This window comes from Rhamphochromis longiceps, linkage group LG14, assembly GCF_057381845.1.
Source record: "Rhamphochromis longiceps isolate RC_006_pf linkage group LG14, R_longiceps_female_GT1.1, whole genome shotgun sequence".
Classification (NCBI taxonomy): domain Eukaryota; kingdom Metazoa; phylum Chordata; class Actinopteri; order Cichliformes; family Cichlidae; genus Rhamphochromis; species Rhamphochromis longiceps.
This window is the reverse complement of record NC_140570.1, coordinates 39,989,295-40,120,470: the sequence shown is the minus strand read 5'-3', so window position 1 is coordinate 40,120,470 and position 131,176 is coordinate 39,989,295. Positions and strand designations below refer to the sequence as shown.

Below are 131,176 nucleotides of genomic sequence, written 5' to 3'. Positions count from 1 at the left end.
AATGAGTGCGATTAGAAAGATATAAGACTAATGCCAATGAATGCAAGTCTTTTCTGGAGGATAGTGTGAAAAAAGGAACTTGGGGTTACATGCACTACAACAGATTAAACCAAAATAGCATGCAGGGCCGAGACAGTACACTTCCTGTGAGACAGGATGTGATTAATATACATTTCTTTGTGTTTGGTAAACCGCGAGGTTGGTCTAAACCAAGGTGCTGAGCAAGAAAAGGACACAATCTGTGTTTGAGAGGAGCAAATGTACTAAGGAGGTTTTGAAGGCTGGTATTGTAACAGGAAACCAGATCAATGGGAGCTGAAATGCTACAAGTTAAAGGGAGATTGTTCATATCAGGTGAAAAAGTGTCAGGATTGACGGCTCTGATGTTGCTGAATGTAATATCACGAGGGGGCAGTGAAAACTAATTATTGAATAAGATAAACATGTGATCAGAGAGGGGAAACAAACGGGCTTTGCAGTCAGTGAGACACCAGAACACCAGATCCAGTGTGTGACCTTTACAATGAGCTCAACATTTTAAATGTTGTTGCCGTCCAAAACTATCCAGACAGGATGTGAAGTCTCTGAAAAAAAGGGTTATTGTCAGTGTAGAAGAAGAACAGCAAAGTTGTTAAAGAATCCTCATTGGGTTTAGGTGATTGGTAAACAGTACATAGGATGGTACGAGTATTAGCAGTGTATTAAAATGAGTGGAAGACAGGAGCAGAGGCAGGAAGTAGCTTCCATCCCAACGGAGGATGGAAGGCAGGTCAGAATTCGTCCAGACAGCAGCAGCACAAGCAAACAGTTCAGGACAGGATTACTCTTAAACATCAATTATTGTTGTCATCAGGCAACTAAAAAGCAACCAAAGATAAGATGGTAACCAGTGAGCTCTGCGTCCACGCAACCGGAAGATCCAAAGTGCAGACGTTTTAAGGCCTTAATGGCAACAGATTTGTGCTTTAGCCTATTTGTTAGAATTACCTGCTGGATTATTACAGATCACAAGAAACTGCCAATCGCAAACTGTTTCCCCTAATGCGACTTATTAAACCCCAGCAGGAACCTCGGGAGGCCAACGCAGAAGCATCAAAAGCTGCAGTTCCTCTAATGTCCACCAGAGGCTCCAGCAGTGAGTCAGTCCCCACAGACTCCCATTTGAAATCTTTACAGCAGATATAAACATGTTTAGAGCCTGCTGTAAAAATTTGTAAAAATCCCCTCATAACCTGTTTCTACTTTCGGCATCACGACGAGTCAAATATTAAACATTTTTGCCAGTTTTGACTTCTCGGTACTTCCTAAAAAATTTTATTAAAATGCACCTCCCTGTTTCGGCCTAAAATCCCCGCAGTGCTTAGATTGTATCTGTAAGTTTCACCCAGTGTCAACTTTAGAAGTCAGTACAGGACAACCAGTCTTATATACAAAGTTGGGATATGGATCAGCGTGGCTGTGTTATTAGAGGGTTATACCTGACAATATAAAGCACCTTGTGGTGACTGTTGTTGTGATTTGGTACAATAAAATTGTACTGAACTGAATGAGCGTTTCCTTTATTCAGGAGATCAGAGTTTACTTTCTGTCATGGACCTTCATTGGGAACCAAAAAAGTAGAACCCAGAAAGCTGAGAAGCTGCGTGAAATAAAAACAAATCAATGATTTGCAAATCTCATTTTTTTCACAATTAATGTTCACATAAGTTCTTGGACAAATCAAAGCATCTTATCTTGAATTAGTTTGTAAATTATGTTTTTTAAACTGTATTAAGGAGGCTTCACCTCAGCTTACTGGAGTCTCTGAACTGGACCTCGAAACTGTGTTTGTGCTGTTGGAGCCTTTTGGAGCATTTTTAATACAAATATCTGCACAATGATTTGGCTGATGTGCGGCTGAACCTGAAGAAAAACAGGCTTAACAGAGGGACAGGTGGGGTTGTTGTGTGCGGGATATCATCTAATCTGGAGGGAAGCTCTGTATGTCCAGAAAAAAGAAGAAAACAACCCCCACACATAAACTGAACATGAAAAACTAAACTGGAACATATGACACTAAAAAGTCAGCTTTCAGTGCTGAGCCTACAGACGTGATGTAACTACAACGAAGTAAAGAAGTGGTGTTATTTTCCAGTCAGGTGTGCTGACTAGAGATGGCACGATACCACTTTTTTATGTCCGATACCGATATCATAAATTTGGATATCTGCCGATACCGATATGAATCCGATAGTGTTTTTTTAATCAACAAAAGTGTTTTTTAAAATATCTTGCTGCATTTTGCAAGTCTGCAAGTTCATACTCAAGTTTAAAACAACAACTACACTAAAGCTATTCTGTTATACCTGTATGCAAAAAAAATGTTTCATAGTTCAGCAATACTGATCAATCTAATAAACTTAGACCTACACCATCCTCTCTATTCTGGTATTTTAAAGAGTACTTAGCGTAAATATTAAGCAACCTAACTAATAGGGTTCCAACTCCCAGCAACAACAAAAATAAATAAATAAAAAATAGGGAACCACCCCTCACGCTCCACCTCATGATGCTTAATCGACGTAATCAACCTTAATTTGATGCAGTGTGAAAAAAAATGCACAGAAATCAATTATTTTTCAAGAAATATTAAATAGATTCAACATCTTTCTTCAACAAAATTGCAGACTGCACAGATGGTACCTTCCCAAAGGAAAAAGTACTATAGCTTACTAGGGTATATATATTAGACTTAATAGTTACTATATACAGTAATTGACTTCTATTCCTTTTACATCAAATTAAAACTTTGGGTGTCAGATAATTATTTATTAAAAGCTCGACATTTTAAATGAGAATAAGAAAGAAAAGTATGTCTTTGTGCCCCCTTTTCCCTGTTAATGCCCTATCGGCCCCCCTGGCTAAACTTTGCTAGATCCGCCCCTGCACAGTTACCAGCGTCAGCTACGTAGAAAAAGATCCTCGAGTAGAAAGTAATAATAAATAAATTCTAACAACAGCTGATCAAGCTTAAACGTGCTGCTGTTGTTCAGCCGCTGGTTTCCTCTTTCTGGTGCAAAGTGGGCCAAAAGCAAACTAGAGACACGGACTCGCGACAGAAAAGCCGATCAGCTGATCATTAAGCAGTTTCATGATTGAAGTAGCAGCAGGAGAGGCAGTCGCTCGTTAAGCTTAACGCAGGAATGCTTTACAAACATTCAGAGATGGACTTACACACTTGCTTTACTTCTCTCGGGATAACTTTGTCGGAGATGAAATGCCGGGTTGCTAGCGAAGCTCCACATGCTATCCAGACCACCGACAGGTCCCGCATGCCACAGCCGCTCTATCACGTGATGCATACTGCTCCGACGTGCTAACGTTCTGAGGTGAGTTACAGCGTGTTGCAAGTTTTGTGAGGTGCTTTCGTGATATTTAATGGATCGGATTACATTTTTTATTTTTCTCCGATATCCGATCCAGTAATTTAGGTCAGTATCGGACCGATACCGATACGTAATATCGGATCGGTCCATCTCTAGTGCTGACAGGCTGTACTTCAGACACATCCACAGTGCTGAGCATCGCTGGCTTGTGAAGCACTCTGGTGTTAATCTGACCAGAGGATGAAGACTTAGTTCACCAGACGAGATGAGAGATGAGAGAACACGTTTACTGAATCTTTGCTGGAGAATAAAAACAGGTTTCAGACAGAGCCCACACAGTTAATGAAGCGTGTCATTTTCATCTGCACTTACTTATATTTGGGGCTGGGACTCGGTTCTGTAGAGCAACAACAGACAGCAGCATCAATAACAGCAGATATAACGTTAAGTCAGTAACAAGAAAAAGATGGAGCTGGAGATGATTTGGGTTGCAAAGAGGCTTGCAGATGTGACTGTAGGATAAAGCAGACCCAGCATGTCTTATATGAGGTTTACGGACTGGACGCCAAGGTGAGACGAATGCTGTGCTTGATTAGTATCAGTGTGAGGTCCGATGCACTAAGAAAGAAACTGAAAGCTATTTAAACTGTAATTTTATGGCATCGGGAGTAAATACCAGCTACAAATATGATTATGAGTTTATTTCCTTAAGTGGTTAATTTTTGGATTCGGTCTTGGCACTTTTGACTTACCGTACGCTTTCACTGCCTCAAAGCATCACTTAGATATTTTGCTTAAGAGCTGGTAGAGACCAAACACAGAGCTCAAAGAGAAGCACTGTGCTCTAACGAGCCCCACATACCAAAAATGAGTCCTGTAGGTTTAGTCCTGAACCAGAAACTCGGCAGTGTGGACGTTTTACACGCAAGCAGCTTCTCTTTGTGTTTTTGCCTTTTGCTCCCTTATCGCTCACTCCTGCTGCATGTCATTCACATTTGGTGCCCCTGCACTGGGTCTTACCCCACTACAGGCAACTGTAAGTCCATCCAACTGGGACAAGAGAACAAAGCAGAGGGAGGATTTTCTATCCCTTAATGGCCCGGGAACACCTCAGGAGAAGGTGGCTGAGGACTGGGCCAGCTTAGGCTACGTCCACACTAGCCCGGATAGATTTGAAAACTGCGTTTTCGTCTAAAAAAAACTGTGTTTTTGTTTGAAAACGCTCCGCGTCCACACTAGTGTTTTCAGTTGTTTTCAGAGTTGTGCATCCACATTGAAATGGCAGAAAATGCTTACGTTCCAGTTCTGCGCATGCTTGAAACGCAAGAAGATTCAACCTGCCTCATTTAGTCTGACGCTCCTTTACTTTCCAGCTCTTTGAAAGGTCGCAGTAAAATGTTGAGGAAAAGCAGCGAGTTTTTTTAAATGGACTAACAATGAGGAGTTGTTGCTGCGAGTAACACAAAAGCACAAAGTTGCAAAAGTGAGTGAGAATTAAAGAATTTGAAGAAAAGCTCTCTGGGGCATGAACAGACAATCTTTAATAGGGCTGTCAATCAAAACAACTGCTGTGTAATGCCCTCCGCTATCATTGTTTAATTGGTCACATGACTGCATCACATGACTGTTTTCACCGTCCACACTGTGACATGAAAGCGCTGTTTTGAAATGTATGTCTCAGTGTGGACGGGAGGCCAAAACGGAGAGAAAACCATGTGCTGTCAAATGAAAACACGTTAGTGTGGACGCAGCCTTAGACTGCTCTGCTACCTTATCTTTGCCCTTAACCTTGATTGGCCCTGTGACCACGGCAGACCCGATGACACGCTCATGCTTTGCAGCGTAATCTTTATTTACACTCACGGTTGCTGTACAGTCCAGGAGCTAGCCGAGGTGTGACTGCAGATGCAGCTCAGGTGCGTTCGCCTCCCCTGCAGCAGCACTGCAGACCACCACCACAGGCCCCCTCCAAGCAGTGACCATGTTAGAGGTTCAATAGAATTCAACTATTAACAGGCTCAACGCTCAGACGTCGTGACCTTTGAGCTCACTGATTCAGCAGAGTTCACAGTTCATTCTGAAGACAGGTGTGTGTGTGTGTGTTTTCAGAGACACAGCCAGCCAGGTGGACAGCAGGTGAGCCAGAGTCGGAAGTGACACGTGGCAGAAGCTACTCATTAGCCAGGAGTCAAAACAACAACATCAGATCAAAGTTTAAAGTGAGAACGTGAAAGCAAAGAGAAAGGGAAACAAAAGAAAAGCAGACAAAGGACTGAGGGGAGGAGGGAGGTGAACCGGCAGGAGACGGACAAAGAAGGAAGTTTGTCACATCCGTTGGAGAAGTTTGTTTTGTGGATTTGCTTCCATACACCAGTGCAGTGGATTTTAAATCAGACGATCGTGGTATGACCAGCCGTGTCCCGTTCTCTCAATATTCATGGACAAATTAAACAGCTGATTCCAAGATACCATTGTTATGTTTATTTGGGTTTCTTAAGCCTATCAGGTAGAGAGGAAAAACAATCTACAAAAGACCACAGAAGACACATGAAGCGAATGATGACAGGATTATTTCTATGGTTCAGGAAAACAACGTCACAACTAACCAAGTGGTGAATATGCTCGATGAGACAGATGCATTGCTGTCAGAGTCTACGGTCAAAAGGTGCAAACCGCCGGTTACACTCAACAAATGGAAGGCCAGGCTGTGTGTGAAAATGACTGAAATTCCTTAACAGTTAATGCAAAATCTTTGTAAAACCACCAGGACATGTCGTTAAACACACTCCAACAGCACAAACGCAGCCAGAGGTCCAGTTCAGGGACTCCAGTTAGCTCAGGGGAAGCCTAGCAGACAGCTAGCAGCTACAGCCACCTGCGTCCCCATCCACCTGTCGGTCAAAGAAGCCACGCCCCTGATAATGCAAACATTAATGACTAATCGAAACAGGTGAGTTATAAACAGTTGTTATGAAGGGGGAAACGAAAGAGTTCCAGCTAACAAGAAATGTTACGTGTCCACGAACACATAGCTCTCCTCTTCCTCAGCTTAGGCACTCGTTAGCCTGATCGCTGAGAGAGAAGGTAGCAGGTAGGTGAGGCAGTCATCATGGCTTCATGAAGTCCGGCCTGTTGGAGCAGTAAAGTGAAATTTATTGGGACGCTGTAAACACTGAGGTAAGCGGGATGATGATACTCAGTGTCCATGTTTTGGTCTGACAACTGCACAGCTCTCTGTGGACTACTGTGAATATTCTGCACACACACACACACACACACACACACACACACACACACACACACACACACACAGCTGATTGTGCAGCTACCAGTGTGTGTTTTATGACTCTGGAGGCTTTTAAATCGTAATTTTCCTGCATCTGATTCCATTTACAGGACTAATAAGACTTTATTCAGTCGTCGCACTGACTGTGGTTTGGTAGGGAAGGTTAAAGAGGTCTCATAAAATGATCGATGATTGTATGAATACAGATACGTTTCATTAATGCTGGGCTTCACTGGCTCCAGGACCACGGGACCATTTTTTTAAGCTGTCATCGGGAACGACAGAGAAGGCGATCGGTGGACATCGTGGATTTATTATCAGCGCAGAATAAAACAGAAGGATGGCGTCTTTTCAAAACTCGGTGGAAACGAAGGAAATTACAAGTAAAGATTATTATTAATAAATGAAATAAATAAATAATACAAAGGAAATTAAATAGTGAGTTATTATAAATGAATTCTTATTAATGTTGTGAGCACTGGACATAAAAAAAATGATGGGTATAATCTGTAAATAAATGAAATACTCGACTACGACTGCTTTTATTGTGGTTTGTCATGTATTTACCTCCTTTTTTTGTCATTTAACACGTCGGCAGTTTTGGTCCTCGACATAAAATAAGCTGGAGGCTCAACTGAGAGCCTAAATTTAGTTTGTAGACATGGAAATGTACAAAGTCTCGGTTACACAGACAGAAAGAAAAACACAGTACAGATAATGTTAATATTATTTTTCTAATTTATTTAAGAAAAATATATATTTGTTGATTCTGATGGAGACATTGGGCACATTAACGTAGACATATGTACAATTCTCTTTCATAAATACAAAATTATTTACAACGAGCAAAATTAAATAGGAAAACGTTCTTCTGGGAGGTATGTACACATTGCATTGTTCTCTTAAATTAATGAAGATAATACAAAGACACGTCTACACAAGAACAACACGTATTTTTGGTATCAAATGGATTATTAAAAAAAACAAAGGAATAAAAGCTCTTTGGAGTCCTTCACTGATAAAAAACGTTTTCTTTTTTTTCTTATATAAAAGCAATAAAAACCCGTCAGCGGCGTTTTTATTGTCAGACCGACTGAACTGGGTCTGCAGCGGTTTCATGAAGGCAGCTTTGAAGTTTAGCTTTTTGATTAATAGAAATATAAAATTCAGCTGGGAACAAATGGACCCGTACGATGAATCCAGCCCAACGGTTCGACTTTGATTATCTTTCAATTCACAAGGCGGAAAGGCAGGAAACAGCTGATTGTTATTAGGGGAACAAAGCCCCCCCCCAGTTCACCTGAAACATCATTTACACAGCGATTAATATCCAGGGCTGAAGGCTGGAGATACAACTGGGGCTCAGAGACGGGTGGACTGACAGGCTCAGCGCAGGATTTGAACTTACCATTAAAAACCATAATAAAACTCGTCCAGTCTTCTGGGAGAACATCAGACAGTGACGTTCTCACTCTGATTGCTGGCTTCAAGTCTTTTTGATGTTTTTAGGGACAGAGGCACTTTGGATTCTGCAGGTTTGGTGATTGTAAGGCGGATATTTTTCATACTGAACAGGCCACAATGTGACGAGGAAAAATTGAACGGCGATTGAAGGTGGACGACAGAATCGTTGTCACAAACTATCCAGCCCAGGTCACAGATACATGATCTGTGGAAAGGTACGGCTGTTTGACCTAAAAGAAAGAGGTTTGCCTCCCATTTCTGCGAGCAGGTCCTCTGATGATTGCGAAATTAGGGAGCATAGCTAAGGCACCCGTCTGTGTGAGAGGCGGACAATTCTCGCTTCGATCGTTTCGATCGTGGATCCAAAGAAGATTAAGAAAGAGTGCAGAGACAGAAAGTCAGGGCAAGATTTAAAGAATGAATAGTGCAAATGATGCCAGACGTTCAGTCTTTCCTCCCTCGTCTTCTCATTGCCATCCGAACATTGACAGTATCCAAGCAGACTAAAACAACAGAAGTCTCTCCATTGAGCAGCAGTAATAAATATTAAATTAAAAAACTGTGTGTAGAATAGATCCTCTGGGTATACTGTTCTGGACAAAACACTTTCAGGCCCTCAGCAGAAAAGATCCTTTGCTGGTGGTCTGAAAAATCTCAGGTTATACCTGAGAATGAGACAGAGAAGCAGCGGTTAGTCATCAGCGTACGGCATCACTGCACTGCGCCATGAACATCATTCATGAAGCACAACGTTAGAAGAAATATTAATAAGTGTTTTTAACCTCTTCCACCTGGAGGCACTGGGACCAGTCCGGACCTGTTAGAAAAAAGTTTGTACTTTCAGCGAGCAGCCCGCCTGAAACACTGCTGTGCTTCATTTCTCTGCAATTTATGGAGCTGCAGTGAAATCAGTGTCGCTGACTCTCACATTCACAGTTGTGATTAGGTCAGCACGATATCTAAACAATAACACTGACGACGGGATATTAGCATTCTTTACATTTTGTGATAGGCGCAGTATTGCAATAACATAGCACAATTTGCCAGCAGTTTAATTGAATTTATAAGACATTAATATTTTGTGTCCTTGCATCGTCACACAGAATACTGCAGTACTAGGATGTATTCATTTTCTCACCCCTACGGGGGGCGTTTTTTCCAGTTTTTTGCAAAAAATCTCTCACTCAGAGGTCACAGCTTTGTTCTTTCTTATGGACTTACAGATAAGCTGGAACATTGTAGCCAGAAGACATGCAAACATCAGTGCTGAGCATTAGAGTGAAAGAAAGGGGCATCTGGTGCATATCATATTACTCCAACCGACCAATCACAATGTTGTGATGCTAAAATAGCAGAGCCTGCATCAGGGGTCCAACTCCAGTCCTCGAGGGCCGCTGTCCTGAAACCTTTCCATGTGTCCCGCTGCAACACACCTGAATAACATTAGTAGGTCATTAGCAAGACTCAGAACCTGAACACATGCTGGACAGCGGCCCTCGAGGACTGGAGTTGGACCCCTGGCCTACATAAAGATGAAGTCCTGACGTGAGACTTTGAGTCTGGCTACATTTAGAATTAATTATTTCAAAAAGTTTGCATAAAACAGACGATTAACAGTAATAATGTTTCTCTGTGGCACAAAAGCCCTGAGAGTGAACCTCTCCCATGCACCGAGCAAGCAAGTCAATAAACCGGTAAATACTATTAATAATATGAAAAATACAATCCTGGTGGCTTTTTTCTGCCGATGTCAGCTGCTCTAAATTTGCCTTCTCATTTCCACTTTTAGAGGAAATGTTACTAACAGTTACTAACTTTTTTTATCTAGATTATTGTGCACACACTGGACCCACACACACAGCTGTCCATCATCCTCATCGAGTTCAAGTCATTTGTATAACAGTATGAATTTAATGCTCTGGACATGCTGAGCAAAGACACGTTGAACCAAGTTTAATTTTGCTTCGTCGAGCTTGCAGAGAAAAACCAAAGTGTAAATTCAGTGTCAGATGTTTAAAGACGACTTTGAACTTTGAACCTTCCTCAGCCTCCCATTCTGCGTTTCGCTGCCACTCTTCCATTAACAAAATGAATCCTTGTAATAGTAATGTGATCGACCCAAGTCAACAACGGAGAGATAAACGCTCGCGTGGTTGTGTTCCTCACCTCAGTAGCAAACACACACTGCTCCAGCTGGTCTGGGATGATGAACACTGAGTGATACAGACTGTCCTTTGCAAAACTGAGAGGAGGGACGATGACGGACGGCTCGCATTTCTTACTGTTAGAGGAAACAAGAGCGAGACAGACAGACAGACAGACAGACGGAGAGAGGGAAGGTTGATCCAACAGCAAACAAAGATTTTGACAGCAAGACTCAGTGAAGATCCCCCCCCACCATGGACTGATCAGTTAAGACACAACGAGCTGCGACTTGTCTGAATTAAACTCACAGGAACGAAGCACAAACAGAAACAGAGATAACTATCAAACCATCAGGTCCTTACAGGTCATACTTGTTCTTGTCCAGGTGCTGCTCCTCCTTTGCCAGGTTGTAATCTGCCATTTTGTTTTTAAACATGGCCACGTTGTCGCTGCCCTTGTCCACCAGCGCTACATCCTTATTGGACATTTTAAGATGAGCTCCCGGGAGGAGGAAGGCCTCTTTCTCCTTCAGGCTGCCCAGAGTCGCTCCAGGTAAGCTCCCGTTCTTGGGCGCCCCTCCGCCAATCACCGCGTTGCGGTTGTTCACCGTCTCCAGGTCGTTTTTTACTGACGTGGAAAGGGCTCTCAGCTCCCTGCCCCGGTACAGGTGGCGCAGAACGAAGATGGCGGCGCACACCAGCAGGGAAAATGTCACTATTCCCAGAGCAATAGCGGCAATCATGGCCGCTGGAGGGTCTCCATTCGCGGCCGGTTTCACAGTTGGCTTGAGAGAGTGTTCGCAGCGCGTGCCCATGAAGTTTCGCGGGCACTGGCACACGGGGCCGGTGAAGTGGGTGAAACACGTGCCGCCGTTTTCGCACGGGAACTGGTCACAGAGGCTGGCGTGCACCGTGCAGTCCTTGCCGGAGAAGCCGAGGGTGCACGTGCAGCTGTAGTTGTTGATTCTGTCGAAGCAGGTGCCGCCGTTCCTGCAGGGATTGCTGGCACAGTCGTCGATGTTGGTCTCGCAGCGAGAGCCGGTGAAGCCTGGCTGACAGCGACACATGACGATGCTGCCAACGTCAAAACACTGAGCACCTGCAGACAGGAAAAAAACAGGTGTGTGTTAATAACAACTGGAGGAAACAACTGGCAAGGTAAAGCAGAAGAGGGCAGATGTTCATCTGCTACTGACTGATGTTGAGACTTCAAAGAGGTGAAACGGGCCCCAGTTTTAGGGTCATTTATTCTGCTGAGCAGTAAGTGTTACCAGATATGTAGTTAGCATGTTGGCCATGAAGCATCATTTGGAAAGGAAATAAAGTGTGTAGACGTTTAATAGATTCTGATGCCTTCAGCCCTGCTTATGAGCTAAAGCCATACAGCAGACACGGGAAACAAGGTTTTTGTGAAATACTCATCATTGAATCGCTCTAAACGTCTCATACGTTCACTGGTATTTCTGAGTATTAGTATGTGGACTAGAAAAAACAGGGGAACCACAGCAGAGCCTTGGGGGAGGCCGGAGGAGGCTAAATACTCCACAGTTTCATTCTAAAAAAACAACAAAAGAAAGAAAGAAAAGAAACCAGGTTTCTGAAAATTTGACAAACTGTGGTAATAATTAAGCCGACAGTGTGCAGAAGACATTTTGAACCCTGCAGACTTGCCACAACGAAGCAAACTCCATCTGGACAGAGGAAGGACGAGCGGGGCTGAGAGCGGGAGGGGAAAAATGTTCTTTACAACATTTCCTCTCAACAGATGCCCCTCAGAAAAACATGTGTGATTAGAAACATCCTGAGAAGTTGTTTTCCAGCACCAGGAAGTCATGTGATCTGCCAGAACAGTGGACTATAAAACTTAAACAGCCATATCCGTCATTTCAGTTTAACTTCTCTGAAACAGGAGAAGATGCGCATCACAAATTAGCTAACAAATGATTCATTTTTGCTTTTGCTGGGATTTCGTGCTCTAAAAGCATTTTTAGGAGGGGAGAGGCACTGATCCTGCAGCCATGTATGGGTTCATGTTGGGCTGTTATTCCAAACTGCAGGCTGTGTGCTGTAAAAACAGACCCATATTTGGTTGTTCTGTGTTGCAACACTGCAAACAGAGCACAGCGTCATCTATCAGGCAGCAGTATTTTTTTACCCTCTGTCAGGCTCACTGAAAGACAGGAATGACTGCAGATTGAAGATAAGCAGGCGGCGGTTTCCACATGTTAATGAGAACCTCAGGGAGAACTGAGGGGTCGACAGGCACCCCGAGAAGCGGGGGCGGATGATAGGCCGATGATGACTGTTGTTTAATTATAAACTCTGAGATATGCTTCCTTTATTAATGCCAGGTCTGCCGGTGGAGCCGTCTGACCCTGATAATGCGTCTCCTCTCGTAAACGACGTGAAACTTTAAACTGACTGTTGGCCCAGCTCGCACGAGAACAGGTTACCCAACCACAGACCACAGATTATAGAAATCAAACAGCAAAACATCCTGCACGGTGCAAAATATCAAGCTTTAGAGCCAGATCAACGTTAAAATCTGAACTCCAGCGGTTTTGTTGTGTTTTCCTCACACACACACACACACACACACACACACACACACACACACACACACACACACACACACACACACACACACACACACACACACACACACACACACACACACACACGGCTGTCAGCTACAACATTAACACTACTTACAGAGAATAAAAAACATTATCTAGCATCTAAACACTCGTGTCTCACCAAAACCATTTTGCATATTAGGTCAGGACAGTTGCTCGTAGCGACGACACTCCCCGGAGGCAGCGGTCTCTACAAACATCCCAGTGTCCGCCACAGGACACGTCCATCCCTAATGAGTCAAGTTTCTTCAAACAACCCAAAACTATTTGTTGGAAATACTTCTCTACGATATCTGGTGCTCTTCTGACTCTTTACGGCAGCAGCAAAGATGCAGACCTGTTGTGGGAAAGAAGTCAAGTTTATCCGCCTCCTTTATTAACACAAGAATGCTTTCATACTGTTTTTGATAACTCTCCTATCCCTCAAACTTTCTCACAGACGTTCTCTGAGGTGAGGATATGTTTATCTCCACAGCTCTAAACAGCTCAGACATCTTGTCTGCCTGACAAGGGCACGATATCCCCAGACGTCCCCAACCCCCCAGATGTAAAACAGTCGATTGCACATTAAACACGCTGAATTAAAATCACATGAAATACTGTGCAAAAGTCTTGAATTATCCAAATTTCCTTGTGTTTTTTGGGGAGTTTGTCCGGTTCCAGCTTGACCTCTGTGCCAGCTTCTGTAACGTCTGTGAGGATCTTCAGGAACAGTTCTCCAGACGTCCTGAAGGATTCAAAGCTTTTCTTTCTGCCTTTTGTTCTTCTCTCTGTCGGGATGATCCCAAACTGAGGTCCAGGCTCTGGGGAGGCCGACCAATGACTGATCAGATGTGTGTTTTTCCATGAAGGAATGGTTTTACTGTATCGGCCCTGTGTTTGAATCATCACTGTGCTGAAAAATGAAGCCGTTAGCAGACAGACGGTTTCCAGGTGGTACTACACGGTGGAAGAAAATCCGATGGTTCTTTTTCAGAGTTCATAGTTGCATAAAGATCTGCAACACCACTGACCACAGCCCAAATAATACAGAGCCTCTACCGTGTCTCTCCCGACCTCTCTGCATACCGACCTGATCCTGCAGCATCAGGATGACCGCGACCATCATCCCGACACACCGCACACCATGACAAGACACATCCGGCTGCTTGGAAATCACTTTTTTCACCCCCAAATATTTTTATGTCAAAATGTGAAATCTTTGATTGAACTAAAGAAATGGAAACAACTGATGTGTGTTTATGACAGGCTGCTGGTAACAATGAGCCTAAAGATACAATTTCACAGTGGCTAAGTTGTGTGTTATACGTACACGACACCGGTTCTCTTGTTAGGAGCCTTTGTGTCATCAGGTACAAGATCAGGGCCCTATTTCAGGAAGCCGGTTTAGAAAACTCAGAGTGAAAAACGATACTCAGGGTTGAGTAACCCCGAACTGTCCAACTCGGAATATTCGGTTTCAGAAAGGCTGATAACAATTAGTTCAGTCAACGCGGAGTTGCTTTAACCCCAAGTTAGGCGCGCGCACGAGGATACATAAAGCCCTGATTAGTGGAGCACAGATTAAGCGAGTCACCATGGAGACGGAGGGAAAGAAGGCGCGGTCAATGTATTTCATAGCGCTTGAGGCCGAAATTCTGATGGCAGCATATGCCGATAACATGCAAATTCCGCGGAAAAAAGTAACACAGCCTCAGCTGCAAAAGAAAGGGAGCATGCATGGCAAAACATAGCCGACAGAGTCAATGCGTGAGTGTTAATTTAAACATTGATCTAGGGATTTCCACCCATTTAACACGTTATTTTATTATATTTTATTTTATTTTTTAATTTATACATTTTATTTTGTGATGTGATGTGAGCGCAGGTGCAACCCAACAGGCCCCAAACGTTCCTGGCAGCAAGTAAAAATGAAATATAAAAATATAGTCCAAACAGGTAAGGTGTAATTGTATTATGAGCCATAGTGCTTGGTCTGTTTGTAAATCAATTGCAGTTAGAGGCTACATTAATTTCCCCTCTGTAAGCACTTATTGAAATTATCTGAGCACATTACAAGTACATATTTGCTTACTCTGTATGCTCAAATGTGACCCGTTATAGCCAACAGAAAAAAAGCAGAGGCCCGAAAAACAGGTGGGGGTCCTCCACCACCACCACTCACAGAGGCTGAGCAGTTGGCTTCCACATTTGTGATAATGTTGGCAGCATCACATATGATCTTCACAGTGCAGAGAACACAAATTAGCATCCATTACTATAATGAGATAATTTGTTAGTTTGAAATGCTACAGGGAACTATGTACCTGCACATTAATGCTGTGGAAAGACTTCCTGTTCACATAGTCTCCTTCATTTACTGGAGGAGCAATGATTGGAATGTGAGTGCCATCTGTACAGCCAATCACGCCTGGGAACCGTGAGAATAAATGTAAAATTTAAGTAGTAGTTCAAATATCACCACATCATGAATTAAGTTTTGTTCATCCTGATACCTGCAATTTTGTGGCATCCCTCTTTGATGAATCTTGTGGGTCTATGACCGGGGAACACCACAAACGAGTACAGGAGACGTTTCAGTGCAACTGTAACATTCCTGACTGCCCGACAGACGGTAGCCTTGGAAACGTGCTCAGCGTCACCAATATTATACAGAAAGCTCCCGTTTGCAAAAAACCGAAGTGCGATACAAATAATATGTACAGAACTGAGAGGATGTCCGCGATGTGTCACATGAGCAATATTAGGCCTGAGGATGTTATTCAAATAACTTATAGATTGTGCTGAAAAACGGTAACGTTCACACAGGAAATCATCAGGAAATGATAAAATGTCCAAACGCGCTCTAATCACTCTCTCCCGGCGGAGAGCTCTGCGGAGAATTTGGGCTTCAACATCTACTGGCTCTTCAAGGACGGAGCACGCCATGTCTGACACTTCCTACAGTCAGGTTTCTGACAAAGAGGCGGAGACAGTCAGGGTTAGTTGAAGTAGACCTGCTAGGGGGCAGGTTAGCTTCACGGAGTGTGTCGTCATAGTAACTCGCTCAGGATTAATCTAAACTCGCTTTGTGAAACCGGAAACCCAGAGTTTTCGTTATCTCAGGGTATACTTACTCAGAGTTTGCACTAAACCGGCTTCCTGAAACAGGGCCCAGGACAGAACACGAGTGAAAACGTGGCCAGTGTGTAAAAATCTGTACACTCAGGTTCTGTGTAAGCAAACGATAAAGACGTGACTGACTCAAGACTTTTGCACAGTGCTTTAAGTATATGATGAGGTTACATCACAGTTTAATTAGTGATATTTATGACATTTGAATATTCAGCGTGTATATGATTGAATGCTATCAGTACCAAAAAGCCTGAATCAATATTTATGATCAACTACAGTTGAACTATTATGGATTATTGATCTGGAGCAATTTGAAGTTCTGGACACAAATAAGAGAAAATAATACTGATAAGAATAAACTGCTTGAAAAGAGAAATGAAAACTTTCACTGTGTTTCCTGGATCGTTTGCATTAACTGACTTCTCAGGAATCACACACACGTCTGCGGATATTTGCGTGCCACTATGAGCCGACTTTATGGTTATCTTGCTGTTGTGAAGCTCTGGTCTGCATTTCCAGGAAGAAATGAGCCGTGGATGAAAACTCTATCAGACTGTTAACAGCTGGCAGCAGAGCTGGACTCTCGACAGAGTCGAGTGCAATCAGGTAGGTGAACAAAAGGACGAGCTCGTCTCCAGAGCTGCTGCGAAAACAGGTTTGTTTAAGGCAACGAGGACACAGTGTTTGTAATTGTGCGGGAGGTGACGAGACATGTTCGAGAGCTCCCGCCAAGCAACACACACACAGCACTAACACCACTCGCAGGTGGAGCGGCTAACGTTGATTATGCTGACCAAGCGCACCCTCGTCATTGCAAAGATGCCCCCAGATGGCAGCAGCCAAGTCTTCTGGGTACCAAACGGATCTAAACGAGGTCCAGGACACTACAGGACACTACAGGTCGCTCAGCCACACGGCCTGAATCCATACCCTGATCATTAGCAGCTGCTTTGGTGGTCCGAGTAGGGATCTACGCAAAGCCTGGCACTCGTCCCGACACATGTCTTTGATTACAAGCGTTTAAAGATCGCAGGTCCACGTCTGTGTACAGTTACGTTTAACTTTGCATCATAAATTGTGCTCAGAGCAGAAAGGACTCAACATTTTCCAAACACTGGAACAATTCAGTGCAGGGTTGACGAGTGCTTGCAAACTTTATTGTAAAAGCCGTGCGACATGCACAACAGTCATGCTAACCTGCTTCCACTCATGCCTGCAGTGAGAGACGGTCTTCAAAATAAACTTTGGCTCATAAGCCAGCGACAGACAGATATGACCATCGTGAGGGCAGGTGGAGGAAGAACAGAGCTACTAATGTGCTTTTAACTCTGTGAAGCTGATGAAAATCTACATTTCTGCAGCTGCTTGTGCCGAGCGTTGTTGGCGCTACAGTCATGGCAACATCAAAGCTCTAAATCGCGTTAAGGAGCTCTCAGCCTACGTTAGGCTGCGGGTAATAAAGCTCATGTCATGCTTCATCAACTGAAATATAAACCGAGAAGCATAAGCAGATGTTTTATCCGCTCCTATCCTTCGTTGGCAGCAGAGAAATATTTGGGTTCACAACAAGAACAACAAATGACAACATAACGATTCCCAGGAAGAGTCGGGACTGGTAATTCATGTTCTATCACATCTGAAAGGCTCGCTGTGAGGTTTACAGGAGTTTAGCTCCGATTCTCTCCACACCAGCCTTCGCACTCTGGGCAAGACTAAGCCGAGCCCCAAACGAGTCGCTGCAAATGAATGCATTTCATCTAAGCATGCAAATTCCAAATATTCATATTCTGAATATGAATTTACCGGCTCCAGAACCTGATAAGATATGAGTGATGTTATCAGTGCTGACCGGGAAACTGGGAACCAGCAAAATAAACAAAGGTGACTTTGATCTGCTCCAACACAAACATCAGGCCTCGTCTCAGTAATGCTTTTTATATTTCTGTCATGTAGAGAGGAGAGACCGTTAACTGTAATGGAAAGCTGCAGCCAGACAGGTAGGAGTCACCAAACAGTAACATCATTTGCTCTTTTTTGTGTCTTATTACCAAAAACACCTCAAACCTGAACTCTACCACAGCTGTGCAGTTTAGAGCAACACACTGCTGATCAGAAGACAGATTAACATCCCAGTGACGCAGATGATGCACTGAGATTTGATTTTCCTGAGGCTGTCCCTGCACTTCAAGCCACATATACCAGCTGAGAAGTCAACCCTCTGATGTCTGAATCATCCTCGGTGACCTCAGCGCCAACCCGAGTCATCAAAATATCAGGAAACAAAGAAAATGACCGTTGGAGCTGAAATGCTTCAAAACCTCAGCAGGTTACGCGAGCTGTAGCAGCCATGTCTAAAATATGCACTGATATCTTCAAGCTCACACGGCGCCTACAAAGCACCGAATCTGCAACTATTTTTTATTTAGACGAAGACTGTAAGACTGTGTTGACTCCGACAGGAGCGACCTTTCACTTAACCTGACTGCTGGGTGACAACGAAAGTAAACACAATGAAACTGAACTGGTTGAAACTCTGGTGCATTTCTGTGTGTTGTGGTTGTTTCACGTGTCATTATTTAATCATTACTGCAGCCTGTGCACTGTGGGACATTGATTTATAGCAGTATTTAAATTAAAGTTTAACTGATGCACGGCCCAGCCTTTGGGATGTCGAGGCTTTAAGCCAAGGCCGCCAACGCAAAGCCACTGCAGTAAAATCATCAGAGCTGAAGAGTCGCACAAACAGCAGGTGAGAAAAAGCACCAAACTCTGATAAGCTGAGAAGCATTCAAAGAATCTGCACATAATAAAGAAAAGCAGCCAGACTGGACACATTCCTGCAGCTCAGTCCCTCTTTACACTTTGAGCTGCAGCGATCTCATTCAGAGACTTCGGCTGCTATTTTTAGCTGCACAGACGCCAACGCTGGTTAGCGAACAAATCGGATATTAGTTTCACGGATTAAACACGCGTGAGTGCGCATTTACTGCATTGTTTACATGGATGTCAGCCACTTGCACGTCTGAACTGCACAGGCACAGAGTATCTCAACTTTCTATCAGCTTTTCCTGCTCCCAACGTGTTTTGGATGCACTGATAGGAGGCTGCTGTTACGTGGTTCAGTCTTATCTGGCAAGTACAAACAGGACTGTTGGAACAATAAAGCCGAGCCTGCTGTTCTGTTTGTATTCAGTTTGCAGCAGCAGCTCAGAAAGCACGCGATCGATCAGACAGACCGGGCGCACGAGAAAATAAACCAGCACGACCGTCTTTGTCCTTTACCAGAGCGTGTCCCTCTCCACAGCCACCTCTGGAACTCCCACAGTGTGTGAAACATGCCTGTGATTGGCTCACACGCAGACCAGGTGAAAATGCAAACGTGAGCCCTCTCTCTCGTTACATTTGTTTCTGAGGAAAGTTCAAAAATGGTATTAAGTCATAATATCTGCCTGATTCTGTTCATTGTATAAAAGTGGTTAATGGGGACCTAATAAGATTTTTAACAGTGATGTTTTCGACGTATGTTGTGGCGTCAAAACTTCACTAGGAATGCACGAGTCCCTGCAAACACACACGTGCACGTCTATGAAGGCGTTTGAATGCAAAGGTATCTCAATATTTCACACACAATTATAAACTGTGTGTGTGTGTGTGTGTGTGTGTGTGTGTGTTAGCAGAGACACAGCAAAGTCACAGTTTTCAGTTTTCTCTGATGACTCATGCGATGCTGTGATGATGCTTCAAAAGCCTGGGCGGCTGCTTCCTCCAGTTCCTCACTGACCTGCTTCTTCTCAGGAACGTATTTTGAAGTATTTCGCTGCTTCTATTTATTCTGTCCTTTGACTTGCATGACTTATTCCAAATGTATCTGCAGAGGAGCAAACGCAGCAGCGTGCATCGTGTCACCACGGCACTGAATTAAAAGTAAGTGTTGCTCCACATGTGTGAATTCTGAGAGGTCTGTCAACTATTTCCTGTTAATCATCAAGCCGACTGTTTACAGGAGGCTAAACCAACCCTTGGACCACAGGTGTCGAACTCCAGGCCTCGAGGGCAGGTTTTAGACGTAACCTTGATACAGGACAGCTGATTTAAATGGCTAAATTACGTCCTCAACATGTCCTGAAGTTCTCCAGATGCCTGATGATGAACTAATCGTGTGATTCAGGTGTGTTGACCCAGGGTGAGATCTAAAACCTGCAGGACTCCGGCCCTTGAGGCCTGGAGTTTGACACCCCTGCCTTAGACGTTGCCCAGGAGCTCCTGAGGGGCTCTGCTGGTGACCCTGAACAGATGCTGAATCCAGCTGCCAGGCTGAGCCGATGGAACTTTGATATATTCGATTTTTATTACCAAAAACGTGAAAGTTTTATTTTTACGCCTTATAGCTCATGAAAACCAAAATTCCAGTATCTCAAATTATTAGAAATATTTCAGGTTTGCGTCATTCACTGTTGGAACAGCATAAACACCGTGCAGCTTTTGGTCTAGTTGACTACATGCAAACACAACCGTGGGGACGACTGTTGACCTGGACTGAGCTGATCCTCGAGGAGCCAAATTTCTCTTTTCACTGAAGTAAGTTTTGCATTTTGTTTGGAAACGAAGGTCCTGGAGGAAGTCGGAGACACAGAATCCAGGGGTCTGAAGTCTAATGTCAGGTTTCTGTGATGGTTTGGGGTGTCGTCCAAAATCGGCGCAGCCATCTACCAGAAGATGCTAGCGCACTTCATGCTTCCAACTGCTGACGAGGTTTGCTAACCACGACAGGAACACGAGACGCACCCGACAGGAGCTGGTGGCCGTCACAGCTTCAACAACGCCTGAGCAACAACACGCTCGCCATGTCCACGACACACTGATGCAGCGGTTCGTGGTAATGGGACTCCAACCACGTGTGTGAATCAACTGCTATCAGAAGTCTCTGTATGCAAATCTTTATTTATATACATTCTAATAATATGAGATACAGTGCTTTAGATTTTCATGAGCTAAAAGCAGTAAAAAGCTTTCAAATATGTGACTTTACATGTAATAGATAGAGAGTATATGAAATCTGCAGCCTTGTGGATTCGAGCCCATTTGGGGTCGTCAGCCTGGAGGTCTGAGGGTCGTTCTGGCCCTGTGTGAACAGTCTGTGGCCAAACATCATTCAAAGAGAACTTAAAACGTACTAGGATAACATAGAAAGCGTAACTGTGAACTTTAGCATGGTTAGAGATCAGACGGCACTCTGTGTTTCTGATGATGTGAAGTGCATGAACTGGGCTACACTCGACTGGTACCGTTAGTGCAGGGGCTGCTGCTGCTGCATCGATCCATCCTCTTCTCACAGTTGGAGCCTGTGAAGTTGGACGGGCAGCGGCAGGTGTACCCGCCGGTGTCTTCCTGTATGCAAGTGCCTCCATTAAAGCACGGCCCGTCAGCGCACCTCATGGCGCTGATCTCGCAGCTCTTCCCGTAGAAACCCTGAGGGCACGTGCAGGAGTAATCGTTCTCCGAGTCCTGGAGGAGAGACAGAGGAGAAGAACAAGGTGAGGAGGCGACAAGCAAAGCTGCGTGTGATTCTGATTCTGCAGCATCGGTTAGCAAAGGTGCGGCCTGCTGCGAGCAGTTAGTGCAGGTTATAGTTCGGTGAACTATTACATCATCAGCAAAATCACACGGACTTTGCACCAGCAATCCGCACCGTTACCCCTCTGAGGTATAAGCACTGTCAGAATTAGCTTTGTGAACATTAGTGTGAGATTTTGTTTAAGATACTATTTTAATTTATCAGAAAGTTCAATAAACAGCACTGATGAATGAAACATTTACTGACAATTACTTCATGCTTCAGGCTCCCTAAAAGATGATGATGAGCGAACAGTGTTAACACCAAGTTCTAAACCATCATCACCAACAGCCCCATTCCCCTAACCTGACCCCGACCCTGACCCCGACCCCGACCTTTACCTTAGTTGTGGAGAAAAACGCTTTATTGGAAATGCACACCAGCTGATTACTCTTTGTTTTTTCCTCCCTGATTGCTAAGACTTTGCACAACAAGATTTGGATTAGCGTGACTGTTACGACTGAGTGTGCAGGTGCTCCTCCATGATTGGTGCATCCAGGGTGGATGGATCGTACGGACTGGCTAACAACCGGGAGGCAGCGCATAAGAAGACACCGCCAGGGACTGCCAGGTGATTCATCCTCGGCCCGACCCAACCGGCAGACCGTTCACTGTGTCACTATGTTGGTTTAATGTAGGAGCATGTAGGGGTGGACCGCCTTTTTGTTGTGGTCTGGCCGCGCCTAGACGGGCCATAACAGTGACCATCAGTGACCTCTGACCTCTCAGGGCTAACAGCTTGACATCCAGTCCGACTGTGTCTGGCATTTTTGTTCCAACATGCTACTCCACCAGGAAACGCTCTATCCTGCACGTGAGAAGCTGGTAAAGTTGGGAGTTACTTCCTAAACGATCTGAAGAGTTAAAGAAAAGGAGGTTTGGCTGCACCGAGCCCGTTGCTGACTTACGTTGCAGCTGCCGCCGTTCCTGCAGGGGTTGCTGTCGCACTCGTTGACTTCGACCTCGCAGTCTTTGCCGGTGTAGCCGGGCCGGCAGGCGCACGTATAGCTGCCCTCGCCGGTGTTGGTGCAGGAGGCGCCGTTCTGGCACGGCTTGTGGTTGGTGCAGTAATTCAGGTCTGCAGTGAAGAAAGAAGATTACAGGAAACGGGAAACAACAACATCCACAACAAGAGACGAGGCAACTGTGGCGCCTGCTGTTTTAGTGTTTTGATTGTTACCATAATCCTTGTCGGTGTCGGTGCTGTGCTTTTGGAAACCGAATTTCCCAGAGGAACCCACCCGAGGGATTAATAAAGTTTTATCTTATCTTTGGTGTTTGAAAGTCGAACTCAAAACCACAACAAAATCCCCTCAGTGCCACTAAATTAAAGTGTTTTGGTTTTGTTATTATGATTGATATTTCTAATTTCACACAGACACATCTGTGGAGTTCCCTGTTCACAATGCGATTCATGTGTTTTCTTGCAAACATAATTCACGAGTCCAGCTCATCTCTGCAGCGACAGATGGAGCTGCTGTAAAACACTAAACAACATGTTTCTGTTTGAAATGCTAAAACCAGCTGACACAGTTGGAAACTGTCGCATTAACCACGACAGCAGCAGGCAGGTAATTTAACATTTACAACAATATTTATTCTACTGCTACTATTCTGCTGCAGATCTCAAACACAGATCCACGTAACCCTAATCAATCAGCAGGTGATTGGTGATGTATCTTAGAGGTGAGAGGTTTGATTAAGCTGACAGTTTACTTCATTTGAAATGCAACATGTAGTTAAGTTTTAGGTACCTGAACATTTTTGAGTCTACTGAACAATCACTTTAAAGCAATGTAATTATCCATAACCAGAATGCAAATAATGTAAACCCTGAGCGGTGCATGTAGAGGCAAAAAGACAGAAAGTTTGTCATGTGAGCTGTTATTAGATTACTTGGATCAATGCGAGTGATCGGTGTGTGAACATATGTACAAAAAAGGAAAATAAAAGGAAAGGTATTAAGGAAAATGTAAAAGGACTCAGGATGGCGCCCTGAGGTGCCCCGCTTCAGCTCAAACACAATGCTGTCAACCTCGGTGCCTTTGTCTAAAGGTTTACTTTTATAAATGATCAAATGCTGCTGAGGAGCAAATCCTCATTCCCAGGGTGCCAAATCCTGCCGTTAAAAGTTCAAATAGAGGACTCGGTGTCCTCTGTGCTCGGCGTCATCGATGGAAGCAACAGTGGGACTGTTTTTCTCCCAGCTCGTCACATATGGATGTCCGGTCAGGCACCAGCAGTGTCACGTCTGAGGGGAATATTAGAAATGGCTTTTCTACCATCCCACCACCCTCCCACTGCCCTGTCTGGACTTTGTGGGAAGAAAAACATATTTATTGTTCATGTTTTGGTTATACTGGCCCAACATAACCGTCTTCATTTAAACACAGTACATGTGGCTTTTTTCTGCATACATGCAGATGACGCACATAAAAACATCCCCTCATAAAGATCTGTTATCAAATGTGGAAATTTGTCTTTAATGTGTTCAATCTTTAACCTTAAATCTATTGATATTCTGCAGATGAGCAGGGTCAGAGGTCATACCTCTGCATGGCAGCACAGTTCTCAGTTCTGGGATTTAAAAACCGCTGTGGCCAAAAGTTTGTGTCACCAAAGACAAAACTGAATGTTTAAATTCTTTATATGAAATGTTCATGATTACTCTTCACTGCGTCACAGCAAAAACAATCATCTGAACTGAAGGTTCAGCAGCAAAGTGCATGAAACACAACATTTGTGTGGCTAACCTGCTGTGGTGCGTGGCTTTAAAGAACCTGCGTATAAAGTAATCATTGTTACAGTCACTTAAAAACTGTTATTGGCTCATAAAACTAAACCAGCAGCTTATTTCTAAAGATTGTCAGAAATGTATTTAGAGCTGCTGACACGATGTCTGCTGACATTTCAGGTAAAAGTCTCTGAAACAGAAAATAACTGATGCGGTGAACCAAAAGCTTGTCTGCAAAGGGGTTTGCTTCCACACGAATGCAGCCCTCATTTCATATCAGCCCCAAGCTTCTTCTATATTGTGAATAAATTGCATCATATCAGGTCATTTAAAGATATAAGTGACAAATTAATCTGATCTTAGTTAGTCAGACGCCTCCGGCATCAGAAACGATGGTTAAAAACAGCTCTACACTTCCTTAAACTAAAAATAAAACATCTTTAAAGAGCACTCTTGGTTTTTACTTGCTGTTCGATGAGAGTTGTGAAATAAATCATAGTTTCAGCTAAAATGCGTCACTGTGGGAGGACAGTAACAGCTGACGTACAGGCAGAAAAACACCTCATAGTGAAATACATCAGCTTCACACTGTTTTCCTGAAAGTTTAAATTGTTGCCAACAAACTGGGTGAATCTTTTTGCAGCTCTGAAAGTGTGTGGATTTATTTCAATAAACAGAAAAAGGAGAAGTTACAAATCAGCCGCAGCGTCGGTTTGTTGTGGGGGTGGGGTGGGGGTATGCTTGAACCTGCAAAGGAAACCCTCAGCTGCCCGTTAACCCCACCGGGGCGACGCTCCCGCAGATTTAAACCCACCTTGGTCGCAGTACAGGCCGCCCCAGCCCTCCCTGCAGTCGCACTGCCAGGGCAGCTTACAGGTCCCGTGTTTGCAGCCGGGGTGTCGGACGCACTCGTCGCAGCTCTTGCCCTGCCAGCCCTGCTGGCACACGCACTCCCGGGGAGACTTGCAGAAACCATGCTGCTCGCTGCACCCTGCACAGATGGCTGATGGGAGGAGGAGGGACGCAGGGAGAGAGAGGGCAGGAGGAGGAAGGTCAAAGAACGCAAGAAAGAGAGGGAAGGGAGGAAATATTATCATGACTGTGTGTGTGTGTGTGTGTGTGTGTGTGTGTGTGTGTGTGTGTGTGTGTGTGTGTGTGTGTGTGTGTGTGTGTGTGTGTGAGAGAGAGAGAGAGAGAGACAAAACAGCTCCTCACCCGTCTAAGGGACTCCTCCTTAAACTCACACACGGTCACGATTACATGACTGCATCACGTTAACTTTCTTTAATTTCCTGGAGACTCACTTTAACCTGGACCTGCTGAAAGCTCACCTTAAAACTGAATGAATAAACGCACGCACGCACGCACGCACACACACACACACACACACGCACACACACACACAGACACACACACAGCTCCCCTACAAGTGCTTGTTAAGTGCTGAACGAAGCAGCTGGCCCGCACAACAAAAGCAACACATGCTGTCTCCTTTCACGCAAGGCAGCACACATTAAGCTGCAGCGCGTGTCCCCTTAAAGGCGGGCGGGCCGGGGGCCGACTGGGGGCCCATTGTTGATCTCAAAACAAAAGGAGCAGACCTCAGAGGCACACACGCACACTGGAAACGACATAAGCTCTAACATCTCTTTTTTGTCCCCTGCAGCCACCAGGGCCAGCGGTGGCACTGACAACTGCTTGACTTCACAATTTCAAGGCTGCCAAGGGTCCCATTCTTTACCCCCCCCCCCCCTCCTCAGCAGGAGAAACGTTAGAATAAAAAATGGAGGGAGCTCAGGAGGAGGAGTTGCACTACTGGCACTACTGTAAGAAAACAAGAGATCGCTCCTGATTTGGAGCCAGTTTTGTTGCATCATTGAACGTTTTTAGTATATTTTCGTGAGACTGGAGCCGTTAAAAACAGCTTTGCTCAGCGTGTGACTCTGGGTGTAATCTTAAGTGAGAAGGGCACCAATGACTCTCCTCAAATGATCATAAGCAGTAAAATTACACCTTAAAGGACAATTTCTGTTGAATTGCTGAAAGCATCACAGAGGACACTCACCCACTGTGCAATACTCTCCTTTCCAGCCCTCCAGGCAGTTAATCTTCCCTTCCTTGTCACAGGTGTAGTGGCCGAAGGTGTCGTTGCGTGGCCGGCAGTAGGCGGAGCAGGCCTCCCCGTGGTAGAACTCCTTGCACACGACGTGGTAGGAGTAGTGGAGCTCGCTCTGGTTGCTGGTGTTCTCGCCCTTGGTCCAGTCCTCTCCAACCCTCAGCTTGTGGCGGGTGGCCAGCCGGCTGATCAGGTTGTTCGGATTCTCTGGTTGGAAATACATCATCATCATCATCATCAGACAAAAACACCACTCGTGTTTTTAATTATGTTCGTCTGTGGCGATAGTAAACATTAACAAATAATAGTTTTAAGTGTCTTTATCTGGTGCTTGTTGATGTTCACAGGTACGAATCACGAGTGGATTCTCTGTGCGGGAAGATGAACTGTGAGCATGAGGCCTGATTGTGTGAGCTGTCGCCACCTGCCGGTGAGCCGGCGGCGATGCGTCGGGAGTTTACCTATGGACCGTCCTGGAGCGTCCGCCTTCCAGGCTTCAATGATCAGAGAGAACGTCCCCTGAAAGTAACCGGGAAAGGAAACATCTTAGTTAGTTAGATGTTAGTAGACGTGGAGGGAAACGGCACATTTGAGTTTGCTTTGTCTTTCTGAGGCTTTTGAGAAAAGTTTCTTCTTCTCTGGATGTTTGTGGCTGAAAACCTTTAAGATTTCAAGAGCAATAAAGAAATAACTCCTTTAGTGCATTCGCTGCGCTGCTGTCACGCCTGAAACACGCGTGACTGTCGTTACTTACCGGCCACTTGAATTGAAACTGCACTCTTATGGGCTCTCTCTCGGAGATGGAGTTGGAGTCGGCGTCGAAGACATCCGTGAACGCTTCGCCGTACGTGCACGGCGGCTCCGGCTTAATAACGTTCTGCGAGTGTTTGAGGCACACGCGGAAAAAAATCAGGCAGTCCTCAGACTTTTGGCCACAGATGCCGCTGGAGCTGGTGAAGGAGTCGATCTTGAGCTCGAAAACTCCGGCGGTAAGAGCCTGAAGGGGGCAAAGAGAGGAGAGGGGTCACCTGGTGCAAAGACGCACACGAATTCATCACTGCAAAACGGCGCACGTCTGCATCACAAACCCGACGCGCGCGGTTTCTGCAGCGCAGCGTGTCCGAAACACGTAACACAACAGTTTAACAAAAGCATCAACAAAGCCCCACGCCCCCGTGGGTCCCGTGAGCGCTGTCACTCACCGTCTGTGCCAAGGCGAGCAGCAGGAGACACGGCAGCAGCGAGCGTGCCATGGCGCGTCCACAGGTCCAGTGCGTAAAGTCCAAAGGATCCAAAATCAAACGGAGAGACGAAGAAAAACCTCCAGAAAGAGCGGGCAGTGTCCGCGGTGTGCAACCCGAACTGAAACAAAGTTTAATCCGCTCCGCGCTGAACTCTGGACCGCAGCTGTCGTCCCACCTCCTTTATACCTCAGGAGGAGGGCAGGAAGGAGGTGCGTCGACTGCAAGGAGGGAGGGCTGCTGTGCTGATGTTTCTGTGAAATGAGTTTAGAACGAAAGAAAAACAAAAGCAGCAGTGAGTGAAACTCCCCATGCCGCGCGCCGTTACGCACGCTTTACGCGTTCTTTTAACTTTTTATTTTTCAGGCGCTTCTTTTCTCCAGCGCTGCGAGAACACGAAGCCTGAGCCACTCAGATTATACAGATTTCCAACACTCTGTGTGACGATGTCACGAGGGACGGGGGCTGAGGGACGGGGGGGATGCTTTGATTGGCTTTCACCAGCTGATGGTGCAATTACGCAGCAAAGTGCCAGGAGCCAAACGCTCACGACCGAGGCGCTGCTTTTACTGCCTCTGTGACGTCACAAAGTGTCCGCAGGTATTTACCTTCTGCGGTCAGCACGCTGAGGCAGTGAAATGTGCTGTGGAAGTGAAACTACCTCTCCGCGCACACCACACGCGCCTCTCCTGTCGCGTGCCGTCCCACGAGTGGGGAGGAAGACTGAAATTATGGTGGGTGGTTTTGAAGCTCTGAAGCGCGAAACAGCGAAGTCAGAAGAACCTGAACGTGGTCCTGTCAAGTTCTTAGTGTGGCAGGATTAAATCACCACAACTTATCCTGACACGTCGCCTGAGATTTTTATATTCAGAGGTTGAGTTTAAAATGCGCGAAACTTTTATTGTTTGATTTAGAGCTGCTGAAACCAATAAAACCAACAAATTCAGCTGTTGGTCCGGAATTGGACTGATGTGTTTCACAGTTTTTTATATTTGCAGATTAAAGATATCTGCAGTCTTTAATCTGCAGTCTTTAATCTGCGGGGACTGCACAGGTTACACAAATAAATCAATCACTGAGAATTTGTGTTCAGTGAAGTCACCTGATAGTAATCAAACTAAAGCACTTTCCACGTTTCTGTGATCGAGCTGTGGCTCAGTCTCATACATTCAGTTTAGTTTAATGACTCAGACTCTGCTGTGAGAGATGTTAGAAAAGAATGAAGAGCCCAGTCCAGCTGTCCGTCACACGCACACTTACAGCTGCTTTGTCCCGTTTGGAGTTTTGCTTCTTTCTCATCACTGGTTTGCTTTTTACCCATCAGGGCTCTCCAACACCAACCGAGTCATTTTGGGAGCCCAGTTATACTCGCTGTTCTTCAGGTCGGTGTCACACGTCACAGTGGGACAGAGTGACGTCGTTATTTTTCATCAACATAAGCAATGGGGCGAACTTAAACCAAACAAAATAATCATTTACAGGGATCTCTGCTGATCTTTGACATATTTCTACTCTTGCACTACAGCAGCTCTGCATGATCCACAGTTCATAATAATCTTTCTTTATCTAACACTCGCCCTCAGGTGCAGCCTCGGAGCTGCTGTCTGAAACAAGCTCCTCGTTCCTCAGCTTTTGCGCCTCCAGGCTGCCGTAGCTGAGGCACGCCTCACACACACTTCAACAAATGAGATTTCAATCTAGATTACATGCACCTTAGTGTGAGTGTGTGAGTGTGTGTGTGTGTGTGGGGGGGGTCTCAGCTGTATGATAATGACCCACCTTCAGGCCGTGGAGCTTCACTGATGTTGCTAACTTGTCACCAAAAACAGAGCCATAAACTCTCTGCGTACAGTGTCAACACATGAGAGTAAATAAGGCCTGCTGCATTCATTCATGTATTCATTCATGTATTACTGGTAATGCCTGAGCCCTGAGCTCACTAGGTGTTTCCAGGGGTGTTTAAATGCACACAGACTTGAGTTTTAACCAATCAGAGCTGTTGTTGCTGCGTTGCTGTGAAGGTGCCAGTTTTCAGCTGGCTGTGTTCTGTTTGCAGCTAAACAGCTGCTGCTGCTGCTGGTGGTGGTGGTGCTGGTGGTGGTGGGGTCTAATCTACAGAGAGAACTTTAAACCAGTTTAACAGCTGTGGAGCTTTCAGGTGACTTTTGAAAGTTACTCTGGTTAAATTTAGAAGAATAAACCTGATCTCAGAGCTACTGCGGAGCTTTGAGCTCACAGGTTTGAAGAGCACTTCCATAAACCCAGATTTCTGCTGTCAGCTGTGAAAACAAAGACACTCCTGCTCAATTTCAGGAAAATGTTCAGCGAATGGACCGAAACACAGAGCTCGGGCCTCCCCTTCACCTCAGGTGTATGAGGAGGAGGCGCTCATGCTGATGAGCTGTAGCTTTTGTTGGGCTGCCACCCCCACCGCCCAACCCCCCACCTCCACCATTTGTATTTGAATGAGGGCAGCGCGTGCCTCTGCTGGTCCTGAATTCAGCCCCCCTCCTTCCTGGCACGAGGCATGCTTCATCACACCCTATTGTCTGTGTGGGTGTGTGTGTGTGTGTGTGTGTGTGTGTGTGTGTGTGTGTGTGTGTCGCAGGGATGAATTCTATAATATAAACCAACAACAACAGATGTTTGGCTCGAGACGAGTCGGCAGAGTCTCAGAGAAACAAGAAGGAGGCGTGAAAACTCCTCCGAGCTGTAAACTGGATGTTTCACACATAAACCGGTCACATGACCCCAGCCCATGTGATGTCACTGAGGAAGAACAGGAGGAAGAGCTGAAAGTCAGAGCATCATTTTTCCAGCTGTGCAGGCTTCAGGGTGAAGGTCTGATCTTATCCTCAGACCACAGCACGACGTCTCATTTCAAGAATCAAGTGCAGTTTTTCCCAAACCCTAAAACACGTTTGCAGAAACTTTTGACTCGGCTGCACATCCGAGTCCAACAACATCCCAGAACCAATTCTGCCGTTTGGTTTCATACATGTGCAAAAACACAACGTGTCACAGCTCTGCCCCTCACATCGTCTACAGTTCATATTAACCTTCATCACGTCGTGCTGTTTAAACAGGGAGCTCAGTGCTGCTCGTGAATCTCAAGGAGGATGTGCAGAAACATCCAATCAGAGCTGCATTGACATGCAGGTGAAAACTGCTCAAACCACATTCTCACATAAGTGATTGAATCTGCTAGAAAGAGAGGAAGTGCTTTAGTGCACGAATGCATGTTTAAACATTCGAGTCAGACCGTCTCAGTCCTGCAGCAGCCGCCTGACGCTGGAAACACGTCAGCTTCATGCAGTGTTTGTGTATGGATGCATGGATGCATCGGGAGGGGTGATGAGTCAGAGTACCAGGCTGTGGTCGACTCCTTTGTCACGTGGTGCGAGCAGAATCATCTGCAGCTCAACGTGGCAAAGACCAAGGAACTGATCGTGGACTTCAGGAAGACCAGGAAACACTTGACCCCGTTTCAATCCACAGGGTCAACGTGGACATTGTGGACGACTATAAATGCCTCTGGGTTTAAAAACACTACCACACTTTACAGGAAGGGCCGGAGTCATCTCTATTTTCTGAGGCGGCTGAGGTCCTTTAACATCTGTCGAACTATGCTCTGGATTTTCTACGAGTCTGTTTTGGCCAGTCCTCTATGCTGTTGCATGCTGGGGCAGCAGGTTGAGGCTTGCTGATGCTAACAGACTAAATAAACTGATCCACAAGGCCAATAATGTTGTGGGGCTGGAGCTGGACTCCCTTAAAGTGGTGTCGGAGGCGAATGTTGTCCAAGATAAAGACAATGTTGGACACCCCCTCCCACCCACTCCATGACGTGCTGGCTAGCCACAGGAGCACGTTCAGTGAGAGACAGATTACTGAAAAGCACCACTGAACGACACAGGACATCATTCCTGCCCGTGGCTCCCTGTACAACTCCTCCACCTAACACACTAAACACTGCAACAGTTGCACCCTTTCTCTTTCTTATTCGGTAATGTTGCTGTCAATTTTCAAGATATTTCCTTATAATCACATCTGCCAACCCTGGATACTTATTATGTGTTGATTTTTACATATTGTGCTATTCCTTATATCCTGACATATTGTATTGTTAAATAGTTTAGTCTGTTTTTGTTAATGCAACTGCAACCCACATAATTTCCTCAGGGATTAATAAAGCATGCTGATTCTGTTATCTGTGTGTGTGTGTGTGTGTGTGTGAGATTTATGAATGAAATTGTGAAAAATGGCCTCCGTTTATTATATGAGCGAGTTCTAATGTGGCGCATGCGTTTCGAGCTTTAGAGCGTCTTTTTTTTTACCTGATGAGCACGTGCAGCGTCGGCACCCCGGGGAGTAAGGGCGCGTGCACACACCAGCAGGAAGCTTCAGCGGACAATATGCACATATTCAATCGCGCGCCATCTGCTTATCGATCAGACCTCCCCCTCCTCAGACACACGCGCGCCACGCGCTTCGCCTCCTCCAAATGAGTATGTGCGCGTGCCCCTGCGCACGGGAGCGACAGGTTGATGCAGGTGAGCCTCAGTTGCTGCTTTTGTTTTGTTCAAAGCTTTATTGATCAGGTGAAACGCCGCGGACTGCGTCACAGCATCGCAGGTAAAGCTTCGTTTACATTGAGCGAAAGTCAGAGGTTAAAGGTCAGCAGGTTTCCTCGTGTGTCTGTGTCTCTGAAGTGAGGAAGAGGAGGCCCAGTGCTCCATCAGCCCGAGCTCTGCTCCTCCTCCTGAGGAGGTTTTACTGCCGCCGGAAGGACCTGAAAGGCTTCACACCTCCATCGCCTCCTTTTGTCCTCCAACACGTGCCCAAATGGCCCGACGAGAGGCGGCACGAGCTTTTGTTCAGGTGAGACGACACATGGCGTGTGCCGCCCGCGAGGAGGATAAAGGAGGTGTCTGGGGGGAGGCAGGCCGTGGGAAAGTCTCAGGTGTGAACAGCTTGGTGCGTTCACAAAAGTGAGCGAGGCGTCAACTCTGACACCTGGGCCCTGTTTCAGGAAGCCGGTTTAGTGGAAAAACTGAGTAAGTATACCCTGAGTTAACGAAAACTCTGGGTTTTCGGTTTCACAAAGCGAGTTCAGCTGCAGCCTGAGTGAGTCACTATGACGACACACTCCGTGAAGCTAACCTGCCCCCTAGCAGGTTTACTACAACTAACCCTGACTGTCGCCGCCTCTTTGTCAGAAACCTGACTGTAGGAAGTGTCAGACATGGCGTGCTCCGTCCTTGAAGAGCCAGTAGATGTTGAAGCCCAAATTCTCCGCAGAGCTCTCCGCCGGGAGAGAGTGATCAGAGCGCGTTTGGACATTTTATCATTTCCTGATGATTTTCTGTGTGAACGTTACCGTGTCTCAGCACAATCTATAATTTATTTGGATAACATCCTCAGGCCATATATTACGCATGTGACACATCGCGGACATTCTCTCAGTTCTGTACATATTATTTGTATTGCACTTCGGTTTCTTGCAAACGGGAGCTTTCTGTATAATATTGGTGACGCTGAGCACGTTTCCAAGGCTACCGTCTGTCGGGCAGTCAGGAATGTTACAGTTGCACTGAAACGTCTCCTGTACTCGTCTGTGGTGTTCCCCGGTCATAGACCCACAAGATTTATCAAAGAGGGATGCCACAAAATTGCAGGTATCAGGATGACCAAAACTTAATGTATGATGTGGTGATACTTGGACTACTACTTAAATTGCACATTTATTTTCAGGGTTCCCAGGCGTGATTGGCTGTACAGATGGCACTCACATTCCAATCATTGCTCCTTCAGTAAATGAAGGAGACTATGTGAACAGGAAGTCTTTCCACAGCATTAATGTACAGGTACATAGTTCCCTGTAGCATGTCAAACTAACAAATTATTTCATTATAGTAATGGATGCTAATTTGTGTTCTCTGCACTGTGAAGATCATATGTGATGCTGCCAACATTATCACAAATGTGGAAGCCAAGTGGCCAGGCTCTGTCCATGACTCACAAATATTCCGTGAATGTACACTGAGCACAAAATTTGGACATGGTGAGTTGAGAATACTTTAAAATATATAAAGACCAATTGCTTCAGGGACATTTGAACTGAAGTGTACCCTTCTGTCTTAGGAGAGTTCACTGGCTACTTGCTTGGTGATAGGGGGTATCCATGTTTACCCTATTTGCCTACCCCTTACCCTGACCCTGAACCGGGCCCACAGCAGTGATATAATCTGGCTAATTGCAGGACAAGAGCCAGAATTGAAATGACTATCGGAATGCTTAAGGCCCGGTTCCAGTGCCTGCAAAGACTCAGGGTCACCCCAGAAAGGGCATGTGACATTATTGTGGCATGTGTGATTCTTCACAACATTGCCACAATTAGAGGAGAACACTGTCCTTCTGAACCAAACATCAGCAGTGATCCAAACCATGAACATCCTGACCCTCCCACGGACATACAAGATGGAAGCGCAGTCAGAGACACCATATGTCACAATCATTTCTTTTGACCCATCACCTCAACATGTTGGAAGAAGAATAAACAGATTTTTTGTTCAACTGGCTTTATTGGTCGCCTGTATTTCCTGTACACAAAGTATTAAAAGATGTAAACCTCATAAAGTGTCTCTGTTGCTTCCTCCTCTGTAACAGCTGTCAATGTTTCTTCATTATTTTCCTGTAGTAAAGAAATAGACAACATTGCTGTTCTACTGTAAACTCATATAATCTGTGGAGTATTACTCACAACTGCATGTTGGTCTGGCTCAACAGGAGGCTGCACCAGATGCAGTACACCATCACCATCAACTGATAGAATATGAGGTTTATACAGGTCACTTATAACTTACAAGGGACCAAATGGCAATTAACAAACATACCAAGCACCTTACACTTCATTGTCATTATGCTCTCAAAGACAACCAAGGCTCAGGGAAGGCAAAATCAGTCGGAAAATAACTTCACTACAAAATAATCCATTATGGTAAAGAGTTTATCAAATGAATGTGTCGCACTGCAAAGGTGACTGTGAAGAAAGGATGTATGCACATCATGTATTATTTTGAATTTACCCCTTATGTAGGCACTTGTGTCTTGCGGGGTTATTGACTCAGAGGATGTCCCCGCAGAGATGCCTTCGGCCACAGGGCGCCCACTGTTTTGGCTGAGGGCCAACTGCTCAGCCTCTGTGAGTGGTGGTGGTGGAGGACCCCCACCTGTTTTTCGGGCCTCCGCTTTTTTTCTGTTGGCTATAACGGGCCACATTTGAGCATACAGAGTAAGCAAATATGTACTTGTAATGTGCTCAGATAATTTCAATAAGTGCTTACAGAAAGAAAATTAATGTAGCCTCTAACTGCAATTGATTTACATCGGACAAACAGACCAAGCACTATGGCTCATAATACAATTACACCTTACCTGTTTGGACTATATTTTTATATTTCATTTTTACTTGCTGCCAGGCACGTTTGGGGCCTGTTGGGTTGCACCTGCGCTCACATCACATCACAAAATAAAATGTATAAAATAACAAATAAAATAACATATGATAAAATAACGTGTTAAATGGGTGGAAATCCCTCGATCAATGTTTAAATTAACACTCACGCATTGACTCTGTCGGCTATGTTTTGCCATGCATGCTTTTGCAGCTGTGGCTGTGTTACTTTTTTCCGCGGAATTTGCATGTTATCGGCATATGCTGCCATCAGAATTTCGGCCTCAAGCGCTATGAAATACATTGACCGCGCCTTCTTTCCCTCCGTCTCCATGGTGACTCGCTTAATCTGTGCTCCGCTTATCAGGGCTTTATGTATCCTCGTCCGCGCGCTTCACTTGGGGTTAAAGCAACTCCGCGTTGATTGAACTAATTGTTATCAGCCTTTCTGAAACGGAATATTCCGAGTTGGACAGTTCGGGGTTACTCAACCGTGAGTGTCGTTTTTCACTCTGAGTTTTCCAAACCGGCTTCCTGAAACAGGGCCCTGAGCAGACATGCGCAGATAAACAAACGCTCTGCATCAGGAGGAGGGGGCGTAGTCTGGAGGGTCCTGAAGGAGCAGGCAGGTAAATGACAGAGCACGGTGAAGTCTCACCTGTGAATCAGGGACTGTGTTAGCCCCGCCCACACGAACAAAGTTAATTTTATATTTTTTATATTTTCTTATATTTTTAAAAGAGTTTTTTCTTTTTTTCTTATTTTTAGACTCAAAATTTTCATTTAATTTTCTTACTTTAAATATTTCTCCTGTTTTTTTGTTTTTAACTGTCATTTAAATTATTATCTCCTTTGTTTTATTTTACTTTTTATAATTTACTTGAGCGCTTGTCTTGTGAGTAGTTTTACCTTCAGGAGATATTTCGCTTTGTCATATTGATAATAAAATGTTGAAATTATCCCCCCGGTGTAAGTAAAGTGTGTTTCAGTGTAAATGTGACACCTGAGCTGGTTTAGTGTTTTGGGGGCTGCAGTCTGCTGCCTTCTGTTAGCGTGTGACAGCTGAACAGCTGTGAGCTGCTGTGAGGCAAATGGAGGAGTCATAAAGCTCTGCGGCAGCCTCGGCGTTCCCAGGTTCACACCTCCACACTGAGCTGTGGGAAGTCTGAGTGGAAGCACATTTAGGTCCCAAACCTCCCAGCCTGCACTCAGAAACGAGCCGCGGCTCAGATCAGTGCAAACGAAGCCAGACTTTGTGTTTGTGAACATTTCGACCACATCACGTGTTCTTCGTCGTCTGTCTGCCCTTTTATCTCCGCTCTTATGCGAGCTTTCTCAGATCGGGGAATCAAACGAGCAGCTCAGGGTCCAGTCTGGCCCACTGGAGCTTTTGCAGTGTCAAAAATGCAGCAAACTCTTGAATTCTTTCAGCTTTCTCAGAAAAACACAGCACAGTACCTGCTGAGGCGATGACAGCGTGGGTGGAGAGACTGTTGGAACGTCTGTAGATATGTGATCATTAAATGTGAACTTTTACTTCTTATGGAAGTTTGACTCCTGGAAGCCTCAGACGTTGAGTCATGGCAGTGAGTTTGGGATGAAAAATGAAGCTGTTATTAATCAGGTGGTCCTTCCATAATCTGATGGTTCTTTCTGTGTTTGTGAGTCCATCAGTTTTAACAAAGGTCTCCAACACCACTGGCTGACCTACAGCCCAAACCACGACAGAGCCTCCACCGCAGCTGGCTGCAGACTGACTGCTGAGCCTCTCTCCTGACCATGATGTGCACCCATTTCTCCATCAGACCCGTTCCTCTGATCTTCAGCCCAGTTCTTGTGTCATTTTCATATCTCCAGCCTTTCCTTCAGTTTCCTTTCATTAAGCACGGCTTCCTGACAGCTGCCCATCCACTGAGGCTTCAGTGAGCAGTAGATGATCGTCTCTCAGGTTCTGCTGTAGAGTTTTTATAAACAGGTGACCGTCACAGATTTGTTGTTTAATTAAAGTTAAACCTCCAACATTTGGAAGATGATCTTTGATGAGTCTTTTTTGTGGGTGCGTTTTTAGCATGAGCGTTTTTCATCATCTGGGAACATCTGGGAGTTCATTAACGGTTTAATCTCACGGTCTGAATGACGTCACCAGAAATGATCACAAACTGATCAGCTGTATTGATCTGTGAAAGAAAACCTATGGACCTGATGGTTTCTGTTTAAGATGGAAGCGCCACAACTTAAAAAGGACACACGCACACACACATGCACGTGGAGCGGCGGATTTGGGCGCGCGCTCGCTCACCTCACTGCCTGTTTGCAGGTGGGCACTCTCACAACATCATGTGCTCGTTGTGTCCACGTTTATTTTAAAGCAGCGGTCTCCAACCTTTTTTGCGCCGCGGACCGGTTTATGCCCGACAATATTTTCACGGACCGGCCTTTAAGATAAATACAACAAAATAAAACTAGTACCGGTACCGAAAAAAAGAAAATTTATTCATAACACACGTGAAAAGACCCAGGAAAACCGAGTTAACGATAAAAACGATAACAAAATAACGCTGAAAACCCTGAAAACCATACATTTCACACCTGAGCCTCAACTCTCGCGGCCCGGTACCAAACGACTCACGGGCCGGTACCGGTCCGAGGCCCGGGGGTTGGGGACCGCTGGTTTAAAGCAAATCAGGACATTTCCAGCATTTCAAGCAGGAACCAGCAAATAGTCGGTGTCGGCATGATCACACCTTCCTGCATCAGTCAGCAGATGGAAGGAGGGGGGCTGATGCTCACCATTAAAATGGAAATGAACTTTCCATTTCTGGTGTGAAACGAGCCTCACCTGGCCGTCAAACACTAATCAGCTAGTTAACCAATCACAGGTCTCTGCAAATGAGTCTGAACTTCAGTCACATCGTTTCTGAGTTCAAATCCTCAGCGGTGGTGCACCGACGGAAAACTACATCAAATCTTGTCATCGTGGATCTCACGTCACGTGCACAGAGACGACAATCAAAGCTTCATTTTTACTGAGAACATTTCAGAAGAACAGATTGTTGCTGTTGTTATGAAATCATGCTTTTGTGTTCCTTTATGAATGTCGGTGCTACATTTAAGAACACAGCGTGCATTCGTGCTTTATGTGCATCAGTTTGCATCAGCAGGAAGTTAAATCTCAGACTTGGAGAACAGGACTGAGAATTGAAACAAGCTCCTGGATCCTGCAGATCTGGATCTGTGTCACGAGTCTGACAGAGCATCAAATGTGATGAGTTTGAGCTGAGGAGCTGTGCTGGCGGGTTGTTTTAATCACACTGAACTAAATGTAGAAAAACACTCATTTTTCTCTGCCGCTCATTATAAACGGACCGGTCATTAAATGTGAACTTTTCCGGGATGGTACTGGTTTCACACCAAAGTAAAAGAATCTGGAGCTATTTTTGTTATTATGCAGCAACTTGAGATTTCAGGGCCCACCTGTGGTTAAATGAACCGCCCCTGCTCTGTGAAGTCAGCCCGCGGTTTCCTTATTTAATCCTGTAATCTGTAAAAACAGACTTTTTAAACCACTCCATCCTCAGCAAACGGCAGCATGTGGGGGGGCTCATCACCCACTCTGGAGAAATGAAGATCTGCTTTAGTTTGTGTTTGACTTTCTATTTAATCTGTTTGCCTTAAACCCCGAGCAGCCCACAGCTCCCACTGCACAAACTGCAAGAAAGTGGAAAGTTACTGCTTCAATTATTTAAAGACGGCCACCTCCCCTTTGCTAAGAGTCCAAAGTAGAGTTTATGAGAGGGATTTATTATGTCTAATATATTTCCAGTTGAGTTTGGCAGGACTCTGTGTGTATTTGCACTTTATGAGCAGTTAGGAGGGTCAAATATTTGGAATCTGAATGGCAAAGTGTTCCAAATATGCTATTTATACATTTGAAGAGAAAACATATTTACAGGTTCTGGGCACCACGGGGCTCCTGCTGTAACGCCAACAAAAAGCACATTTCTCACGTTCGGCCCAGCACCGGCCTCATTTTCCGTACATTAAACGTATACAGCAGCGCTGCACGTTCTATTAAAACTCGGCACGAAGGCTTCTGCGAAGCCCGAGGAGCAGCCAGAAGATCAAAAGCATCCCGGCCGTGTCCTCCTCTGTCCAACGCGCTCAATAACAGCGTGTTTCAGATGCATTTGTTAGAGGGAAGCATCCTGAACCAGCGGAATCTCATTAAAAGAGAGAAAATTCAAAGCTTGTAAACAGCGAAGGGAAAACTATAAAACCTAAAATGATTCACATTATGAGCCTGAAACGCCAAAGAGTCCACCGATTTACACTTTAAAAAGACCGAACAAAAACAGGAAAATCCACACATCACACTGGTCGGTTTGATTTATTCTGGGTTTATTACCAATGGTGAGTTTACATCACATGCATATTGAGACGAATGATCTCTGGACTCGTTGCTCTGGAGAAAGAATAAAACTCAGAGGCCTCGGAGGGCGGCGATCGTCGGTTTATCTGCAGCAGATCTGACTGAAAGTCTTTTTTTCCTAAATGAGTGTAAAGCAGAAATGCAGCACGTCGTCCTCTTTGTAAAACACGCTGCTGTTTAAAGCCAAGAACGAGCCACCGCATCAGACTCGTGTACAGCGCTGTGCACAGGTCTTACGCCTCTCCTCTAATCTTTATATTCTGCAGGAAAATGAGAACCAAGTGCAGCGATTTATTGAAACACGGTCTCTATGAGGCAGAAACAGGTGACAGTATTTGAGTGGACACCTTTATTCTCCAGCACAGGCTGTAAAATCTCTCCAGGCTTCTTGAAGGACACGCAAAGCTCTTCTGTTCTTGTTCTGCTCTGCCGGGATGATCCCACACTGCTTCAGTAATGCTACGCTGCAGGAGGCTCCACTGTGCGCTTTCACTGCGTTGGGATCATTGTCAGGCTTTGCAGAAGGATCAAATTCAGTCTGATGGTACTTTGTTAAAACTGATGAATCGAACGTCACTGACTGAAATCCAGACCCAGCCTCCACTGTGGCCTCACTGTTGGACCTCCTCTGTACATATCGCCAAAGATTTGGACTCATCGCTCCCTCTGACCTGTTGTTACCGAGTTTCAGTCCAGTTCTTGTGTAGTTTGGATGGTTCAGCTGAAGGCCCCGTGATTTTTAGGCTGAACACTTGTTGTTTTGTCCGCCACTTGTCCAGTTTCCTCACATTTTTTAAGGACACACTGCACACCGTGCGAGATCCGCCAGGTTTTCTGCTAATAGTTCAGAGAATCCATTGTTGGTCCAAAAATGACATTTTATGACAAACTACTATCTTCAGGATTTTTCACAGATTCAACTAAAGAAACTAGAATAAATCATCGGTTTGTGTGACAGGCTGCTTTCATCAAAGATAAACTTTAAGATGGATTCTGGCAAGTCGTTATGTGCAGAGACATAACGACTTTACCTCGGAGCCTTTATGATGCCTGAGTGATGAGGTCAGAGTTAAATGGAAACAAAGAAAAACGTCTGAAAATGGTCAGGTACGAGGACTGGACTGGAAACAAGGGAAGACTGAAGGATCTTCAGAAAGCTGGAGGAGGATTCTTTGTGAAAAATGACAAGTCTGACTGCTTGGAAGCAAAATAGGGAGAAATGAGGGGTTGCTTAAGGCTACGTCCACACGTACACGGGTATTTTTGAAAACTGAGATTTTCCGTTTTCGTTTTAAAAAAATAATCCCGTCCACACATAAAGGCAGAAATGAAGGAAAACGCTGCTATGAACATGCCAAAGCAGCAGGTGGCGCTAGATTCCTAGCCGTGCAGAAATGTTGGCCAATCAGAAGTCTAGAAGCCTCGGTGGGAAAAAGTAAACAAAGCTGGGGCATAGAAGCAGAACCGAGTCGTATGTGTGGAGGGACAGTAACTGTGTGTATATGTGAGCATTTAAACACTGCAGAGAGTAACAGTAACAGTATTGTAGAAATTCATTTCACCGAAACAATAACGTGGCGCACAGTGTGACGTCAAAAAAGGCGCACACCTTTGACGCTGCGTTTTCTGCGTTTTTTTCGTCCACACGTAAATGCAAAAACGGAGTTTTCAAAAATATCCACCCTGACCGGAGTTTTTAGAAATCTTCGTTTTCAGTGACCAAAAACGCCGTTTACGTGTGGACGAAAGGTGCAAACGCATAGAAAAATCTGCGTTTTCAAAAATGCCCGGGTACGTGTGGACGTAGCCTGAGACTTCTGCACAACTGTGTACAGCACAGGAACCAGGCGTGGCTCGGCATGCATCTTTGGTAGCTTCGTCACGTTGAGGTGATCTCTGTGGATCGATCACATGTTCAGTCAGGGTGGCAGGTCGGGTCAACACTTCAGGCTCTCTGACGTGTTCCTTGAGGTGCTCCCGAACACGTCTGCTGGTGGCCTAATATTGCCGAGCTATGCAAGCTAACGTGATCTAGTTTGATCTAATGAAGCCCTCATAGGACCAGACCAGGTGAGCCATCCCGAGCCAAACACTGTCGCCAAGATTTCCTCCACTCCTCCAACACAGTCTGTTGTTCTTCCTCAGAGTCACGTCTCACACACCAGGATGTGCTCACACAGACAGAACATCACAAGACCTCATCCCTCTCGCTGTTACGTCCTGGACGCATATTCGTCTACGCCACGGCGGCCGACGCCGCTTGGCGCTCTGACATATTCACCAAACTCTCATAAATGCTACTTATCGTTTATTTGCATCATTATAAACAATATTCATGATGTGACGTTCGCCTCCAACAGCACAGTCTGAGACACACACACAGGAACAGAAAATAAAATACACATTCTCAAAGTGTGGCAGATGACAGCTGATCTCAGGTCAGATCCAGTGAGCGGCGATGCGACTGGAGCTGGAGTGGCGACGGCAGCGCTGATTCCCGATCAGCCTCCAACCACCAGCAACCAGAGTTTAGACCGACCTGGATCCTCTCCATCAGAAGCTTAAAAATGCATCAGGTGTCACAAAGATGAGGCCCCACCTCCACAAAAACCAGGAAGTGCAAGGCCAGTTAAAGTCCTAGCTCCGGTCCAGCGCAACAGCCCCGCCCACTGAGACGTCCGTGACGGCGGAGACCATTCGCCTGCAGCACACGGGTCTCTCTCCTCCTCTCTCTCACCTCACCTTGGACGAGTGATAGGTGGAAAGCGAGCAGGGGAGGGGGTGGGGCTCATTGCTGCTTGGAGCGCCAAAACCGCGAGGCGATGGAGCCGATCGAGAGTCCCTGTTTCTTCTGCTGGGAGAGCTCGGACAGACGCTGCTCCTCCTCCTGACGGGCAGAGAAAACAGAGTCAAAGCCATTTCAGGTGAAACCTGTGACAGGTGCGTTTGATTTCTCCTCCTACCTGTGCCAGCTGAGCCTGTCGGCGCTTGAAGGCCTCGATGGGGTCTTCCTCCAGCGCGTAGTTCTCCAACACCGAACGCACATCGTCCACGCCGCTCATAGCGATGGCTGATGGAGAGGAGGAGACGGAGGAGGTGAAACAACAACAGACAGGAAACACGGGAAGGTCAACCAATCAAATATGAGCTTAGTGACAGTAGAGGGATGCACTGACGAACACAAGAAGCAGACGTCAACTACAAAAACAAATTAAGTTAAGGAACGCCTCGCCGTGCGTCTTACTCTTGAGGAAGTTGGCGAGGTCGTAGAGCGTTCGGTCCTCAGAGTTTCCGTCCCATTTCTTCAGAGCCAGGCCGTTGAAAGGCTGCAGGCTGAACGCCTCCCGCTTACAGTCCACCACGATGACCTTACTGCTGTCGCGGTTCAGACACGACACATCCTAAAAGACACACACACACACACACACACACACACACACACACACACACGTTTACTCTCCTGCTGCAGATAAAATCACTAATTCGATGACTGATGAGGTAAACGCCCCTCCATCACTCCAGCCCGACTAAAGTTGACACTGGTGATCTTTCATGCCTCATCAAATAAGAGACTCCATTACCTTAATGACCCTTAAGGTAACACTTGCTAGCCCCAGCTGGGGTGTGTGTGTGTGTGTGTGTGTGTGTGTGTGTGTGTGTGTGTGTGTGTGTGTGTGTGTGTGTGTGTGTGTGTGTGTGTGTGTGTATTCATATCTTTGTAGGGACCAAAAATTGGAAATCCTCACGAGTCTGAAGGTATTTTTCAGACTCAGGATGTGGTTTTAGTGTCAGGGTTACAACTGGGTTATGGTTGGGTTTAGGCTCAGGGTTAGGCATTCACTTTTGATGGTTAGGGTAAAGGGCGAGGGGAAGCATTATTTCAATTAGATGTCTCCACAAGAAATGAATACCCGACGTGTGTGTGAGTGAGACAGATGGAGAGGGACTGTCTGCGGCCCAATCATCCTCCACGTCCTCACAGCTGATGAAAGAAGGCCGCCGTTCTCCTTCACGTTGTGTTTGTGTGAAGGAATCAAGCTGCCACTGAAGAATCGGACCTTCTCAGTCTTTTACGCCATTGTGGAGGAATTTTGGATCTCTGCAGCTGAGGACAAACCTCTCCACATTGGTATCATCCATTTGAAGGACGCTGTTACAGATGTGGTTTATTGAGCCTTTGTAAACCTCAGTTAAGGAAATTGCCTCGTAGCCCTCCCTCAGCAGACGCTTCTCTAAGATCACTGCTGATTGCAGACCTGCAAACTGCCCAAACCTCTGCTTTTATAGGGAAGCTTGAGCTTTCAGATGATCGGTTAATCAGTGCATTTGATAGTCGACACCTGGCTGCTCCTTTCCCTCTTCCACATATTGTTTGTGCATTTGAAGCGCCTTGAGGCGACTTTTGTTGTGATTTGGCGCTATATAAATAAAATTGAATTGAACATTTCGTCTTCGTTTCAGGTACATGAATAATGACTATGAATATAAGTGACGTAGAGAAGATGCAATAGAGCAACATGGCGTGGACGTCTGACAACGACGGTCTCTGATCTTAATTAGAGCTCTTATGATGCCATGTGACCAATAAAAGCCGTCCGAAGCCTGTCATGCTGAATGTTCTAAATACGCGTCGATTCAAACTGTGAAACACTGGCTTCACTCTAGAACAGCAGCTGGACGGGACTAAAGCAGGACTTTGCTCCAGGTTGGGGGTTAACTCTAACACACACAGAGTTACGTCAATGAAAGGTCGCGCCCCGACAACTTCCCCGGCACCGCACTTCTCCGTCTTTGTATGAAAATTCCTCTCGTCAAATCTGCCGTGCGATGTTATTGGCAGGCGCCATCTGTGGCTGCCCTCTCCGTTGGGAGATTAGAAATAGGAATGACATCTACTGCTGTGCAGCGTCCAGCAGAGGAAACTTTGCCGTCACAGAAGCTCACGAACACCAGCGTGACTCCCTCCTGCGAGACCCTCGGCTCATGTTCTCAGCAAATTGGGCAGCAGCATTTTTACAGAGTCGGTGAAGTGCTAAGAAATGCTGCACACACTCACAAATACAGTTTAGGTAAATGTATTATGTACTGTACTGCAAGCTGACAGTAAGATTCTACTTATCCCAATCATATCAGAGCCTGACTCCGCCCACTGCATGGTCTTGAAAAAGACCAAAACAGTAGAGTAGTAGTAGTAGAGAACACCATGAGAACGTTAAAGGGTGAAGTGTGGGCGTTGATCGTATATACCGGGACAATCGCACATACCTGTATAAAAGAACAGGTATGTGCATTATGCAGGACATCGTTGTTTTAACAACCCTGAAAATGGCAAAGACACGCTTACGAAGCACAGTTTAAACTGAAGGCCATCAGCTACGCGGAGGAACATGGAAATCGAGCAGCGGCGAGAGAATTTAAGATTAACGAATCGATGGTTCGCAAATGGAGGAAGCTGGAAAACAAGCTCCGGCAGGTCAAGAAAACGCAGCTGAGTTTCCGCGGACATAAGGCGAGGTGGCTCGAGTTGGAGGAAAGACTCGAGCGGTGGATCATCGAGCAAAGAGCGAGCGGGAGAAGCGTTTCGACGGTCACCATTAGGCTAAAAGCAGTTTCACTAGCTGAAGAGATGAACATTGAACATTTCCAAGGAGGTCCGTCTTGGTGCTTTCGTTTTATGAAACGGTGCCATTTTTCCATCAGGACCGGGACTACGGTAGCGCAGCAACTTCCAGCGGATTATAAGGAAAAGCTGGCCATCTTCCGCTCCTACTGCAGCAAACACATCGGCGACAAAAACATCCAGCCCAGCCACATCACTAACATGGACGAGGTCCCGCTCACTTTTGACATCCCGGTGAGTCACACTGTGGAGAAGAAGGGGACCAGCACGGTAGCGATACGCACAACGGGGTATGAAAAGTCTTCTTTCACTGTTGTGCTTGGCTGCCATGCTAATGGACAGAAACTGCCGCCTATGGTGATTTTTAAGAGAAAGACTTTGCCTAAAGAGAAGTTTCCAGCAGAAATCATCATTAAGGCAAATGAAAAGGGCTGGATGGATGAGGAAACGATGAAAGACTGGCTGAGGGAGGTGTATGTAAGGAGACCAGGTGGTTTTTTCCACGCATCACCATCGCTGTTGATCTGTGACTCTATGCGTGCCCATCTCACAGCCGATGTGAAAAAAACTAGTGAAACAAAGGAACTGTGAGCTTGCTGTCATTCCGGGAGGCCTGACAAAGGAACTCCAACCGCTGGACATCGGTGTGAACCGGCCGTTCAAAGTAAGGCTGCGAGCGGCCTGGGAGCGATGGATGACCGATGGAGACCACAGTTTCACTAAGAGTGGAAGGCAGCGCCGGGCGAGTTATGCCACAATTTGCCAATGGATTGTAGATGCTTGGGCTAACATGTCTGCTGGCACTGTTGTTCGAGCTTTCGCAAAAGCCGGCATCGTTTCCGAGGAGCCGCACGGCACGGAAAGTGACTCTGACGGTGAAGACAGTGAACCTGGCATGTTTGATGGAGATTTAGCGCAGCTGTTCAATTCAGACACAGAGGATGAGGACTTCGATGGGTTTGATTGATGATAAAAACGTGAGTACCAAACTTTGTTTTGCTCCTGCTTTATTTTTAAATACGCACACTTGTATGCTTGTGTGTTGTTGATGATGACGATTACCGGCAATAGAAATGTGAGTAAGGTACCGAATTCAGGTTTGCTCCCGCTTTATTTTTAAATACGCATACGGTACTTGTATGCGCCCTATGGTCCAGTGCTCCTTATGTGTGTGTTAAATACAGTAAGGGCACACATAACTGAGACTGCGCCTTTTAGCACAGTGCGCCTTATGGTCGTGAAAATACGGTATTTGATTAAGATTAAGTGACTGTGGATGTTTGAGTGAACGTCACGGTCAAGAAACCAGTTTGATGATCTGAGTTTGTAACGTGGTGATTTATTCTGCAGCCACTCAGGCTGTGGAGTTTGAACGATGCTCGGCTGGTACTGAGGAGAGAAAAGTCCACCAAGGAAATAACCCCCACACCATCACACCAGCAGCCTGAACTGGTGACACAGGCACGATGGATCCATGCTTTCATGATGTTTAGCCACATTCTGACCAGGTTTGTCTTTCCAGTCTTCTGCTGCCCAGTTTTGGTGAGTCTGTGTGAGCCGTCGTCTCATTTTCCTGTTCGTAGCTGACAGGAGTGACACTCATTGTGGTCTTCTGCTGCTGTAGCCCAGCTCGAAGCGCTCTGTCCATTCTCCTCTGACCTCTGGTATCAACAAGTCATTTTCTCGCGGAGAACTCCTGCTCATAGGACATTTTCGAATTGGACCGTTTTCTGTAAACTCAGATGGTTGGTGGAAGAATCCCAGCAGATTAGCAGTTTCTGCACCGTGCCATGTTCAAAGTCACTAAAATCACATTTCTTTCCCATTCTGGTGCTCAGTCTGAACTTCAGCAGGTCTTCCTGGGCGTGGTTATATGCTCTACATCTTTAACCATAACTATTGTTGCAGTTCATTACTGCCTTTTGTAAACTGTATTTATTCTTTTTAACTGTATTGCTTATTGCACTGTAGAGGCTGGTGAGAAACAGTATTTCGTTTCAGGCTGGGCAACTCCATACAAAATGAAAAACTTGTTGAGTCTACATGTGACTGGCTGATTAAATATTTACTGAAACAATAAAATATCCTTGAAATTCAAAAAGTAAGCCTTAAGTTTATTATTTAACTCTGTGCTTAAAGATGTTACTCTGAGCAGCTCTTTGTGGTTTCATTGGGATATTGTCTGAGTTAATGAGTGAAATGTACTTTATATTAATGTTAAATGTATTCTGAGTTTGTTATAACAGATTAAGGTCATTTTTAGAGTGAGAAGCGTGCACATGTACGTGAACCAATACAAGAGTTGGGATCCCTTCAGTGTGTTTTAGTGTCTGCAGACCTCCTGATTTGGGGTTTTGCATATATAAACTAAACATCAGGCTTAAAATGAATGATTTAAAAATAACAAAGTTAATCCAACTGTTGCGTTTCTTATCCAGCCAACAAACAATAAGACGTCTGATCCACTTCAGGCCAGCAGCCGACGCTCGGATGCAGGCCAGCCAACAATAGGCAGAGGAAGGGTTAACGCTGAGGTAATTATCTCATTGTGGTGTTAGTTTAATATTCCTGAAGGAATATCAGACAGTGGAGAATAAAACAGCTGGTAGAACAGGATCAGTATGCCTGACTCTGTGAAATAAAAAGACAACCATTGTTTTTCCAACTCAGCGGTCAAGCATCCATGCAGAGCAGCTTTGCTCATTTTTAGGTGCGGAATAAGAAAAAAAAAGCTAAAATAATAACTAATGTAGACGATGCACAGATATAATTACATTTTTAAGTTTTATTTAAAAAGCACCACGCACCGCCAAGGTGCTCGTTACTGTAAGGTAAATATCCTTAATGATACAAAGAGAACCCAAACAGTCAGATGATCCCTGTGGAGCAAGCACTTGGCGACAGTGGGAAGAAAAAAAACCCTTTTAACAGGAAGAAACCTCACAATCCAACTGACAAACGAAAGAGCATCCATACAGACTGATCGGTGCTAAATATTTCCCCTAAATCTGAGGGACTCGGAAAAAACTGGAACCAAAACCGGAAAATTAGCCAAAATGCATTTTTTGAAGTTTTGTCCAGTTACAGAAAAGAAAACAGACTTCAGATTGTGACTCTGTGATGTCTGTTTGAAGCCTGATGGTGTTGGTTTGGATCAAACTCGTCCACGGCTGCTAAAAGCACAGCCACAGGCATCATTAAACAACTGTTTTAATTTCACAGGGACTTAATAACTTTCTCTTGTTGCCATATACAGCACTTTAACTCTCTCTCAGCATCTGTTGCATTCAGCCTGTCTTGGCATTATGGAGATGAGCTGGTAAAGTGTGTCTTTGCTCTGGGAAGTAGGTTAAACCAGCTCCTTCCAGCCTCCACCCAGCTCTCTAATGCACAGAGATGGCAGTTGGAGGGAGACAGAAGGAGGAGGAGGACGAAGAAAGTGGGGTGAGGGAGGGTGAAAGGGAGGTGACATAAGAGGAAGAGGGGAGAAAGGAAGCAGAAGGTTAATGAGGCCTGAGAGGGGGAGCGAGGGGAGGAGAAATCAATTTGTGCAGCAGAAGGCGAACATGGAGAGAGGACGGGGGGGGGGGGGGGGGGGGTGACGCAGCACCGCCGAGCTGCTGTAGCAGAGTTTAGAAACTTAAACTTCCTGCTCACGGTTTCATCTTCTGGAAGTAGCTGGAAAGTAAAAGTTTGGGCACCAAACCTGATCAGGCAGTAGTAGTGGATTATCGATTAGTTTGGTCTGGTGGTGCAACAGAGGAGAAACTGCAAATGGTACAAAATGGAGCAGCACGAATGCTTCTTTGTTGTGCGCATAGAACAGATGTTGTTAACTGTAAACTTCATGCTTCACTTGGATTTATCTGAAATATATCTGCTCAGATTCTTTCTGTATTTTGTTTAGAAAATGCGTTTCAGTATATTTATAATTGAGCCATTTGTTAACTTTGTAATATACTGTATTATTTAATTGGTTCAGTCTGTTACTGTCTTAGAGCAGGGGTCTCAAACTCGTGGCCCACGTCACGCCTAGAAAAGAATCATCTTTATTATCCCACGGATAAGAAATCTCGGTTACAGAGCTCTTACAGCACGGGAAAATAAAATATAAAAGGAAGACACAAGGTGGTCCTATAAACATAAGCAACCAAAGTTTGTATATACAGGTAACAATGTACAGAATATGTATAGAAAAATTGAGAAAATTGTACAGAGATTTGTATGAAATGTACCGTAAACAAACAAGCTGGTGAGTAAGACGACCAAAGCATGTTAAGCTGCGTCACAGAGTCTGACAGCTGCTGTAATGACCTCCTTCCTACTGCTGAACGAGCTGCTCGGTGTTCAGTCTCATGCAGGGGTGGGAGGTGATGTCCGTGATGGATGTTAGCTTAGACAACATCCTCCCCAGCCTGCTCGATGGACCTCAGCGGACAGTCCAGGACAGAGCTGGCCCTCCTGACCAGTTTGAGTTCCCCCCGTCCCTCTCTGCCACTCCACCATGACAGCAGACCACAGCATAGAAAATCGCAGATGTAAATGTTATCAGCGTTTACCCGACACTGATAACATGATAACACACGCCAACGACAGGAGGCATCGTTGTGCATGTTTGACTGCTGCAGGTAACAAGGATCAGAAACTAAACGAGCACAGCACCCTGACCTCACCTGGAGCAGAGCACCTCTATAGAAGAACCGGTCAACTACCCATAAACTACACAGTACGGACACCTCAGCGTTTTAATTAATGAAGGAAGACAAAATGAACAAAGACTATGTTAGTTGGACGTGTTTCACTGTTAACAGTCGACTTAAGAAGCGAACGAGATGCTTTGGGATGATTTTAGTTAAACTCGCCACGCCCCGCCCTTCACAGAGGGGGCGCTGTCTCGTTTTAAAATTTACATTGTGAGATTATAATATTATCTTATGCCACGTTATGCCCCCGATTAATGATTGTGAAATTATTATGTAGGTTTAGTTTGCATTATTCTCCTGAATTAGAGAAGGTGAAACTATTACTGATCGGTATTACATCAGACTGCTGATTTATTGTGAATGAATGATATTGTTTATGATGCATTATACTGCTGAGTTATAAGAAATGCTGTTTTCAGAGTCAGGATTTTGCTTTTTCTGATAGCGGAGGAGTCAGAGCACATTCCACGGGAGCTTCACTCCTGCTGTTGTTAAAGGCAGACGAAATAGGGAGCCAAGGCCATAAGTCAGGCTCGCTAGGAGTTAGTGAATGATTAGGCTTTTACGACTAGGTGGGGGTCAATGGTGGCTATAAGAGTTTGAGTAATGCTCCACCATTTGGAGATCGATGCAGTCGGTGGGCAGTGTTCATCTCCCCACGCGTGTGTTCATTAAAACCATTGTTTGACCGAAGCTCTTCTGGGCCAGTGTTGTGTTTGTGCTCACCCTCAATATCTGAACCCGTAACAACATCCATCCAGAAATCAGCACTAAAGATCGTTTAACACATGAATAAAGTTATCCAACACAAGCTGAACACTTCTTTAACTGAATCTAAAACTTTTTATTATTAAAATGTAAAAGAAATTTAGGATTTTTTGAGCCACAGATTCAAACTGATGTGAAACATGAGATTATTCAAGAGCAAAGGTTTGTTGGTCAAAAACACCTTTAAATGTATGTTAGTGTCCTTTAAGTCAACATTTCTGTCATGTCAGGCTGACATAACACCACACAGACGAGCACCTCAGCAGTAACCAACCACACACACACACACACACACACACACACACACACCTACCTTGATATGATGTCCCTCCACGTAACGCGTTGCATCTCTGAAGAGACGGTACATGACGAAACCCTGAGGGTCGATGCTGTCGATCAGAGGATACGCCGTCTGCACACGAAAGGAAGCACAAAGCATGGATGCAAAGAGCTGATTTAATGTGTCGTCACGCCTCAGATTAGTAAATAAGACAGAAACACGCTCCTCTCCCCCCACGTGAGTTCAAAGTGGTACGATCCCATTAAAGAGGGCCAGCCCGTGTGGGAACAGCAGGAGAGGGAACTGTAAGCCGTCTCTATGAGCAGCTGCTGAAACACTCACCATGCCGGTCTCTGCGGTGAAGACGACGATCTCGTAGAGCGGCGCCACCTGCTGGAACAGGTAATCAATGCCCGGACGTTTCTTAAAGCGCCAACCTGTTGCCAACTGCAGAGAGAAAGAGCAGCTGTTTAAACACATCTGGATTGAAGCGTAGGGTTTCCAGCTGCTGCTCATCATGAACAAAGTCCTGCAGCTTTTCCTGCACTTTGGTGGACGCGAGCAGTTTGCTTCCCTTTCTGAGTTTCTCTGTTTATCATAATAAAGTTCGATCACATGTTGTTAAGAATACAACACAACACAGTGTCTGCGAGACCAGAAAAGAGTCGTTAATGAAGGTTACATGAATCGTTTTGCAAAAGTATGAAGGCGTGAGGCACCGACAGCTGCAGGAAGGAGATCTGACAGCCACTGTCTGGGCACGCTCAGAGGTCGTGACCTCGTTACTCAGGCTGCTTTCAGTTAAACAGATAAAACAAGCTTTGTCCCATTATCACCTGTGTGTGTGTGTGTGTGTGTGTGTGTGTGTGTGTGTGTGTGTGTGTGTGTGTGTGTAACAGGAAGGAAGGCTGACACGGTCCAGCAGGTGAACGTGTTTGCCTGCTTTAACCGGCGGCAGGTGTTGGCTGCTGCGCACCTGTCAGGTAAGAGGCGTGTTTTACACGAGTGAAAAGGAGCAGACACTGAACGAGCGGACAGGTGGTGGACACGCCTCCAGCACATCCTCCACCTGTCTCTCCTGAACTGTAACCTGTTTGTTAAAGGATCATTTCAGGATTATTCAGTCTTGAGGAGTTCACTGTAGCTCTTTGTGTGTTTCAAGTTTAAGGGAACGAGGACAGGAAACAAGGACAATAAGAGGCCAAACACAAGCTCGCAGCAGCTTTCTAAAAAACAGCAGGTGAGGAGCCCTGGAAGCAGGAAGCTACGTACCACAGCTCTAACTCGGGTTTCTTTGTTGGCGACTAATGGAGTTCATCTCCTGAGACACTGTTTGGCCAAACAATTAATATCCATTCTCTTCCGTTTATGTAATTCAAGGTCACAGGGGAGGAGCCTATCCCAGCTGTCTCAGGGTGGGAGGCGGGGCACACCTTGGCCAGGTCGCAGGTCTGTCACAGGGATAACACAGCATCCATCCCGTTTTGGCTGCAGCAGGTCTCCTTTCTAGAAATCTGGCTAAATGTATTAGACCCTCCAAAACGTGACGATCCAGAGTTGCAGTCTTACACGCCTCTCTCAGCTTCTCACCTCCTGTTTTCCTCCAAAGGCCCATCAGAAAACATCATCTACAGCTACTCTCAGTACCATTGGTTTAGGTGGTCTTGACTCCAAGTCTACTTTATACAGATAAGGTGCTGGGATCAGGGGTATCTGTAACTGACAGATTATAATCTGTGGGGCTGGTTGTAAAGGATCAAATACACCACGCTGTTGCTTTGCTCCGAGTTCACACCTCTGCAGAGCTGACAGAGCACTGACAGAGCATGCTTCTTCTGCCTGCTGATTCCTCACCTTCATAACGTTCTGAAGGAAGTTGGAAAAACTTGACTAATTTAACTTTAACAGTTTTCAGTTCCGTTCAGTTTCAGTGGGATTGCTGCAGTGTTACCCTCCAGCTTCTCATTGGACCATTTATAATCGACAAAGGCTGTAAAGCTCTCGGAGAAGCAGACGTACCGACCACTCCGGGTGCAGCAGGACGTCTGTGAGCTCCAGCACCAGCGTGTAAGGAGGCTGGTAGTACGGCTCCTTCAGAGGGTCGGGGAGCAGCTTCGGGCTCGTGGGCTCGATGATCATCTGACATCATCAACGAGAGACAAACAAAGACGAGGTCACAGAGAGCCTCTAAAAGTCCGAAACAGGTAATGCAATAGTTCAACTGGCTGCCCTAAAGCTGGGTCTACACTTTAATCAGATCTTAATTGTTTGACTCTCATGAAAGTTAGTTCTGGATGTTTCCATGCACCGACGCTGACTGGACTCACCTGTCTGTAGTCCTTAAAGTATTTGTAGGTTCTTCGTAACTGTTGGATGACCGGAGGGTCTGAAAGAAAAGGGAAAAGTGCTCAGTTACATAAGTGAATTGACTGTGAGACGGAGGCTGACGGTGCAGGAGATGATCAAAGAGGAGGCGGGACTCCTCTGTTAGCTGCTTAGAGCCCATTTAAAGCCGACAGATTACCGAAAGTGAGCACAGCTGTAGTTCTAATGGCTTCTGAAAACTACAATTCCCTGAGGGGACGCAAACAGCTGATAAGATCTCAGCGAGTGCGCGTGGAGCTGGACTTCCAGCCAAGCCAAGCCGACGCTGAAGCCGCAGGTCTCCGACAGCTCGGCAAACATCACGTTCAAGTCATCTCCTCAAAAAGCAAACGACCATTGAATACGGAGGGGAAGATCTATTCTGTTGGCTGCGATTCCCTTCTACCAGTTTTGAACAAACCAGCAGTAATTTTGGGGGAAATGAGACATTTTAAGATCTTTTTATTTTCATCTTTTTCTCATTTTTATTTATCGAGGTTCCCACGGGAACCCTGGTAAATAACAGCAAAACACACAGCATCCATGATCTTCTTCATACATTTCTGTGAGATGGCATTGAATGTGATTATTATGTATATACTTGTATTAATTTGGCAATTTTTAAATTCACTTTTAGCTTTAACAAATACTGGAGTAGCAGGAGGAGATCTGATTGGTCAGAATAAAACCCAAAGCTGAGCTGACTGGTTTTTATCAGCGTGGTGATCGGGGAGACGATGCCGAGTCTTCGTGCTAATGACTACTAAATAACAATGACTCCATTTCCCATGGGGTGGTGGGCTCATTACTGCACACCTCTATCCTTCATCTCCCTCTAAACACAAGCACTGAGAGACGCACGCTGTGTTCCCGAGGGACTCAGTCCCCCAGAGTTCATTGCAGGAAGCGAGGGAGCCATCTGCCTGATGTGATGACACGCTGAGGAGGTGGACACACACTGTGTGGAAATATGTACATGTATATATGGTTAATAATTAGAGAGGGGCAGAGCAAAGGAGAGAGTGCATGACTCCAAATTAGAAGGTCAAGCATCCATCCATCAAAACACGGACAGCAAAGATGGAGCTCAGATTCCTTATCGTGTTCCACTCAGCCTGTGAAGACGAGGTCTTCATTCCCACGGCACCGCTCTGCTTTGTGTCATTAACAAGAACAGCAGATCTTTTAAACGAGGACGGGAAGGCAAACAAAGCAAGCTTAGAGCAGGCAGTTTTCAAAATAAAAGACCCTGTGGAGACCTGGATCACTCCGCTCGAGCTCCAGCAGTGAGCCAGTCCTCATTAAAACTTTACAGCAGAAATAAAGGTGTTTACAGCCTAATTTCAGCATTCAGGTCCTGACAGCAGCAGAGAGGCTGACGTTTCCCTACAAGCCAATCACATTTATATTAGAGCTGACTTTTCACTGTTTGGACCACACAGCTGGGCCGTCTCTCATATTCTTGCTTCCTTAATTGGCTTCCAGTGAAATCTGGTATTTATTTGAACATTTATAAATAATGTGCAACACCCTACATGGCTCCTGCTTATATCTCAGATCTCCTCTGATCTTATTCCTGCCTCGCCGACCATCTAATCCACCACGTCCTTTTATATCCACATTTTGAGGTTGGATCACTTTGGAAAAGACTTCCTTCTTCCATCGGAGCTTCATTTTAAACATCACGCTAGCTCAGTTTGTTCTGGTTAGATCCCCTGTACTGTTGTCTGTGTATATGTTGGTAATTCTTCAATGTTTGCTTTTATCCAAATAATAAAATACTGTAACTGTATCCAGATGGCCCCGCCCCTCCCTGAGCCTGGTTCTGTTGGAGGTTTCTTCCTGTTAAAAGGGAGTTTTTCCTTCCCACTGTCGCCAAAGTGCTGCTCATAGGGGGTCATATGATTGTTGGGTTTTTCTCTGTATGTGTTATTGTAGGGTCGACCTTACAATATAAAGACCTTGAGTTGACTGTTGTTGTGATTTGGCGCTATATAAATAAAGTTCAGTTAAAGATGTCCAGAAGTAAACAAGGAGATGACCATGCAGGGGAGACTGACCACATTTAAATCTGGTTTCTGTTTCGATGTATACTCATATACGCATGACATTTACAGACATAAAAAAAAAAAAAAAAAAGACAAAATGCCAACAAATATCCAGAAATATCCACAAAATCGAGAAAAAAGTCCAGACAAAATAACCAGAAAATGAGACCAAAACACCTGCATTAAGATCCTAAGAAGCCCAGAAATAACAGAACAAAAATCAAAACCATGAAATGGCCACAAAGAGACAGACAACAAACTCTAAGACACACAATGACCTGAAAGGAAAGATAAAACCTCCAGTGAGGTTTTTCCTGCTCTGCATGAGCATCTGCAGAAACACGAGTGTTCAGATTATTTGTGACAACAGCTAGATTACACACGGGGGAAAGTAGTGTGTGATGTCAGAGAAGGTATGTCCATCTTTTACATACAGGCTGTGGGGTGCTAGCAAACAGATGGTGTGAGAGTAATGAAATAAAAGAGGAGCGATAATATCCTCGAGGCTGAAGAAGAGGATGTTTACGCGTGCAGGCAGCGTGGGGTGTAAAGCGTGGCTGCTGAGTAACCTGTCCCCTGGGAGCCCCACCAAACACACCAGGAAAAGTGTGTGTGTGTGTGTGTGTGTGTGTGTGTGTGTGTGTGAGAGAGAGAAATCTAGGACGCCAGTGTGCGGGGATATCCTCCACAGAGGGGAGGGGGATTAATCTGGGCTTTTATCATGTTAATGGAGCAGAGGAGAGGTGATGGAGGTGGTGATGGGGGAGGAATCTGTCTTTCTGACAGTTTCTACGACTGAGAGGAGGAAGGTGGTGTTCGAGGCAACACCAGGATGTTAACCACATTTTACTGGATTACACTGGAATTTGTTTCAGTTGTCAAAATGCAGCCAAAGACACACCAAAGACTGGTTTCGCTTCCTAAACGAGAATATTTTCCCTTTCTTGACTTTTCTTTCGTTTATGAGGTGGAAACATGCAACACACTCCAAACACGGCCTATTCTACTGTTTCCAGCTCTGAAACAAGCTGTTTTAGCACCACCTTAGATGACCCTGTCTCTATGACCTCACAAAGATCCAAGAGAAGAGAAAACAATCTGAATCTGAGTGTTAAGAGCAGAGAAGCTCAGTAAGTTTTTACTGTTTCTGAAATAAAAAGGTGGGGGAGGAGGAGGTATGATGAAGGCGACAAAGAGAGGGATAGAGGAGTAAGGGGATGAAGAAAGAGTTAAAGAGGGAGGTGTGTGGAGAGATGGAGGTCTCTGGCCTTAAACAAAAGCCACAGTGAGGACGGGCATCTGCTGCACAACGCCACCTCCTCTTCCTCAGATATCAATCGTTTGCTTTCTCTCCGGGTGACAAACGACGGCACGCTGTGGCCTCTTCAATGTGTTCATACGAGGCCCCCGGGCTGACTGCGAGGGGTTATTAATGCTTCGGCAGCAGGACGCAGTACGAACGTGTCAGGTTCAAACACCACGGAGGGCTCGGCGTGGACAGAAACACGGTTTTTAGGCTTTGAGCGCACAGATCCACCAACGTATGAACAGCAGACATCCAGGGGACATTTTTAGGGCTCAAAGAGCTGCCCACTCACAGTGTCACGATATGAAGCAATGTGAATATGAAGTGCATTCTGGGTAAATGTTGAAGGCTCATATCAGAGTGTGGGACAGGTGGCAGGACGTGAGATTTCCCCCTTTCCACCATCTCCAAGTCTAGTCTGTCGCTCTGAAGGTAAAACTTTGCATTGTGTGTGCGAGGCGTGTCACATGCTGGTTGCTATGGTATCCGACGCTCCTCAGCATCACAGACACAAATGCCGTCACTTGGCACGCGAACAGATTCTGCAGCCAAATGTGTCCCAGAAGTCCCATTCGCACATCCATCGCCTCACTCACCTTCTGCCGCTCCCTGAGGAGGAGGAGGAGGAGGAAGGTAGAATATAAAAGAGGAGTGAGGAGGATGAAAGATGTGGAGGCGCGTCTCCCTGAGGGGTGGTGAACTTTTAGGTTGCTCCCTAAGCTAATCAGGGATCATTTGCCCCTGGTTCCTAAGGTCCCGCAGGTCATGATGTGCATGAATCCACCACTCATCACCATTCTGACATTTCTTCTTCTCCTCGCTGTGAATACATTTACAGCCCCTCAGACCGCATGTGAGAACTAATGATGAAGGTCGGCTCTTCTTCAGCATCTTCAGTGTTCGTCATAACTGATGGTCTGCTGTCAGAGAGCGCCAGCAGCGATTTCTACTCCTGAAGCAAACCGGCTGCAAACACCAACGAGCCGTTTTCTCCTTACAGTCAGTATTAATTAAAACAGCAATAAAGTCCTTCTGCGTGCACAGCTAAACGTGACGCAGATCAGTTTTTGTCCGCTTCCATCTGCCGCGGGTTCGTTTCACGCGGCGACGGCGGCGCTGAAACTGAAGCCGACTGAGCTTTGAAGCCTGCAGACTTCTGTTTCACTTTGTTCTTGCTTTGGTGTATGGATGTGGATTTAGATGCATCTGTGCGGCTAATGCTGTCGTTCACTCTTGTAAAAGGTTTGAATTTTCCTGTTTGAATAAAACGGACAACTTCCAATTTAAAAGTTTAGTTATTTTTTTCCACTATAGATAAAATATCGAATATAAATCTGACAATGATTTGTGCTTTAATCGTGCAGATTAACAGCTTTATGTAGAGACGTTAAACTCTTTTCTCATGTCTGACACACTATTCCGAGGACACGGAGGGAAAATGATTATTACCTCTACAAAACTTTCTATTCTGCACAGAAACTTGAATTAAAAGCAAAGTTTTGTGTATAAAAACAGTTTAAGAGTCAAACTGTTGGTTTAAGAGGATAAAACTGTGACGTGGGGAGCTGTCCACACTGTAAATGAGTGTGTGGTGGACAGCTGTGAGCGTCACATCAGCCCGGATCTAATCCACTCATCAATACTCAGTGTCCCTGAGCTTCAGTCCAACCTCGTCCTTCTGTTCATCAATCAATCGATCAATCCACACATCCTCCCTCTCTCCCGTCTGTCCCGACCGGTTCCAGCCTCGGCATCGCGAGCTGCCGACCGCAGATGGAGACGGACAGGCAGAGAGGGGGCGAAGGCGTCACCCACAGAGGGAGGAGAGACGGAGGTTTGCAGCCAGATGAGGACAAAGTGGACCTCAGGGAGCGATTTAGGCTGGAAAGGGAGGACTGGAGGAGAGGAGGAGGAGAGGAGGCAGATTGGACCCCCGGGAGGAAGAGATATTGACCATCTGATTATTAGGTTTAATAAGCAATCAGAATAGCTTTTTAAGAAAGAGAGCAGATCAATGTGAGGAGCAGAAAGGCCAGAAGAATGAAGATTTACTCTGTTTACATCATGTTCTTCCTCCTGCATGTAGAAATGATGCAGCTCTGGGATTCACTCTCCATTCACTTATTGAATTTACATGAGCCACACATGGAAGCCGTTCAATCTTTTATAGATATTAATCGTAAGATGAACTTTGTCATCTTTGTTTCTAAAGCTTGGAAAACACGTCAGGAGAGATTATTTCTTTATTACTTCATCTGTAAATTAAGCTGCTGCTTCAGTTTTATAAACATCTTGTGAACCTGTTTGGGCGGAGCATGTAGTTTTCTGCACGACTCAGCAATAAAATCAAACCAATAATGACTGACGTGCATGAAGAGGTGTGCAGACGAGCATCTCGGATTGAGCAGATGAGCTACATCAGCAGAGGACCACACCCCGCCCCCGTCAGTTATTTAAACCCTGCAGCCCGTTACTGTGACCACGCACGGCCACTTCTAAAAGCTAAAGGTGGTCCAGCCTGCTACTGGTCATCTGTACGTATGCAAACCTACTGCTGCACAGAACTGCACCTCAGCTAATGAACGCAGCTTTCCACACCTTCAGCATGCCAATGGTCTCCACGTGTATTTTTAGCACTACTCCCATTATTCTGTCATCTTGTTAAGAGGCAGCGGGTTAACGGAGGCGATGAGCTGTAGTCTGTCTCGCTGGATGGAAACGTGTGCATTTGTGCTGACAGGCAGCTCAGGGGTGGGCGGGGTGAATGATGGGGCATATGGATGACTGGAGCAAACACACAGAGTGAGAACAGTTGGCACCGAGTGATCAATCATTCACACAAGCAGAGAGCGCCTCAGCTGTGAGCAGTAAACACAGTTTAAGATCAGTTTAAATGTGAGCTCGAGCTGAGAAAAAAAAGAAAAGGTTTACACTCACCTTTGTCGAACTCGTCTGGAATCTGTGAGGAGGAGCAGAAAGGAGGTGGTTACAAATCTGCTCTCATCAATCACGTCTGCTCATCAGAGCTGTGAGGGCAGCGTAAACATGCAGCTCCACATCGGTCTGCTTACTTACACGTGTGCTGATACACTGCAGAAAATAATTTTTATTTTCTGTTCATGACACAGACCTCAGGTCAGACAGGTACTGATCAGCTGATTATTAGCTAACAGGATTCAAATGAGATTTACTTATAAACAAAACAGCAAAAAGCTCAATAAAGTCTGAATAAAATACAATAAAATGCATTTATTTATCGGGACAAAATAAAACAGAGGTAAAAATAAATAAAAAAACTCAAGTATCACAGGTATAATGTATAATTACATTATATGACTTCTATGATTCATCTACAGCTTCATGACTTTTTCTGGGCGTAAAAACTACACAAAGATTTGTTTTTAAAAGTTCAATTTGAAATTGAACTTTTAAGAAGGACGAAGAAAATCTTTTTAGAGACAGAAGATAAGATGATGAAGAGAGATCTGAAGTCGGATCTGTGATGAAGCCCTCCCCCTGGTGGACATGCAGCGACACTGCAGTTACTACACTGGACCACAGGTACGCGTCACTGACTCCGTTGGACTTTGCTCACTTTAAGACTTTTAGGAGTTTATTCTGGAAATAAACACTCTGGGATTAGAGACACGAAACTTTACTGCAAAGTAAAAAAAGAATGACAGTGTGGGCTCTTCATGGCAATTTATTACTGATCTGTATGAGACAATAAAATCTCCGACTTGTATCCACCTTTGAAAGATTTTCCAGGGATGGCAAATAAATAACCGTCCTCACCTTCAAGGTTTAATCAGTGAATAAAGAAAAAAAATGAAATAACAATTAAACGTCTGATTTTATTTATATTAAGAGCTTTTTCTGTTTTCCTGGGAATAATCCTGATATTCAAACAGATTTCCAAGATTCCTACCAGCTGATGCTAGAAATGCACTTTATTATTTTAATTCGACTCTTTAATGATTTTAATGTAATTCTGATGGGCAGACCTGTGGGAAAAGGGTGGATGTGCATGAACCTCCTCTGGTGAAGCTCTTTTCTTTTTACAGAGTGGAGAAAATGGCTAATTAGAGGCGTGCAGATGCTCTCGTGCGGGGGTGAAGTGATGTCAGTGCAGAGGCGAGGAAGAGGCCGTTAAACCCTCATCGACACCTCGGTGCGACTGCAGAGCAGCCTGGGAGAGCGGGACGGGTTCCCACACTCCCCAAACTCGACGTGTCGAGGACAGAAAGTACAAAAACATCCCAGAACCTGAGCTGGCAAACGGAGACCACCGGCCGGACGGGATTCATCATTTAAACGTGTCGCGCTGGCAACAGAGAGCCCTCAAACACACACAACTCCACACAGACATCCAATAAAAGCAAAGCATTTCACTGCTCTAGTTTGTTTAACAGGCCAACCTGGCTGTGCAGGAACCTGCACGACTAGAACAGGAAGTCGTTTTCGGCGGTGGAGCTCACGTGTCTGAAACATCAGAACTATTTTTCTTTGTACAAACGTTTCATCCTTAGAAAACTGAGATCGGCCCGTTTATCCCAGCGGTGCCTCGTTTGTTCACACACGCCGGCTCAAACTTTATGCCCACAAATCAAACGAGTGTCATCAAGTCTGGGCTCGTGGATTTTTGTTTGTTGTCATTTATGGCCAAAACCACGCTGCCCTCACACATGCACTGACCGTGTCACCCCTCCACACACAGACTACACCAGCTACGAAGTTACGTCCAGCGGCGCAGAGCTTCCCTCGCTGCAGAGCAGAATGTTGTGCTTCTGAAAAACACCAACATCGTCCTAATGATGAGAACCTCTCATAACATTTATATCTGATATAACTGACGACCTCATGATTCCTTGAGTATGTAAAGACTTTACATTTTGTAGTTATGATAAAGTCATTATGAAGTCAAAGGTTATCATTTCGCCTGCATGACTTACAGCGTGCCAAACCCTGTAACAGGCCAACAGCTTGTTCTTCAGGGACACCGGGAGCTGTTCCTGGAAGAAGCCTCGGTGCTCACCACTTCTCCCAAAGCTGTCTGAGAGCTCCAGCAGGCGGCTGTTTGCTGCTCTTAATTCATTTGTGCTTCATTGGATTTTTACCCCGACGGCCGCCGAGCCGACCGTAACGTGTAAATCTGTTCACAGTGTGTCGTCTGAAGGGTTTCTCCTCCTGACAGCCAGGTCGTGTGACCTCACGAGGGGGGCAGGCTAGCAGGAAGGCGTGAGAAGTGTGCCTCGGCTTTGAAGCGGTCCGGCCCGCCTGCTGGCTCGACAGGATACAGCCGGAGGCTTTAATGTGAGAGAGCGGTCCTTACGGCGCAGCACGGAAAAGAGGCCGGCCTGCGGTTCCCGTGTCCTCGCGGCGCTGATTTTAGAACATTTACATCATACTGACCACAGTGTTAAATAACAGCAGAGGGTTCCCACAGGTCCGCTCACGTGTGAGACCTTGCATGCAGACAAACCACAAGGACGTCCACAAAAACCCTAAAAACAAACCTGTGCGTGTCAGCGTGAGCCGCGGTCAGCAGCAGGTTTCCCCACGCTGCTTAAACAGCCAACGCTCTGGTTTAAGAGTATTTTAGATGCACTTTCACAGATTTACTCTCACAAATATTCTCACACATTAACGGGGCCTCCATGTTACTCCTGCCATGTGCACTAACGCCCCCGAGCACCACCAGGGCGCTTTGTGCTGGGTTTCATGGTAAAGTTGGGCGATATCTAAAATTTTCCAGCAGATATTCATCAGTCCAATAAATGATGATAGGCGATATATTCGCGCAGGTGACTTTTTGATGGGCGGAGCAATGTTTGAATGGTTGAAAATTAACCCTGTCATGCATCAATCATGACAACCTCAATCAGGACTTTTTTCTTACGTATTTTTTTATTCATCTTTAGGCATGAAAAAAAGATTTTTGAACTTCTAAGAGGTTAGAGAAATTTACATTTTAATTTAAATAAGAATCTTTTTGTGCACCAACACTGGCTGTCCACTGTAGTGACCACCATGAAAGGGTTAAATGGACAGCTCAGGTGGACACAGTGCACGCTGGCTGTATCTAAATATCTGTCAAAGGAAATGATGTCGCATCATACTGTGGAAAAGGATCATCCGTTGGATTGCTGAAAACGTTTGGCGAACATGTGCTTCCAGGACGGAAATATTTAATAACATAAACAGCCCTGTTGCTCGTTTCACCACCGACCGCTTCTCTCAGCTTCAACCAGCATTATTGGCAACGACCGGTGAAAGGCTTAGCCGATCGGCAATAAATTCCAACCTGAACGTCCATCCCAAAGTTTTAATCGTTTCCTTTTGACAGTCCGGTCGGTTTCAGCAGACAAAGATACTGATGACGCCCCTCAGCCTCCTCACAGACACTGCTCACTCAAAAGTCCTCGGTGACTTTCTTCTCGAGTTACAGCATTCACAAGATTTTCAGAACACTTGACCTTTGACCTCGACATCACTGAGATTCAAACCTGTCTGAGATTTTCAGTAGATATTCCCCCCCCCCCACACCTTCAGTATTAATTTCACTCTCCTACGTCGCCTACCAAACTTAAAAACGTCTAAACAGCGAAGTGATCGTTTCATTTCATTACGTTTCTAGAAATGTGACATCGAGACGAATCACACCTGTGGTTTCAAACAGCAGGGAGATCAAACTTAAAACTGTGGAAAATAATTAAAACTTTATGACTAAAGAGCAGCTGACAGACACACACACACACACACACACACACACACACACACACACACACACACACACACACTCTCTCTCTTTCTGGGAAGTGTTTCCTGCATAAACACCTCTCCGAGCGCCGGCACACGCTGCCGTTAAATGCCCTGAAGACGACAGTTTGAGGATGAGGAGTTGGTAAGTGTTAGCGCAGACACACTGCAGAAGACGGGCGTCACGGCAACATGAGAAGTGTGCCGTCTGATTGGAGCTCCTGACAGGAAGTCAGGTGAGATAAGTGTGCCCTTTGAAGAGAGAAATCCTCTCGTGCCGGGACAAAGCGAGCTCATCCTTCCCACATCCACACCTCATCTCATCACAGCCGGCCTCAAACTGAAACTATCCTACCTGAGCAGACGGTCGATTCACTTCCTGTCAGTTAAAGCTTGCACGGTCAGGCAGATCAGATTCTGAATTACTAAATGTACGATTTCTAATATGGTAAAATACATAATCAGGGTAAAAGAATGAAACACACCAGTTTCCTCCCTTCCAGTTTGGATCGTAGCTGATCCTGAGGTGGATGATTCACACGGAGATAAAGCACGACGCCTGTGCTTCAGGTGTCCATCACTCTCTGCACCGAGCTGTCTCAGACGTCCCGAGGTAGACGACCCAGCTTTGCACCAGAACACCCCCCCCCCCATCTGTTTGCTTTTCATTTAAATTCAGCTTGAGCACATCTGTCTGTAAAAGGACACTTTAGAAAGCTGTAAGTGTGCAGTAATGAAGTGCAGAGCAAGTTTATGAGTCAACTGAAGACAAACGACTGAAGTTACTGCAGGCTTCAGTCTGGGGTCCTTTTCTCCGACGCTGATGTCCGCGGCCGGCTCTTCTGTTCCCGAGCTTCAAATACACACCGAGCAAACGACACGCTCACCTCTTTGTCACCAACAAAAGGATCCTAATGAGACTGAAGTGTGCCCTTTGAAGTGGCCATTAACGCCTCCAACAAAGATCCTGTCCCCAAAGACCAGCATCAAAGGAAACCGCAAAGCTCAAGCCAACCCCCACCACCCCCTCTAATCTGACAGCTTGATCCAAGTCTTCAGCTGTTATTACTTTCAAAATCACCATCAGCTCAGATCTGTCACACACAGACACTGCTGATGTCTCCAGATGCTAATAAACATCTGTTTCCATCAGTAAACACTGCCCTGTATCAGTTCACCACAGAAACACATCTGGCTTGCCTTTCAGCTGGTTAGCAGCAACTGAGCTGAGCAAAGTAAGAGCGAGGGGACGATCTTATTACCGAAACAAAGCAAAGCTTCTGCACTGGAAAGGCTGGTTATCTGAACACAAACATGTATAATCTGAAGGCGAGGGCTGGAGCTGCGCATGTTTAAAACGCTGATGCTGCTCTCGCAGCCTGCTGAACATCTGGATCACCGTCTGGCTGGAAGTGCAGGTCGTTGTCCTGCTCAATCCTGTTACAGTATGAAAGCGGACAAAAGGTGAGATAAGTGTGCTGCTTCCTCTCCCACAGCGACACCTCTCACCCCTCCATCACGCAGCGAGCTGTTAAGTGTGCTCCTCACGCGACAGATGCCTGATTTGAATCTGAACAGGTGACTTCACAATCAAACACCGTCGCCTTAAAGCATGAGCACGACCACATGTGTGTGTGTGTGTGTGTGTGTGTGTGTGTGTGTGAGACAGCAAAACTTACCGTGTTTCCTTGTTCATCCACCGAATTTGTGCCTAAAAAAGAAGAAAAATAAAACAGTTTATTGCCTCCCTCCATTCTCTTCCACTTATCCTGGACAGGTCACCAGTCTGTCACAGGGCTAACACGCAGACAACCATTCACACCTATGGGCACTTTAGAGCAGGGGTCCCCAATCCCAGTCCACAAGGGCCGGTGTCCCTGCAGGTTTTAGACGTGTCCTTGATCCATCACAGCTGATTTAAACGGCTAAACGACCTCCTCAACATGTCCTGAAGTTCTCCAGAGGCCTGGTAATGAACTAATCATGTGATTCAGGTGTGCTGACCCAGGGTGAGATCTAAAACCTGCAGGACACCGGCCCTTGTGGACTGGGATTGGGGACCCCTGCTTTAGAGTTACCAGTTAACCTGTCCCCACTAACTGCATGTGTTTGGACTGTGGGAGGAAGCCGGAGTAACTGGAGAGAACCCACAGTGTATCACCTGTTCAGGTTATTTACTAGATTTGAGGCAGGTGACACGCACACTTCACAATAATGCTTGAACCTTCCAGCAGAAATATTAGCAAACACAGAGAAATCAATATTTGAAAACACGCGTGAGTAAACAGACATCACTGGTTGTGGTCGAGCAAAAACATTTTCCCATGTTTTAAAAATAAATGAGAGACGAAAAAAAACAACCAAACCATCCAATAACCAACAAGCACCAACAGCAACATCTCATCTCCTCCCAGGATGTTCGCTTGTTAGAAATGGTTAAACCACTACACCGTGCAGTCGCTGTTACACACATTTAAAAGCTTCATTTATTACATTTCCAGGTAGGTGCCCTGCAGGTTAAAGGTCAGGTTTATACTCATCAGAAGCGAGCAGCTGTGGTTTGGGCTCTCTGATTTCTGTAAGCCTGAAAAGATGAAACTCAGCGGTATCGGTGTTTCCTGTTTCAGCTGCGTCTTCTCCTTTGTCTGCACCGACACCGAGGTCGTTTCTGAGTCAAGACTGCAGTGAGGCCTGGGCCCTCAGGTGCTAGCACACCGTCAGAGGCTGTGGTGGCTTCACGTGCTGCTGGTAATATCACACAGCGCCACCTCAGCCCCGACACAGGAAGAGAACAAGTCAGAACCAGAAGTTTTCAAACTGTCTCCCGCCGTATCTCTGAGCTTCTGTACAGACACGTCGTTACAGTCGTGGCTTCAGCACAGTGCTAACCTGCACACTGCACCAGGTTACCACAACCAGAAAAATGACTTGCACGAGCAGCTGGAGTGACCGAGGTGCAGGTGTTAAAGTGCTGTGATGGCATCACACACAGCACTAACTATGATGCTGATTATTATTATTAACTCAGCAGCTCTTACACGAGTCTGATCACTGTAATAACCTCCTTTCAACGAACCAATCACAGTCTTTACATATTTATGTTCATTTAAACCTTTGGTGCAGCCGCCCTGAGCCGAAAGCTACAAAGCACAAAGAAACACAGGAGAAACAGCAGGTTATAATCCTGAACATCTCCAGGTATGAGCCACAGAAAAGATGTACCATAAAATCTCTTCTGGCATTCTCACAGTGCAGCACAAATATTTCACAACTAAAGGAGAAAGTCAAAGTGGAAAAGGTGGAAAATCTCCAGGAGGAACGAACTTCAAAAGGATCCAAAATACGATCGAAAGCGTGGAATTAAAGACATAAAATCCCATTCCTGTGAAGACCGAGGTCACAGAGTCTGCCACGGTCTTCAAAACACGCAGACAAAAAGCAAATCAAAAATCTCCAATAACTTCATGAACGACTTGTTTCTGAAGAGGACGACTCCCCAAAGAAATCCTTCATCCTGTCCTCACCCGAGTCCGACTCCACAAATCAAAGATTACATTTCCATCCTCTCCTCCTCCTTAAACGGATCACTCTGGGTCCATTTTTCTACTCGCCAAACCTGTCAACAACACCCTTCACCATCCTCAGTCTGACTCTCCTCTGAAGGACAGGCTGCTAGCTCCACCCACCTGTCCCTGCAATCAGGGAGCCAAGTGTGAAAACACCAATCACACCCACCTTTCCATCAGAGGAAGTTCAGAGGCCCAGCGCGGCCAGAAATACAGATTATACCTGTTCTTTTGTTCTTTTGAAGATGGCTCAAAGAATAAAGCTGCATCTCCTGTTTGAAACGCCTGAAACTGACGTGTTTAAACCCAGCAGCAGAACCAAACATCTGATCCATGTTTCATCCGTGACCAACAACCACGTGCTGGGTTCATGTTTTCAAACAGGGGTATGTATAAAAGCGCCCGGCCGAAAAGCCCACGGTGATCTTTCCAGGAGTTTAATATTACTGACCCCCAGGGTAGCTGTGGCACATTTATTCCAACAAAACCCTCATTAAATTCTAAAGAGAAAAATACAGAGCTGCCCTGCATGCATAAACCCTCACAGCACACTCGCATGAAGGAAACAATAAAAACCCTCTCTTCCTTTGAAAATGCCACACCACACTAGACTCTGTCAACTATTAGTTTAAAAAAAAACGCTCCTAAAACCTTTTCAAGAATTTCTGTTTGTCCTCAAACAAATCTCTTCTTTTCTTTACATGGAAGGTTTGACATGATCAATCTGATCCAGTGGGAAACATCTGGATTACAGGCTTATTCTTGACTTTATTCCAGGGGTGGGGAACTCCAGGCCTCGAGGGCCAGTGTCCTGCAGGTTTTAGATGTGTCCTTGATCCATCACAGCTGACTGAAATGGCTAAATGACCTCCTCAACATGTCGTAACGTTCTCCAGAGGCCGGGTAATGAACTAATCATGTGATTCAAGTGTGTTGACCCAGAGGGTCCTGCAGATCTAAAACCTGCAGGACGCCGGCCCTCGAGGCCTGGAGTTTCCCACCCCTGATCTAACACATTTAAACTCTGCAGCTGTTGAATGTTTGTCAAGTTTCTGGATAGAAACCAGGTAGAAACAGCTTTGTGTCTACTGAAATTTATTTTCAGCTCCTTTGTCACATCACCCCTACAGAAAGAGGTTGAACTGGATTTGAACATAGAGACGTGCTGCTGAGCAAGCTGATTGGCTGACAGTGACCGTGTTTCCACCTGTGAAGCAAACCGGCTGAAACTGACTAAGTGAGGACGCCGTTTCAGGAGAGGCAGCAAAGTCTCTCGCTCTGAGTGCACAGGACGAAGCTTAAAGACTCACCGAATATATAAACGATGGCGACCGCGCCGCCGACTCCCATGAATCCGGCCAACCGTAGCACCATCTTCTTGGCGTAGGCCGTGTTCTCCTTCTGCTTCCTGTCCTCTGCCTTCTCGCCCTCCTTCTCGCCCTCCCTCTCGCCCTCCCCTCCCTCTGGAGGAGGCTGACCCTTAAACAAAAACAAGCGTTTCTGTTTGACTATGAACTAGCATTAATGAAATGTGCAGCACTGATGCGCTCACCTTCAGTCTGAACTGAGAGGAAAGCGTTAGAGACGTCAGCTTCATTCAGTTTAACACAAGGAAACGTTTTTGTGTCTCTTTTAAACAAACAAGCAAAAAACAAAAAAAAACTTTATTCCCAAAAACAGAATTTACAGAAACAATAAAAACTGACAGGAGGGGGTTTGGTGTGTATGCTGGCACAGTCGACAGAGTGTGGAGGAGAGCCGTGCAGGGCAGTAGAGGAGTGCTGCATAACAGCCTCCATCGTGCTCCTCGTGCATGTTTCTGAGCAGACTGTCAGAATCAGACCGCGTGCAGCAGGGCCCGTGCTCACAGCACAGTGCAGCAGAGGACAACAACCAACAGTCCAGCTCTGGTGGATGAGAGCAGGTTCACACTGAGCACAGGAGACAGATGAGAGTCTGGAGACGAACGTTATGATACCTTCAGGCTCATCCAGCATGACTGGTTTAGCTGGATAAAGTCCTCAAACCCAGTCTGAGACCTGATGCTGCTGCAGTAGGCCCTTGTGTAGCCGCAGTGTGTAGTCAAGTGTCTGAAAGATGACGACTCTGATGCTCCCCAGACTTGAACCCAAGGAGAACCTCAGGGAGGTTCATGCACCTGATGCTGCCAAACAGAACTGCAGACTGCAGCACGCACAGATGCACTGGTCCATGTCTGGGAGGAGATCACCCTCAAAACACCGTCCATCATCTCATCAGGAGCATGCCAAACTAACTGAAAAGGCATGGATGTGTGAATGTGTGCAAATGTTATACAGCATTTAAAACAACACAGACTGACAGAAACCAACATGGTCTCATGGAAGGCTGTTGATTTCCTTCATGTCCAATTAAATTCATGGATTTTAACAGATTTCAGCACTTTCTGTATCTGCTGCTGGGAAGAAGTGGAGTGGCAATTATTTAGTCTTTAACTAAAACCCTTATTACAGTTCGTCTGTAGATGTCACACTTTTATGTTTGGAGTCTGTGGGAAACACACTGTTAGGAGTCACGTGGTGGGTGGCTTCCTCCATGACCAGACACCACACTGAGCTGCACGGGGAGGAGGGTGGGGGTCTGCTCTGACCTTCAGAGCGAAACAAACCTCGGCTGTTAATGCGATTTATCCCGCAGATAAAATCAAGCTGTGGCACTGACAAACACACACACAGCTGCGGGTGAAGGGCAGGTAACCACAGCAGTGCCAGCTGCACTCACTGTCACACAGTTAGGGTTAACCCTAACCCTAACCCTAGGGTTACTGTTCAGAGGAACACACATTGTGAGGATACTCACGTGAGCCGGGCTCAGGTAAGCTGTGTTGCTACAGCCAGACTAGATAAACGCATGCTAACATTAGCATGCTAGCTAGTTAATGCCAGGTTCATTCATTCAGCAGACAGCTGAGCCCGCGTGGGGTGGTGCTGTCATAACGTCACATTTCTGAAGATCACGTGTGTCGCGACAAACACCACAAAACACACAGTTTAGTCCGTCTGGGCCCGCGTGGGTGAGGAAAATAACTTTATGTAAGCTAGCTGTCAGTCTGCGCTAAGGTTGGAAATGTTCGTTCATGAGTTGATTTACATCACCAGGGCAGCTCGTGATGGCGGGGTTTCACGGTCGGACCTACTACTTAATACAGTTACCCCCGTCGACGCCACTGAGTGCTGTTAAGGTTGTAAAATGAAGCGCACCTGAGTCGGCTGCTGTTGCTGCTGGAGTCTCTCCTGGAGGATCGCCTGAGCTAACCCGCCCGTCGCACTGCCCGCTGCGGCCGGCGGCTTGTCCGTGGACAGTGTCCGGATGACGTCCACCATGGCTGGGGCGGAGGCACCCGCCGCCGCGCTCCTGAGCCGGAGGAGGCCCCGGCTCGCCCGCAGACACATGGGGAGCACACACACAGCCGACATGTTGGAAAGTAGCACTACAGCTAACGCAAATGACGCGAGTAAGAAGGACAAAAGCACCCGATTGGCCGAGGCCCTGTGAGGGGCAGGCAGACGCCCCAATCAGAGGAGTGGAAAGCCACGTGGGGCGCTAGGATGGAGGGCCTTTTAGGATTGGCACCAATCAGAAGAAAGAGTGAGTCTGACCTTCGATTGCGACATTAACCCTCATATTCTCATCAAATATTACGTTTTACCACCAAGCGATATTTGCCTCAAGGAAATGGTTTGCATATGGCTGATGAGCAAGTGTTTGTGTCAGGCACTTTGTTTATTTATTGAATACATAAATGGCCCCTTGATAATGAAACTCTAGCGCCACCATCAGGTCAAACTTTTAATTTTAGATTTATTTTCTAATTATGTTTCTAATCAGGTGCTTCACCAGGGGATTTACCTCTGTATTTTGTTTTTGTTCTTTATTTTTCTCTCACTTTCTCTGTTTTTTAGTTTTCTTTTTCTAAACTTTTCTTTCTACTGTCTTTTCAGCTGCTGGCACTGTAGAGTCCCAGTGCTTACTGCCCAGATGCGTATCACATCTGGTAGGTGTGTTTCTTCAGGCTGAACCACTACCATAAAGCTCTACCAGTTAAAATAAAATTTGTTTGTTTGTGTTGTAGATCCGGACCGTGGTCCGCCTGTTAGCCTTCTCTGATCTATGGTATCAAAAATAAGGTGTCGTCAATAAGTCTTATCAGGAAGTCATTCTCAAGAAAAAAACAGCTCCAAATTTGTGATTTTCTAACTTGTCCACATTATCAGCCATGAGCAAAACAAGCCCCTAACACCCCTCTCCATGTTAAACCTTAAAGCTAGGCTGGAACTGAATTGCAAGAAATTGTAGGAAAACAAATAGTATTGCAAAAAGAAACTACTTACTTAAAAAGTCAATGAAGGAAGGGCAAAAATTATGGTGATACTGACAGTAATGGGCAGTAAACTGAAGTACTGTCCTGCTGCACCAGGGTGGAGTCAGTCATGCTCCAGAAGAGACTGAGCGCAAAGTCCGAGCAGATTCATCAGCACGTCTAAATTTCAGGTGGAACGTAAAGCCACGTTCTTTTCAAACATTAGTATTTGATCCATCTGCTGACACTGTAGTGCCCCTTCCCTGTATACATAATAGATACACATGTCTATAAAATCACCAAATCATCACGTCAGATTTGACTCACCTGCAATTTGCTGAAAACATTTCAAAATGAGTTGAAATTAGTAAAACATTTGAAGATATGTGGGGTTATGAAACTTAATTATTTTAGCTTTTATTATTATAAAGAGACACCGACTTAAATATTAAAACATAGCTTCCAGTTAGGTTCTATAAATCATTAGCCATTGATTAATTAATAAAAATTAAGAAATACATGCTTATATACGCTGCTTAATTGTTTATGTGTGTTATTTGTGCAAGAATTTACAAAACTACTACTAATAATAATACATTTTATTTATAGGCGCCTTTAAGACCCTCAAGGTCACTTTACAATAGCGCAAGAACAATAGAAGCAGTAAAATATAATAAGCACAATAAAATATAGAGAAAAGGTAAAAGGTTAAAAAAAAGAAAAGGGAAAAAAAAGATGCAAACTATCAAAGAAAATTTCACAATCTGTATTTTTCACTGTTGGTGGAATCTTAAGTACCTGGAGAGAACATGCAAGATGCAAAAAAATAAAAAAAAAATCAGCCTCAAATTTACCCTAACTATAAAAATATTAGTGTTTACTCTGATATAACAGCTGGATTGATTTAGATTATGAGATAGGTGAGAAGAGGGAAATCTAAGATGCTTGGAAAGACCTATCTTATGTCTAAGTCTATGTTTAAGTCTATCTTATGGCCAACCTCTGGCTGTATCTTGGACCTGGAAAATGGCGCCACGTTCCCACAATACATTGTGGCGTGATGTCAACTCCAAAGCCCTATTGGTGGAGAGTCCTGGATTGTGAAGTCCTATTGGGAGTGTTCCTAAGAGGTTTCATTGACCCACTATTGATCATGTGCCTCATCACATCAACCAAGTGTGAAAACAGGTGTGGGTCACTATCAGAGGTTTTGGGTGAACCCATTGTGAGAGCTTGCTGAGGTCAAATGGCCCCAGGATGTGAGTGGGTGTTAAGGCGTCTGGGAAGGCTCTCAAAACTGGATTATAAATGACAGACAGTTAGCGTCGTAAGCCCCGCCCTCCGTTCAAAGATGGTCGTTCACAGTGGACATAGATGCTTCTTTGTGAACTGGTTTAGATTTCTGGATTCCTTTGGAGAGTTAACCCCTGCGTATTAGCTTAAAACGCTACAAAGGGCCAAGAATAAAGGAGGACAAGATCTACCTAACTTCCAACACTACTTCTTAGCCAACAGGCTACAATTCATCCCAGGTTGCCTAAATCACAGCCACTTAGATGAACCCTAGCTAGACACAGAACAGGCACTATGCAATATAAATAGAGACCTCAGACCTACCATTCATTAGCTCAAACATCAAATACGATGTATGCAAAAGCATCAACATCAGCTGCTCTCTGACAGCATGGTGTCTTCATTCATCCCAAGCAAACGTGCACCCATCTGGAACAACCCTGACATACTACAGAACAATAATATGATTAACTTCACAGTCTGGAGTCGTAAAGGAATTAAATACTTGGAAGATATATTCGAAGGAACAGACTTTATTCCATTTGACAGATTAGTTATACAATACATGATTAACAAGAATAGATTTTTAGAATATCAACAAATTAAGTCTATAGTAAAAAAGAAATTAAAGCCTAATCAAACGCCATCAAGTGTGGTACAAATTCTTTTACATCCCTGGGTACAGTTAATAAAATAATACATAGAGTGCACTATACAGATCAATGGATGTTCAGGATGGGTTTTACGTCTTCTAACAACTGTTCGCACTGTAAAGGCAATACGCCTAAAAATTACATCCATGCTCGTAGGTTCTGGTGCTGGATATGCGAAGACTTATCAAAGTTTTTTGAAATGTAACATTCCAGCCTCCCCTTCAGTTTGCTTTTCGGGTCATTTAGATGATGTCACTGTGGAGATGATTACAGTCCACATGGCTCTCGCTGCCTTATCCATTGCTAAGAAGACTGTCCTCATGAAATGGAAAATAAAAATCATTTTAAGTTTAACCAATGTAGAGACCGTTTGTTGGACTATTGCCAGACAGGAATCAAATAAACAAACAAAAAATAGATTCTGGGAAGAGACAATGGAGTAAAAGTCAAATGCTCTGGACCTCCTCTCTCAGAGACAAACGACTGCCACGACCAGGCACTAACACTTTTTATTATGGGTGATAAACAGGATACTAAAACAGATTAAGGTGCCCTTAGGTCTGATCTCAGCTCATGTTTCTCCTTCTGCAACTTTCTGGGCATCTCCTTATTTGGAGTCACTGCTTCACCCATCACCATGGCAACCACCTCCTACCCTCCAGTCAGATCTGCATAAAGGAGTGTATGGTGCATACCATCGCCTAACAACTGATTTATCACCTTAGCTATATTCCACAGAGAGGAATGCTTCTCTCTGCTCATGTCTGTTAGCATCAGAGTGAATCCTGTGTGCAGTAAAAGACAAAACACAAATATGTGGTGCTAATTATGCGACATTAGCCTTACAAGATAAAAATTAATCCCAACACGTGTCTTTAGTTGCTCACAGGTTCTTGCACTTACAAATTGGTTCAGTTTTGGTTGCTGTATGTTTTGAAATTTTACATTTACATTTTTCTTTACTTTAAATAGTAATGAATTTATTATAATGATGCATTAAAAAACTGCATCAACTCTATGCCTTGAAAGCAGTCAGCTGACTTTTTCTATTTAGCTTTTAAAATTTTTAATGTATTTTTTCTATTAAAGATTTTACTATTATTATAATATGGAGGTAATTTCCTGCCAGATATGGAGGTCTCCCACTGTAGTTGTTTGATTTTGAAATGTGATGTCATGGTCCTCCAATTCTCCCTGGGTTCCTGTCAGTGCTTGTTATTGTGTGTCCCTCTCTCCCTCCCATCCTCACTCCTTTCCGCCTGGGTGGTGTTGCATTGCAGATTTCCACCTTCGGCCAACGCACCTGCTGGCAATCAACTCACCTGCTGCTCATCATCCCCATCAGACTGGTCACTACGGCGGCTGAGTTGTGGTCATCGCTGGCTCGTGTAGCCCCAGCTGTCACAGTTTCTCTTCTCCCTGGTGCAGACCTTCCTTGATCCCTCCCTGTTTCCCTTGGACCCTGTTGAGCGAGTGTATTCATGAGTGAGCGTCAGCGTGGAGTGCAAGTTTGGTCATGTAAGTGACTGACTTTGTGAAGACAGGAGTTTGGGCGTGTTTCCCTTCTCTGGATTCTATGGAGCTCCTGTTCCCTTCACCATTGTATATAGCAGCTGGTGTCACTTAAATAAACTCACCTTTATTGTGAACATTCAGAGACCCGCGTTTGAGTCCTGTCAATCATCTTGACATGTGAATGGGCAGATTGAAGGCTCAGTCTGAAAGCCCAGAAACAACCTCCATAAAGTAGCTCTGCTTTTGTCACTGTGGACTGCTACCAGTATTATTTGTGTCACAGTAAATATTCAAATTTTCTTTAGATTTCTCTGTTTTCCAAGCATATCAGTGACATATCAGCAAATCAGTTCTCTCTTTGTGGCACTGTTAGCTAAAAGTTAATAAATTAACACAGGGTGTTATTCTGAGGTTTTTTAATTTTTCCCCCTTTTTGATACAATGTAGTGACAGACATTAAAATGAAGCATAATCTTACAAATTTAAAGGAAGGAGATGATGAAGAATTCAGAACTGATGAAAAATGGCAGGAGTAACTGTTAGGTAAATCACATTGGCTGGTAAAAGCAAAGAGAAGTTCCTTCAGTGGGCTGGTTTCAGTCATTATGCAAATGTACTGTTTATAAGATTGAAACCTGCAGTCAGCTGAGACTGAAGAAGTCACCTGGATGAGTGATGAAACGTTTCTCCCACTGAAAACGCTACTTCCAGATGAACAGAATCAACCATTTGGAGATCTGCTTACCTGGATGACTGAGCATCAAGACAAAGAGAAGTTAACCTTTATTTAGTGATATGACCAAATAGCAAAATGGACTTTTTGGGAGGAAGTCTGCAGAATTGAACCAAAAGCAATCTGGAATTCTTCTTCCCCTTCGGTTTTTTTTTTTTTTTTTTTGCAAATTTTTGTTCAGGCAAACGTGTTGAAAGAAGCCTTTAACTGTCAAAATTCTTGTTTTGGACCTCTAATAAAATCAGTCATGTCTGATAGCTTTTCTGATATTGCTAAAAACCAAATTTGCTACCCTCTTCACTCATTTGGATGAGCAATTTAGGTTCTCACCACAGTGAGGACGCTGGTAGGTCAACACTTGGAATATCCCTAACACTTATATGAAGGAACAAATAGAAGAGCCATAAATATCTCTTTATCATAGTTCAATAAGTTTAAAGTGATTTGTCTTTGAAAGCTTTGTTGTAGCTTTACTCTTTTTTCAATATAGTGTATTCAAAGTTCCAATTTTCAAATGGGTTCAAATGGAGCGTTCCAACATATACACCAAATTTGACAATTGTCTTATTTAACCTGTTTGTCTGAAACAGGTCTCTACCTGTATAAAGAAAGGTTAAATAAAATAAAATTGACTTCATTCAAACAAAAGCATACAACATCACTCTCAAACTGAGATTTTGAAATTTAGCATTAGTCCACTTTGTTTTTTTCCCTCCTTTCTTTCAGCTCAATCTTCAATATGCTTTGTCCACTATCCCTCCTGACATATTCAAACCATCTCAGCATTGCCTCTTTATTTGTCACTTGGGTTTGGTAAAAACAAACAAACAAGCAAACAAAAAAAAACTATTCAAGTACAATACAGATAGCTGAAAATTCTACTGTACTGAAAAGTACAGTAGTCATACCTGGGTCCTGGGTTAGCAACCAGACAAAAACATTCAAAAAGTCCTAGGAGTGAAGGGAACAGTTTACCCAGCCCAGGATAGGGTTACCACCCTGGAGCCAGGTCCGGGGAGGGGGCCTGGGGGCGAACGTCTGGCAGCTGGGCCTTAGTCCACGGGGCCCGCCCAGTCCAATAAATGGACATTAGCCCAGACTCCTGTAGGCCCATCACCAGCAGGAAGCACTCTAAGGGTCGGGTGCAGTGTGTGCTGGGCAGCTGCCAGGGGATTCTCACAAACCATCAACCAACATGTTGCAGGGTGGAACCTCTTGACCGGGGTGGTGTTTTCCATCTTCAAGAAGCGGGGACCCGAGAGCATGCTCCAACTATAGGGGGGAATCACACTGCTCGGCCAGAGTTCGTCCATTAGTCGAATGTTGGATACCGGAGGAACAATGTGGTTTTCATCCTGGTCGTGGAACGCTGGCCCTGCTCTTCACGCTCTTGAGGATACTTGAGGGTGCATGGGAGTTTGCCCAGCCAGTCTACACGTGTTTTGTGTACTTGGAAAAGGTATTCAACTGTGTCCCTCTGAGTGTTCTGTGGGAGGTTCTTCGAGAGTATTCGGGTGTCTGGCACACTGATGGGGGCCATTTGATCCTTATACAACTTTTGCAAGAGCTTGTAATAGGTCATACTCATTTCCAGTGGGGTTTGGACTCTGCCAAATCTGTTCTTTGTCACTGATTCAGATTATTTGTACAGAATTTCAAGGAATAGCCAGGTGGTGGGAGGTTTCCACTGGGACTGCCTGAGAATTTCATCTCTGCTTTTCGCAGATAATATGGTTCTGTTGGCTTTATCAGGTGGTGGCCTCCAGTTCACACTGGAGAAATTCTCACGCCAGTGTAAAGCAGCGGGAATGACAATCAGCACCTCCAAATCTGAGGCCATGGTCTTCAGCAGAAAAAAGGGTGAAGTGCCCACTCCAGGTCAGGGACCTGGAATCTCCTCCCCAAGTGGAGGAGTTTAAGTATCTCTGGGTTTTCTTCACAAGTAAGGGAAGAAGATGGATTGGTGCAGCGTCTGCAGTGATACGGACGCTGTACAGGTCTGTCTATAAACTGTTGTCGAACAGATCCTGACTCAAGAGTCTGGATCACTGTATCACAGGACAGAATCTTATTTTGATTTCTTTTGAAGGAATAGCTGGACTATAAGAAATTTCAGAGTCATTATTTTGAATATGAATCTGTCATGATGGAGCAGGATAGACTCACGCACAGACTGCGAATCACAATAAACAGTTCCTTATTAACACAACTCCAAGTGCACCATATACAAGTGGGGAAAAGGGGGTCCAGGGATCCCAGGGGTCCACTGCCGGTCCGCTCACTCCACATGGAAATCCTCCTCCTTCTACATGCCACACTTAAACTGCCACACTCACGTACAGGTTCTGGGAAACAGGGTCTCAAGACGGGGGCAAGGAGAATCTATATACAGGGTCAAGGTATTTAATACTAAGAAACCATGAATAGAACTCGAAATGTTGGAAAGGCCAGAATTACACTAAGGAGTGTTACACAATAGTCCAGCGACGAAGGTCTCATAGCCACTGCCTTAAGAAGTGGCAGACAGACAGGTTGATGAATCACAGGTGAGTAATTACTTGCAGGTGTGAGGACCGAAAGCAGGAGCCCATGATGAACTCCACCCAGGCAAACCGTTGCGAGCAGGAAGGAGAGAGAGCGAGAGAAACCAGAACAAACACATGTAGCCTGACTGGGCCGACTGGGCAGACACAGGGACCATGACAGTATGCTACTCAAGCAAAATAACAGAAACAAAAGAGTTGTGTTGTCATGGTCCTCCTGGATGTCCCCTGTCCCCTCTCCCTCTGGTTTTTCTTTCTTTTTCTATCTGTCTGTGCTGTGTGGGTGCACTAACCACACCCTGTGTTTTAGAAGCGGATCTTCTGCCTACTCCAGCCAGACTGGGCACACCTGGGTACCTGAGGTGATTACCCCACCTGTTTCTGAACTTGTGATCTGCCGCTCCCTACTGAGGCTTGAGGAAGACATCCATTTGATGCCAGACTGTTAATAAAGACCTGTTAGTGAGATTGGTGTCTCAGTATGGAAATGTCTTGATGCACGCTCAATCATCCAGGTAAGGAAATCCCAAAAAGTTGATTCTGTTCATCTGGAGTATGGAAATGTTTGTCTGCTTTTTCTGTGAGAGACTGCAACTTACCTTCTGCTTCTTTCTGTGCCGATATCTAGACCTGGGGTGTGAGTAAAAAGGAGGATTAAGGATCTGTTAAACTGGCGGAGTGTCGTAACTGAGGAGTTATGGCTCAGACGGCTTGAATGTTCTGCTATCGCTGGCAACTTGATGTTCTAATTGTAAAAAGACAAAATTGCACTGAACTTGGATTCTGAGTCTGTGTTTTCAGTCAGAAAACCTCAAACATGACAGGTATAGTACATGTACATGTTAAAACAGGAGTTTGCAGTGTAACTAATCAACTATGTGTTTTATAAAACATGTTAGTGAAATTATAGTCAAGGTCCTAAACCTGTTTTTTTTTTTTTTGTTTTGTTTTGTTTTTTTGTGTGATAAACTTCTTCAAATTTAAAATTGTATTCAATTTTGGTTATTGTTATTGTGTCCACTTGTAAATAACATTTACGTTGTGCAAGTCTTACTTATATTTCACTTTTTCTTTGTCATGCCACCTTTGTGTTGAACTGAATTTGGGTTTTTAGCCCTTGTTGTTTATTTTTCTTGTCCTGGAGCTTCTAAATTATTCATTTTTGTCTTGAGACTTCTTTAAAGCTCTTATAATTCTGCACCCTGCAAGCTTCTCCTTTTACTACATTTCCGTTAACATTTGACACTACTCAACAATTCTGTTTCTACTTGCTCTTGCTGGACTGGTTTGACAAGGTGTTAGAACTCGAGGGGCATAAGTAGCGTTTCTAATGCTGTTTGAATCTAACGTACTACTTTTGCAACTATCCCACTCAGATAAGTTTCCTTAGAAGTGCAGTATGCAGATGATCTGATGGATCCAAAAATGAATAACTCCAGTAAGTCCTATTATTTTCTTTTTCATATTTATTGGTTGTTTTTTTGTTTTGTTTTTTGAGGGCTTTTAATAATAAAATGAATAATTAAAATAATCTTCAACCTGAGTGCTAATTTAGTTTTCTTTTCGCTCTTAGGTTCATCCTCTAACAAGAAAAGGTAATCCCATGTTTACATCGTGCTTTCATTCCCTTAAACACATTTCTCATGTACTGATGAAGCTCATGATCTGAGTTGTTATGAAATTGAACACATTAAACTCCAAAAAAAAAAAGAAAATGCATGGTTTTAATTTAAGTGGTGTACAAAGAGTCATCCTAAGGATGGTCAAAAGTAGATGAAAATTAAGGACTTGGATTAAAGAATTGAAAGTGGTTCTTTTGAGGCTACATTAGTCAAGTCTGGTTTTACTGGTTTCCCATATGCTAGCTCAATCCAAACAAGTGATGACTTGTTAAACTGAACCTACATGTTCCTAAAAAATATATATCTATAATGCTTTTTTAATGTATATTTATCATATAAGGGTTTCAGTCTTCATGCTCCAAGCTTGTGTCCTCTATCAGAGGCCTGGGAGCTTGAGGGTCCTGTTCCTTCTTCCTGATGTTGCTGTCATTCGGTATCACTACAGCTATCATTACAGCCGTCTGCTTCTGGTTGTCTACCACCACTATGTCCATTTGGTTAGCCGCCACCGTTTTGCCCATCTGTATCTTGAAGTCCCAAAAGATCTTTGGTCAGTTATTCTGCACCACCCTAGTAGGAGTCTCCCATGTTGATCTCAGGACTTCCAGTCCATACTCGGCCCAGATGTTCCTGTATTCTACGCCAGCCACTTGTTTGTTGGGGTTTTTTTTTTTTTTTTATATATATATGTAAATATTCATCATGAACTCATGGGGATGTGGTGAACAACACTAAAGGTCAACTTCAAGCCAATAGCGTCAGTCAGCATCAAGTGCGGGATCTACCAAGGAGATGCTCTGTCCCCCCTGATGTTCTGCAGGGGCCTGAAGAACAATATGGGCCTCGACAAAGGCATCATTTGGACACACCCCATTTGCTTGATACAGGCCTGGGGGTTTCAATGTCAGGTGTAACATCACTAGCAATCAATAAACCTTTTCAAATTACATCTGCCTGCCTCTGAATGTGTACATGTGGGTCGTGCTCACGACTACAATGTGTTTCTCTGGCAGACATTAGCATTCTGATGCTTTTGTCTCTCGGCAGTCAGTCTTTCTGTTAGCATGATTAACCTACATTGAAGTGAGACATGTCATTGTGTTCTCTTCCTTTGATTTATTTACGCTGTAAAGTTGGCCATTTTTAGATGTGAATGTGTTGCGCTCAGTCTGTTTTGTGACAGCTGCTCACAACTGCAGGTGGTCATGAGATCACAACTGTGTTAGTTAAACTACTGTACAAATCTTTCTGCTATAGATAAGCATTATTTACTATTAACTACCTGTAGGTACTGCATGTAAACTATGACACATTACGCATAGTTTTATTTCTCTGCAGAGATCATGGGGACAAAACAGAGTCTGCCAGTTTTCCATCTATCCATAACAATCCTCAAGACTTGGACTCCATATTTGCAGTATGTGATTGTAGAAAATTTTTCACCATCGTTAAAATCATTGAAAATTTATCTGTTTTGATGATCCTTGCAGTGCTATTAAGACTAGTGTTGTCAACTCCTACAACATTGCCTGATTGTGGTTCTGTCTGTTCTGTTACAGTTACTTCAGGAGGACATTATAGCATTTGTGAAGAATGAACTGCAGATGATTCAGAGTGTTTTGAGTCAAGGAAACTCTGACTATTTAGAGACTCAGAAGAAGCACGAGGTGGGAGATGTTGGTGAAGAAAAGCAGATCCGGATCAGGAGAACAGCTTTTCTTAAGATCACACTGCAGTTCCTGAGGAGAATGAATCACAACGAACTAGCTGAGTCCATCCAGAGCAGTAAGACATATTAACAATACTGAGAAACAAATGATAATTAAAATGACAAAAGCTATGACATCTAATGATGCCACAGTGATCCATAATACTGTCATGGATTGCTGTATGGTGGGCAGGAAGTGAACCTTAATGCAGGACTCATGAAAAAAGGAAATAAACTCAAAACGGGTTTAATACTGAAGTCTTTCAAAATATACATGCAAAAAACAGAACAGAGGAACAGCTAATGCCGAGATGTAGACCTATGAACTGGACACAATGGGGAAAAACTCAGAAAGTAACAGGAGAATAAACCTGAATTGGGATGCCACCAGCATCAACATAAAACAAAAACTAAGGCTCAGCATATCAGTGTGATTACAAGTAAGCTGAATTTATTTGCTCACTTGAGACTTCCATAAAAATCTTTATTTTCATGGAGAGAAAGAATGTAATACACAATCAAAAATCCAGAAAAAACACACAAAGTTATACATACTAACTTTATGGACTGTGCTGACTTTGCTTTTTTTCTGGATTTTTGGTTGATATTCTCTCTCTCTTAAAATGCAAACAACTACTGAGACTGTTTGGGTGTGGTCTATGGCGCCACTGCAGGGAGGCTGACACACCGGAGCTGCATCAGCTCATCACACCTCCCCTGCATTAATACCAAGACTCTTTTATGAATACATGCTGTTGGAATGCACTCACAATGTGGTTGGGTATTGTCTTGCTGAATTAAGCAATGAAAAAGAAATGGGTTAGATGGTAGCATTCATATAAATCTTTATGGTGCATCCCCCAGATGTAAAGGTTTTACATGCCATGTGTACAAATCATGGAACAAATATAAATAATGGATGTAATACAGGTCTAAAAACTGCAGCCATTACAACTCCATTACACATGTGTACTGTATTATTCAGACCAAACAAAGAAAAACAAAACAGTCAGATAAGTCAAACCTTACTCAACTTATTCTTCTTGCTTCCTCCACTTCTGTACCATTGATTCATTAATGTTGAATTCTCAGGCAGCTGTTCTATTCCTATGTAGTTGCAGTATATTAGTGACTAACCTGGTATTGTGGATGGATTATCTCAGTTGTTCTCCTGACTGAAGTTTGGCCCGTTTACAGCATCCTGCCATGCGATTGCATTTGTCTCTAACCATCAGGAACCCTCACGTTAACTTTTATCGAGTGGAAAAAAGTTACCATTCATCCTCCAGCTTCAGTGAGTTTATGCTATGCTAACATAGCTGTGTTGCTAGCGATCACGTAGCACATCATTATATAGCAGCTAGCCCAACTTCAGTAACCCTACAAACGTCACTGTGTCATGATTCGGCTGTGTGGCAGGCAGGAGAGGACCCAAACGCAAACTCACAGAGACAAAACGTAAACTCAAAAACACAGCTTTAATGCTGGCAAAAAGTGAAACACAAAAACAGTACTAAACTAAACTGGAAAAGCTAAACATAAACTATACCAGGAACCACGGGGAGACTCACACACAGCCATGAGGGAGACTACGACACTGACAAAAGAAACACAGGGCTTAAATACACAGAGGGATAACGAGGGAATGAGACACAGAAGGAGGGCACAGCTGGGAGAAATCAGGACTGACGAGACAAGCAAAGCAGGACACATTCACATAAGACACGGAACTTCAAAGTAAAACAGGAAGGATCACACAGAGACGCGAACTTGACACAGTGGAGACAGCAACTAAGAAACACTGAGACATAAACCATAAGGCAGAGGACTCTAAGAACCGAAAGACACAGAGGGGAAATCAAACATGCAGACACAGACTTACACAGAACAGAGGGGACATAGAAACATGAAGGGCAAGGGATCGAAACTAGAAACCATAAAATAACTCACACAAGTACAATATTACAAACATCACAAGGAACTAAAAACGCTGGGTCAGGGGACCCAGGACCATGACACACTGCTGTTTAGTTTTCTGTCTTCATTTGCGTTGGAAGTGACAGCAGAGCTGTAAGATTGAATTTTTCAGAAATCTCTCAGTCAGAACATGCTATATCATGTTTAGGTGGAAGTTAGCGAGCTAACTTCCTGCTAACTTCTAACTCCGTTAAATGTATTAAATTCTGTTTTCATGGATGCCTGGATGTTAAACTTAATTGTTACAACTGGTAAAGAAGCAACGCTGATCATTTTATTAAGGATGAAAGAATTTAGACAGTTTTTAACTCTCAGTGATGCCGCAGTGTTCGTTTGACTTTGGGACCTGAAGTGTTGGAGTTTAGGACCCAGATTACTCCACGAGGTTCCTGACTGCGATAGTCGTAATGCTCCGACAATCAATCAAGGGGTGCGGCTTCGTAGCTTAGCAAAGTCATACTAAAACATTTTTGACAGATTTCTGAGCGCCGTGTACCACATTAAATTGGTTCGGGGTCAGTAAGTACAACCAGAATTCATCATAAGTCGCACCAGATTATAAGGTGCACTGTTGATTTTTGAGAAAATTAAAGCATTTTAAGTATGCCTAATAGTCCGAAAAATACAGTACTCAAATATGTATTTAAAATCACTGGATTCTGTTTTTGGATTTTACACACTGTCTAAACTCTTTTGAAAATGAGGTTGTATCACATTTGCCATTGTTACTGCAAACTCCACTTGGTGTTATTACTGGGTTTTTTATGTTTTGTTTTTGTTTGTTTTTAATTCAGAAACTAACACAATGAACTGCCAGCGGAAAGTCAAATTTAATCTGAAGAAGAAGTTTGAGGGAGTTGCTAAAGCTGGAAATCCAACGCTCCTCAATGAGATCTACATCACAGAGGGGGGAACTGGAAAAGTCAATGATGAACATGAGATCCGACAAATTGAAGCAGTATTTAGGAAAGCAGCCACAACAGAAACGACAATCAAATGTGAAGATATCTTTAAAACTTCATCTCAAAGAGATGGGCCAATCAGAACAGTGCTGACAAACGGAGTGGCTGGCATTGGGAAAACAGTCTTAACACAGAAATACACTCTTGACTGGGCTGAAGACAAAGCCAATCAGGACATTCAGTTTATATTTCCATTTACTTTCAGAGAGCTGAATGTGCTGAAAGAGAAAAAGTTCAGCTTGAAGAAACTTCTTCGTCACTTCTTTTCTGAAACAAAAGGAGAAACCTACAACTATGACAAGCCCCAAGTTGTGTTCATCTTTGATGGTCTGGATGAGTGCCGCCTTCCTCTGGACTTCGAAAAAAATAAAACTTTGACTAATGTCAGAAAGTCGACTTCACTGGATGTGCTGCTGACAAACCTCATCAGTAGTAAACTCCTTCCCTCCGCTCGCCTCTGGATAACCACACGACCTGCAGCAGCCAATCAGATCCCTCCTGAGTATGTGCACATGGTGACGGAGGTCAGAGGGTTTTCTGATCCACAGAAGGAGGAGTATTTCAGGAAGAGATTCAGAGATGAGCGACAGGCTAGCATTGTCATCAGCAATATCCAGACATCGCGAAGCCTCCACATCATGTGCCGCATCCCAGTCTTCTGTTGGATCACTGCTACAGTTCTGGAAGATGTGCTGAAAACCAGAGGGGGAGGACAGCTGCCCAAGACCCTGACTGAGATGTACATCCACTTCCTGGTGGTTCAGGCCAAAGTGAAGAAGGTCAAGTGTGATGGAGGAGCTGAGACATATCAATACTGGAGGAAGATGACAGAGTCTCTGGGAAAACTGGCGTTTGATCAGCTGCAGAAAGGAAACCTGATCTTCTATGAATCAGACCTGACAGAGAGTGGCATCGATATCAGAGCAGCCTCAGTGTACTCGGGAGTGTTCACACAGATCTTCAAAGAGGAGAGAGGACTGTATCAGGAAAAGGTGTTCTGCTTCGTCCATCTGAGCGTTCAGGAGTTTCTGGCTGCTCTTCACGTCCATCTGACCTTCACCAACTCTGGAGTCAATCTGCTTTCTGATGCACAATCTAAATCCAAGTTGTCCAAACTGTTATTTAAGGACAACGCAGCTACAAAGTTTTACCAGAGTGCTGTGGACAAAGCCTTGCAGAGCCCAAATGGACACCTAGATCTCTTCCTCCGTTTCCTCTTGGGTCTTTCACTGGAAACCAACCAGAGTCTCCTGCAAGGTTTGCCAAGGCAGCAAGACAGTTGCTCAAAACCTAAACAGAAAACAATCCAATACATCAAAAAGATGATAACAAAAGTCTCTTCACGGAGAAGCATCAATCTGTTTTACTGTCTGAATGAACTGAATGACAGTTCTCTAGTGGAGGAAATTCAAAAATCACTGAGATCAGGAAGACTCTCCACAAATGAACTATCACCTGCTCACTGGTCAGCACTGGTCTTCATCCTACTGTCATCTGAAGAAAATTTGGATGTGTTTGACCTAAAGAAATACTCTGCTTCAGAGGAGGCTCTTCTGAGGCTGCTGCCAGTGGTCAAAACCTCCAGCACAGCTCTGTAGGTTGATTTTTATAAATAACAATATATAGAAGCATGAAAGAAAAAAACAACAACCATAAATTACTTCCATTTGTAATATTTGTAACTTTCTGTTTTTTTCCCCCCAGACTAAGTGACTGTAAACTGACAGACTGCTTATTTCTGGCAAACGTTTTTAACTCCCCATTGTGTAATTTGGTTGAACTAGACCTTAGTAACAACAACCTCCAAGATTCAGGAGTGATCTCACTCTGTGCTGGACTGCAGAATCCAAACTGTCAACTGAAAACTCTCAGGTGTTTGTTTATTTTATTGTAAGGAAGACTTTTATTTCAATTTCAGTTTCTTAAATAAAACCAAATTTGTTTCTTTTAACATCTAGGTTGGACCAAAACAGCCTCACAAGCGCATGCTGTCAGGATCTCTCATCAGTCCTCAGCACCCAGTCCAGTCTGAGAACTCTGTCCCTGAATTATAACAAGCTGCAGAATTCAGCAGTGAAGCTGCTTTCTGATGGCTTGTCCAGTCCACAGTGTAAACTCCAAATTCTTGGGTTAGATAAATTTTACATTGCTCAGTGTGTGTGTGAGTGTGTGTGTGTGTGTGTGTGTGTGTACACATATATAGCTCTGTACGCCGTCTCGTCTTCCCCAAAGATGAGCCCCACCATGGTGGTATCATCTGCAAACTTAATCACTGCGTTGTTGCGTTGTCTGAGTGGGTACTGACACAGTCATGTGTGTACAGAGTGTACAGTAGGGGACTTAGTACACAGTCTTGTGGAGAGTTGCTGTTAAGGCTGGGGAAAGATGAGGCCCCACTCTAACTCTCTGTACACGGTCTGACAGGAAGTCTCTGATCCAGCAGCAGGTAGTTGAAGGAAGTTCAATATCCAGCAGTTTTATTATTGGTCTGTCCGGGAGTATTAATAATAATAATGGATTGGATTTATATAGCGCTTTTCAAGGCACCCAAAGCGCTTTACACTATTCATTCACTCTCACATTCATACACTGGTGGAGGCAGCTACAGTTGTAGCCACAGCTGCCCTGGGGCAGACTGACAGAAGCGAGGCTGCCATATCGTGCCATCGGCCCCTCTGGCCAACACCAGTAGGCAAGTAGGGTAAAGTGTCTTGCCCACGGACACAACGACCAGGACAGAGAGCCCAGGGATTGAACCGGCGACCTTCCAGTTACAGAATTGTATTGTATTGAAAGCACAGCTAAAGTCAACAAGGAGCAGCCTGTTGTTCCAGGTGAGAGATGGTGGTGTGGAGCGTTGTAACAATGGCATCTTCAGTTGATCTGTTAGCTCTGTATGGAAACTGGAGCGGGTCAAGTGTGGGTGGCAGGCACAGGGTGGATCACACTGATGCAGTTTCTCCTGTACCGTGCCATTGGTGGCGGGAGTCTTTTAAATCACTGGCTAACGCAGGGGAGCATCAGTAGTGAGTCACGGATGGGAGTGGGCTTTCAAAGCTAGCAGGGACACCACTATGAATACAATACATAAACATTTTAGAACCGAGAAACAGCATGCCATGAAACCCAGCGCCATCTTTCCTGTGTTTCCTGAGTTCTTATTATGTCCTCCGGAAAGCCGTAGAAGTGGTGATAGTCCAACGTAATGTTCCTTGCACAGCGTAATCCCAAACTCAGAATATCACTTGTTGTTCCTAGAGTATTTAAAAGTAGAATGGGAGGCGGAGCCTTCAGTTTTCAGGCCCCTCTTCTGTGGAACCAGCTTCCAGTTTGGATTCAGGAGACAGACACTATCTCTACTTTCAAGATTAGGCTTCAAACTTTCCTTTTTGCTAAAGCATATAGTTAGGGCTGGACCAGGTGACCCTGAATCCTCCCTCAGTTATGCTGCAATAGGTGTAGGCTGCCGGGGATTCCCATGATGCATTGAGTGTTTCTTCTTCACTCACTATGTGTTTATACACCTCTACATTTAATCATTAGTTATTTTCAGTCTCCGGCTCTCTTCCACAGCGTGTCTTTGTCCTGTCTTCCTACCCACACCTCAGCCAATCACAGCAGATGGCCCCGCCCCTCCCTGAACCTTGTTGTACTGGAAGTTTCTTCCTGTTAAAAGGGAGTTTTTTCCTTTTCACAGATGCCAAAACGTTTGCACAGTGGGGGTCATATATAATTGGGTGGATGGGTTTTCTTGTTTGTTTGGGGTTTTTTTTAGTATTATTGTAGGATCTTTGCCTTACAATATAAAGTGGCTTAAGGCAACTGTTGTTGTGATTTGATGCTATATAAATCAAACTAAATTGAGAATTGATGGTAAGTGTTGTAACTCGTCCACACAGGGATAAGAAGTTTATGAACTGTACAGCCTATGCTTTGGATGTGTAATGGATGTACTGTTGATGCAGTTTATGGAATACTAGGAGATTTTATAAGTTTTTTTTGACAAGCTTGAATGTTTTATGAAGTGATGAATATGAACAGCAAAATGCCGTCTGGATATAAACAGGTTTTGTGATCAGTGGTATATCTTAGAATTCCATTGTTTTGTTTTTGGGGTTAAACATCTGAATCAAAACAAAAGTGTTTCTTTTAACATCTAGGTTGGAAAGAAACTGCCTCACAAATGCATCCTGCCAGATACTCTCATCAGTCCTCAGCACCCAGTCCTCCAGACTGAGAACTCTGTCCCTGAATTACAATCTGCTGCAGGATTCAGGGGTGAAGCTGCTTTCTGTTGGCTTGTCCAGTCCACAGTGTAAACTCCAGAATCTCAGGTATGATGTATTTTACATAGAGGGAGTTTCAGTGCTCATCAAGACTCTTGAATATGCTCTCTCCCTCTCAGACATTACATACAAAGAACATTACAGACAATGGTAATATTTAAATATTGAAGTGTGTATGTTATATAATGCCTGTAATTCTATTAAATCCAGCAGTGAGTATTTGTGAGAGAGCAAATAGTAAGTGCAAAGAAAAGGAACAAACAAAAAAATAAATAAAGGTAACATAAAATAACATGAAAACAATTTAATTAAATTTATTTTTATAGTGTCAAATTACAACAATTGCGTCAAGGCACTTTATATTGTAGAGACAAGATACTACAATAATAAATTGAAAAACTCAACAATTTGGGTTAGTTTTAGCCTCCTAACCCTCTCAGCCTCTGAGTCACTATAAGAAGAAACGAAATTACAATCATCTGCAGTGGTTCTGTAGATCCCCGAGAGCTTGACAGAAAAGGCTGGTGTTAGTGCTCCACATAATATGAACCTAGAAAGCAGATGTGAGAATAGTATATGGTTCAGACTGTGACTACATTGTGATGAGATGGGAACACACCTTTTGCTTAACAAAAAAGCAAAAACTTTCATCAAAATTACATAATCTGAGTAAAAAATACTGAAGTAACTATGATTTATCACGGGCAGTGCCAACTGCAATGTCATCAGAGAGAAGCAGTAATAATGTCACTTTCAATTTATTGTTATTTTTATCAAAATATATTTTAAAAACATTATTTATAAAATTATTTTGTACATCAATCTAATACAGCAAGAGAAGCGTGAGGGGCACTGGTGTTGTAAACATTATTTGATATTATTAATATTATTTGTGGTATGCCATTTTAAAAAGTGTAACATTACTTTAAAAACACATAGCTCTGTTAAAGTGACTCATTAAATGACTCGTTTTCTATTATAATTGAATACCATCTAATGTGCGTGGGGTTGTTATAGCAAGGCAGCTGAGCGTCCTGTGATGTAATTAGTATTTCACACGAACACCACAAGAAAGGTGGACATCGAGGCTGCAGGTGGATCCTCTCTCATGCCCTGGATTGTTGATTACCTGACAGGAAGACCACAGTATGTGCATCTTCAACATTTTGTGTATGACTAGAGGACCAGCAACACAGGGGCACCACAAGGGGCCATCCTCGCCCCCTTCCTCTTCATTCTACACCACAGATTTCAGCCACTGCACAGAGACCTCCGTCTTCAGAGGTTTTCTGCCGACTCTGCGGTGGTTGGATGCATCAGTGACGGTGATGAGACAGAGTACCAGGCTGTGGTCGACTGTGTGTGAGCAGAATCATCTGCAGCTCAACGTGGCAAAGACCAAAGAATCAACTGTTGGCTGAAAACTGAGGTCATTGTGACCATTATGACCTCAGCCTCTTAGAAAACAACAGAAAATCATTTGCAAGAAATTTATGAGTGATCTTTGATAGCAATTTAATCTTTGATAAACAGATGAACAATGTAATCAAAACTAGCTTCTTTCATCTTCGCCTCCTTGCAAAAGTTAAGCCTTTTCTCTACTTCAGAGATTTTGAGAAAGCGATCCATGCCTTCATCTCACCTCGACTTCTGTAGCCTCTATTCTGGTGTTACCTCGTCATCTACTGGCTGACTGCAGCTGGTCCAAAACACTGCAGCAGGGCTCCTAACTGGCACACGCAAGCGAGATCACATATCTCCCATACTTGCATCATTACACTGGCTGCCAGTCAGTTTTCAAATTGATTTTAAGATTTTAACACTTGTTTTTAAGACGCTGCATGGACTAGCTCCTGCATATCTTTCTGATCTTCTAACCTGGTATACTCCTGCAAGATCTTTGAGGTCTGCGGACCAAATGCTACTAGTTGTCCCAAGGTCCAGATTAAAACTCTGAGGAGACCGGGCATTTGTGGCGGCTGCTCCTAAATTGTGGAACACTTTGCCTCTGCACATCAGGACCTCCTGGAGACTTTCAAAACCCATCTAAAGACCTATTTTTATTGTCTTGCTTTTAAATCAGTATGAGTCTGTAACTATTGTTTTTATTATCATTCTATGATTCTCTTCCCCTCTAACTTTATCCTATTTTATGTCTTTTGCTTTAACTATTTTTATTGTACCGCAATCTACAGGAAGTGCCAGAGTCGTCTCTGTTGTCTTTCAACATCTGAGTCGGTTTGTTTTAGCAATGTAAACATAGTTGTTATTCAGACCTAATTTTCCACCTAAAATCATCCCTGTACTCCAACAATACAGCCACAATCTTTAATGAGCACAGTCCAATCAGTACTTGCCAAAAGAAAAGAGGCTATGAAGAAATACAGCATTATGTATTGGAGGTGCTGTAAGTGATCGGTCCTAGAAAACTAAGATTGCACTGCTTAATTGATCATTTCTTCATTTTTACACTTTCAGGTTGTCTTTCTGTTTTCTGTCATCGGGAAGTTGTGGTTTTCTGGCTTCAGTTTTCAGCAATCAGCCTTCCAGCCTGAGAGAACTGGATATGAGCCACAATAGACTGTTGGATTCAGGAGTCAAGCAGCTCTGTGTTGGTCTACAGAGTCGATTCTGTAGACTGGAAACTCTCAGGTCAGAGTTCTAACTGTAATATTGCACGCTGATTTTTTTCTATCATCCCCACTTTCTTTTTGTGTGGCTTAATCAGTAATTAACATACTCCCCCCCCCCCCCCCCAGCCTGGGGTTCTGTGAATTTCTGGGTTCACTTCTCAGCTCCAAGGCCTGTCATCTGAAAGTGGTTAATTTAAGTGCCAATAAATTGCTGGATTCAGGAGCGATGAGGCTTTCAGCTGAACTACAAAGTCCTGATTGTCAAATAAAATCTCTCAGGTAAGGAATCCTTAAATCAGACAAATTAGCTGTGTTCTATGCACTGGCATACTTATACACATTGAGTTGCTTGGGTCTTCACAACCTGATTAGCAGACAGCAAGCTGTCATTTCTTGATGACATTTACAAAAATGGATTTCACAGCAGTGGGGAATACGTTTCATTACAGTAGATGTCTTTCTGAAAACGCTATAAGTATTTATTTTTTTTAAACATTTATTTATTGGTTTTAACCGGTTTTACATGGTGCACCGTGAGCATTAAAAAAAATAAAGTAAAAAATAAATAAATACATAAATAAAAACAAAACCACAACAACAACAGAAACAACATAGTAATAGAAACAAAAACAAAGCAAACCATAACAGAAGGGAAAGGCAGATATACAAATCGAGTCAGAGTTTCAGGCTGTTAAGTCCACAGTGTGCACGCTGCAGCTCTCCAGAAAGTTGTAGAATTTTGACCATAAAGCCCAAAACTTGTCCAGTTTATTTCTTAATGCATAAGTTATTTTCTCCATAGATAGTATAGATGTCAGTCCATTAAGCCACTGAGTTAGTCCACATATTTTTTGATTTTTCCAACACATAGCAACACAGCGCTTGGCTTCCAAAAGTCCAGTTGTTAACAGAGCTCTGTTGTTTGCAGCAGGTACAAAATTATTTGGGTATATATTTAAAATACATATTTTAGGATGAAGTGGAATCACATCACCAATAATTTGACTCAACAGATTTATTACCTTTTCCCAAAAGATTTTCACATGTGGACACTCCCATATACAGTGAAATAAAGTGCCCCTGTCCACTCCACACTTAATACAGGTGTCTGGGATGTTTGAGTTAAAATGATGCATTTTTGATGGAGTAAAATATTGTCTTGTTAAACATTTATATAGAAGTAGTCGAGATTGCACATTGTTAAGTTGAAATATTAATTGTCTGACTCTGGGCCAAGGAGCATGATTTATAGCACTCATCATCAGATATTTCCATTTGCAAATCCTTCCTCCGAGCCTCTAAAATAGACTGTGTTGATTCTTTGGAATTTTCCATAAATAATTTGTACAATGCAGAAACTCGGCCTCTCCCATTTAGATGCTTTATAACTGTGCTCTCTAGAGAGGAGGAGGTGGGATTTCTAAGCTGTCACCTTGTGTGGTTGAGATAAAATTTCTTAATTGAAGAAATTTAAAAAAATATTTGACAGGAATAGAAAAAGTACTTCTAAGTTGTTCAAAAGACATAAGAGTATTATTCCTAAACATATCAGACACTTTTCTTATACCTTGATCGAACCAAAATCTAAAACCTGCATCCGCCCTACCAGGAAGAAACCGAGACAGTTGGATCATTTCTCCGAAGTAGTTATGTGTTTCAAACCAGATCATTATAGTGTTTTTTAGAAAGGGGTTCTTAGTTTGCTTATTTAGTGTCTTCCTGTCGGCTGAGTAAAGATATAAGTTAGCGGAAATTTTGATTTCTGTAGACTCCATAGAAACCCACACTGGAATTTGCGCATTAACAAAATAAAACATTGCTGCTCTGATTTGAGCAGCCCAGAAGTACCACTTTAAATTTGGAAGTTGTAAACCCCCTCTTTCATAAGGGAGGTATAATAATGAGATTCTTTTTTTTTTTTTTTTTTTCTTTTTTCTTTTTTTTGCCTGTCCCATTTGGCTCTTTTGCATCAGAATTGTTGTCTAAAGGCAAAGAAAGATGCCCAACGGATTTACTTTACCAAACTGACCACCCCAGCCTTGCCATAATGGTCCATTTGATTCACCTTTTATTGTTTATTTTATTTTCACTTACTGAATACGGGACAGACTTGACTGGGGGAAAGAAGGGGAGAAAGAAAGAGGGAAAGAGAAACAGCTGAGAAGAGGGACGGGGGAGAAGGGCAAAAGACAAAAACCAACAGAACGGGCAGAGAAAAAAAAATGCATATATCAATCACCTGGATCACCTGCTGAGAAAGAAAAAAGAAAGCAAGCAGAAGAGAACAAGAGTAATAGAATAAACAACATCACAATGATATATGGGAATATGACAGTAAATACTAAATATTAAACATTATTGTGCAGCACATAAGATCAACAGAACACAGTGTGCTTTGAGGTAGGAGCCAAAAAGGGTGTAGTTTGTGGGTGTGATCACCCGTGTGTACACCTGTGAGCATGGACGCGCTTGTTTTTTGTTTTTTTTTAAAAGGTTCCTTCATGTAATAATCTGCTAGAGGGTGTGGGGGGGCCACAGCCCCGTCCTCCAGGGCATGAAGCAGGTGTGGATGAGATCAAAACTCCAGACATCCAGAGGCCCCCAGAACACAAGAGACCAAGGAAGACCAACAGAGGGGCAGCTGCGCCACTGTCCCGGAAAGAGCTGAGGAGAGTCCCAGATGAGGGCTCACTCGGCAGCCGCGGAGCAGAAGCCAGGGGGAGTTGCAGTGACGCGCCCGTGAGCTCCGCCGGCAGCCAGCTGCGCCTGAGTGACCGAGCCCCAGGCCGAGAGGCCGGGGGCACCCCACCTCCGAAGTGGCCCGAGCGAGCCCCAGGCTCCAGGCCCCGATAAGCGGCCGCCAAGGAGTGAGCCGGTGTGTACCTGGACGCCCATCCCCGGACACAAAGAACCACCAACGCACCGATGTCTGAGGGGGTCCGCCACTGGCAGGGGAAGTGGTGGTAGGGGGAGATAGGCCTCCAAACCTTGGAGGGCCTGAGATGTCCCCAGAGAGGTGGCGCCTGACACCCAACCTGACATATAGACACAGACATACAGGCACACACAGATACAAACATCCATTCCCACCCTCATGCTCTCATATGCACTTACTCCACACTCAACCAACGTGGAGACAGACATAAAGAGACGTTGTACACACGATCACACTCCCCAAGCGTACTCTACAAACCGGGTCTAGGTGCCCCCGCCCCTGGAGGGGGGGAACTGCACCCAGACCCAGGTGGTGTTTCCCTTTTCCCTGCGGTGGGGGGAGGCAGACCGCCCCGACTCCGCAGCAGCAGGAAGGCTCCACACTCCAGACCGCAGTCGGACGGTCAACTCCTCCTCCTAGTCCTAGCCCCCCTGCTCCAGCAGGTCGCAGAGAATGGGGGTGAGAGAAGACTCCAAACCTCCCTCCACCCGCTCATTGTAGTGTTGATGCATGTGTGTTCTAAGGTGCATTTAAAACCCAGGAGGGCATGGAGCTACCTGCCAGAGAGCAGCAGGTAAGCGCATGGTCCCTCCTGCTAGCCCTCAATGTCTACGTGTATTTAAAATTGAGAGGTGGGCAACGATGCCAGGGGTGGGGTGTACACCCTGATGGTACTTTGGACTCCGTGTATCGTGCCCACCCCCAAGATCCTATATGTATGTGTAATGAGAGTGTGAGTAATGTGAATGTCTAAGTTGTGGGATAAAATTGAGGCAGAGGCAGCCAGAAGGGGACAGAGGGGGGGGTAGCCTCCTCTGCACCCTGGTGACATACCCCTACTCCAAGGCCCTGCATGTGTGGGTGGTTGTGGTGGAGCGGGAAGAGGGAGGCAGCTGGAGATGGGGAGGGAAGGAAGGGAGGGGCAAGTGACCCCTCCCTGGGGCCAGCTCCCCCGCTGACCCCAGTAGGCACCCCCATACTCCGCGACCCGCCAGGGAAAGGGGGCCCAGGCCCATCCAGACCGGGCCCAGTGCAGCAGCGCCGCCCGGCCCCACAGAGCCCGGGACAGTCCACCCAACCCCACCACAGAGAAAACTGCACCCACCCCACCATCCACTCATCTTCCAGACTACATAAGACAATAAACACCCAGGCTGAGATCTTCCTCCACCTCTCCTGTATCTCCCCCTCCTGCAGAGGGAGCTCCTGAGGAGAGGAAAGCTCCTGCAAGATGTGACAATCTCCCCCACCAGTTGAAGAGCCCCCCAGGTGGCTCGACGCACCGGCGGCACCCTGCTCCAGGGCTGGGCCCCCATGCACCCACCCGCCCACAACCCCGGCAACACACCAACCAGGACCCAAGCCCCCGAGGCCCGGTCCGGGTCCCAGCCCAGAGACGGCGCGCCCCCAGAACCTCACGCCCATCCCGGACCCACCCAGGGGCAGCCAGGCTACCAGGTCAGTAACCCACGTCCGTCAGCACAGACCCTCCCCTAGCCCCGCTGCACGCAGCCGCGAGGAAACAGTCACCTGAGAGCCAACAGAGCCCCTAACCGGACATGACCGCTACCCCGGGTTGAGCCCCCCAAGGAAGATGCCTCCGGGGAACCCCCCGACGCCCTAAGCCTGTCCCTACCCCCACACCAATCACAACAGTGAAGGCGGGACCAAACTATGACCCCCCCACCCCCACTAGGTGATGGAGCTGATCAAAGGAGCCCAGAGCAATTGATCTGATGTGGTGGCAGAGGCTGTATCAAGACTAATGTAATCTAATAGATAATTTCTATATTGGTTAGAATTAAGATTATTTTTATTTTTCCAGTTCATGAGGACTGTTTTCTTGGCTATGCATAGGGCAGTGAAAACCATATGGGCTATATTCTTATCTGAAGTGACATTATCTAAGCTGCCCAACAAACACACTAAGGGGGAAGTTGGAATGTTACATTTCAGACACTTCGATAAGTCTTCACATATCTCGCGCCAAAACTTCTGAACTGGTGGACAGAACCAAAGAGCGTGGATATAATTGTCCGGTGAATTGGTTTGGCAGTGTGAGCAGTTGTTGGTAGACGTAAAGCCCATCTTGAACATCCGATGACCTGTATAGTGCACTCTATGTAATATTTTGTATTGAATTAATTGAAGACTGGGATTTCTGATTAGATGAAAGGTTTGTAAGCAAGTCTGAGACCAGAAGTTTAGGTCTAAGTTAACTGATAAATCCGCTTCCCATTTTGCAATAGGAAGTGATATTGATTCATCTGTTTTAGAAAGCATTCTGTATATTTTGGATAGTAATTTGGGGGGTTTAAGAGTAAGAAATTGAACCACACTTGGTGGTGTTTGTAGTTCAACTTGACCCGGTTTAAATTTCTTTTTTACTATGGATTTAATTTGTTGATATTCTAAAAATCTTTTCTTGTTGATCCCATATTGTGTAACTAGTCTGTCAAATGAAATAAATTCTGTTCCTTCTAGTATATGTTCTAAATATTTGATTCCTTTATCACTCCAATCTGAAAAGTTTATCATATTATTGTTTTGTAATATGTCAGGGTTGTTCCAGATAGGTGTACGTTTGCATGGGATTAATGAAGACGCCGTCAATTTTAGAAACTCCCACCATGCTGTCAGAGAAGAGCTGATGTTGATGCTTTTAAAGCATTCATGTCGTTGGATGTTTGAGCTGATAAATGGTAGGTCTGAGATCTCTAGATTATTGCAGAGTGCTTGTTCTACATCTAGCCAAGGTTCATCTAAGAGGGTGTGTTTTAGCCATCCTGAGATAAACTGAAGCCTGTTGGCTAAGAAGTAGTGCTGAAAGTTAGGCAGTTCTAGTCCTCCTTTATCCTTGGTCTTTTGTAGTGTTTTTAAGCTTATACGTGGGGGTTTATTTTTCCAAAGGAATTTGGACATACATGAATCTAGAGATCTGAACCAATCTTGTGGCGGTTTAGTTGGGATCATTGAGAATAAATAATTTATTTTTGGTAAGACCGTCATTTTTATAGCGGCAACCCTTCCCATGAGTGATATGGGTAGACATTTCCATCTAGCCAGATCATCTTCTACCTTCTTTAATATGGTTTAATATGGGATATGGTTTAATTTAGTTAGATCTGCAAGCTTGGGAGAAACATTAATACCTAAATATTTTATATTTCCCGATTGCAGTGGTGTAGAAGAGGAATTATGGAAGGAGCAATTAATCGGTAGGACTGTAGATTTTGACCAGTTAATTGAGTAATCTGATATTCTTGCAAAAGAGTTTATCAATTCAATCACCCCAGAGATATTGGTTTGTGAATTTTGGAGAAAGAGTAACACATCATCCGCATAAAGGCTGATTTTATGTTCCACGTTCTTGCATTTTATGCCCTTAATTACTGAATTCTGTCTAATTGCTGCTGCTAGTGGTTCAATAAAAATTGCAAATAGTGAAGGGGAGAGTGGGCATCCCTGCCTGGTGCCCCTCAAGAGACAGAAGCTGGAGGATGTCTGGTCATTTGTTCTAACACAAGCTGTTGGGGAATTATATAATATTTTTAACCAGTTAATGAAAGAGGATCCAAAACCAAATTTGTGTAAAGTTGCAAATAGAAATTTCCAGTTAACTCTGTCAAATGCTTTTTCTGCGTCTAAAGAGAATATTGTAGTTTCTAGGTTTTTACTTTATCAGTAGTCTATCAAATTAAGTAATCTACGTGTATTTGTTGATGAGTGCCTACCTTTTATGAAACCAGTTTGGTCAGGATGAATTAAGAGGGGGGTTATTTTCTCCAGTCTCTTTGAGAGAGCTTTGCAGATTATTTTAAGGTCTACATTTATAAGGGATATTGGACGATAGCTTGAGGGATATACAGGGTCTTTGCCTGGTTTTAGCAGGAGATTAATGTTTGCAGAATTCATATTTGATGGAAGTCTGCCCTTTTCTTTAATTTCCAACAACGTTCTGTAGAAAACTGGTGCTAGAATCGACCAGAATTCTTTGTAGAATTCTGCAGGAAAGCCATCTGGACCTGGAGCCTTATTATTGTGCATACTTATCAGGGCTTCCTGGAGTTCACCTGGTGTCAGTGGTGAATCCAGTGCCATTGCTTGAGTGTCCAATAATTTTGGAAGAGTTATGTTGTCCAAAAACTGATCAATTTCTTTTTTAGATGGGTTTATTTGTGGTGAATACAACGTTTTATAGAAATCCCTGAAAATGTTGTTTATTTGTATCGGATCATATATTGTGTTCCCAGATGAATCTTGAACAGCACATATAGTTGTTTTTTCTTTATTTATTTTTAGCTGGTTTGCTAGAAATTGACCGGATTTATTACCATGTTCATAATTTTGTAGGCGTAGTCTTTGTACTAAGAATTTTGTTTTTTTTTATCAATTATCTCATTTAATTCTAGTTTTGTTTTGCGTATTTTGTTCAATGTTTCCTGATCTTGGTCGCACGCGTAGGCTTCTTCTAGTGATTTGATGTTTTTTTCTAATTCCTGAATATTTTTGTTTTCTTCTTTCTTTTTATGTGATGAGAAAGAAATTATTTTACCTCTCATCACAGCTTTCCCTGCTTCCCATAGAACAGAAGCTGATGTTTCGGGAGTGTCATTATAGTCCAAATATGAAGTCCACTCTTTTTTAAAATATTTAATAAAGTCTTCATCTTTAAGTAGTGATATATTAAATCTCCAGTTTTTTCTTGGCGTGGTATTATTCTTGTGCATTAGTGTTAAAGATACAGGACCATGATCGCTGACAGCTATAGGGTGAATCTCAGTGTCTGAAATGTCGTTCAGCAGTGAGCTGCTGACCAAAAAATAATCCAGACGAGAGTAGGAGTGATGGACATGTGAGAAAAAAGTATATTCCTTACTGGTGGGGTGAAGAGAGCGCCATGCATCGCAAAGACCAAAGTCACTCATATACTGTTTGATTATATTTGTGGACTGCCAATTACGCCGAGTTCCCGCTGTATTGAGCCTATCCATGTCTTCATTTAGTCCAAGGTTGAGGTCACCTCCAAGAACAAGTGTGCCATCTAAGTGTTCAGAGAGTGCACTGAAAAAACCGTGAAATAATGAGATTCTGAGTCTTGGTCTTCTGTTGTTCCAAATAAAGTTTCGGAATAGTTTTTGCAAATCTAAGAAGAAAGAGTTTGGTGGTATTGATTGAAAAAGGTAAAGATATTTTGGCAAAATTGACATTTTTAGTATATTAATACGACCAATTAAAGATATAGGTAGTTTCATCCATCTGTGTAGAAGTGCAGTAACTGACGTCGTTAAGGAATTATAATTGGATGCCAGAATATTTTCAATTGAGGGGGTTAATTTCACACCCAGATAAGTAAACCCATGTTCAGATAGCAGAAAGGGAGTATTGATTGGAGGATTTTGTCGTTTCATTTTTATTCAAAAATAATATTTCGGATTTATCAAAATTTATTTTGTAACCCGAAAATGTACTAAATGTATTAATGAGACTTAATATGGATGGTATTGATTTGTTTGAATTAGTGCAGAACAGGATCACATCATCTGCTATAAGTATTGTTATTGCCAATGTCATGTGCAAACAGTGCAGAGTAGCTACATAAATTCTACTCACACCGAAGTTGATTATTTGTTAATAGTTTTACATCCTTGCTACATATATTTATTACTTCTAGATTGAACTAATTCATTATTATCAGGATTTCCTAAAAACTCCCTGAAAAAGCCTTCAGCTGATCCAAAATGCTGCTTTCAGACTCCTGGCTTACACGGTTCCTACGGTATTTAAAAGTAGGCTTTGAGGTGCTGCAGTATTCCTGAACAATAAGAATCAGCTCTCAGACAATATTGGTGGTGGTCAGAGGGCCCGGTGGCACCAGTGTCCGGCAGCCTCGCCTCTGTCAGTGCACCCCAGGGTGGCTGTGGCTACAATGTAGCTGCCATCACCAGTGTGTGAATGGGTGGATGACTGAATGTAGTGTAAAGCGCTTTGGGGTCCTTAGGGACTAGAAAAGCGCTATACAAATGCAGACAATATTGCCACATAAGCAATGATGTAGGAGAAGACGTCAAAACTGCATATACAACTACTGTCTATAAACAGCATGTCTCTGAGCTTGCTTGCTCATAAGGGTCCATCTGACATACAATTAATTCTCTGCCTACTGTTTTTTGCTTTTGTAGTCTGTCAGCCTGCTGGATAGGTGAGAAAGGATGCATTTCTCTGGCTTCAGCCCTCACATCCAACCCCTTCAGCCTGAAGGAGCTGGACCTGAGCTACAATTGTCCTGGTGACTTGGGAGCAAAACTGCTTTCTGCTAAACTGAAGGATCCCCAGTGCAGCCTTGAGACTCTCAGGTATAAAGAGCCTTTTTGTCATGCACAGATGTCTAAGCATCATGTTTGTGAACTAACTATAATATAATGGGTGTATCAGTATAATCTCTTTATTATACACCCATTATATTATATATCACCCATTAACCAGATCAAAGTTGATACTGATCATCTTCAGTGCAGAATTCAAGGTTGTGACATTCATGTGATTCTTACATGACTGAAAACAAGAACACTGTATTTTTTCAAATACAAAATATTTGTCGATGTGTCTCATTATGCTTTATTCATAAAAATGTGGCCCCTTTATGCATTTTCTCAGATTATGTTTACTTCATCCATCCATGATCGGCTTCATGAGTAGTTGTGGGAATAGCAGTCTTAGTGTCATGAATCGGCTGTGGCACGCAGGATGTAGGACCCAAAACACAGGACACTCAGACGGAGGAGTAAACTCAAAGAGGCTGCTTTTATTGCAGTAGCAGAAAAAACTCCATAAACAATAAACTTGCAAAAACTAAACTAGAAACTAATACTAAACACTAAGAAACCTAGGGACGAGGCACACAAAGGGAAACCACACAGCATGAGGGGACGACGCGACACTGACACAGGGCTAAAATACACTGAGGGATAACGAGGGGATGGGACACAGGAGGAGAGCACAGCTGGGAGTAATCAAACACAACAAGATCAGAGGAGGCCAAACTAGAGACTAACAAAGTAAAACAGGAAACACAACACGTAGACGCGGATTTGACAAGGGGAGACTGGGTCTGTCTCTCAGTGGGACAAAACCACCAGGAGGCATCCTAACTGGAGTAGCAGCTGTTCCTCTTTTAAATGATGGATGAAAATAGCAGAAAGACAACTAAGACAGTCCCACAACATCCAGAATGTTACAGAACCTGAGACAAATCTCATTCACCCCACGGAGCAGACCACTGAGACTTATATGGGCGACCGTGACTCAGGCGGTTGGGAAGCGTATCTGTAACCGGAAGGTCGCCGGTTCGATCCCTGGGCTCTCTGTCCTGGTTGTTGTGTCCTTGGGCAAGACACTTTACCCTACTTGCCTACTGGTGTTGGCCAGAGGGGCCGATGGTGCGATATGGCAGCCTCGCTTCTGTCAGTCTGTCCCAGGGCAGCTGTGGCTACAACTGTAGCTGCCTCCACCAGTGTGTGAATGAATAGTGGTATTGTAAAGCGCTTTGGGTGCCTTGAAAAGCGCTATATAAATCCAATCCATTATTATATGCCTCATTCTTACTTAATCCTTATAATTACATGTTGTATCAGGAAAAATGTAAAAAACACTTTTCACTAACAAATCGAACTATGGAAAGCATAAGCTGCATGAGACATGCGTAAAATACATATAAAACTGACTATTAGATTGCTTTTTTTTTAAATTAATTTTCATTTTGGAAATAATAAATGTAATTATTATACAGCACGGTGGTTAGCACTGTTGCCGCACAGCAACAAGGTCCTGAGTTCAATTCCACCATCATCCCCGGGTCTTTCTGTGTGGAGTTTGCATGTTCCCGTGTTTGTGTGGGTTCCTTACGGGTACTCTGGCTTCCTCCCACAGCCCAAAGACATGCAGCTTGTGGGGATAGGTTCATCGATTAGTCTAAATTTCCCATAGGTGAGAATACGGGAGTGAATGTGAGCGCGAATGATTTTTTACTCTTCGTTTCAGGCTGGACTACTCAGGAGCAGAGGGTGCGAAGAAGGGTAAGTAATTCATGAAGTCTTTTTTTTTTAACTGGGAAGCTCAATACTATGTTTAATTCCTGAAAATGTGTCAATAACAGTGTGCGCTAGTTTGCATTAATGTAACCTACATGAACGTGTTATTAATGGCACCTGTGGTTAGTTAACTGAATCGTCAGCATCCTGCTGCACACAAAGGTTTTGATATTCATGTTCAAACACTGCTGTAGATTTCAATGTGCAAATAAAAGAGGCCTGAAAGTGTGTAGACTGAAGATTTTTCAAAGCAAAAAACAAAATAACTTCAAGTGTTTTATTCATAAAGCGAAACTTTCAAAGCGCTCTTTAATATTCAAACATGTGTATAACCCCAAAAGTTGATTCTGTTGATCTGGACGCAGCGTTTTCAGTGTTAGAAACGTTACATCATCATCAGCTGACTGCAGGTTTCAACCTTATGAACAACATTTGCATAATGACTGAAACTAGCACTGAATGAACTGTGAGGTCAGCTCTTTGACATTTCTCCAGATGAACATGATTTACTTACCCTGACGACTGAGCATGCATCAGGACAAATGTGTAAAACCTGTAAGAAACACTGCAGTGATGAAACATCTCAGTGTTGTATATTTTTCTTCCAACAGTTGCCTGCAGTCTCACACTGGACCCCGATACAGCTCACAGGAACCTTGCTCTCTCTGCAGACAGAAAGGCAGTACTTGGGTCAAAACGACCAATTTTACATTCACGGTGGGAATTATTTCCTAGCAGTCCAGAGGTTTATTATAAGTGGGAGCAGGTGCTATGTACACAGGGTCTCACTGGTTTACGTTACTGGGAGGTAGAGTGGAAGGGAACTGTTTCCATAGGTGTAACTTACAAAGCTGGACCTGACAAAGGTCCAGATGAATCGTGGCATGGAGGAAATGACAGATCCTGGATGCTGCTCTGCAAAGATAATCATTACTCAGCGTGGCACGATTACAAAGTGACAGAAATACGACTTTCTCGGCGCCCCGCTGGTTTTCAAAAAGTCGGAGTTTTTTTGGACTGGCCAGCTGGCATTTTGTCCTTCTATGATGTCACCTCTGACACTCGGCTCCACCTCCACACCGTTTTCTGCAGGTTCACTGAGCCCCTCTACCCTGCACTGTGGTTCTGGTTTACACTTGAAATGTACAAGTGCTCAGCAGCTTTGTGTGACCTGCAGGGATAGCAGTCACCAAATGTAAACAACTACTTAAGTGCCACACAGAACAACCTTTGTACACACTGTGATCACCTGACCACATATTTTGAGACACGTCAGACTCTGATGCAGAAATATTTTATTATGTTTTTCTCTGAAAAAAGTGTTTGATCACCAAGTCTCTGACCCTAATGGTTAAGACTGGAATTTAGAGTAATTGGAAGCAGCCATAGTCAGTCTCTGCATGAATAATGATTCCATCATAAATACCTGCTCATTATTAAGTTAGCCCAGGGATTAAAGAGCTGTTCTGCTCATGTTCACTTCTAAAGTGTTTTTCTTGGACTCCAGCGTAGCTTTGTTCAGTTTATTTATCTTACATGAGGACTTATGTACTTGCCTTGTTTATGAATACTTCAGGACCTCATAGAGCACATTGTTATATTAATTAACATTACATAGTTATATTTGCAATGATACAATAATGTGTTCTGTTAGATATATTTCATGTATCTGCTGATCATTTGTAATCTTTTGTTCTGGTCATGATTAAATAAATGCTTTTTAACAGAAGAACTGTGTGTACCATATGCTCTGCAATTCCCACAACGCTGTGTATGCTGTGCAGGACTCAGTGACTGAAGCACATCTTTAGTCTTCATACTACATCCTGGGGCATACGTCACAAATCTGTGGTTCTGAATCTTTATCTGGATCATGTGACTCTTTCATCCAACTACAGTGGCTCTCTGTGGCTTTGACAAAAAACAAATTACTACTGTTGCTTGTTAAAAAGTCCTCCTGCCTCCCTGCAGTACCTCAGATCCTAATATGCCTACGCTGCACCTAAGGAGGCGGTGCTTCCTCTGCTCCGCAGAGCAGAGGTTGTTGAAGTCATCAGAGCAGGTCCTCACCTACACAGCAGAGATTCAGAGAGTAAAATGGGACGTCCATGTTGTCAAACTTGAGCTTGGGGCTGTGTCCACAGATTGTCCACCCTGAATCAGAGATATAAGCTGTGTCTCAATTCAGGGGCTGCATCCTTTGAAGGCCGCATTTGAAGGCCGATTACGTCACAGCAACGAGACGAAGGCTGCTTCAAATGCGTCCTTCATTTCCCCGAATTTGAAGGATGGGTCGGTGTGTCCTTCATGGCCCAACCTATCCCAGAGTTCATACCCTTCATACTCGGTTACCCTGTTACCCACCAGCTTGATAGCTAGTCAGGAGGTTAAAGGTCACTAGAGCCAATGAGAACAGCGAACTCCCGGCACATCGTTTTCAGATCCCTGCGGTCTTTCACTACTGAGGTTAAACGTGATATATAAGTCACTTAGATATCTTAAAAATGTTATTGTTTGGCTTTTTTCAGTGTTTGATTTGTTCCTCAGTGAATCTGTTTGGCTGAGATTAAAGTTCTAGTTTTCACAGCTGAATAAACGTCAAACAGAAAACCGATTAAACAGAAGTGTGAGACGGTCGAGAGTTTACTCCAGCGTCCTGTTATATTCAGATAGCAAGGAGCAGACGGCCGAGTTTATTAAACTCCACAGAGACAGCGGTAACGCAGATCTGAAGGCCACACCGTCCAATTTCACAGCCGCTCACTTCCGGCCTACCCGACCTCCTGAGGACCCGGCCCATGTAGACCGAGAAGGCCGGGTCCAGGAAGGATGCGGCCTCTGAGTTGAGACAGCTATTGATTAAACAGAGATGGCGTCACAACCAGGTACTGGCCAAAACTTTTGGAAGCGTTTCATGTAAATATTTTCTTCCGAGCCTGCAGAGCAGACAAAAGTGGAACTTCAAGACTCCTGACATTCTTGGGGGCAAAGCAGTTATGATTGTAGATCCACGGCTTCCCCGTGCACTGTGGCTATTGGGATGAATCACAGAAACTTTCCCAGGATCAGCTGGACTGGTCAGAACTTGGTGGAAGTAAGTGGGGGTGGATACACCCGCCTTCTTACCCTGCTTATTTATCTTCCTGCGTTACCAGACTAATGGAGGAAATTCACCCATGTAGACACTTTGTTACTGCAGTGTGAGAGTAGCCACGTTGTAATAGTGAAGCATGTAGTAGCCTGGCTTCACAGGCTATATTTCCATTTATACGTTCATTGTTGTTGTTGTTATTGTGTAGAGCTAATGTTTACCAGACGGTGTTATCTGTTGTAATTACTGTATTAATATACAAACCTGTGTTTGCTGACAGCTCCGTGTCATCATAGCGACATTATGTGAATATCTGTGTCCACTAGAGGGCGGCGTTGATCCACGAATGACAGATTTAATCCAGTTCAGCTGTGATTCTGTGTCTGTCATCTTGATATTATATTATTATAAACTTATTATATCATCTGCACTTAATATTATATTGTGTTATTGACGTTAGTGTGAAAGACGCTGAATCATGGGAGGAGATGTTTTTATTATTTCTTCTCACACCGGTTCACCAATGTCATGTTCATTACAAGGAAGAAAAAATGCTAAAACTAAATTGCCCTTAACCTTTTTATTGAAAAGGAAAAAGAAACTCAGATTCTAGGGCATTTCAGTCGGAGCATGTTCAGTTTCTAATTTTGCAAGTTTACATTAGAGACACGACCCTGTGGTTCTTGGGCCCAGAAACAAAAGTCATTGGTTGTTTTCAGGTTTGGAGCATGAAAAAAAAAAAGGAAAAGTCAGTCTTTTTTTTATTTTCTCTTATCGTTTGATTTACTGTAAAAGTCTTTTTACTTGTTTCAACAAATAAGCTTTGGATCCCTTTCAGACTATACAGAATGCTGTGGTAAGACTTGTCTATGTGTGTGCTGTGGCCGGCAGGATGAAGGATCCAAACGCAGCACTCGTGCACGAAGGAATAAACTCAAAACAGCAGCTTCATTGCTGGAGAAAACTCGAACCTGTAATACAAGAAAACAAAACTAGAAACTCAAAACATGAAGCTCAAACTAGAAAACAGAGAACCAGAACATCACCAGGAGCACAGAAGAAAAACAGCACTGTAAGGGGAAATCACAGCACTTAAATACACGAGGGACTAACAAGGAAATGGGGAAACAGGAGGCAAACACAGCTGGGACTAATCTGACATAATGAGACGACGGGGAAAACTCAAAACTCAATGCACTGAACACAGGACAAGAAACAGAAGACAGACAAGGAGACGTGACTGACTGGGGAGGAACACAGGGAAGACGCAGTGACAGAGAACTGAGACAAGCATACAACACATGGAGACAAATAAGGAGAACGAGAATACAGAAGGAAACCTTCAGTGGAGACACGACACCAGGAACTATAAATATAATACAAGCAGGAAGCAATCATTCAAATAAAATAACTTAAACCAAACACAGAAACAGTGGGTCACCAGACCTGTACGTGACATAACTATAGCACTAACAGGAAATCACATATTACTCCAGTTTTGGCTTCTGTTCGCTACATACTGTAGATCTTAAGTTAATCTCAGAGAGGATGGTTGGAGGACTTCGATGGACAGTGCACAGGCTTTAAACCATCTAAGCCACATGCAAGAGTGAGAGAAGAAGCACTGATCTGCATGTCTTAAAGTGGTCATTGCTTGTATGGAGCTCAGAGGAGTTACATAAAAAAATAATGCTGTTGGTAATTTTAAGATCAGACAAATGATCAAATTTGAGAACTTTAAACTGAAAGCTGGAAAGTGTAAGAGGAATAGTAACTATTAGACTAGAGGGAAGAAGATAGAGGGGGAGGAGGTGGAGGTGGTCAACAAGTACAAGTACCTCGGGCTGTGGGTGGACAATAAACTGGACTGGTCATGCAACACAGAGCACCTGTATAAAAAAGCCCAAAGCCGACTGTACTTCCTCAGGAGGCTGAGGTCTTTTAACATCTGCAGGAAGCTCCTGAGGATGTTTTACCAGTCGGTGGTTGCTGGAGTACTTTTCTATGCTGTGGTGTGCTGGGGGAGCAGCACAGCAAAGAGGGACTCATCCAGGCTGGAGAAACTGATCAGGAAGGCTAGCTCTGTGGTCGGCATGAAGCTGGACACTCTGGTGACAGTGGCAGAGAAAAGGACATTAAAGAAACTGATGGACATTATGGACAATGCTGGACATCCTCTGCACACGGCCATAAACAACCAGAAGAGTCTGTTCAGTGACAGGTTGCTTCTCCCCAAGACAAGAACTAACAGACTTAAAAACTCCTTTGTCCCACACGCCATCAGACTGTTTAACTCCTCCCTGGAGGGGAAACAGGAGGACAAAGGAGGGGGGAACAACTAAGCTGTAGTGCCTCTTCACCTCACTGTGCAATACCTTTTGTGCAATACTTTTGTAAATAGTCAACAGTGCAATAGACTCAATACTTGAAATGTGCAATTCACTTGTATTTTTATTTTTATTCCTATTTATTCTATTTATCCCCTTTGTATATTTTATTTATATTGTCTCTGTATTTATATATATGTGTGTGTGTGTATAACTCTGTAACTTCTGTCAGTGCTGTGCTTTTTTGGAAATCGAATTTCCCAGAGGAACCCACCCGAGGGATTAATAAAGTTCTATCTTATCTTATCTTATCTTAAGCTCAAATGTAAGAATCTGGAGCCTCAGTAAACATGTAGGTGAAGGGAACAGAGGGGATTTAGATGTGTTGGGCAGGTGTGGTGTTAATGAGATAAATGCTGAAGAACAAATAGTAGCAAATTTTGCAAAAAGAAGAATAAGAATGGAAATGACTGTGGCGAACCCATAGTTCAAGAAAGGGGAGGAACATAACGTAAAATAAAAGTGGAGGAAGGTGCACAGGTTGAATATATCTTATGATGGAGGTGCAAATAGGAGACGGTTCTTCGGGAAATGCAGAAGATTTGTAAGGAGGAAGTGAGGGCAGCTACAGCAGGGTCCAGTTGGTCCAGATGAACTACCTGCTGATGAACTTTTTAACCAGCTTGTTTAACACAATCCAGGAGAGTGAGAGGATACCGGAGGAACTGAGAAGTGCAATGGTACCGAGTTTCAAGAACAAAGGTGATGTGCAGTGCTGCAGTAAAACTGATGAAAGAACTGTTGGAACTAGGTTAACCCACGAGGTCTTTTAGGTCAAACTAACCTACTTCTTCAACCGTTCACGCAATCGCAAAATTCAAATGACTCCTGAAAGCCGCAACTGTGCGTTTCAGTGGGCACTGAGCTACCAGAACTTTTCCTGTAATTTTGCACAGAAAAACATAATGTACTATTGAAATTACACTTCTTTATCTTATATTAAGATATCTCAGGGATTAAAGGTGTAGTAAAATTTCTTTATACTCAAAATTCACTTGGTGGACCCACTTAATATCAAAGTGTTCTATATGTAAGATGACTTTGAATGACTTTGACATTCCTGATTTATAGAGTTGAAGCAGAGTGTCTGTGTGGAACAGAAACACAGACTATAGATAACTAAAGTCAAAATCAACGTTCAACATAAGATGTGTGTGTTTGTGCGTACACGTCAGGGCTGTTGCTAGGAACTTGAAACATTGGGAAATTAGCCCAGCCCTGAAATCTTTTGGATTTTTGCTCAGTAACAGCACCTTTTAAAAGTAATTTACTACATTTGATTTAAGTATTTAAGTAGAAGATTTTAAGTATTAAAATCACATTGCTGATGAAGCAGTCATGTGAGATTTTATGTTGACATTGTTCAGGTTTTTTTTGCAGCTCTGGTCTCATAGATTCTGCTTCTGTTGTGCAATTATGACTCCTTTTAAAATGCATTACCTCTGTCTGGTGTTTTGGATGCTCACGTGTTCTTCACTTTTCCTGCTCTTTTAGTGTCCAATTAATCTACTGTACCTTTCATCTCATTTCCTCTCTCTGCTTCTTCCCTCTCCTGTCCTGGTTGTAAAAAGAATACAGTTCTAATCAAAGAATCCAAATATGTATTTTTTCATGTAAAGATTAGACATTTAACGCATTATTTAGCCATTTATTTTAAACACTGGGTCAACTAAATTTGCATTTGAACACATTAACAAATATAAGATTGCATTATGATTGTCAGTTGATCAGACAGAGACAGTAGTGTTTCAGGTGTTACTTCACCTAGTGAAAAACTGATGCCTGAATACGGTTGCCCTTTACTAAACAATCCTTTAACACTTCTGGGTCTATTCAAAACACAGAGCTAAAGACATGCCTGCACATCACTTTAGTTCCACTCTGCTGCCATCAGAGGGCAGCTTAGACTTGTAGTGATGTAGCCATGTCTGCAGCTTGTTACCACTGGAGGTTAATTAGAACAGATCACATCATTTATAAAACTAGGCTGTAAAGAAATATAATTTTCTCAAAGGACTAGAAAAGAAAACAATATGTGTGCACTATTGTTAAGCTTCTTCTTGTATTTAAAACAATCTTATTCCTATAAAGCCAAAATTACCAATTCAAGACCATCCAGTCATTTCGATAGTTTGTAATTTATTAATGATTATTACTTTGAGTAATTCTTTTTCTCTGGTATCTGAAGATTATGAACAACATAGCCAAACACCTACTCTATACCTTGCTAGTTTTTTCTTTCTTTTGCTACATTCGAGTCAACCTCTGAATGCCACAGTTCTTTGCCCCAACTTGCACTTGCTGAACTGGTTTCATGATGTTACAGTTTGATAGCAGCTTGGAGGAAAGAGAGCTGTCTGAGAAGTGTCTCTCCTGCTTTATGTTTTTGGCAATTATGGATCTAACTTTTTATTATCTGTGTTAATAAACTTTTAATAATTCAGTCAGATCATCGTAAAAGTCGCTTTTGAAGCAGCTGTGTGTAGGATACAATGATCTGCTGGTGTGATGGATCCTGAAAGGAATAACCCAAGTAAGTCCTAATTATTAAATGTTTATTTTTCTTTTATAATTTGTTGTCATTTTAAAAACAATCTTCAGCTTCAGTGTTGATTTTGCAGCAACTCACTCTCTCACTTCTTTTTTTTTTTAATGTTAGGTGCATGCTCCAACAGGAAAAGGTAGTTTAAATCACAGTAACATCTGTTTTCATCGTTTCTCATCATATGAAATTGAAAACAACTACAAAAAATATATATATTCTTGCTCTCCTTATAGTTTGCAGCAGCAGAGACCTGAGGTTGGTGAATTTCGCTGCACAGAAAAGAGTCATCCTAAAGATGGACAAAACTCTGCAGATGAAAAGTAAAGACTGAAAAGTTATGCTTTCTGTTGTTGAGGCTGCACCAAGGCTTATTGTTGTTTCACTGACTGTTTCCCAAGTCTGCTCATCCGTGACATTCAGAGGTTTTTACAGAACTCCTTATGCCTGAACAGCTATGCAAGTGTATTTGGCAGTACACCCTTTAGGAGAAATTCTTGGGAGTCAGTTTAGCTCAGTCGGTGCGCAGGCCATAACATCTCACATAGTCCTTTGCTGCATGTCCTCCCCTTCTCTCTGTCGTCACTTTTCTGTCTGTCTGCTCTTATATCAAATAAAGGCTAAAATGCTTCCCCAAAAAACAATTTAATAAAAATAAATAAATAAAAACATACCATAGGATGATTTTCTGTTCTGTTACCCTAATTCAATTAATTCAATTTTGGTCTATTCCTTGAAAACATACTGGACCACTTTCACAGATAAGTCTACTCAGACTAACAACTGACATCCTATCCTTTTAATTCATTCTCTTTTATTATTTCAGGGTCTATCAGGAGAGTCCAAAGTCTCCTCAACCTCAACCCAGTTGTGTTTCCATGAAGAGCAACTGGTCAAAGTCTGAACCTCTTAGATTCAAAGATGGACAATCTTCTTCAGGAAAGACGTGAGATGTTGTTGAGATATAAGTGTTAAAGTTTGCACTGTTAGATTTTTATTTTTTTGAGTTTCTGATGCTCTTTCTTTTGATCTCAGTAGTCATCAGGAGAAAGCAAAGTGCTCTGATCCCAGCTCTGTGTCCATGAAGAGCAACTGGTCAAAGTCTGAACCTCTTAGATTCAAAGATGGACAGTCTGGTTCAGAAAACATGTAAGACTTGACTAACTGAAAAAAAAGATTAGATTTGGTTGGTTTAATAGTTATTAGAGAAGCCATGGGAACATTGAAAAGTGTTTGTCATAGATGTCATCCTGATTTTATTTCCTGTCACTTCCATCTTTATTTTTTAAATTCCTCTTCTCTCTTCACACTTTTGGCAGTTTCACTAGCTTTGTTAGCCTTTTTAGAATTGTCTCTATGCATGCAGGTGATAGTTAAGATGATGAGATCTGTGATGAGGTCTTTGAAATATAATCAGTGCAAGCATGACTTAATGCTTTATTTCTATAGGCAGTGTGTGCATAATCTATAACAACACATTATGGATAATATTTTTCTTTGCAGAGATCTTGGGGACAAGTGTGAATCTGACAGTTTCTCATGTGGTCATAAAACTCCAAAGGACATGGATTACATATTTATAGTATGTGATTGTTGAAAACCTTTTACCACTTTTAAAATCAATTAAAATATCTTGCATTTTCATGATCCATGCAGTGCTATTCAGACTAGTGTTCACAAGTCATACAACTGATTGTGGTTCTATTCTTATCTGTTCATTCCGATACAGTTACTTGAGGAGAATATAGCAGGATTTGTGAAGACTGAACTGAAGAGGATCCAGAGGATTTTGAGCCAAGATGACTCTGAATATTTAGAGACTGGGAGTGAGGTTGAGGAGATGGGAGACATTAAGAAAAAAAAACAGTTGAGAAGCAGCAGAACAGCTTTTCTTGAAATCACGCTGCATTTTCTGAGAAGAATGAATCAGGAGGAACTAGCTGAGTCACTTCAGAGCAGTAAGACAACGCCGAGAAACAGTTGTTGAGAAAAAATATCAAAAGGTTATACTAATGATACCATCGAGACTAGTATTCTGACAAGCACATCTTTTTTGTTAAAATAGAATAGAATAGAATTCAACTTTATTGTCATGGCACATGTCACAAGTACAAGGCAACGAAATGCAGTTTGCATCCATCCAGAAGTGCTTTAGCCATGACATAGATATATTACAAAATATATATGAGCAATAATATAGGTATATAGATATATTACAGAAATGGGTCTGTTATAGGTATGAGGGTACAAAAATGGGTCTATTATGGGTATGTTACAATGTACACGGTATGAAGGTATGTTATGAATATGCTATAACTATAAGTATGTACAGGCTGTAGTGGGTATACAAGCTTTGTACAGGCTATGAACAGGATATAAATATGAAACTATACAGAAATATGCAAGTTATAAACAGTTGTAAACAGTTGTAGAATTATAATTATCATATTGTACAGAATGATTGTTTGTACAGAATTATACAGTAGTGCCGTTAAGATAAGTGAAATATGTGGCTACTTTTTACAGAGGCTATATAAAGTGCTAGTGGTTGTGAGTGGTGGTTCAGTCCATGTTATTATTGTGTGTTTGAGGGTACAGTTGTCCATTGTGTGTGTGTGTATGTTCAGTCCATGTGTTAACGTGGGTCAGATGTCAGGAGGCAGAGTTCAGGAGTCTGACAGCTGTGGGGAAGAAGCTGTTCCGGTACCTGGTGGTCTTAGTCCGGAGGCTCCTGTAGCGCCTCCCAGAGGGCAGGAGGGTGAAGAGTCCATGTGAGTCCATGTCACATGGGTGGCTGGGGTCTTTGATGATTTTCCCAGCCCTTTTCAGACACCGCTTCCTGTAGATGTCTTTCATGGCAGGAAGTGGTGCTCCAGCGATGCGCTGGGCAGTTTTCACGACCCTCTGCAACGCCTTCCGGTCCGAGGCAGAGCAGTTCCCGTACCAGACTGTTATACAGTTGGTCAGGATGCTCTCGATGGTGCAACGATAGAAGTTCACCAGGATGTCTGAGGACAGGTGGTTCTTCCTCAGAGTCCTCAAGAAGAAGAGGCGCTGGTGAGCCTTCTTGACCAGCTTGGAGCAGTTGGTCGTCCAGATGAGATCCTCGGAGATGTGGACTCCCAGGAACTTGAAGCTGCTCACACGCTCCACAGCCGTCCCCTTAATGTGGATGGGTGGATGTGGGTCAGCATTCCTCCTGTAGTCCACGATGAGCTCCTTGGTCTTCTCGGTGTTAAGCAGCAGGTTGTTTGTGTCGCACCACTCAGCCAGACGATCCACCTCCTCCCTGTAGGCGGCCTCATCGTTGTCACTGATGAGGCCAATCACCGTGGTGTCATCTGCAAACTTAATGATGGTGTTGGAACCATCAGCAGGTCTGCAGTCGTGGGTGAAGAGGGAGTAGAGGAAAGGGCTCATCACACAGCCTTGTGGTACACCGGTGTTCATCGTGATGGTAGATGAGCAGTGGTTATCCAGCCGGACATGTTGGGGCCAGTTGGTCAGGAAGTCCAGTAACCATTTGCAGATGAGGGAACTGATGCCCAGGTCTGTCAGTGTCCTGATGAGTTGTGAGGGGTGGATTGTATTGAATGCTGAACTGAAGTCTATAAACAGCATTCTGGCGTAGGTGTTGTTGTTGTCCAGGTGTGAGAGGACAGAGTGCAGTGCGATGGAGACTGCATCCTCTGTGCTCCTGTTCTGGCGGTATGCGAATTGGTGGGGGTCCAGGGTGGGGGGAGACAGGATTTGAAGTGTGCTAGGACCAGCTGCTCTAAGCACTTAGTGATGATGGGGGTGAGTGCTACTGGGCGGTAGTCATTGAGGCTAGATGGGTTGGAGTTTTGGGTATCGGGACGATGGAGGTGGATTTGAAGCAGACCGGTACCACAGCGTGGGCCAAGGACAGATTGAATATGTCTGTCAGCACTCCTGCAAGCTCCCCAGAACACGCTCTGAGAACACGCCCGGGGATGCCATCAGGACCTGCAGCCTTTTGGACATTAATCCTGCTCAGCACCGCTCCTACATCGGTGGGGGAAAGAGTCAGTGGGTGGTGGTCCGGCGTCACGTCTGCTTTGGTCGTAGTTGTGGGGTTCCCTCGCTTAAAACGAGCATAAAAGTTGTTGAGCTCATTGAGGAAGGAGACATCAGAGGATGCGCGGGAGTGTTTGGTGGTCCTGTAGTCTTTAATGGTCTGGAGTCCTTGCCACATGCGTTGGGGGTTGGAGTTGGAGAAGTGTTCTTCTACCTCTTCTAGGCTTTTAATAACTTGCATAATGAAATGTCAAGCATAAACACTGACTTGAATATTGTTTACATGTTTATATGAAGTATTTTAGTGTCTTTTACTATGGATCCATGCAGTTGGAATAAATGCAAAATGTCATTATCTTGCTTAAATAACCACGATTTACGGAAAAGTCTGGATAGCAGTAGAATTATTATAAATCTGTAAGTATTTATGGTGTTAGTTATCCATGCCTTGTGCACAAATATATAATGAATATAAATGATGGCTGTAATGCAGATCAGAGAATTTAAGCAATTCAAAATCATATTAACAAATAAAAGCCCAGACCCATTTTTACAGTCAGGAAAACTATGGGAAATTCAATTCTGAAACTTTAACAGAAACTTACCTCATTTTCCCATAAGAACCCCCAGTGACACCTCTGTCCCCGTTTGTCCTTATGGGTTAAACATGTGTTGTTGTATTTAAATGACTTGCTAATTCACCTTTACATTTACATTCTGTTCTTATTTACATTTTACTTGACATTCAATATTTTTTAAAAATGGGTTTATACAAATTTTGGCAAAAACACTCATTATTATTTCTGTTGATTGTTGATTCAGAAACCTACACCATCAACTGCCAGCGGAAACTCAAATGTAATCTCAAGAAGAAGTTCCAGGTTGTGTTTGAGGGAGTTGCTAAAGCTGGAAATCCAACGCTCCTCAATGAGATCTACACAGAGCTCTACATCACAGAGGGAGAGACTGGAAAGATTAATAATGAACATGAGATCAGACAAATTGAAGCAGTATTTAGGAAAAGAGACAAAATAGAAACAACAATCAGATGTGAAGACATCTTTAAACTCTCACCTACAAGAGATGAACCAATCAGAATCGTGCTGACGAAGGGAGTGGCAGGCATTGGGAAAACAGTCTTAACACAGAAATACACTCTTGACTGGGCTGAAGACAAAGCCAATCAGGACATTCAGTTTATATTTCCATTTACTTTCAGAGAGCTGAATGTGCTGAAAGAGAAAAAGTTCAGCTTGAAGAAACTTCTTCATCACTTCTTTTCTGAAACAAAAGGAGAAACCTACAACTATGACAAGCCCCAAGTTGTGTTCATCTTTGATGGTCTGGATGAGTGCCGCCTTCCTCTGGACTTCAAGCACAATAAAACATTGAGTGATGTAACAAAGTCAACTTCACTGGATGTGCTGCTGACTAACCTTATCAGTGGTAAACTCCTTCCCTCCGCTCGCCTCTGGATAACCACACGACCTGCAGCAGCCAATCAGATACCTGCTGAATGTGTCCACATGCTGACAGAGGTCAGAGGATTTACTAATTCACAGAAGGAAGCATACTTTCAAAAGAGATTTAAAGATAAAATGCAGGGCAGTATTGTCCTCCAAAACATCAAGAGATCACGAAGCCTCCACATCATGTGCCACATCCCAGTCTTCTGTTGGATCACTGCTACGGTTCTGGAAGATGTGCTGATAACCAGAGAGGGAGGACAGCTGCCCAAGACCCTGACTGAGATGTACATCCACTTCTTGGTAGTTCAGGCAAAACTAAAGAACATAAAGTATGACGGAGGAGCTGAGACAGATCCACACTGGAGTCCAGAAACCATAAAGATGACAGAGTCTCTGGGAAAACTGGCTTTTGACCAGCTTCAGAAAGGAAACCTGATCTTCTATGAATCAGACCTGACAGAGTGTGGCATCGATATCAGAGCAGCCTCGGTGTACTCAGGAGTGTTCACACAGATCTTCAAAGAGGAGAGAGGACTGTACCAGGAAAAGGTGTTCTGCTTTGTCCATCTGAGCGTTCAGGAGTTTCTGGCTGCTCTTCACGTCCATCTGACCTTCATCAATTCTGGGGTCAATCTGCTGTCTGATGTACAGTCTAAATCCAAATGGTCTGGACTATTAAACAAGGACAACACATATGCAAAGTTTTACCAGAGTGCTGTGGACAAAGCCTTGCAGAGTCCGAATGGACATCTAGATCTCTTCCTCCGCTTCCTCTTGGGTCTTTCGCTGGAAACCAACCAGGCACTCCTAGCAGGCTCTGCTATGCCAGCACAGCAAGGAAGTTGCTCAAAAGTGAACCAGAAAACAAATCAGTACATCAAGAAAATAATCAGAAAAAAAATCTCTCCAGAGAGAAGCATCAATCTGTTCCACTGTCTGAATGAACTGCATGACAGTTCTCTAGTGGAAGAAATTCAGCAATCACTGAGGTCAAGAAGTCTCTCCTCAAACCAACTATCACGTGCTCATTGGTCAGCACTGATCTTCATCTTACTGTCATCAGAAGAAGATTTGGATGTGTTTGACCTAAAGAAATACTCTGCATCAGAGGAAGCTCTTCAAAGGCTGCTGCCAGTGGTCAAAACCTCCAGCACAGCTCTGTAGGTTGATGTTATATATAACAAAAAATTCCCCTCTCACCCCTGCGGAGCAGTCTTTGTCCTTCAAGCTTGGGTCCTCTGCCAGAGGCCTGGGAGCTTGAGGGTCTTGCGCAGTATCTTAGCTGTTCTTAGGACTGCTCTCTTCTGGACAGAGATCTGGAATGTTGTTCCTGGGATCTGCTGGAGCCACTCGGCTATCTTGGGGGTCATTGCACCATTGGCATACATAGAACGCCATCACCATTAGTTATGGCGTGCATGCCCTGCCTGCTAGCATCTTGCGCCCTGCTGTTATGTGCTGGATTGTCTCAGGGGCATCTTTACACAGCCTGCACCTGGGGTCTTGCCTGGTGTGGTAGACTCCAGCCTCTATGGATCTTGTACTTAGAGCTTGTTACTGTGCTGCCATGATTAGTGCCTCTGTGCTGTCTTTTAGTCTAGCTCTGTCCAGCCATTGGTAGGATTTCTGGATGCCAGCCACTTGGTGCAATGACCCCCAAGCAAGGCGAGTGGTTCCAGCAGATCCCAGAAACAACATCTGAGATCTCTGTCCAGAAGAACGTAGTCCTAGGAACAACTAAGATACTGCACAGGACCCTCAAGCTCCCGGGCCTCTGGTAGAGGGCCTGAGTTTGAAGGATAAAGACCGCCACCGCAGGGAAAGAGGCGAGTTTTGTTTTTTGTTTTTTTTAATGAATGACAAAATAAAACTTGAATCTACTTATATGACTTCTGTCTTTTCCCCACTGGTACTTATTTCAGGCTGAGCGGCTGTAAGCTGACAGAGAAAAGCTGTTCATTTTTGGCAACAGTTTTTAACTCCCAGTCATGTAATTTGACTAAGCTAAACCTGAGTAACAACAACCTGCAAGATCCAGGGGTGATTTCGCTCTGTGCTGGACTGCGGAGTCCATACTGTCAAGTGAAAACTCTGAGGTTTGATAAAGTTTGCGTGTGCTTATGTGTTTCTTGTAAGATTTTGTGTTATGTGAAGACATACATTTGTTATGAATTTGCACTCTATGCAGTTCTAATTTTGGTGTTTTAAAACTGTTTACAACCTACATGTAGTTTATTAAGGCACTAAAGATCTTGGATAAACTTATGAAATGTCTGAAATAAAAACAAATGTGTTTCTTTTAACATTTAGGTTGGAACAAACCAGTCTCACAGAGGCATGCTGCGAGGATCTCTCATCAGTCCTCAGCACCCAGTCCTCCAGTCTGATAAACCTGTCCCTGAATTATAACAAGCTGGAGGATTCTGGAGTGAAGCTGCTTTCTGTTGGCTTGGGCAGTCTACAGTGTAAACTCGAAGTTCTCAGGTTTGATTAATGAAGAAAGTTTTAGTCATATTACTGTCTAGGTTATAAAGAAAGTTTATCATGAATATGGTAGTTCATGCCACAGCCATATATACAAAAATATGTTAAAAGGCGTATGCCATCATTGGGAAATACATACATATATTCCTGCAGCTTGACAGTGGGCATTACTTGAGAAAATTAAATTATGAACATGTAACTCTGCCCATTGTTTCAGCATAATGAAAAAATATCCATGCATTTGTCATAGACACAACAGAATAAGCAGAGATACCCAGAGCTCACCTCCTCCAGCTCAAGCCAGCCAAGAAACATAATCTCCCTAGTGTGTTCTGGGTCTGCACCAGGGTTTCCTTCCATGCTCCCCCTCAAATGTCTTCTTTAAGTTTAGAAGACTCTAGGCTGTCCTCTGAACTCAACCTGAATGACCTAAAAGAATGAGGTCTGTGATCAACCAAAGCTCTTAGCCATATCCCCAAGATATGGTATAGTGGTTTGTTGCACTGTGGATTGGGTGGTGGTCAGGGCCATCTGCCAAGACTGTTTAGACTAGTAGATACTTAAGAAAACATTATTAAGAAAATACCAGCATGATAAATGTTTAATGGTTGTGTTAGGCAAAGCACATATAAAAGATATGATTCTTTCAAACAGCCAGCAGGGAGCAACTTCTCTGATATAAAAAAAGAGAAGTCTGAGAAAGTAAGTTTAAAAAAAGCAAGTAAAACTTTATTTATATGGCACCTTTAAAGATAAAAGATCACAAAGTGCTTCACACAGGGATAACAAAGTATAAAACAAAACAGACAACATGTGTTTTTAGTTATTTAGAAGCTACTGAGTCCAGAGATTTTAAGCTCAGTGGGAGAGAGTTCCACAGTCTCCCTTAGTTCTCAGCCTTGTATGATGAATGACAAGTAGACCATGATTACATGACCTAAGAGACCTGCTAGGAACATGAGGCTGTAGAAGTTCAATGATGTAGGCAGGTGCTTGACCATGAAGAGCTCTATAAGTCAGTACCAGAATCTTGAAGTGGACTCTAAATTCAATGGGGAGCCAGTGCAGCTGTATTAGCAATGGTGTCAGATGTAAATACTTAGATGTTTTGGTCACAAGTCTTGCTGCGGCATTTTGAACAATCTGTAGATGCTCCAAGGAGTTTTTGTTTAAACATGTAAACAGTGAATTACAGTAGTCCAGTCTTGATAAAATGAAAGCATGAATGATAATCTCCAGTTCAGTGTGAGATACAATAGGGCTTAGTTTAGAAATGTTTCTTAAGTGATAAAAGCAGGACCGAACCAAAGATTTGACATGAACATCCAAGTGAGGTCAAAGATTACCCCTAGGTTCCTGTTAGACAATTTCAGAAATGTTGCAAGGGGACCAAGAGCATTCATTATCTTAGGTACGTGTCTATCAGGGGCATGCAAGGACTTCAGTCTTTCCTGGAATCTAAGCACTCATTAAAAATCTGTAGCTTAGAAACATCTTGAGACTTAAAAGAAATGAATAACTGGATATCATCTGCGTAGCAGTGGTAGCAAATGTCCTCAAAGGGGCTCAAAACATGCTGGAGGGGAAGTAGATATATTAAGAACTATAGAAAATAGAAAATGCTCCCACTGCTCACTTTCTCGCTTCAGCGAACACTTTGTGAAGAGTTTATGGTCTCAATTCCTGGAAGCTAAGACCAAGTACAAAACCATAAGTGAACCACTTATTTTGGCTGAAAAAAAAAAAAAGAAATTAAACAATGTCCAAGATACCAGAGACCGGTGGCTGTGGCTCAGGTGGTAGAGCAGATCAGCTACTGATTAGAAGGTTGGTGGTTTGATTCTTGGCTTCCCTAGTCTGCATGCCAAATATCCTTGGGCACGATACTAACCCCAAGTTGCTCTCTGATGTGTTCATTGGAGTGTGAATGTTTATTAGTTTGCACTTGAGTTTAGAAGTGCTGGGGTGAATGAGGCATGTTGTATACAGTGCTTTGAGTAGAAAAGCGCTATATAAGAATCAGTTCATTTACCAGTCCAAGATACAAAATAAAAATCTCCAGGCAAAGCAACACACATGGGGAAACAGGAAGGCAAGGACAACAGCATTAAAGGATAAATGGAAAACACAGAAAATCTATACTAGGGGACACTTAGGGAAACAGGTTGGGAACAAGGAACACCTGAAACTAATTAAGGGTAACAAGACTGGGGAATAGGGGAACTGGCAACATGACATGGACAAACCGCTACCAAAATAAAATAGGCACTCACAACCTAAACATAGAGATAAGACTATAACAGACTACTCTGATTAATGGGGAGGCTTGTGCCAGGAAGGGCATCCGGCATAATTTATTATGTGTGCAGGAGACCATTTGGAAGGGAAGCAAGGCCAGGAGTTGTTGTGCCATGGTGTAGATGGGAGGAGAAATGGAGTAGGAGTAAGTATTGCTTGCTTTGCTTGTCCTGTCAGAACACTAATGAAAATGAATATATCACAGTGACACCTGAGCTGGGAGCCATGAGAGAGATGGTTTGGACATGTACAGAGGAGGGATAGTGGATATAGTGGGGGGAAAAAGAGGAAGGAAAGAGGAAAAGATGAAGACCACAGTAAAATTCATGGTTGTAGTAAAGGAGAACATGCAGAGGGATGGTATGACAGGGGATCATGTTGGGATGAGGTGAGGTAGATGGAGCTCATCTGCTGTGGTGACCTTTGAATGGAGCAGCTGAAAGGAAAATGATTTTATATTAACATATATAATATTGGGGGGTTTTCTTCCTTCTCTTTTAAACATTCAGGTTGGTTGCCTGTGATCTATCAACAGTAAGCTGTGGCATTTTGACTTCAGTGCTCAACTTTCAGTCCTCCAGGCTGACAGAGCTGGACATGAGTTTCAACTGTCTGCAAGATTCAGGAGTCAAGCAACTCTGTGTTGGCTTACAGAGTCCATACTGTAGACTAAAAACTCTCAGGTCAGTGGGGTAACTGCAATATTGCATAGGCCTGTTGATTGCTCTCTCATTTGTAATGTCTCCAGTTTTCATTTGTTCAATATTATCTGTTAGAATTCTCAGTTCAGTTGAATTCAGTTTATATAGTGCCTAATCACAACAGCAGTACCTTAAAACACTTTGTATTTTAAGGCAAAGACTCACAATAATATATCAAATGTGCTTTTTTTTCAGCCTTAGCTACTGTGGTCTGTCAGAGAAAAGCTGTGGATATCTGGCTTCAGCTGTCAGAGTCTGTCATCTGACAGTTCTTGATTTAAGTAGCAATGACCTGCTGGATTCAGGAGTGGTGATGCTCTCTGCTGGACTACGAAATCCTTACTGTAAACTGAAGGCACTCAGGTCAGATCTCTTAAACTGAACACCTTGGCTGTGTTCTTAGTATTAGACTTTTTTTTGTTTTGTTTTGTTTTTAGCTGGCTGAAACTGGTGGATTGCCTGAACTAGGTCTTCAAAATCTGTCTTCATCAGTATTGACGTGGTACTCATCCACCTCATTCTATAGTAGTCTGTCAGTCTTACTCTTAAATCTATAAACTTGAATAACTTGAAAGTATTCACTTAGGTACTTGACTTACTCCCAAACCAACAGAGTACCAGATCTGACCTTTATTTCCACTGACACCCGACTGAAAGTAAAGCCTGGCTGAATACAGTACCATGACACTTTCCTCATTAATGGTGGTGGCCATAACATTCTGTAACAAGAAAACAATTTACTGTCTGGGATCTACTAAAGTTTATAGTACTTCAATCAAAGCATAAATTATAATTTTTTTCAGTGTTTAATCTGACAAATTTAGAACTTTGCATTTACAAATACTGACTTTATATAAAAATGTACATAGCTGTTTTCAACTCAGTATTTTGAAGGCCCCATGTTAATGTTTTGACCATAACTAACTGTATTTTATTTATTTATTTTGGCAGGTGGCAGGTAATTTAGCCACACCCCTAACATGAACCCTTATCAGTATTCCAAGTGAAAAAAATGTACTCCTTGTACAGTATTTTTTGTTTGCTTGTTTGTTTTTGTACCAGGGTTTCAACATGTTCATTTTTACTGTCAAGTTGGATAATTTAGTTTGGTGATTGCTGTAACACGCACCAACCACCATACAGCCTCTTATGGCAAGGTCTCTCTGCAGAGGAGATATCGAACATAGTTCATTTGAGCTCAGCATCCCCAGGCTCCACTGGAATGCTGTCAAAGTTCTACCTGAGGTAGAAATTAAAGATCTCCATAACCATGTCCTCTGCCAAGTGCCAAGCCTACTGAGCATCTTCCCCTGCCACCCGATCCCTATCAAATGATTACCACCAGCTGGTGAATGCTAAAATTCAAATCTTCCCTTCACCTGAGTGTCCAAGGCAAACAGCCATAGATCTGATGGCATAATTGCAAAACTGATCATTTTGGAATAAGTTGGACCTGAGACCTAGGCCCCTGTCACAGTAACACTATCCTGGGCAGGGTATCATGGTCTAGAGTTGTAAAAATCTTTTCTATTCACGCCACGCAACAACTCGATGAGAAGTAGTTTTTATTCCAGATGTGTTCAGGGTTCAGCTGTGTTGTTAAAAACTATATCAGCAGCTTATGAAATGAAAAAGTGGTTACAATTAACATGCACACTTTGCACCACTTTGTTTATTATCTTGATTTTTTTCATAAATGGTTGGATGGTCAGCTCTTTTCATAAAGGCTGGTCCCAGTATATACTATGCTGAAGGAAGCAATGAAGCTCCTTTAATTAGTATTTGGAACATCTGCCATCCAGATACTTCTGGGTGACGTCTATCAGTTAGGAACCTTGCTAACCAAAACAGACAATTGGAATGCACCGTAAAAGTAAGGCATAGGAGATAAAGAAAATCAGGAATTCAGACATCTAAACAGTAGGCAATTATGGGAAATCAGTGCAACATGTTGGGGCCTTTTTTGTGTCCTTTTTGCCAAATACAGTATAACATAACATTTTCCCTTTGTGTGTGCGTTTACAGTCTGTCGGGCTGTCAGATAACAGAAAAAGGATGTCCTTCTTTGGCCTCAGCCCTGACATCCAACCCCATCCATCTGCAAGAACTGGACCTGAACTACAATCATCTTGGTGACTTTGGCGCAATGCTTCTTACTGCTAAACTGGAGGATCCCCAATGCAGACTGGAAACACTCAGGTATGGAGAGCCTTGCTTTAATCCAGAGATATATAAAGAAGCACCAGGAAAGAATTTTTGATAACTGTGAAACCAGACAAATTCATGGTTCATCCCATAGAAGAAAAATTGAAAAACACTGAGGCTGCCATTCCCACCAGTCGAAAATAGTTATGTCTTTATGGTTCATTGTGCTTATTAATGAAATGAAATGAAAATTTGCATTTTTCACATGTTGAAGCAGTGGTGCATCCATGATAACCAGTTTTATCTGTTAGTTGTTTTGATGATCAACCTGATGCTAATTTATATTCCTGTAGATTTAACGCTGTTGATTAATCAATACTGCATTTACAGTGGGGCAAAAAAGTATTTAGTCAGCCACCGATTGTGCAAGTTCCCCCACCTAAAATGATGACAGAGGTCAGTAATTTGCACCAGAGGTACACTTCAACTGTGAGAGACAGAATGTGAAAAAAAAAAAATCCATGAATCCACATGGTAGGATTTGTAAAGAATTTATTCGTAAATCAGGGTGGAAAATAAGTATTTGGTCACCTCAAACAAGGAAAATCTCTGGCTCTCACAGACCTGTAACGTCTTCTGTAAGAAGCTTTTCTGTTACCTGTATGAATGGCACCTGTTTGAACTCATCATCTGTATAAAAGACACCTGTCCACAGCCTCAAACAGTCAGACTCCAAACTCCGCCATGGCCAAGACCAAAGAGCTTTCGAAGGACACCAGGAAAAGTATTGTAGACCTGCACCAGACTGGGAAGAGTGAATCTACAATAGGCAAGCAGCTTGGTGTGAAGAAATCAACTGTGGGAGCAATCATCAGAAAATGGAAGACATACAAGACCACTGATAATCTCCCTCGATCTGGGGCTGCACGCAAGATCTCATCCCGTGGGGTCAAAATGATCATGAGAACGGTGAGCAAAGATCCCAGAACCACACGGGGGGACCTGGTGAAAGACCTGCAGAGAGCTGGGACCAAAGTAACAAAGGTCACCATCAGTAACACACTACAACGGCAGGGAATCAAATCCCGCAGTGCCAGACCTGTTCCGCTGCTGAAGCCAGTGCATGTCCAGGCCCGTCTGAAGTTTGCCAGAGAGCACACGGATGATACAGCAGAGGATTGGGAGAATGTCATGTGGTCAGATGAAACCAAAGTAGAACTCTTTGGTATAAACTCAACTCGTCGTGTTTGGAGGAAGAAGAATACTGAGTTGCATCCCAAGAACACCATACCTACTGTGAAGCATGGGGGTGGAAACATCATGCTATGGGGCTGTTTTTCTGCCAAGGGGACAGGACGACTGATCCGTGTTAAGGACAGAATGAGTGGGGCCATGTATCGTGAGATTTTGAGCCAAAACCTCCTTCCATCAGTGAGAACTTTGAAGATGAAACGAGGCTGGGTCTTCCAACATGACAATGATCCAAAACACACCGCCCGGGCAACAAAGGAGTGGCTCCGTAAGAAGCATTTGAAAGTCCTGGAGTGGCCTAGCCAGTCTCCAGACCTCAACCCCATAGAAAATCTGTGGCGGGAGTTGAAAGTCCGTGTTGCTCGGCGACAGCCCCAAAACATCACTGCTCTCGAGAAGATCTGCATGGAGGAATGGGCCAAAATACCAGCTACTGTGTGTGCAAACCTGGTAAAGACCTATAGTAAACGTTTGACCTCTGTTATTACCAACAAAGGTTATGTTACAAAGTATTGAGTTGTATTTTTGTTATTGACCAAATACTTATTTTCCACCCTGATTTACGAATAAATTCTTTACAAATCCTACCATGTGGATTCATGGATTTTTTTTTCACATTCTGTCTCTCACAGTTGAAGTGTACCTCTGGTGCAAATTACTGACCTCTGTCATCATTTTAAGTGGGGGAACTTGCACAATCGGTGGCTGACTAAATACTTTTTTGCCCCACTGTATTTGCTAACAGCTTGTTTCTGTAGTTGCTTGTGGTTTAGAAAAGCACTGTTGCCTCACAGCAAGAAGGTCCTGGGTTTGTACTCCACCATTGGCTGGTCCCTTTCTGTGTTTGCATGTTCTCTCCGTGTCTGTGTGGGTTCTGTTTGGGTACTCTTTGGATTGTGTGACTCTCTCCCACAGTCCAAAGACATGCAATTAGTGGGGTTTGATTAATTGGTAACTCTAAATCGCCCATAGATGCGAATGTGAGCGCGAATGGTTGTCTGTCTCTCTGTGTTGGCCCTGCGTCAGATTCCTTTTCCATATGGGACAGACTAAAACCCCCACATGACCCTGATAAGGATAAGTGGAAGAGAATGGATGGATGGAAGCATGTTGGTCTGATATTGTTTGCTTTTTTTTTTTTTATCTCAGGCTGGACCACAATGGAGCACAGAGGTTAAAAACAGATCTTAGAAAGTGTAAGTAATTAATTAGTGAAAACCTTTTTTTTTAATTGGAAAGTTTCCTGCTCAGAAAGTGTCATTATTTTGTCAAACCTTATCTTTGTAATATATTGTTACAAGCATGTTGTTGGTAATGACTGAGAGAATAGGCATATTGTACAAATGTGCATACTTTATACCTGAGTATCAGTGTCATGAAAACAAAGCTGCCTTGATTTGATGAAGCTAAGCTTGTAAGTTACAGCGGTTTAACTGCTTACATGTTAGCTTTTACTGTAGAAAGTAACCCAGACAGCACCCTCATTCGCCATGATGATGGGATTACAGAGGAACGTAGTCAGTAAATCATGTTCTATCTAAGGGTGCCTTTAAAAAAATCGATGTCCTGATTTAAATTAATTTTAGTTAGAATAACGTGATATCGATTCATTAAATCCAGAAATCGATTTTTAAATATAAATGTATTTTGCCAGAAACACCAGAATCTCAGCTCAAAGTTCACAAAATGATTTCAACAACCACCAAACAGCTAGAACGGTAACAATGAAAGAGCAGGTAAAAGGAAAACGATGTAAACACAAAGCATGACTTGTTCACCTGATGGCACGTATGCGGCCACACCGTTGGTGCTGAAAGCCAACAATCTCACAGATTCTGAAGCTGCAGGTTTCGTCACTCTCCGACCAAAATGTTGTGCTGTGCCTCTCATTTTATAGCTTTAGAGCACATACAGTAATGTAATGCAAAAAAGTAATCATTTAAAATATCAAGTCAAACTTTCAATGGTCAACAAAAGGGCTAAATAAATAACATAAAGTAATGTATCACTAAAAAAAATCACCAAAAACCCAACTGAGAAAAATAATAAATAAAAAGTTAAGCAGTAAAACAAAACAAAAAATTGACAACCCGGATTGAAGGTTTTGGTGCTTTAAAATATAACAAATGTAACAAAAATTCACAATTCAACCCTTAATCTCAAATTCACTAAAATCATATTAGCAAGTGCTAATTTAACAGCACACAAGCAAATAACAAAACTCACATTTCCAGAACACAAAAATATCTCCATACCTGCAAAATACAGAGAAACATGAGCTGTGCATGTTGTGCATCAGCTTTTCTTTTTAAACCTGCTGCTAGTAATCAGGCTAATTTGGCTTGCAAGCGCTACATTTGTTATCCTCAAGATAAAAATCATTGAAAACTTAAGTTAGTGGTATTCAATTCAATTTTAAATCATGCTTTTTATTTGTTCTTGTTTCTAATGTCTCTGTAAAGCACTTTGAATCACCTTGTTGTTGAATTGTGCTATACAAATAAACTTGCCTTGCCTTGCCTTGCCTAGTGAACTCAGCCCTCTGCAAGACTCACAACAAACAAGTTGGATATTAAACAGAACAAAATGCAGCAGTTGGGTCATTCTAATTACAACTAATGGCTTTAAAAGACTGTTATTAGCCCACATTTGGGAAAGGAGAGAAATGTTTCTTGTATAAAATAGGCTGATTCTATATCATCAGCCACAGTGTCTATGTTGTTGGCTGCTCGCTGTGCTCAAAATCACTGCAGTTAGAAAAATAGCTTTTTGTAGCAAGTGTGATTAACTAAATTTTGTTAAAGCTCCTTGTTTTATCAGTTTGTAATCTTTTCTTCAATCAGATGCCTGCTGTCTCACACTGGACAATAATACAGTCCACAAGAACCTTGCTCTGAAGCCAGACAAGAAGACTGTGTTGGGGTCAAAACAGCCAGTTTTACAGTCACGATGGGAATTCCTGCCTTTCACTCCAGATATATTTTATAACTGGGAACAGGCACTATGTACAGAAGGTCTCACTGGACGTTGTTACTGGGAGGTAAAGTGGAGAGGGATTGTTTCCATAGGTGTGACTTACAAGGGCATCCAGAGGAAAGGTGAGGATAAATCCTACTGGCTTGGGGGAAATGAGAGGTCCTGGATACTACTCTGCCATAGGGATAATTACTCCGTGTGGCACAATTATAGTCAAAAAGAGATACCATTTCGCCCCAGCAATAAAGGCTCTTGCTTTAGAATTGGAGTGTACATGGACTGGCCAGCTGGCATTCTGTCCTTCTTTGATGTCTCCACTGACACTCGGATCCACCTCCACACCTTTCACTGCAAGTTCACTGAGCCCCTCTACCCTGCACTTTGGTTCTGGTTTACAGTTGAAATGCACAAGTGCTCAGCAGCTTTGTGTGACCTGCAGGAATGGGAGTAACCAACTGTTTATGACAACTGTAGTTTAATCTATCTATTGATTGAACTTTGTACATATGTTAAGGTAAAAGGGAGCAGAATTTCCAGTAAATTATGCCATGTAAACACTACCAGCCATGCAAGAGTCTTGGCTAAGTAAAAGCAACAAAATAAGATTGTTGGCACATTTTTAGGTTTAAAGGAGGATCTAGTCTGCTCATATCCAGTTCCATATTTTTATACTTGGACTCCACTATACTAGCTTTGCATGAGTATTTTCGGACCATAAGGTGCACCGGATTATAAGGCGCATTAAGCGAAACAAAACGGTCAGATAAGTCAAACTTTACTCTTTATTTATAAATTTACTTGGGACAGTGCATGTTAATGGAAAAAAAAAAGAAATTACATGAATGCAAACATACCAGATTATAGCCAAAGGCTAATTTCCATCTGTTGTCCAAAAAAAGTCAAATCATTCTTCTTGCTTCCTCCACTTCTGTACCATTGATTCATTAATGTTGAATTCTCAGGCAGCTGTTCTATTCCCATCTTGTTGCAGTATATGAATGACTAACCTCGTATTGTGGATGGATTATCTCAGTTGTTCTCCTGACTGAAGTTTGGTCCGTTTACAGCATCCTGCCATGCGATTGCATTTGTCTCTAACCATCGGGAACCCTCACGTTAACTTTTATCGAGTGGAAAAAAGTTAGCGTTCATCCTCCAGCTTCACTGTGTTTATTATGCTAACATAGCTGTGTAGCTAGCGATCACGTAGCACATCATTATATAGCAGCTAGCCCAACTTCAGTAACCCTACAAACGTCACTGCTGCACTTTGAATCACCTTGTTGTTGAATTGTGCTATACAAATAAACTTGCCTTGCCTTGCCTTGCCTTGCTGTTTAGTTTTCTGTCTTTATGCTGGAAGTGATAGCAGAGCTGTACGTTTGAATTTGTTTCCGTAATCTCTCAGTCAGAACATGCTATATCATATTTAGGTGGAAACTAGCGAGCTAACTTCCTGCTAACTTCCTGCTAACTTCTAACTCTGTTAAATGTAATAAATCCTGTTTTCATGGATGCCTGGATGTTAAACTTAATTGTTACACCTGGTAAAGCAGCAATATTAGCACCACATCCTCATTTGGTGCCATTTACATTTTTAATTAATGAAAAAAAGGAAACATTGAGACAAACGTTTGTCATTTTGAAAATTACAATTGTTTTTTGTGTTTTGTTTTTTAATTAAAAACATTTGTGGATAATTTGGAAAAGTATTGGATTTTCTTTCCTTTAAATAGGATTTCATTTTAAAAAGGTGAACATCTGTGAGGGCATTAAGTAAAACTTTGGATTGTGCAGTCATTTTTGGAGTATTGGTGCATTTAGTAAAGCGTGGACATGTTTTAACCCTTTAAGTCATTTATGAGACCCCTCATTTATTTCTAGGTGCCACTATATTTAATCATAGACATGGATTTGTCAGTTTGCTTCTCCCACAACTTTTATATTTTTTTCCTTTTTTTTGTTTTACACAGTTAGGACTATTAATGTGTGGGTGGTGCAAAGTTGTGTAAAATATATGTATGCTTTTAATGTACATTACATAATAATTCTGATTGTGATTGTAGGCTTTGATTCAATGTAATTTTCCACTTCTAATCACTGCAGTGGCATGTTTTGCATTAAACCATGGATAACAGACCCACAGTAGCAAGATTTGCTGTTTGAGGCAGAAATGTAAAGCTCAAGATGATAATGAAAACAATCGAATGGATGGGGGGGAGCGAAAGTCATAATGGCTTAAGAACACTTTGAATATCTGTCATATACAAAGGAAACTGTACATGAATGATAAACACCAATAGATCTATCCATCCATCCATTCTCTTCTGCTTTCCTCATCAGGGTCTAACAGATTCATTAAAAAAATATCCCTGTACACTCACCAGTCACTTTATTACAGGGGTAGGCAACTTCAGGCCTCGAGGACCGGGATCCTGCAGGTTTTAGATGTGTCTGTGATCCATCACAGCTGATTTAAATGGCTAAATGACCTCCTCAACATGTCTTGAAGTTCTCCAGAGGCCTGGGAATGAACTAATCATGTGATTCTTGGTGATATCTAAAACCTGCAGGACACAGGCCCTCGAGGCCTGGAGTTCCCCACCCCTGCTTTATTAGGTACATCTTTTTAGTACTGGGTTGGACTCACTTTTTCCTTCATAGCTGCGTTAGCTCTTCACAGCCCACATTCAACATTGCTCTGAGATTTTGGTCCATGCTGATGTGATAGCATCACACAACTGCTTCAGATTTGGCAGTGGCACAAATGTGCACAATGTGATTCTCCCATTCCATCATTCCAAAGGTGCTCTATTGAACTCTATTCTACCAGCTCGATAGTGTAGTGGTAAGACTACACACCTTTGGAGCGAAAGTTTGATTCCCCAGCCAATATCCAGTAAGGGTCCTGGCTAGACCCCCCATGTGAAAAACCAAGCCCTGGAATGGCGCAGCTATGTCCGCAGCCTGGACAGAAAACATTTCACTGTATGTTGTACTCTGTATGATTGTGTATCCTGCAGCCATCTGAATATGGTACACTGGTCATGAAGGGATGGACATGGTCAGCAACAACACTCAGTTAGGCTGTTGAGTCTGAATGATGCTCAGTTGGTGCTGAGAGGCCAAAACCAACAGCATGTACATAAGATGCAATGTAGGATGCATCCAAGTTTTCATGACGTTTAAGGCAAATTCTGACCCACCGTCCAACATCCAATGTTGGTTCAGTTGTAGTGTTGGTTTTCTTAGTTGACACCTGCTGTGGATCATATGGATGCTCTTCTGCATACCTCAGTTGTAACAAGTAGTTATTTAAGTTACTGGTGGCTTAATTATAAGCTTGAAGCAATTCTCCCTTTCTCCTAGAGAACTGCTGCTCGCGGGATATTAGCTCCTTTTCAGACCATTTTCTGTAAAATAGATTTTCTGTGGCTGTGTGGAAAATCCCAGCCGATCAATAGCAGTTTTTGAAACACTCACATGAACGTC

At 43.6% G+C, this 131,176-nt stretch overlaps 4 protein-coding genes and 2 long non-coding RNA genes across 12 annotated transcripts; 4 read left to right on the top strand and 2 right to left on the bottom strand.

Annotated features, from left to right (window-relative positions):
* Positions 1-7,371: 7,371 nt before the first annotated feature.
* dlc (deltaC) lies at positions 7,372-28,031 on the bottom strand. 6 transcript variants are annotated; one of them, XM_085429167.1, is made up of 11 exons: positions 27,676-28,026; positions 27,228-27,470; positions 26,935-26,992; positions 26,423-26,680; positions 25,172-25,360; positions 22,532-22,701; positions 21,295-21,514; positions 10,623-11,358; positions 10,282-10,396; positions 8,898-8,932; positions 7,372-8,780 (listed from the first exon to the last, which is right to left on the bottom strand). In XM_085429167.1, exons 1-11 carry the CDS (start codon positions 27,724-27,726, stop codon positions 8,732-8,734), a joined length of 2,124 nt encoding a protein of 707 aa, XP_085285293.1. In that variant the 5' UTR covers positions 27,727-28,026; the 3' UTR covers positions 7,372-8,731. The 6 variants fall into 6 exon arrangements, 5 of the variants coding, with proteins under 5 accessions (XP_085285293.1, XP_085285295.1, XP_085285294.1 ...); XR_014914749.1 differs by having other exon boundaries at positions 8,898-10,396; XM_085429169.1 differs by lacking the exon at positions 8,898-8,932 and having other exon boundaries at positions 10,632-11,358; positions 27,676-28,025.
* Positions 28,032-41,336: 13,305 nt separating this feature from the next.
* Positions 41,337-70,566, bottom strand: timm50 (translocase of inner mitochondrial membrane 50 homolog (S. cerevisiae)). 2 transcript variants are annotated; one of them, XM_085379309.1, is made up of 11 exons: positions 70,253-70,566; positions 68,324-68,486; positions 65,127-65,158; positions 59,626-59,647; positions 53,298-53,356; positions 52,990-53,109; positions 51,313-51,417; positions 51,004-51,102; positions 42,844-43,000; positions 42,563-42,669; positions 41,337-42,486 (listed from the first exon to the last, which is right to left on the bottom strand). In XM_085379309.1, exons 1-11 carry the CDS (start codon positions 70,466-70,468, stop codon positions 42,388-42,390), a joined length of 1,179 nt encoding a protein of 392 aa, XP_085235435.1. In that variant the 5' UTR covers positions 70,469-70,566; the 3' UTR covers positions 41,337-42,387. The 2 variants fall into 2 exon arrangements, with proteins under 2 accessions (XP_085235435.1, XP_085235434.1); XM_085379308.1 differs by having other exon boundaries at positions 68,324-68,492; positions 70,253-70,557.
* On the top strand, positions 70,503-75,773 carry LOC146654746 (uncharacterized). Its single transcript, XR_014907136.1, has 3 exons — positions 70,503-70,640; positions 70,994-71,046; positions 74,579-75,773. It is a non-coding gene; the product is annotated as an uncharacterized LOC146654746 (long non-coding RNA).
* Positions 75,774-78,063: 2,290 nt separating this feature from the next.
* On the top strand, positions 78,064-79,536 carry LOC146654745 (uncharacterized). Its single transcript, XR_014907149.1, has 3 exons — positions 78,064-78,604; positions 78,718-78,913; positions 79,466-79,536. It is a non-coding gene; the product is annotated as an uncharacterized LOC146654745 (long non-coding RNA).
* Positions 79,537-80,197: 661 nt separating this feature from the next.
* Positions 80,198-103,910, top strand: LOC146654744 (NLR family CARD domain-containing protein 3-like). Its single transcript, XM_085429339.1, has 11 exons — positions 80,198-80,343; positions 81,050-81,128; positions 81,271-81,496; positions 84,191-85,952; positions 86,063-86,230; positions 86,317-86,487; positions 88,519-88,692; positions 91,123-91,296; positions 100,395-100,568; positions 102,253-102,287; positions 102,914-103,910. Exons 1-11 carry the CDS (start codon positions 80,198-80,200, stop codon positions 103,483-103,485), a joined length of 3,681 nt encoding a protein of 1,226 aa, XP_085285465.1. The 3' UTR covers positions 103,486-103,910.
* A 6,378-nt stretch (positions 103,911-110,288) lies between these two features.
* LOC146654743 (NACHT, LRR and PYD domains-containing protein 3-like) lies at positions 110,289-128,229 on the top strand. Its single transcript, XM_085429338.1, is given in 16 exon segments — positions 110,289-110,313; positions 110,440-110,461; positions 110,559-110,645; positions 111,149-111,268; positions 111,358-111,471; positions 111,826-111,904; positions 112,052-112,280; positions 115,183-116,989; positions 117,752-117,925; positions 118,140-118,331; positions 119,382-119,395; positions 121,147-121,294; positions 121,508-121,675; positions 123,338-123,511; positions 125,858-125,904; positions 127,552-128,229. Coding segments are annotated over 16 exon segments (3,984 nt in total). The 3' UTR covers positions 128,136-128,229.
* Positions 128,230-131,176: the final 2,947 nt, after the last annotated feature.

Coding starts and splice junctions, on each gene's coding strand:
- dlc (XM_085429165.1), bottom strand. CDS start 27,726: ATGGCACGCTCGCTGCTGCCGTGTCTCCTGCTGCTCGCCTTGGCACAG. Junction 26,993..27,227: donor AGTTTCAATTCAAGTGGCCG/GTAAGTAACGAC, acceptor GGTTACTTTCAG/GGGACGTTCTCTCTGATCAT. Junction 21,515..22,531: donor GGAACGGCGGCAGCTGCAAC/GTAAGTCAGCAA, acceptor TCTCTCCTCCAG/GACTCGGAGAACGATTACTC.
- timm50 (XM_085379308.1), bottom strand. CDS start 70,468: ATGTCGGCTGTGTGTGTGCTCCCCATGTGTCTGCGGGCGAGCCGGGGC. Junction 68,493..70,252: donor AGCAACAGCAGCCGACTCAG/GTGCGCTTCATT, acceptor TTTTTGTTTAAG/GGTCAGCCTCCTCCAGAGGG. Junction 43,001..51,003: donor TGGAGGGACATCATATCAAG/GTAGGTGTGTGT, acceptor TGTGTCTTTTAG/GATGTGTCGTGTCTGAACCG.
- LOC146654744 (XM_085429339.1), top strand. CDS start 80,198: ATGTCCATTTGGTTAGCCGCCACCGTTTTGCCCATCTGTATCTTGAAG. Junction 86,488..88,518: donor TGTAAACTCCAAATTCTTGG/GTTAGATAAATT, acceptor TTTAACATCTAG/GTTGGAAAGAAACTGCCTCA. Junction 100,569..102,252: donor TGCAGCCTTGAGACTCTCAG/GTATAAAGAGCC, acceptor TCTTCGTTTCAG/GCTGGACTACTCAGGAGCAG.